The sequence below is a fragment of the Coenobita brevimanus genome, chromosome 43, assembly GCF_032717465.1.
Source record: "Coenobita brevimanus isolate Jiangsu-jjx chromosome 43, ASM3271746v2, whole genome shotgun sequence".
In the NCBI taxonomy this organism is placed as follows: domain Eukaryota; kingdom Metazoa; phylum Arthropoda; class Malacostraca; order Decapoda; family Coenobitidae; genus Coenobita; species Coenobita brevimanus.
In genome coordinates, this window is record NC_136996.1 from 6,798,751 (window position 1) to 6,912,247 (window position 113,497).

At 41.1% G+C, this 113,497-nt stretch overlaps 1 protein-coding gene across 1 annotated transcript; it reads right to left on the reverse strand.

The window, feature by feature from the left end:
* Nucleotides 1–28,121: 28,121 nt before the first annotated feature.
* Nucleotides 28,122–87,287, reverse strand: LOC145397745 (CLIP domain-containing serine protease B4-like). Its single transcript, XM_080270765.1, has 11 exons — nt 87,134–87,287; nt 56,249–56,386; nt 50,365–50,515; nt 46,124–46,416; nt 44,779–44,952; nt 43,330–43,462; nt 41,369–41,529; nt 40,615–40,719; nt 36,883–37,028; nt 29,529–29,587; nt 28,122–28,477 (listed from the first exon to the last, which is right to left on the reverse strand). Exons 2-11 carry the CDS (start codon nt 56,382–56,384, stop codon nt 28,363–28,365), a joined length of 1,473 nt encoding a protein of 490 aa, XP_080126891.1. The 5' UTR covers nt 56,385–56,386; nt 87,134–87,287; the 3' UTR covers nt 28,122–28,362.
* Between the last annotated feature and the right edge of the window lie 26,210 nt (nt 87,288–113,497).

The following is a 113,497-nucleotide window of genomic DNA, read 5'->3' on the forward strand; positions in this document are numbered from 1 at the left end:
ATATATATATATATATATATATATATATATATATATATATATATATATATATATATATATATATATATATATATATATATATATATTGCCAGACGCCTCAATCCCGTTTGGGGTGATATATATATATATATATATATATATATATATATATATATATATATATATATATATATATATATATATATTCACTCTTATCTTAAATGTCGGGACCAATGCCTAGCCCCGGGCTCCTACGCTCCTCATGGGGCAATGTAAGATTGGATGATGGATGATGGATGGATATATATATATATATATATATATATATATGTGTGTGTGTGTGTGTGTGTGTGTGTGTGTGTGTGTGTATGTATATATATGTAAACGGTGCATAAAGCTGAAACAGACGGAGAAGTTAGAGAGGAAAACCGAGAAAGAAATGAAAGTAATGGATAAAGTTGAGCAGTGTAGAGCAGTGTGTAGCTTACTTGATGGCGGGGTGGGGTAAAGGACGACTGTTATTGAATGAAGTGTTATTTGAGTGCATTTCTCCCTTCGATCATGCTCGATATGTGTATGCATGTCTTTGTGGAAGACCTAGATACAGAGCCAGAAAAATGAATGACCAGGGACAATGCCTTCTGTGGACTAGTATTTATAGACCATGTAATACTTTTTTGGTAAAATATGTAAAAAAAGAAAAAAAATGAGAATTAAATTCCAAACGTCATGATGTTTTACTCCACTCCAGTCAGTGAAAGGCTTGTGCACTCAACATGATGCATTTAAATAGTTCTGGAGGCTGGTTGCAGTGATTGTATGCAGACTGACAAAACGACTCACAGGATTCATTTATGTCATGCTGCGTGCTGTGAAGGAAGGGAAGATGAATTTTATGATCCCTTTGCAATGAACCTGCACAAAACCTACAGAAAAGCATCTTTTGTTTTTCGTCTTTACATTTTGAAACAGAGAACCATTTGACAAGATTCTGCAGTAATATATTTTATGTAGGTTTTTCTATTGACAGAACATGAAAATGAAGCTTTATAATTATTATATGAAATACTCTGTATATTAAAAAAACAACAGCAGCAAAAGTAACAAGCTACCGATGACCTGAAAATGAATACTTTTTTCAGACTGTTTATAATCATGGCCAAGAAATCGCTCACTATTCCACTGCGTCTTCTTCACGCTTGGGACGTGTTTGTCACTTAACTTCCTGACGCACCATATGAACAGGCTCATCAATGAGCAAAGAAACATACCAAGCCTCTGACAGCATTGGAATCAGTAAGGAAAGGAACGCAACACACTGAAGTGGTGAAATATTAGGCAAACTTTCCTCTCCTTCTGAATATCGGAGAAATTCTGATTCTTCTTGTACCGATACCATGAGTACCAGTACCAGTCACTACATTATCCTCTAAAAATTACCCAGAACAAGACAGGATAAGTTTATGTCAAGAAACAGAACGCAAAAATGGTTAACTCCTTATGTCAATTTAATTCTAGCTTTTCTCCTGCCACATGATTTTCTTCATCTAAGGAGACCTCCTACGTAGTGAAGAGGATAAATGAAGGCTATATCTAATCCATGAAGTTTGATCAATCTCTCTTAAGTTTAATAAAGTCGCTGGAGAGAGTAAGAATATAATAAGAACTGGAAGAAGACATCATGGTATTACAGAGATGAAGTACCCCATATCAGTCTGGAAAAGGGATATCTTGTATGGAAGAAATAGTAGACATTTAGTCTTGAAACTGTATTGCTGTGAAGACATAAGACTTAAGGCCAAACATGGACCTCTTCTAGTACAAATAGACGAAATGTATGCATGTATTTACAGCCAAGTGAGTGAGAGAGAGAGAGAGAGAGAGAGAGAGAGAGAGAGAGAGAGAGAGAGAGAGAGAGAGAGAGAGAGAGAGAGAGATGGAAGGACGGTAGAGTGGCCTGGGAGGAGGATGGGAGAGAGGGAAGGAGCGGAGCAGTAGTAGATGATGATGATATAGATCCATGCTTACCGACTACACGAGGGTCACTGAAGCAGACTGGTAACTTTGGCACATCCAAGTCTTCGCCCAGAACATGACACACAAAAATTGAATCTACATCCAGGTCCCAGACTGCACTGCTGGTCGGCTGGGGACAAGGGAGAAACAAACTTCTTTTACGAGTATCACCTGATGCAGACCTGAATTTGGGTTCTTCCAGTTGCGGGCCAGGTATGCTAACTAGTGCACCACCGACTCCCCCCCGGCAGCGGGAATAAGGTGTGTGTGTGTGTGTGTGTGTGTGTGTGTGAGAGAGAGAGAGAGAGAGTATACTGTAAATTTTGTTTGCCTGAACATGAATGCCACAATAAGACGCGAGGTATATGAAAATGGATATTTTTATTTTTGAATTTGGAGAAATCTTTAACCTCCTCTACCCGAAGACATCTTTCATAATTGTTCACTTCGCTTTCATGCAGATTATCTTTTACTTGCCTATCGAACCCTGAAGAAGTTCCACTCCAGACTTACCTCTCAGTTATCTCTGTTCAGGCAGCAAATGTGTGGCTTGTTTTGGGGAGAGGGTAAGTACAAGTACAGTGTTTGTTGGGCTGAGTACTTTGAGTACTTGGTCGAACATGCAATGGAAAGCCATTGGCTGGTGTGTAACCACCCTGCCAATCGACAGTGCTGTACCTTCTCTAGATGAAGTCAGGAAGGCAATGGTTAGGATGAAAAGTAGTAGAGCAGCTGGTGTTTATGGCATCCCTGTAGAACTGATTAAAGCAGTGGACGGAGCCATGATTCAGAGATTACATATGTCAACGAAATCAATTAGGGATATTGGTATAATTCCACGTGACTGGTCATACAAGTATGGAGATGGAAGTGGGGAATGTGATTGCGGTTAGTACCATGGTGTTATAGTGCTGAGTATGCCAGGCATGGTTCATCTTCACGTGCTCTTAACGTGTAACTGGGGTCATTCACTAAAGTTTCAGTGGCCTGAGCAATCCAAATTTATGTCCAGGTATGCCCGTGGCCCTGTCACTTTTCAGCTTGTGCGTAGACTGGGTACTGGTCAGGCTGTGAGCTGAGGTCACAGTGGAGTAACAGCTGACAGTTTTAAGGTTTCTAACTTTGACTTTGTCGAGTGCTCTAGAGGCATTTAACGAGAATGCAAGGTCACTGCTATTAAAGATTTCTCGGACAAAAACCAAGGCTCAGGCATTCGGTGACGCTGGATGCAGCAGTACAGTTTGTTCTGGCATGTGGTGAGAACATTAACGTTTTGAAAAGATTAACTTATCTTAGCAATGTGATCCATAACAACGACAGGTCAAAATCTGACCTATTATATATATATATATATATATATATATATATATATATATATATATATATATATATATATATATATATATATATATATATATTTACAAATCTTCATTCAGTATTATTTTCAAAACCATCCATTGATTATACCGAACCAATAAACGTTCAACTTAAAAATTAATATGGTAAGATAACACTTGGAATAGTTTATCATTCGCCATCTCAGTCGTGGGAAACTAGCAATTAAATTAGATGAACAAACTACAGAAGTGTGTTGCACCCAGAACATTATAACTCTTGGAGAGATCAGATTACCCGTAAAAATATGAAGTCACTGGAGTGAATCCTTAACATCTCACACGTGGCTGGACTTGTACAACTTGCTTGAAAGTTCATTCCATCACTTTGTTGAGCAGCCAATGTGTGGAGGCAATATCTTGGACCTTGAAAAGGCTACATCAGAAAAGCTAATAGAAATTCTTGTGAGAGATGAATTCAGTACTTGTGATCATTGCATAATCATATTTAACGTTAAGTAACAAGAGCCGTTACGAGAAAGTTCCAGATTACAAAACGGTAACATTAAAAAAGGAAATTAATTATTCGTGATAATCATGCACAAGTTCTATTCTGGGTCCTATACTGTTCCCAATTTATATCCATGATGTGGTTGAATGTTTATGTTGTAAAATAGCCAACTCTGCTGATAATACAAAGACTGATGATTCAAACAGATCTTTATGAAGTGTTCAGCTGAGCTCAAACAAAGCAATTGGACGTTAATGTTGACAAATGCAAAGTCCAAAATAGTGGGAATAAATGTAAACTGTAGCAGTACTATGAATGACATTCAGCTCTTGAATATAAATAAAAAGAATAAGATTATAACAAATGACTTAAACCCAAGTCGACGGTGCACAGAGGCAATAAACAAAGCTAACAAACTACTGTGGTTGGATTTATACGTTGAGAATTCATAGATCAGAGAATATTGTCCTTACCTTCTTTGGTTTCTTGTCACATTCGCATCTAGAGTAGTGTATATAGTTTTGGTCGCCATATTAAGAGGAATATTTGAGAAGTTTGTGAGAGTACAGCAAAGACTAACAAAAATGTTACCCAGCTTACAAAACAAACCATATGAGGAACATTTAGAAGACCTAAAGCTATTTCAATTATCAAAGTGCAAATTATGAGAAGATATGACTAAAGTAGCCTATATAAAATTTTTAGGACATGATAATATGGTGATTGATAAGTACTAGCATCACACTGGTTATTATACACATAAGGTAAAGAATATAAAATTATAGGCAAACGTTTCTAATCAAATGATGCAAAACGCTTTATCATCAATAGAGTTGTCAACACATGGGACAATGTGCCTAGGAATGTGGTGGACTGCAATGCGGTAATAACATTGAAGTATTGCATGGATAAATTCCTGGCTTTGAATCCCCAGCAAATGTATTAATATCTGAATAATTTTTTAAAATTCAATTTAACTGATTTCCCTCCCTTTCAGATGATGGAAGCTGCAGCAGCAGCCCAGTATTGTTACCAAATGAATTACTTATCCCTTGCAAATAAGATAGTGTAGAAAATAGATTCTTATGTACTATACTATAATTGTTGCCGTGTGTCCGTCTGTCTGTCTTCCTGCGTAGCGCAGTCGAAACTGGAAAAGTGATGGCAATGTAACTCAGCCGGATATATGCAATTCGGTCACTGAAGGACCCATTTATATTTCATGCCAATTGCAATTTTCTAAAGGGGTGTTTTGACCCTTAATGTTTGTCCCCATTGGCTTTATATTACACGGAACGTGAAGAGCAGGGGTTGGTTAGCATCAATGCAGCTAGTTGTTGCTTTCAAGCAGCAAGATTTTGAGCAGTTGGAGGTGTGGTAGAAAAAAGACCCTCATCTGAAAAGTCAAATTTCGCATAAAATCATGTTTTCCTCAGCAATAGGTATATCACTGGCGTCGATATACAATTCTGAGTGCAATGGTGCAAAAACTAATGCTTGCGGATGCATACTTTTTCAACCAGTCGTGTGTAATTGAAACAACTACTGGTTGGCAGGGAGAAAACATGAACTGCTGAGAAGTGATCTTCAACATACAATTACAGCACATGAAACTTAAATATAAAAATGTAATTTGGCACCGTTCGCACCAGCACATTTGGCTGTGTAAATAGATCCCCCATTTATATTCAGCATTTCTTTTTGTAGTTACAAAATGATTGAAACCAAATCCACATACTCGTAGATGCAAATGATTAAGATTCGAGGGAGAAGCCCAAGAGCCCTCCACAGGAACAAGTACCAATGTCTATATAGTGAGATTATCAATGTGGTCATGTGTTTATTCTTGTCGTAAGTTGAAGAATGGTGTTGGTGATGACCAGACTGTGTTCCGAGCATAAGGAAAGCAGTCTAAGGCCATTGTCGTTCATGTTACCAAAAACTTGGTGGCTAATAATGCCTTGCCAGAGGTGATTATCTTTTCCTTCTCTGGCATTAATATCTCCAAGCAAGGTCAGTTTGTTATCAGGTGGTACTGAGCGAATGGTAGCATCAAAAGAGTCATAAAAGGAAACTTTGACTGTGTCCTCAGAAATAAGCATTGGGGCATTGGCACTGACGAGTACTGTATACTGGCCTTTAAAGAGTGGTATGCACCAGGACATCAGCTTCTCTGATATACCCACGGGTGATTCTTGGATCTTCTGTAGTAGGTTGTTTCGGACTGCAAAGTCAGTGCCATCGTGTCTTCTTACATTGTCAGAGTACCCTCTCCAGAAATAGGTATACCCATCTCCTGCTTCTGTTAGGTTGCCCTTTCCTGAGAGGCGAGTCTTCGACAAGGCAGCAGTGTAAATTGTATATCTTTTCATTTCGTGCAAAATAAGGGCAGTCCTACAGCTTGGTCGTGTGTCTTGGTCAGTATCAAGCAAAGTTCTTGTGTTCCAGGCAGCAAGAGTCAGAGGGATTCTTTTGGTTTTTCGACCACAATGTGGGATGCCTTGACAGATGCGGTTATCTGCCTAGGGAGTTTAAGTTACCTTTTCTAAACCTCTCCCAGTCAGGGGTAAGTAAATGGGCGTCCATTTGCGGATGCATAGTCGCACTGGAAGCTGCAGAAGGCATGACCTGCTCCTGTGCCGTCATGCCAGCAACAGCTGGTCCAGTGCCACCTAGGTATAGGACTCGAGCTAGCGACTTTCAGCCACATACATGACCTGTATCACCCTATCCTGTTGCCACAGGCCTTTTGATTTTGATGAAAGGATGAAATGAGAAGTGAGTATAGCTGTAAGCTTGTGCAGTGACTGGATTTGGTGTGATGGTGAGGGTGTGTAGTCCTTACCACCACATAACCTGGTCCTTCTCAGCCTGTGATGGTGGCATGAAGCTTCACGACGACCATCTACTGATCAAGGTTCAGGAGTCTGTCGGAAGCTCTGTCTGTCGAGCCCCACCTGTTGAACTCCATTCACGGATTTTTCGTTCTGGGTTTACGCCCGTAGACTTAACCCATCCAAGGATAATCCACCAAGCAGTGGACCTGGGAATACTTAGTCTGACCGCTAACTGAGAGCCCCTCCAAGATGGGTAACCCTGTCCTCTTGATGAGCCCTGGGGGGGAATTTTTCCCCCTCTGGTACGGCCCACCAGATTTACGGGGTACGTAAGTTCCCCACCACGACAAGGTGTTTCCTGTGAGGGGAGGGGGGTGATTTAAATAATAATAAAGCTGTAAGTATGGGTATGAAGTTAGGAACAAGTTAACAGTCAACATAAATTGTTATGAAAGTCAGTTAAAATAAGAGAGGCGATATCCTGTTAAAAGCTTGTACCGTACTAATGATGATGATGATGTACAGTGCCATGTACTGCGTAAGGAGTCCGAAGCGATGTATAGAGGAGGGAGGGAGATTACACTTCTGTGTGGGAGAGTGATAGCTGTGCGAAGACCGTGACAGAGGGGAAGGAACAGTTACCTTGTAGTGGTGTGTGTGTGTGTGTGTGTGTGTGTGTGTGTGTGTGTGTGTGTGTGTGTGTGTGAGAGAGAGAGAGAGAGAGAGAGAGAGAGAGAGAGAGAGAGAGAGAGCAGGGGGGGAAGGAGGCATAGGGAAGAGGTATAGAAGCGGAAGTAAAAAAAAAAAAGAGCGGAGAGCGATAACAGTTTCGAACAATAATGTAGGCGAGGGGAGGAGAGAGAAAGGGGGGGTTCTGGGGTAATGAGGAAAGTAAATATAGAGACACGACATGGAGAGAAAGACTGGTGGAAAAGCTGTCAAAGAGAGAGAGAGAGAGAGAGAGAGAGAGAGAGAGAGAGAGAGAGAGATCCCGTTAATTGCGCCACCATCTCCGTCAGTGACTCCTGTGAGAGTGGAGTGAGAGGGCTGGTGTTCACTGTGTTCATACTTGTGCCCTGCCTGAGAGAGAGAGAGTGAGAGAGAATGTTTATTAAATTCGTCCTGGTGTCCTCTCTGTAACAGTCGCTGTGTGGCGATTGTGACATTGGATCCTAGTTTTCTTGGCCCAGGATATTTCGTAATATCTGTTCTTCAGTGATTTAGTCTGCGTATTCCACTCATCTATCCATACATCACCCACGACTTATACTGCCACTTCAGGAACGTAGGGGCCCTGAGCTAGGCTACCAAGACCTGACATAACCCTTTGTTTCTGACTGCTTATTTTGTTTTTCATTCTTGTTATTTCATTGTGGTTTTTATTCAATTCAGAGGAGACTTTTTCCAGCTGGGGAGGGATAAATATAGACTTCATTAACTCTCTAGATACAAAAGGTCTTTCACAAGTCGAATAAAAACTGTCTGCTGGTAGAAAGAATAGAATGGAAAATATGTGATCGGATTGAAAGAGTGAGCAGTTACTCGCTCGTCAGAGACATTTTGTGAGAAATAACCTTCATCCTTTCCTCTCACCTAAGCCTTATGTTTTGCGTCCGTTTAGAGTAGCTTAATCCTCTAAATCACCAGGTGTCCAGTTGTTGGTTATATGGTTACCACCCGACGTACTATTGGTTACAGGTAATCATTTGCCTTATCACTCATAAAAGTCACCTAAAGGTATCACTAATTGAATGAAGGGATGATGGCCGCGCAACACAGTCGGTATCGGAAACAATACATGTGTAATGTACAATATTAATCACCACAGAAGAGGCAATACGAAGTCTCCAAAGCCAACCAGTTAGATAGACAGTTACTATAGATATACTTCTCACCATTACCGGTTTCTCATCCCAGTCGTCATGGTCTGTCTTCTGTTTAGTCCCTTCAGTCCGATAACGTATTTTTTTACATGTTCTTGTCACCACCTGCTGATTTAATTCAGCCTAGACGGATCATTCTTTCAGACTAGAGGAGTTGGATGCAGCTTTCATTAACCCCGTCAGTACAAGAGATCGTTCACTGACACTAAAGGCAGCCAGAAAAAAAAAAAAAAAAAAAAAAAAAAAAAAAAGCTTTCAGGGGTTAAATATTTTCACCACTGAAAGAAATGTGAAGTGGCGTGTTTGTTGATCACATTTGTTATTTGGTGTAGAAGTAAACATTCTTTTTTCCACAAGTAAACTTTTTTTTCTCTCAATCAGTGACTAACTACAGAAGCTAAGGTAAAAAAAAAAAAAAAGAAAAGAAAAAAAGAAAGAAACAAAACGGACCAAGCACAAAGTTCTTTCAGAATGTACGAATCAACTTACATTCAGCTGTTTCTTCGGCTGGTGATTTGGCTTATCATAGCGGGAAACTCAGTAGAAGCAAACCTTTGGACCACCTCAGTGAACATGAACTTAAAGGCTGTGAGGAGTTTGCATAATACAGAACCACAGGTTCATAAGGAAACTAGCATCTTAGGTTTTGAAAATTCACTGCAAAACACCATCAAAGGTCACGATTCGAATTTCCAAAATGAAGAGATGAAAACAGGACTGAGGTATCGTAAACAGGAGGCAGAGGAAGGTATAGATGGTGGCAATAAAGTCCACATAAAATTTAAGAAACCAGTTACGATGGACAAAATTAATACAGTTACAATAGACAAGAAGAAAGGTACGATGGACACTGATAAGGAAACTGTTACGATGGAGAATAAAATCAAAATAGTTACACTGGACAGTGATAAAGAAGCAGTTAAGATGGACAGTGAGAGGACGGTTTCATACGCTGATATAGTTACGATGCAAACTGACTCGAACTCACTATCTTTGGTTTATTATGGACAACACAAGGCAAGGAAGAGAAGATACGCAGAACGATCTGAAGGAAGGATGTCCTACTCAAAAATAGACAAATGTCCCGTTCGAACTGGCTTCTCCGTTTTCTCCTTCCTGTCTTTGATGATGATAGTCCTAAATACAGTCGTGAATGTGATCAACGTCGCGAATAACAACAATAACAACAATAACAATAACAACAACGACAACAACAATAATAATAACAATAATGAGAACATGAACACAGCAGCTAGAAGCCTAAACAATGAAGTGAACGTAGGGAAAAATACAAGTGACATGAATGCAGCATACAGAATCATTGACGAATTTGACTATCTGGATGTTCATGGCAACCTCAATCATGACGTCACACCTACGTCATCAACATCCAAAGATAACATGGTCAGTACTGTGAATAACAGCAGAAACACTAATAACTATAACACAAAATACAAAAGTACTAATAAGAACAAGGGGAACATGAACACAAGCATCAAAAGTGACATGGAAAAAGTCACCCAAAACATAATTAACGGTGTGGAGCATCTACAGGTTCGAGGCATCTCCCTTCATAACGTCACACACACGTCATTACCGACATCCCGAGGCGAAAACCAAACTCCGGAAGCCACCACGGGACTGCAGGTGCTACGAAATCGGTAAGATAATTCCTGGTAGGTTGCGTAACAATTCACCACTGTTACCAACCGTGCCTGATTATTATGTCCCACATTTATAAGTACTCATTACCTGCCATTTATGAGTGAAAGCTTTTCCGTATGTTGCACAGTTTAGATTATTATATATGTGTGCAGGATACGCATTTGCATCATCAGCATCATCATCAAGCCTTTTTTTCTTTCTTTCTTTCTTTCTTTTTAACCCCGTTCCTCACAGACACCTAAATCTCTCCCTCTACTGACGTATCCCCATGCAGCTTTCCTGGTTACCATCTACTCACAGACTTTCGTAACATGGGTGGCACTTGTTATATTAAATATGAATATACGGTTGACACTATCTTGAACTTCACTTCTACCAATTTTGATTACGTATCATTCAAACTTAGTTGCTTAATTGTAACCAGATATATCTATTGTTTATCGCTCCTCCAGGGCTTCATCAGAACCCAGCGTATTTGTCTTCCTGTCCATACTGTTAGCCAAGCTTAATTTCATCCTTAACACTGAAATTACCATGTTGGGTGATTTTAATATTCATAATCTGCTGACGACTCCGCAGAATCGTTGAATCTCACGCAACTATAGTAAAACAACCAACCAGAATACCAGATAATCCTGACCATAGTGCCTGTCTCTTGGACCTATTCCTGACAAGTAATCCATTTCAATACAGGCTAAAGGTACTGTCACCACTTGGATCCTCCGACCACAATCATCAAAGGCTTATTAATCAGTTGCCCAAATTTCCCCGTTCTGAACCAGTCAGGGTGACCAGACGGCACTTTGATGTGGCAGACTGGGAGGAATTTAGAAATTATCTGGCTGTTATCCCATGGCAGTCTTTTTTCTCCACTGACATCAGTCTACCCAGTCCCACATTAATGGCTTAGTACATGCTGGTATGGAATTCTTTATACCTACTCAACAGTTTACTAAAAAATCTGACTCCCCATAATGATTCCAAAACAACTGTGGTAGAGAAACGACCCAAAAGCCTTTAGCTTAAAACTCTTACTTAAATTAAAAAAAAAATACTGAATCCCTCAGTCACTTTAAAACTCCTAGAAACCACGCAAAAGCAGTAATAATCTCCCCAAATCAAACATTCTTCACATTCAAGCATCCTAATGATAACAGAATATTCTGGTCAACTATTAATTCTTTCAATAGTTACTTCAGCAAGCCATCACCCATTCCCCCACTAAAATTTTCAGTCGGAAACACTGTAAGTTACCGTCGTGGGAAAGCTGCATTGTTGCCAGTACGTTTGCCAGAAATTCTGCCTTAAAGGAAGTCAGTCATTCAGAACTTTCCAGTACTAGGACTTGACTCCAGAAATTGCTCCACTAAAGATAGACTAGACACATAAAACCTATCCTAGACAATTTACCAACCAACAAAGCTCCAGGTCCAGTTGGAATTCCTCCAATCTTTTTATTTTAAATGTTCCCCCAAACTTACTCCTATTCTTGCTAACTTAATCAGGAGTCAGTACTTTGTCATTAGCTAATTCTTGGAGAGAAGCCATTATCCACCCAGTTCCAAAGAAAAAAAGTTTCTCTGATCTCTCTGATTACAGATCCATTGCTATCACATCTCTTGGAAAACTATTTGAGATTGTCATTAATAACCTAAGCACATTGCTAAACATCTTGAGTCCAACAATTTAAACAGTGACAGACGCTATGGTTTTCACCACGAAAGATTCACTGTTTATATACAGTCTCTTTACTCATACCATCCATCAGTCAACTGACTAGCATGGAGAAGCCCTTGATATTTCTACAGCTGTTGACAGAGTATGGCATCGCTCCCACCTATCCAAACTCCCTTGCTATGGTCTATCATCTTTTGTCCAACTGATTTCCTAATATCTCAGGAACAGAGAGATAAGAGGGAAGGTAGATGATGTATATTCCAATTTTCACTTAAAGCCACTGTGCCACAAGGATCAGTCCTGACTCCAACCCTGCCTCTAATTATTGTTAATGATCTCTTGTCTGTCACCCATAATCCCATTCACTTATATGTTTCACAGTTCCTTCACATTTAAATGCCCATTCACCAAAGTTGATAATTCTCAACTCAGCACAGAAATCTCCATAAATCAACACTTATCTAAAATCTCTGAATAGGGGTAAATTAACACTGCCTCATATACTGTTAGGAAAATCAAATATATCCAGTTTACTAATGGACAGATATTGCCTGATTCCTATATTTCATTCAATGCAACCAATATTTCTATCTAAAAGTATTGGAATTTTCAGTGTTTGCTTAACAGTGCCCCCAGTCGGAACTCTCATGTTAGATTACTTGCTAAAACCACCTCAAAGAAAACTGGATTATTGTACAGACTCGGTAACTTCTTCACTGAAGAGCAGTTAACTATAATGTACAAGAGTCATGTGTGCTCCCAGCTCGAATATTGATTACCCTTGTGGAATGGATGTGCAGAGATTGCACTAAAACTACTGGGCAATGTTCTGGATGTAGAGATGTTGTTCTAATACAACTGGCCCAAATTCAGAACAAAACTACCAATAACCCAGCAATAACAGGAAGGAATGTTGCCTCCCATGTATTATTATATACTTGCTTGTATATCAAATGCTAAGACTAAGTTGCATCTATTGTGCCATCTCTCCACGCCATCTCTCGAGCTACGCGGGCATCTGGTAGCGCTTATGGTTGGACTGTGATACTGTTATATTGCAGAACTTCTGCCTCTCAGAATTAATTTTTTCCCCGAACAGCTTCTCTCTGGAACTTGCATCTCCAGATTAGTTTCCACCCAGATTTCAACCTACAGCAGTCCAAGTCTGTTACAAATTTTTTTATGAATGGAGGACACCTCTAATCTGGTGTATGGATTTTTTAAAATTTGTTTTTCCTTCCTCTGTTCATGTTTTAAAAAAATGAGAAATGGGGAAACTATCCAGTGATGCATATCCAGCGAAACGAGCCAAACATTCACACGTTGCTCAAACCCCTCGGGACCAAAATATTTTACGTGGATTAAGGTGAATATAATATTTGCTCTCACAGTTTTTACCTTTTTGTTGCGACTTACAAACTTTCGACATTTTACGCCAAGTCCCTAGACGATTGAAGTCAGCTCAATCAGCAGGAAAAGGTGTTAAACATTTGAATCTATATTATGTATTTTTTAGTATACCCTTGGTATCACGTGAATAGCTTTTAGTTACGATCTTTTCAAATCAGAGGAGTTAGATATAGACTCTGTTAACCCCTACAGTACGAGAGCTCTTTTTTAAGTTGATAAAAATCAGTCTGAATTAGCAAGAATAATGTCATCATAGTGAATGAGTTAAAGATCATCCAGTTATACTCACAGCCTGCTTACTACAAAATTGGCACGCCATTTTAGCCGACTCCAAGCGATTATATTCAGTCTGGGAGTACGTTCCTGGAAATAGCAAAGTTTATTGAATCTTACGGCCTTATCCTTAGGCCTTTTAATCGCGCAGGGGAATGCAAAACACTAATTTCTGTGGGACATTTACGCCTGTGCTTACTAATCTCTTCAGTCCAGTTACTTATTTTGTCTGACTCTTGCTGAAACCAGACAGTTTTATTCGGCTCAGGAGAGATTTTTCGAGCTGGAAAGATGAGGTATAGCCTTTTTCAACCTCTTTACTACTAGGCGTCCTCCAGAAGCTAAAAAATCAAATCACCTGTCAGTAACAAGAATAGCGAGAGAAAATTGTGTCATCGGATTCAAGGGGTTACGTGTGATCATCCTGCAAACCACATGACAGAGGACAGTCAACCGTGGTACAAACATGCCTTTTTTTTTTTTTTTTTTTTTTTTAAATAATTTTCACATGCTTGGGAAAATTACCGTCAAATAATGGGGTCTTGTCTTCCCCTTTGAGACTTAAGGTTTTGTCCCTGTCATTTCCATTATTTATTTATTTATTTATTTTTATTCAGAGGTTTTTCTTTGTCTTCCTGACTTTTCGAGCTGGAAGGGTTAGACATAGAATTAGTTTACCCATTTAGAACTATGTATCCATCCTAAGTTGTCAAAGCTGTCTGGTGATATCAAAAACACACACACACACACACACACACACACACACACACACACACACACACACACACACACACACACACACACACACACACACACTCACAGTCACCGTACTTAAATGCTTAAACACATGAACATTACGTTTTACTTTCCCTCTCTTCTCCTTTTCAGAATCAGAGCTGCACCGTGGGATTTGCGTCTGGCCATGGGCGTGGGTGTGGGCGGGGCAGGGTGCGAATGTGAGGGGGGCGTGGTGGACCTGCTGCCATCAACACTCAAGGTCTTCATGTCTTGGTCATCTCAGGTCAGATTACATACTGAGGTTATTATACCCCGTGGGAGGGTGTACAGAGTCTACCCAAGGCGACCCTAACACAAAAGCAATAAGTACTGGTTAACTTTCTCCTTTTTTAGATGAGGGAATTCCTACATCGGAAGGATCAAGGAATTCACCCTTAGGGAACCTTAGTTTCATAATAAGTAACAGCTCAAACTTTGCAGCTGGTTCCTGGGATGTCTCGACAAGCTCTCTTATCGACCTAGAAAATGGAAGCAGTAATCAAATCACAGACAGTATATAGAACTGTAAAGAAATAAATCGCCAAGAGTGACAGATTTAAAAAGGGCAAAGATGTGATCAGGAAAAGGAATTATTAAAACATTAAAATGTCAAGAGCAAAAGCAATAATAGTGTGCTGTACATATGAATTGTGTATGTATGTTTTATGACGGAAGGCTTGCACAACACCTGACGTGGGAGAGCAGCACTACTATACGAGTACACGCTGAAGCTGTGGTTTAAGAGTCCTGAACGGCACCCAATCCGTAGGACCTAGGCGCCTCTTTGTCACTGGAGAAGTGACTTGTCCCCACTCGGTGCTTTACACATGGGTATATATATATATATTTTTTTTTATGCGAGGAAGAAGGAACCAAAGGCCATGAGCCCGCATTAACAGTTCCCTCCAAGAGAAAAACAAAATACAATATAGAGCCAAATTCAAGATCCGATCATTTTGAGATGCCTGGACACACTGCGTTTGAAAGACTGGAGATCATAGGCAGCAGGAAATACAGACAGAGGGAGACAGTTCCAGAGCTGACCTGTTGCATAAATGAAAGACTGGGAGTAACGGTTAACTCTTGCATTAGAGAGTTGGACAGAAAAGGGATGAGAGTTTGCTGCTAGACGGGTGCTACGCGCCCGTCGTAGAGGTGGAGGAATGCAAGCAGACAGTTCAGAGGAGCAGTGACCATTAAAGTAGCGATAGAAAAGAGATAAAGATGCAACAGTGCGGCGAAGAGACAGAGGTTGAAGGGAGTCAGTAAGAGGAGGAGAGTTAATGAGACGAAAAGCCTTTGACTCCACCCTATTGAGAAGAGCTGTATGTGGGGAGCCCCCCCACACATGAGAGTTGCACTCCACACAGGGGCGGATAAAACCCCTGTATAGAGTCAACAATTGTGCAGGGGTAAAGAAAGAGCGGAGTCGGCTTAGCACACCCAATCTCTTGGAAGCAGATTTTACAAGAGATGTAATATGATCTTTCCAAGATAAGTCCCGAGTAAATGAAACCCCAAGCATGTTCAAGGATGATGCAGGATTAAGCTGAATATTATTAAACATTAGTGGGTATTCCTGTGGAAGACTTTGTCGGGTTGATAGGTGTAAGAACTGAGTCTTAGATGCATTAAAGACAACCATATTATTTTTACCCCAGTCAGAGATATGAGCCAAGTCAGACATTAGGTATGCCATAGCCTCATCCCTTGTTTCTTGAAGTAAATGTTGAGATGGGCGTTGCGGGAACCGAATGGAAAGGTGAAGGGTGGAGTCATCAGCGTATGAGTGGATAGGGTTAGATGTACAGCTTAGAAGATCATTGATGAATAAAAGGAAGAGAGTTGGTAATAGGACAGAGCCCTGAGGAACACCACTGTTGATAGATCTAGGAGAAGAACGATGGCCGTCTACAACAGCGGCTATAGAACAACCAGAAAGGAAGCTAGCGATGAAGGCACAGATAGAAGGATAGAAACCGTAGGAGGGCAGTTTGGAAATTAAAGATTTATGCCAGACTCGATCGAAAGCCTTTGAGATGTCAAGTGCAATGGCAAAGCTTTCGCCAAAGTCCAGAAAGGAGGATGACCAAGAGTCTGAAAGGTAGGTGAGAAGATCGCCAGTGGAGCGTCCCTGACGGAACCCATACTGACGATCAGAAAGAAGGTTGTGATAGGAAAGATGCCTTAAAATTTTTCTATTAAGAATTGACCCGAAAACTTTTGAAATACAGGACGTTAAAGCAATTGGACGATAGTTGGAGGGTTGGGAGTGGTCACCCTTCTTTGGGACTGGCTGAATGAGAGCAAACTTCCAGCAAGAAGGAAAGGTACAAGTTGACAGACAAAGGCGAAATAGTTTGCCTAGGCAGGGTGTAAGCACAGAAGCACAGTTTTTGAGAACAACAGGAGGGACCCCATCAGGCCCATATGCCTTGTTAGTACTGAGGCCAGTGATGGCAGAAAATACATCAACTGAAGAAATTTTAATGTCAGCCATGAGGAAGTCAGAGGGGGGAAGTGATGGAGGAACAGCACCAGAATCGTCTAAGGTGGAATTGGAGGAGAAAGTCTGTGCGAAGAGATCTGCTTTATCAGTAGAAGAAATAGCTACAGAACCATCAGAGTAGAAAAGAGGAGGGAAGGATGATGAGGTAAAGTTGTTAGAAAGATTTTTGGCAAGGTGCCAGAAGGAGCGGGAAGAATTCGAGTTGGAGAGTTGAGAGCATTTAGTATGGATGAAATTATTTTTAGTAGAGCGAAGAACAGACTTAGCACGATTCCGGGCAGAAACATAAAGATTATGTGATTCAGGGGTGGGTTGGCTCCGGTACCTTTTGTAGGCCTTCTCCTTGTTGCGGACAGCATTAGAACAAGCGTGATTAAACCAAGGCTTTCTTGCGTTAGTCAAAGGATATGAGAAAGGAATGTATGCTTCCATGCCCGAGAGAATAACCTCCATAATGCGCAAGGCACACTCAGATGGCTCACGGCCATGGAAGCAATAATCATTCCACGGAAAATCAAAGAAGTACTGCCTGAGGGCCTCCCAGTCCGCAGCTCCAAAATGCCACAGACGACGTTTCCCTGGAGGGTCCACAGGCCGTACTGGAGTGATAGGACAGGTTAAGGTAATAAGGTTGTGATCGGAGGAGCCCAACGGAGAGAAAAGAGTAACAGAGTAAGCAGAAGGATTAGTTGTGAGGAAGAGGTCAAGTATGTTGGAGCTCTCCCCAAGGCGGTCAGGGATACGGGTAGGGTGCTGTACAAGCTGCTCTAGGTCATTAAGGATAGAAAAGATGTAGGCTTGTTCACCAGGTGGATCCGTGAAAGGAGAGGAGAGCCAAAGGTGGTGGTGAACATTGAAATCTCCAAGAATGGAGATTTCAGAGAAAGGAGAAATGGACAGAATGTGTTCCATCATAGAAGTAAGATAGTCGAAGAATTTTTGATAGTCAGTAGAATTAGGGGATAAGTAAACAGCACAGATATATTTAGTCAGAGAATGACAGGAAAGCCGAAGCCAGAGAGTGGAGAATTCAGAAGAATCAAGTTCAGGAACACGAGAGCAAGATAAGTCGTTGCGTATGTATACACAACAGCCACCTTTGGCTTTGAAATGAGTATAGAGAAAGTAGGAGGATACAGAAAAGGGTTTGCTGTCAGTTGCCTCAGACAGCTGAGTCTCCGTTAGAAAAAGAAGGTGAGGTTTAGAGGAGGAGAGGTGGTGCTCAACAGAGCGAAAGTTAGATGAAAGGCCGCGAATGTTGCAGAAATGAAGAAGAGTCAGTCTGTGGTTCCAGGCACCTCGAGTCGTCACGGGGAGAGGGCAGATGGCGGGGGCATTTATGGTCCCCCCCCCTGGGGACTCCGAGGCTGGGTGAATTGACGCCATTTTTGGTGAATTTTGAATAGGAAGTGTAGTGTGTACTGTGCATGTAGTTTGGTGAAGATAGTTAGAGAAATTTGTACTGGAGAGCATGCTGGCCTACTCTCTGTGTAACTGAGACACTGAAAAAGTTCAGCAAAGGGGGATGGTCAGGAACTAGTCCTGAGGGCTGATGCAACGGGAGCTCCAGCACTCCCTGTCATCAGCTTTCCATCCACCTCGGGAGTACTGCCCTGCTCGACTGGTGCTACAGTCTACATGGAAGGCGTGAGCAGAGCAGGAGGGAAATCGTATTGCAGTGACTGAGTTTATGAGTGGAGAGTTTATGTCATGGAGGGAACCTCGCCAGGGTGTAAGCGTGGGAAGTAACATGAAAGGATACACTACTGCACCCGCTTCAATGTCTGCTCCGGGTAAGACTGATACTGAACCCAGTTCAGGAAGATTAATATAAAGGAAAAATGAGAGAAAAAAAGAGCGCCATTCTATCTATCTAGGCTATCTGACTACAGTCAGACGCCTTAATTCCGTAAGGGGTGGTCGTTCGTCTCTGAGTTAATTGTTTACGGGGAGAGGCACGAACCTTCTGCCAATCGCCATTCAAAGGGAACAAATATATAATGTCAAGAAATAATAAGCCAAATAGAAGAGGGAAAAAATTTAACGGAATACTTCAAAAGCGAGGAAGAGCAGTGGATTCATGACTGCTCACTGAGGGTGTGAGATTGTGAGTGAGAAGTGACTGCTATGGGCCTTTTCACGTCGTCTCGGGAAGAAAAAAAAAAAATCTGTTTCTTGGCAGATCATTCGGAAACCTGGATGTAACAACGACTATTACGGGTCTTGCCCACGGGAATGATTGGGTTCGTGAAAGTTGATTATTAGACATAACTAATTTTGTCGATATAGACATTAATTTATTTTACTTTCCTTTGCTGAGGGATCTCTGGATTCTGTGTCCAAGGGTTTTCAGTGATTTCGAATATCACTGAAAGCTGCCTCGGCGTCATTCATGTCGAATGACACACCCAGGCGCTCTGCACTTCAAATATGCAAAGGATGCTTGGTTCAGGCAATTCCAGTTACAATACAGCAACTACATTAGCACACATAATCAAGAGAGGACTGCAGAACATGTCACTAACTACATTAGCACACGTACTGCAGAACATTACACTAGGTCCTTTAACCTGAACCACCGAGAAAACGTGCTTGAGAAAATGAACACGATTCTCAGTGAGACTTAGAGGTAATAATCACTGGCTAGTTTCGAGACTGTTGGAAAAGGAGATTCTCTAAAGCTTCATGAATGATATAAAAGGATAAGCAAGAGCTTTCCTTGCTGTTAACCGCTTCATTCTGAAGTATTTTTCTTTTATTCTCGGTAATGAACTAACGGTTTTACGAGACGGAAGTACTTAATGGGTTAACGAATGATATATCTAACTCCTCCAGTTCGAAAAATTGATGCCCCAGCTAAATTAGAGCCTCTGGGGGTAGCAAGGATGAAATGTTAAAAAAGTAAATTTGTCATCGGAAGAGAAGGGTCAGACAGATTCAGCTGGAGACATTATAGTATATTTATCTAACTGCTTCCCATCGAGTGTGACCATAAAGTTAAAATGAAAGACAGCCGAATGTAACATATTTCCGATATATCCAAATTTCTTGTGTACGTTAAGGTATGAATAGTATATATGACAATCTCAAGTGGAAAGTGGACTGATCTAATCACGTTTGTACTGGATAACTGCGAGAAAGCGTGTTAAGCAGCTGAGAGGGCTGGGTACTGACAGGCGATCGAGATGGTTGGATGAATTATACACGGAGAAGCACATGACAAGGGTTTGGCTTTCTTTTTCGTGGTCAGCGGATTCACCCTGTAAGTCAGGTGTATGTGAGGCATAGCCATAAAAGAAAATGGAGTTAAAAATGTGCAGATGGTTAGGCTTGTGAGGTGGAGCCAGGATGGCGGGGTATTAAAATTACGTGTGGCTCACTGCGTGGAATTTTTACTGAGCCTGAAGTTGACGGTTCTTCCATCTTCTTACTCTCTCTTTCCTTGTTTCTGGGTCCCGCTTCACGTTATCCCTAGGTAGGAAAAAGGGTTATGATATCGATGATCATGACTGGATAGGTACTGCAGAATCAAACTTGATGGTTAATCCTGTGTAGCTTGGTTTTCTACACATTATTCTCTTTCTGTGTATTTATGAGAAAAAGCGGAATTATGATGTTTTTCTCAGTCTTCGAGTGATACTTAACCCTGTAACGAGCGATAGCAAAAATAAAATAGCCAAGATTTCTGTTGTCGCCAAAGGGTTGAAACTGCTATAGTATGGTGCTGAGACACTCGTGGAAACAGGGAACATGACCCAGTGAATCAGAAAGTAAGATATCATGCACGCAGCGTCTGTATAATTGTGGTTTAAAAGACGTCGGACATTCATCGAGTCATTGTTCATTGTGAAAGTCCAGAACCGTTACTAGAAATAAGTGCTGTGAAAAGGACATTGACCTTTTCTGCCACTGAGCTAAGTAAATTAAGTTGCAAAAGGACGAAAATCTGGGTCAAGTTAATATGATCCAACATGGCTATTATGATGGCCAGGGTGTTTCGCCGGCTGTCCTTGAGTATACTAGGTTGCAAGTCTCTCCGTGTCTTGCAACGTTTATGCTGTGAATTACAAACTGATATATAATGTTACAGTCGTGTGAAGTAACAGACAGTATTTGGAAATCTATCAAATGTAAATAATTTTCATAAGGCATTAGTTAATATGGTAAATTATAATATGGTGAAAATGGTGATCATCATCACTGTCAGTTTATGGTTGATTCACTACATAATCAGATTTCTCCACTCGTAGGAGGTAAGCCACATCGACTACGGTCGACATATGGAACGTTGTCAATAGGGGTTGGCATTTACTGCAGAGATTGATCTGGGTCTTCGTACTCATACAAGTTACACAGCCATGAACGATGATTGTTATTACTAGGTCCTAACCATCTGTAAACTACGTCGTATATCTATGTTTCTATTTAGTGCAGCTTCTTCGGAATAAAAGTCTTGAACTTACATGCACTTTTTTTTCATATAAATATTGGAGGTAGAATACATATTGGTAGAGATCAACAATTTTACATCATTACTGATTTTACGATTCAGTTCATTCTCAGGTATTTACACAACTAATATAACCAAGATATAAAATAACACACATCCATTTTCATCTTGCAGAAATAACGATAGTGAGATTTCAAAAATTACGGGGCAAATAACAGTAATGTAATTCCAAAAGTTTTATGAAGCAATATTGTGGTTCCAAAAGTTACAGTATATAATAACTAATAAACAGTGTGGCTCAAGTAACAATATATCAGAATACAGTAGTGTTGTATGACAAAAATATAATATGATTTCAGAAACTGGTAAATATCAAATTTATATGCTCATGCATTTACATTGACCCTACATAAACATAGATAGATAGATAGATAGATATAGATAGATAGATAGATAAATAAATAGATAGATAGATAGAGATAGATATAATGTATATATATATATATATATATATATATATATATATATATATATATATATATATATATATATATATTATTTATTAGCCAAGCACAGGGCTGAAGGATACCAAGGCTTAGGCCGACGTGTGTGGCTTTCACGATGAAGTCTGGTCAAGGTGAGCTTGATTTGTATGCTATGCATCGATTAAACTGTGCGATTAAACATAATATTTGTTCAGAAATGGCGAATAGCAATAAAGATCCCAAAATGACTTTTTTTTTTCAGGTGGGGAGAGCGTTTCCTGACTGCATTGGACGGATAATGTGTGTCGCTTTCTCTCGCTGGACACCTCTTGCATACTCCAGCCTTGCACGGTAAACTGAGAGAGAGAGAGAAAGAGAGAGAGAGAGAGAGAGAGAGAGATCTTTCTGTTCCTTCTCTTTCAGGTAAATCAGTGTGAGCGTGAACAAGCTAAATTTGGTGGTACAGTACCACATTTGGTATGGGGATAAAATCTTAATAAAATGTAGTTGTTTGTCACTGGCAGCGGCAGTCTCGATATGCCTCAATAGAATAGATGTTGTGTGGTAAATTCCCTTACTCTTTGGTCCAATGCTTCGTCTGAGCTGTTCAAGGAGTATCCAGTAATATTTTATGCTTGTTGCAATACCGGTATTCCTATATTTAAGTAAAGACTAATAATTGCAAAGTCACCAGATTACACATCATTTCGTCTACCCAAGGAATCTCCTCCTGTAAGAAGAGTTAGAATATTCTTGGATTTTTAAGTCTGTGTGAAAGATGACCAAGATTCTCATACTGAACAATCAGTAAATATACAAAGTGCTGATATTAAACTTGAAATTTTAAGGCAGCTAAACAGTTCGTATTCCCGTCAACGTAGACAGCTTTTGGCACAACTTCCATTTCAGTTTAATTCTGCACGGAACAAGCAACTATTCTATTTATATCCTTCATGGAATTTATGAGTCGATATTAAAGAGACATTCATAAAATAAGAGGGACTAGTATAGAGTAGGGTACACAGTAAATTGCTAAAAAGAGGTGCCACAAAGCATCCTGGACCAAGGAGTTTTTAGTCACTGTATAAATGCTACATTATATTTCAAACTCTTAAAATTGCTAGGAACACATCAGTTTGTCCAGCGAGATATGAGAAACTTCGGAACGTTTTTTTTTTTTTTTTTTTTTTTTTTGGGGGGGGGGGATTATTGGTGAGTAAAAATGCTATCAAAGCACTGGTCCATTTTTCATTTGTAACGAAGCTACAGTGATTGATGACGTTAGGGATGAGTCATGAGGGAGACAATTTTCAACCATAAGATCATCATTACCTGTAGCTCCGTAACAGCTGAGAAGTAAACCCATGTTGATATAGCAGTTTTATTCACAGTTGCCCAAAGACCACCTGAGGTTTCCCATATATCTGGCGGAATATCCTGTATATTTGGAAGACAGGCTAGTGACTCAGTTTAGGGTCGTGTTTTCAGTGCGTTTGGACATTTCTTAACAAATCTTCCTCACCGATTTACTGTGTTTATTACACCTATTTTTTCCCTCCCGTACACTATTAAGGCAAACTATGTCGATATTAGGAACGTATAAATGGCATAAAAGGAGTTAATTAAGATGTAAAGGATCACTAATGAAGAGGCATTATGAAATTCCCTGTGCCTTTTATAACACAAACCCCTGTAATTCCTCTACAGGGTGTTGGTGAGTATGTGGGGCGGTGACGTGGGGAGGTGGATGTTGCTCCCTGGTGCTGCTGTTGATAGTGCTAAGGCAAGTACCTCTAGCAACTGCCGCCTTTCACACCCCGACTGTCCTCTCTTCGCACAGCTGGACCGGGAGAAAGGTGCAGAGGAGCGGGGAGGTGCTGGAAGGCATCGTCGGATTGTTTACACCTGACGGAACTGGGCCATTTCCACACCCAAGTCCTGGTTGCTTGTGGTTTGATGAGCTTAGTTGACATGAATGAGTCTCCTTGGTTACTATAATCGTTTTGATTTTACCTAATGGAACGAGGTCACTTCCACAATTGCAGTGCTAAGTCTTGGATGTATAAGAGTCGATGGACGTTGGCTTTGACGCCGGAATAAAGCCCCTTAGCACCTAGTCAGTGAATCAACCCTCCAGTCTGACCCCACTTGGCCATCAAATGAGCTGAAAGGAGTTCGGGATTTGTCAGGTATATGCTCTATAGTGATCGCAGGGGGTGGGGGAAAGGGGTGTGACCTCTTTGGAAATAATACTTGGACCAGTTATATTAACACTCACAGGCTCTTACACTCAGTGTTAGCTCAGTAAAATCGTCTGTGATGATTGACAGAATACTACAGTTGCTCGAATCATGAGAGGATTAATGGCACCGGTATTAACATTTGAGCTCTTATGACATAAGATCACATGACCTTAAATAATGTCTCCATTGTAAAACCGACCCCTTTATCACAACACGCTTACCTCATGCACCATACTTTCACAGCACAGACAATTTCTCTGACAGCTTCCTACTGAAGTGTCTGGTTTCCTTCAGTCCATGGTGTCTGCGTCCAGTTAAGTTTGGAGCCACAACAGTAGCAAAAAACTAACTCCTTTTCCGTGGTGGTTCCAGAGGGCACTTCCAGTTGACTGTAGGTTATCTTTAATTCCTCCTGCTCATTGCCATGTAGTTACTAGGTACACAAATCGGTATATACCAGGCATGTACTGTACAGCATGCTAGTGAGAAGCAAATAACTGATTAAGCACGAGTCCTCTTTCTCTTACAACTGTCGCAGAGCATGCTGACTCCAGTTATGCATATTGTTATGTGTAGTACATTCGCACTGATGTCCTCAAATACCCAGAGTCGGACACAAAAAAAAAAATTAAAAAAAATAAATAAACTTACCAACGGCTGAGTGCAGGAGGAAGGGCTGAGGCTAGCTCCAGTGTTAGTGGATGGAAGAAATTTTGGAAACTGTTACCTCTCGAATATGGAGGAGTTCTCCTTTCATCCTAATTCTACTTCCTGCCAAACATGTGTGAGAAGTGTTGTGCTGCATGGCAGTGAGATTTGGCCTGTAAGAGATGATGATGATGCATGCAGAATGAAACAGCATGGAAGGCACAGAAATAAGACGGTTGAGATGGATTAACAGAATCACAATGAATGGCAACTGAGAACAGTGGGGGATGAGAGTTATGAAGCAAGAAATTTAAGAGAGGTTATGCAGGTTGGAAGGCTGAGTTGGTTTGAGCATGTTAAGAGGAAGGGGGTGGGGAGCGCATGACGGGCTGAGGCGGGTCACATTTGTGAATGTGGAGGGAAGTGTGCTCAGATGCAGACCGAGGAAGACATGGAGTACGATCCCGCGTGGAAAAATACAGGCTAACGGACTAGGCAGGAATATGGCTCACGACTGCGACACACAGAGATTTGCCATCTAGTGAAAGGACCTACATAAGCTAGCATCGTCAATGGTCTCTAAACTTAAATGTCAAACGAGGTATTACAACGGTTACTCAAACATGAACCCCTCGCCACCTCAATATATTCTATAGCCTGATGCCATAATTCCAGAAAGGGTGGTCACAAACAAATCGTCTCCATGTAACCCTGTCCTTCGCCATCAGGCTATCCTCCCTCCAAATCACTCATGTTACTGGGACAAAAGAAACTCAAGGACGTGTTCAGCTCGTGTTCAACCATTTATTTAGACGCCAGCAGAGTACTGACACTATCACAGAACAAGTCACCACAGGAAGCAGCGTGGCAGGAGTGTTGCCGAGGCAGACTATGCGGCTATATACTGCCAAGCCTGAGTATGTAAGCAACAAGCAGGACACAGATGACACCATAATTTGACAATCATGACTGTCAGTGTTGTACGGGAATAGAAATATTACCTTGTAATTAAATACATCACGTTTTACTTCGTGAATCCTTTGGCAGCAACAAAATTTATACCACATGCCAAAAATCTAATGGAATATACTGTACACCTGTGTTATGAATCACTCTTTGAACATCTGGCAGGAACATACAGACAAGTGTTGTAAGTGGCTTCTGAAATTTCTTAACTTCTGTTTCTTAACGATTTGCTTTGCATATTATCCATTAATACTGTCTTGTAAGGCACCGATACAAACTATGTCAAAAATGCTATAATTAACACACAAGCGAATACTAAAGTGTATTATGCAAAATAAATCGCTAAGAAAGATTTGCTGCGAAGTTTCGTATGCCACCTAGAATACGGCCCATTAGTATAACTGGTGCAAACAGCAGAGTTGATTGGGAAATGTTGCCTGCTTCTGAACACAAATGAATCGAGTATTCTGTAGGGCAAAAAAGCAACCATTACCTTCAAATCGTGATCCAGTTGGACCAGAGACTGTTTTGTAATTTTATCTGAAATGCTGTCAATGTAGTGATGGTTTATGTTGCTACTGAATATACAGCTCTTCCCGTGCCACGGGTCTTCACAAGTATGAAGACCTTCTTACACGTCACGGCACACAAATCCTCGATGACCAGTTGTCTTGGTTATGATGCTTATTCCAGCCAGTGAGCTAGTCAGACCTAAGGGCCATGTTCTTGTCGGTTAAAGAGGCTTCCTAGAACCTTATCTTAGCCTGTTTTTTAGTGCATATAGCATGTTATTATCTTTTAGGTTATTTATGCAAAGAATCCCCATATTACTGAGATATAAATAACATGATGAAAAGTAATGAAGTGCAACAGGCAAGATAAATCAAAGAGGTGCTAGTAAGCTTCCTAACCCTAAGACAATACGACCTACAGGGCTCGTTTAGTCAAGCAGTGGGCACCTGCGATATCTGAGCATGCTACTACTTTGCTTCGAAGCATAGTGATGAAACACGCTATATATATACAGTGAAGCAGAAGCAGGGATGGTGTTTCATTTCATCACATCTAAAGGATCGTTGTCCATGCATTTTCCATTGCCATGCAACAGCACCACAGATGCCTAGTGCTCGTGTAAATGAGCCCCTAGACTTGTATGCTTGTTAGGTCATGAGGTTTCTAGCACTTTTTCCGTACCGGCCTATTCTGCATACTACAACTTAGTCTTCACGTGCATACAATCCATGTCTTAACTCAACATGTTGTATAAATAGCATACAACAGAATATCAGCGTGTAATGTGGATAAGTAAACAGGTGAGGACGAGGTACTAGGCAGCCTCATAAGCTGACAACAATGGGACCTATGAATATATCCGTCGACAATGAAAAAAAAAATACATAATATATATATATATATATATATATATATATATATATATATATATATATATATATATACTCAAACAAAACAAGTTGTATATAATTCCGCTGTATAGAATTTGTCACTGGCTGCGTAAATAACATTACATGACTGAAGCTGAGATTATTTTGACTTCAGCTGCGTCAGAAGAGAAGTTTAGTCAACACGGAAACTAGATCACTTAAAAATGATAAAGGTAAGTATATTTTTACTACTTTCCACTTTATTTATTTGTGATAAATAGCAATAATGATAAATACTGAGACCTGTGAGTATTCTTCATAATGTAAAGTTTAATGAGATAGAGAATATTAAGTGTTAAATGCAGCACGCCAATGGGAGATACAAATTCTACTTAACTCACTGAGGACCAGTGCCTTATTAGTCAGTGAAAAACCAACTTTAAACATGATGAAATGCAAAATTTTATAGCGGGTTGCACACTTTCCTTCTGCAGTTAAACTGTGCAGACAGGTAGGTAACATTTTCAATAACATCATTGCCCAGTCTGACAAAAGAAATCTTTGTGTTCATATTGTTTTTCTTTCCTGTCATATAACATGCGCATTTTTAAACGTATTCTTCACATCATTAAAAACTATCCTGATTAACTAATCACGGTAAAATATTTAAAAATCCTCAATCTTCACTGCAGAAAGCAAAGTTTGTCAACCACTCAACTACCCCCCCCCCCAAAAAAAAAAAAAAAAAAAATGTTTTCTGAGCTCATATAAACTGCTTTCATTATCAAGCAAAGGAAGAGGTAGTTCTGATAAGTGCAAAAGCTAAAAACTGGTGCGAGTTTTGACATATTTCCTTTTCTTTTTTCCATTAGATTCCAACCATATCAAGCAAAGGGCCTCCAGCTGAACTGTAGTTGATCCTGTTCGAATATTTGTCATGGATCCCATTAATCTGGTTAAATAAAAGTCACCACATCTGATTTGTCCATAAACACTATTCTAAAGCCTTGGATCCCAGTCAAATAAAGCCAAGAATCTTAATTAATCTTTAATCGGATTAAGTCTTGGAAAAAAAAAAATCCTGATACTGCTATGAAACACTGCCTTCGCAAGCAACAAATATAAACAGTTGCATGTCAGACACCCAGCACATTTTCTCCACTTCACAAAACACAGCTCTGGAACCTGACTGCTTTTAAGAACGTGGCTGCATTTCTCAGCATTAAAAGTAAAGGTTTAGATCGCGATCGCCTCATCTCCCAAAGGCTGCACATTATTGACGAACAACACTTTAATTTAGATGTAACAAAAAGCACTTTAATTTAGGTGGGAGATAATCCAGTCAGTGTAGGCGGCCACTCTGGTGTAGACACCTGGGAAGTCTGGCTCAGCGCACCTGAACCCGAATGACACCACGCCCACCAGGAAAGATCTGTAAAGGGGTTCAAAAAGACATTAAAAGGGTTCAAGAAGAGGATACTACCCAACGTGTATGAAAAATAACTCTCCAACGGAGTGAATTATTCTCAGCAATCTTATTGGTTGGTCATATTCTTTCATTTGAGGAGGACTAAAAAAAAATCAGCCGTTCCATAAAGTGAATTATTGTTAGAGCTCATATTTTTGGCCATATATATTTTTTCAGTATAACCAAAGTAAAAGAAGACAAATCGTTTCATAAATGTCAGTTATTGTCAGAAATCATAATGCCTGGTTATACCTGCATTTTCTCGTTTTAACTATGGTCAGATAGAACAGTCGTTTCCTGAGGTTTAATCCTTTAAAGCCGTTACTTTTTTTTTTTTTTTTTTTTTTTGGCAACTTAGGAACCAGTCATTTTGAAGGGATTCATTAAGGCTCCATCCAACCCCTCAAGTTGGAAACGTTTTTCCAAATATGAATCAAGTCGCTAAGAGACAGCAAGAAGAAAACGAAAAAGACGTCCCCAGGCTCAAAGGGTTAAGGATTAAATCGAGTCATTTATTCAACCCACAGACGTCGTGTGGTTTTTGTAGCGGACAGTAAAATCATATCAAGCACGGATTTAGCGGGGAGTCGGCCCCCCCCCCTACTTTCGGCAAATCAATGATTGCATATAATAAAAGAGCAATGTTATCAACTAAAATACGTGAAATATATATCTTATTGCATTTGCATTTGCCTGTATCGTTGCAATCATGTCATTAAGTAAGAAAATTAAGGTACATTTTCATTTTTCGATTTTTCAAATGCTTTAAGTGGTAATTCTACTAGAAATCATGTACCCCATTCTAAAGAGTGCGGGATCCGGCCTGTCATAGAGTCGTAAGAATGACAAACAACTCGTCCTACGAGAGTTAAGTGTGGGTTAATATTCCTATCAAAGCCACACTGACTGAGAAGTCCTCGATAGTTATATGAGCGAAGATAAAAGTCATAGCTCAGCTAATAGCTCAAGTGGTAACTGAAAGCCATAGAATCATTAAAGTGTATGAATACTGTACCTGGATGGGCCTATATGGGGTGGTGGCCAGTGCATTATCATAGGTCCGCCGGAGTCACCCTGGGAAAAGAAAGGGCAGGCTGCAGGTTAACGGCTTGTATGAGAGAGAGAGAGAGAGAGAGCGAGAGAGAGATTTGTTTATATTTTTGTACTGCACAAGAGACAATAAATGTCCTACTTCAAAATGATTAATAACAAGACTGAACAGTGACTTTCGAAACCCAATGAAGAGCCTAACAACCTTTTCAAAATTTTATGTATGGGTTTCATCACTGCTCGACCTTTAAGTGCAACGATATCTTTGTCCCTAACTATAAGGGAGTAGACTGTAGCACCAGTCGAGCAGGGCAGTACTCCCAAGGTGGATGGAAAGCTGATGACAGGGAGAGCTGGAGCTCCCGTTTCATCAGCCATCTGGACTAGTTCCTGACCATCCTCCTTTGCTGAACTTTTTCAGTGTTTCAGTAACACAGAGAGTAGGCCAGCATGCTCTCCAAAACAAGTTTCTCTAACTATCAGTACCAAACTACATGCACAGTACACACTACACTTCCTTTTCCAAAATTCAGAACAAATCATGACATCTCAGTACATAGCCTCAGAGTCCCCGGGGGGGAGGGGGAGGGGGGACCATAAATGCCCTCACCATCCGCCCCCCTCCCGGTGACGACTCGAGCTGCCTGGAATCACTGTCTGACTCACTTCTTCTTCATTTCTGCAACATTCGCGGCCTTTCCTCTAATTTTGCTCTGTTGAGCACCACCTCTCCCCCTCTAAACCTCACCTTCTATAAAAGGTACCAGAGCCAACCCACCCCTGAATGACATCTTGTTTATGTTTCTGCCCGGAATCAGGCTAAGTCTGTTCTTTACCCTGTTAAAAATAATTTCATCCCTACTAAATGCTCTCAACTCTCCAACTCGAATTCTTCCCGCTCCTTCTGGCACCTTGCCAAAAACCTTTCTAACAACTTTACCTCATCACCCTTCCCTCCTCTTTTCTACTCTGATGGTTCTGTAGCTATGTCTTCTACTGATAAAGTAGACCTCTTTGCTTAGACTTTCTCCTCAAATTCCACCTTAGACGATTCTAGTACTGTTTCTCCATCACTTCCCCCCTCAGACTTCCTCATGGCTAACATTAAAATATCTTCAGCTGACGTATTTTCTGCCATCACAGGCCTCAGTTCTAACAAGGCATGTGGGCCTGATGGAGTGCCTCCTGTTGTCCTCAAGAACTGTGCTTCTGTACTTACATCGTGCCTATCAACTTGTACCTTTCCTTTTTGCTGGAAGTTTGCCTTCATTCAGCCAGTCCCAAAGAAGGGTGACCATTCCCAGCCCTCTAACTATCGTCCAATTGCTTTAACATCCTGTGTCTCAAAAGTTTTCGAGTCAATTCTTAATAGAAAAATTTTAAAGCATCTTTCCTATCACAACCTTCTTTCTGATCGTCAGTATGGGTTCCGTCAGGGACGCTCCACTGGCGATCATCTCACCTACCTTTAAGACTCCTGGTCATCCTCCTTTCTGGACTTTGGCGAAAGCTTTGCCAATGCTCTTGACATCTCAAAGGCTTTCGATCAAGTCTGGCATAAATCTTTAATTTCCAAACTGCCCTCTTACGGTTTCTATCTTTGTATCTGTGCCTACATCTATAGCTTCCTTTCTGGTCGTTCTATAGCCGCTGTTGTAGACGGCCATTGTTCTTCTCCTAGATCTATCAACAGTGGTGTTCCTCAGAGCTCTGTCCCATCACCAACTCTCTTCCTTTTATTCATCAATGACCTTCTAAGCTGTACATCTAACCCTATCCACTCGTACACTGATGACTCCATCCTTCACCTTTCCATTCGGTTCCCGCAACGTCCATCTCAGCAGTTACTTCAACAAACAAGGGATGAGGCTATGGCACACCTAATGTATGATTTGGCTCGTATTTCTGACTGGGGCAAAAATAATCTTGTTTTTAATGCATCAAAGACTCAGTTCTTACACCTATCAACCTGACAAGATCTTGCACAGGAATACCCACTAATGTTTAATAATATTCAGCTTAATCCTGCATCATCCTTGAACATGCTTGGGGTTTCATTCACTCGGGACTTATCTTGGAAAGATCATATTACATCTCTTGTAAAATCTGCTTCTAAGAGATTGGGTATGCTAAGCCGACTCCATTCCTTCTTTACCCCTGCACAGTTGTTGATTTTATACACGGGTTTTATCCGCCCCTGTGTAGAGTTCAACTCTCATGTGTGGGGAGGCTCCCCATATACAGCTCTCCTCAATAAGATGGAGTCAAAGGCTTTTCGTCTCATTAACTCTCCTCCTCTTACTGCCTCCCTTCAGCCTCTGTCTCTTCGCCGCACTGTTGCATCTTTATCTCTTTTCTATCGCTACTTCAATGGTCACTGCTCCTCTGAACTGTCTGCTTGTGTTCCTCCTCCTCTACGACGGGCACGTAGCACCCGTCTAGCAGGAAACTCTCATCCCTTTTCTGTCCAACTCTCTAATGCAAGAGTTAACCGTTACTCCCAGTCCTTCATTTATGCAACAGGTCAGCTCTAGAACTGTCTCCCTCTGTCTGTAATTCCTGCTAGCTATGATCTCCGGTCTTTCAAACGCAGTGTGTCCAGACATCTCGAAATGATCGGATCTTGAATTTGGCTCTCTTTTGTATTTTGTTTTTCTCTTGGAAGGAACAGTTTGCGGGCTAGTGGCCTTTGGTTCCTTTTTCGTAACATAAAAAAAAAAAAATACTCCCTGTGACAAAGGCTACACATGGGGGAGCACGACAGGAGGTCAAAGTCGTATCAAACACTCGACTACTCAACAGTCACTTTGTTTCCTTGTTCTGCATTCTATAGTACATCGTTATATTTTTTCCAGCCGACGTAGATTTTCAGACTTAAAAGCAGTTATTGTAGTTCGTCCATCTTCTCTTAACGAAGATTTTCGTCCCTTTGCAGTTTATCTCTCGTATCTGTAATCCAGTATAATACTTTCGGTCTACACCCTTTCCAATGCACTTCATTATGACTACCATCATATTCCAGTGTTCATATCTTTTTACAGCTCAGTGACAAAATAAGATGATACTTTAGTTACGAGTGAGCGAAAGAAATTTATTATTGGTATGTGGGAGGAAAATTACAATAAGCGGACAGGGTCACGCCTTTCAAAGGCTCTTAGTTTTTTACCTGATATAGCTAGAGCAATGATTTTTATTTTAGATGTCAGTCGATCAGTTCAGTTTTAATTTGTAATAATACGAAAGTGTTCTCGCTCGTTCGTTTTGCGCGAAAATGTGCTTCATACTGGTTCTGTGTGACTGTTCTTTTCATAACGCTTCGTTATTATTAGTAACATATTATGGTGTTAATATTTTGTTAAGGTCAATATTCACGATGGAGAGATGGTTATTTTAACCCAGGTTAAACTGGACAGAATACAGTCTATAAGCTTGTAATTTCCACCATGTACGGTGAAGATTTCTCGTGTAGAGAGTTTGCCACATATAGCACATTAATTCCTTCCATCTGATGACATGCATTTTATTTATTTCATATATTTTTTACAGTTACTTTTCTGACTATTTCATTCTCCTTAGGATAAACTTTTCAAACAAGAGGATTAAAAAGAACTACATGTATTTCTAACCACCTAATGGTCTCTCCTAATCTAAACACAGACGCCTGACAGCTGCAAGAATATAAATTAAGTACTGGAGTTAGACTGGTACTGTCGAGGAATTTCGTCTCATTAGCTCTACTTTTCTTATCGACTTCCTTCACTCTCTCTGTATCGTAATATTGCACCATTCTCTCCTTACTTTCACACCGGATATCTTTCATTAGCCATTACCAGGGACTCTTGTATGCCCAGGAAACCAACAAAACTGAACAGATTTTTTACTTCTTGCCTGTATGTCCTACCCTGTCAAGAAGGGCACAGCAACCATCTAATCCTCCCCCCCCCTCACACACACACAATCACTTCTCTGTCTCCTTAATGCAAGAGTTAATTGGCCTTCTCTATACTCCATGTACCATCGTGAACACTAATTTCTTTACCTGCTCCCCCTAGTTAGAGGGTAGTTGAAACCAGGGCTGAAAAATAACCAGGGCTGAAAAATAACCAGGCATGCGGACACGGTTAGTCTAGCAGTCTGATAATGCTTAACGAACCGTTTACGCACGGTCATGGATTTAGTTAGAAAATGTTGTCATGAACTGCAACTGAGTAAGGAATCCATTCAACCTACCTAATACGTTCTTTGAATCTATGTGTATTTCACGTACTGTACATACGAGAATTGTGATTCTGGTCCCTGTCCGGGCTATTTGTATTCGAGTAGGCACAATACTCTTGAAGCACCAAACATTTTCTACTCCGATCTTTTCTTACCCTGTTTTATTTCTCCTGTACAGTTACTAATGGCTGCTTGGTTTGTCTTTCGCATTACTTATACCCTCATTATTTAACTGCTTAAGTAATAGTCAGTTATTGACCTTGACAGTTATAATACTCATACTACTGAAATCATTGCAACGAATAATAAATGCAATACTATTGTATAAGGCTGCAGTGCGTTTGGATAGTGAACTGAGTGAATTTTTCTATTTGAAGGTTGGATTGAAACAAGGATGTGTCATGTCTCCATGGTTGTTCAATCTGTACATGGATGAGTTTATCAAAGAGGAACAAGGTAGGGCAGTGGCTGCTGGAGCGGCCCTAGTGAGAGAGGGCAGTGTTTGGAAAACTCCCTGTACTGTTGTTTGCACATGATGCTGTGTTGTTAAGTGAAGACGAAGGGGAGCTGCAAGGCTTGGTGAATGAGTTTGGGAGAGTGTGTAAGAAACGGAATCTAAAGGTGAATGTAAGGAAGACTAAAGTTATGGTCTTCGAGAGAAGTAAGGTCAGTGAATGTACAGTGAGGTTGGATGAGGAGGAAATGGAAAATGTGAGTGCGTTTAAGTACTTGGGTCGTGTGATGAGTAAGGATGGAGGTTTAGAGGTTAAAGTGCTTGAAAAGGTACAACAGGGAAGGAAGGTTGCTGGTTCCTTGAAAGCAGTAATAAGAAACAGGGAACTGAGCATGGAACTGAAAAAGCTGCTACATGACAGTATTGTGATACCAACTTTAACGTATGGAAATGAAACTTGGACCTTGTTAGACAGACAGAAGTCAAGAGTGACAGCAGTGGAAATGAGTTATTTGAGAGAAGCGTGTGGAGTCACATGGGGAGACAGACTGACAAATGAGGAAGTGAAAAAGCGTTGTGATGTGGATGTGGATATGATAGGAAGCGTTAGGAAAAACACATTGAGATGGTTTGGCCATGTGGAGAGGATGGAGAGTGAGAGACTGACGAGGAGAGTGTATGTGAGTGAGGTGGAGGGGGGGAGAACGAGGGTGAGGCCAAGGATGAGATGGAGGGATGGAGTGGAGAGGTATATGAGAGAGGGGGGTGTGAGCTAGAAGCAGGGAAATGAAATGGCGTGGGACAGGGCGACATGGAGGGTATTTGTTTGTGGCCACCCCTTACAGAATTAAGGCGTTCGGCAATAGATAGATAAATAGACGAATGTATAATACAATAATAGTAAATCACTGGGTGGGTCACTGATGTGCATTGCACTCTCCATGAATTATTTTTATACACATATTAAAATCTTAACAGCATAACATACTATAGCAAAGGATTCAATACTGCCTCGCAACTGTGCTCATGTGTGTCGTCCGTGAGAGTTGTGGATCAGGTAAGTGAGCCTCTTATAATGAAGTGGTCTGTGTTCGCTCGTCCGGAATGTCTTCTGTGCTGACTTCGACCCATCTCAAGCCAGACATGGTCAAGAAGTTAGTGATCATGATAGTAAACAGTTGGCTAATTTTAAACAAACTTCCAGGGTTAGTCTTTCCTATGACCAATTGTGTCCAAGCATTTCGGAATGAATGGATCTCAGTTGAAGTTCTCTATATTTTCTACTTTCTTTGAGAAATATACTTCTCGGGCGTTCAGCCTTTGCTTTCTCCTTCAATTCTTTTTCCAAGCATACAAACAGCATAGGTATTATCGCGATCCCTAATTTCTTTATCCCCTGGCTCGAGGGAAGTCGAAGTCAGGACTAAAAAAAAAAAAAAAAAAAAAAAAAAAAAAAAAAAAAAAAAAAAAAAAAAAAAGCTAGGAGAGCGGACACGATTAGTCCATCAGTGTGAAAACGGATCACAATGGCGAACTGGCTCACACACATCAAGTGATATATTGTCAATGACGCTTATTACATAAGCAGTCATGGATTAGGAAAATTTTTCATGAAATGTAACTGAACAAGGAAAACATTCACATCACTTGCACTCTTTGAGTGCTTATCGGTTTCCCATGCATCATGCGAAGACGGTTCCTGTCCGAACTATCATTTTCGGAGTGTTCAAAGTGCTCTTGAGCCCCTTCAGAGTCTGCGATTATTGTGATTATGAAACAACGAATTCACGCAATATCATGGGTTTTCAAGTGCAGATACCTGTATCTATTTTGTACACACATTCTTCATGCTGCTTTCAGTTCCTTCTCATTCGTACTGACTAGTCACTACTCTGACATTAGCTTGATGCATCGAGGGAATTGTTAACACTCTGAAAAGGATAATACATACAGGAACCGCGTTCAAAAAATGCTGGGAAACCGAGAAACATTTAAAAGAGTGCATTGAATGATATGAATGCCGTCCTTTTTCAGTTGCTTTCATGACATATTTTTCACTTGAATTCCATGATTGCTTATATGGTAGGAGTCAATGACAACGTTGAGCTTGACGTATGTGGGCCAATCCGTCATCGCAAACCATTATCAGATTGCCAGACTAACCATCTCCGGTCGCTTGGCATTTCTGCGGCCCTGGCTTCGACTTAATTGGAGCCAGGGGGGTAAAGAAACTAGGAATCGCGATAGCACTACTTACTATCACAAAAACCTTCATCACCATAATGCCATCTAACCCCTACAATGCATTTGCTTCACTGCTAACACAACACTCATCAGTACCACCACAATTACATCTTAATCATCCAATGCATTCTTTCACAGCTACCACTACAAAACTAACACCTACACCACATATCGCTTCTCCCTCCATCCCTCCAACAAAAACCACTTCTCTAACAAAGCCCACCCTTTTAACACAATCCACCGCTCCAATAATATCCATCCCATTACCAAAAGCCACCAGCCTACCAGTGTCCAACCCCTAACAAAACTCACCCGTCTAACAACGAAACCCACTCCTCTAACAACAAAGCCTACCCGTCAAACTAAACTCATCCCCCTAGCTGAAAGCCTCCCCCCCTCTCACCTGGCACGCATCTTTGCCACTGTCAGAGGCACAAAGGGTGGTGTTGTCGATGGAGACCTGGGTAAAGACGGAGTACTTCTCGCTGCACTCGTCCTCGCTGATCAATGGCAGAGTCACATGCAGCAGCACAGGCGACGATACGTTATCTGGAACGATGGAAGCTATGTAGAGATGCGTGTTTGGGATACAGAACTACAGTTAGTCTGCTTTCGCTTGACGGAACTGAGCCTCTCCTACAACTTGTGTGCTAAATCGTGATTGTCCAAGTTCGATAAACCTTTGTTATTAAAGGAGTGACGGAAGTTATGTGCAGGTGTGTGTTTGGGATACAGCATTAGAGTACATATGTTTTCACCTGAGAGAACTGGGCCATTCCTACAACTTGAGAACTAAATTGTGACTGAATTAAATTTAAGGTGTCTTAGATGTGAGATTAGTAATAAGCCTCAATTGTAACTTTATTTTGTCTTCACCTGATGGAACTAGGCCACTTACTAATTCGTGATTGCATTGTAAGCTAACGGATGTTTGTTACTTAGTCGTCCTGACTCAGAAGCTGTCAGAATGTGATGAATTGGCAGTGGCCGCTGCCCTTGGCTAAATCTGCTGAGAAGACTGTTCTGTGTGTACACAGTTGACAATTTCATAACTCAGCGCAGTCATGGCACTGGGTAAGAACGGAAACTCACTTACATTTCCCTGAATGATTTTAGGAGAGACAGAGGACTACCAGACTCCGAGAGCGTAACACAACTCTCACACAATAAAGCATTCAGTAGTATTGCGGAGTCTTTAAGAATAACCTGACTTCCTGATGATATATCCTCGGGCCTACATCTCACTGCACGCCACATATTTCACACTGTGAATTCCATTTACTTGCACCTGGTTTCGAAATCTGCAGGAAAGGACTGTACATCAAAATTTATGCAGTTACTGATACTAGTCTTCTATGGGTCTTCATGGACATATAGCTGATTTTATTTTATTTATTTATTTATTTTTTTGCATAAGCAACTTCAAAATAGACAGGAAGGATATCAAGGAAACAAGTGCGCAAGTACAGTACTGCAAGGGGAGCTTCAGTGTCCTTCGATTAATAGCCTTGGTGTGTGTGATGTGTGGGAGAGTGATCTTGAATGGCGTGGGGTGGCGTGGTGTGGTGTGGCTTCTCCAAAGTTGGTAAAGTCTACGGGAGTAAAGCAAAACAGACGGACCGAGTCGCTCCAAAATATTTTTACTTACTGTTTACGACCCCCTTGTTAGAACTAGTTAAAAACTTTGCTCTTGCATGGTCCTAAACCCTGCACGTGACTTAACTCAAGCTGTTTCACGTGTTAGTCTTGATATAATTTAATAAACTACTTTTTTGGGGGGTTGGGAGGGGAAGGAGTGGAGGCTTGAAGAAAATACAGGGTTGAAACCCCGTTAAATAAAGATTGATAATGTCACACGTCAGTAGTACATATTCTGTTTCCATCTGGTGTATTAAAGCGTTTGAAACAGTTTGGTTGCTTATAACATGCGATAAAGAAGCTTGAGTAATGGTATGTACTTGGTTCAATGTTCTGGTCAAAGCTGACAGAGGGTCATCTTATCCGAGCATATCCAACAACATGTACAGTTATCCTCAAAAGTCGTGTCATTGATCCTGGCCCACCATGAACCCAATCAAGATAACAGTTTATCTGAAAGAACAGAATGAGACATGTTTCAGTTAACAGAACAAATAAAAGTATGGATTTGCGAGGACCCTTAGGAATAGAAGGGTCTCTTGGCGCCACAGAAGAAGCTACGTATCAGCTAATTCTTTTCGTTTTATCATGAATTTTACATGTTGATATTCTGTATGTCATTTGCATATTCCTAGTATCGACATAATTTGCCTCTGTAAGGTGTGAAGTTGGCGACAATCATCCACTAACTTGATGTAGTGCTGCCTACTTTAACCTTTATCATCCTTTTTCTGTGTCTGCCCTCATCTCTTCCTACTTCTCCCATCTATCCAATAATTTTTTAATTACTCTTCTTTCCTTTTCAGGTGGCTTTAAACAGAGTGACGAGCCTAATGGTTTCCTGTAAGCCAGGAAACTATTTACAGCGCTGGGTGGTAACCATATAACCAACCCACACGTATTCCCTACGTGCCAGCAAGTGGGTTGGCGGAGGGTTAGTGCCCCTCCCCGTGAAACTAACTCAAGACAAACAGCCACGCCTTAAGGGATTATGATGTCTGGCTATAAACAGATAGGTAGAAGATGTGAAGGTAAAAGTATAGCCTAATATGCAAAATAAACCACTGAAGATGAGTGCTGCAAAATTTCCATTAAAACTTGAAATAAGCGCTTAAGTGTTTTGGGGTGGAGGTGAGGCCGTTATCTACGTCACGACAGATAAGAGTTCATGTTTTTATCTTACACCACACGTTATCTTGGCCACGTGTGTCATTAGGTATTTTGACCCCCCACACGTGTTTTAAAGTCAACAGGTGCTCTTGACCCCCCTAGATGCGTTCGTTGACAAGGTGTTTTGTTTTTGTTTTGTTTTTTACCTCCCACACGTGTTCACAAACACTACTTTTTTTTTAAAATCTCATACATGTCCATAACAAATAGGTGGCATTATACCCTAGACACGTTCGCTATCAGTGTTTTTATCCCCCACAATTGTTCATTGTCAATGTGTTTTCAATTCTCATACGTTTTCAGTGTTAGTAGGTGTTTTTGACTTCCCACGCGTGTTCAATGTCAATAGATGTTTTTAGTTTTCCACACGTGTTCAATGTTAATAAATATTTTTAACCCCCTCATGTATTCGGTGTCAGTTGGTGGTTTTATTCCTTTCACTGCGAGGCGTCTTTTGCATTTTTATTTTGTTACTTCCTGACGATTTTAAGTTGGGAAAGGCCTCTTGTACATAAGGAATAAATGAAAGTCATATCTAAATCCTCTAGCTCTATAAATCTCTCCTAAACTGAAAAAAAAAAAAAACATTCTTTAAAAGTAGCAGAAACTAAATTAGAAGTGCACCAGAGTAAAGTGGTTAGCCCTTTCTCTCCGATCACACATCTTTTTAGCTTATTCTTGCTGTTGCCTGACTATTTTACTCAGCATAACCTCTTCAGCCAGGTGTCGCATTATTTAGTTTTTTCTTGCCATTTGCAGACGATTTTATTCAGCTTAGGAACAGTTTTCCATTAGGAGGGTATATAGCCTTAGTAATCCCTCTCACTAATACCTGTGTTTTTTAAGATGAGTAAAGGAGTTTGGAGTTTGCAAGAATAAATACGTAACCGGACTGAGGAAGTTAAACTCAGTACAGATTTCTCGAAATACAAGGCTATATATGGCTTTAATTAGCCCACCCTCTCCCTCTTCATCTGACTGGATAGAGGTCGTAGCCAGAGGTTCTAAACTGGACTTCCTGTCCGATGTAGATGTACTGTTTTGAAGGCTTCATGAGTGCTAACACAAAATACAACTCACAAACAATCCACTAAGCTTCCACTGTAATGCAGTCCCCACACACAGCAACACATTTAACTCATACACTTCACTCACAGCACAGTCAGTCCTTTACCATAACCTCAGCAAAACACCTCTGGGAGCACCCAAATGAAGTGGCTGGTTTCCTGTATTCCGCTGGGTTTTCTCTACGTGAGCCTGGGATCCTAAACACAAGAAAACTAATAGTAGGCTAACAGAAACAACATCACACCCCTGCACCACTTACTAAATGATACTGCGCCCCATCCAGCCACGAAGCCAGGGATGCCCACCAGATTGTCGGTGCGGAAATGTTCCTCCAGGTCCGGCAGGCACACAGCGTTGATGCCTCCTGTTGGATGAAGGAAAGGGAGAGGGTGAGGGTCTGCAACATTGCTTTTCTCAATGAAATAACGACACAGCGTTCATCCCTTCTCATGGGTGAAGGAGAGGGAGAGGGTCAGGGAGGGAGAGGGTGAGAGTCTGCAACACTGCTTTACTCCTAAGGAGATAATGGCACACAACGTTCATCCCGTATGATAGGTGAATGAGACAGAGAGGGCGAGCGTCTGTCAACATTGCTTTACTCTTAAGCAACGAATGATATACAGCGTTGATCCATTCTGTAGCAGGGAAATGAGAGAGAAGGCAAGAGCCTGCAACTTCACTTTATCCTTAAGAAATCAATGACAACATTTATCCCTTCTACTGGAGGGGAGGGGGGAGGGATTAGCCTACGCTGAAAAGTGGTAGCCAAGGTGTGACACCCAACGAAAACTGTGTAAAGGTGGCAGCTCAAAGCTTTCTTAGAAAGTACGAGGAACAGTTGGCTATGACACTGGTTCCCGCAGTCCACAGAAACTTCAAACTACCAACAACAAATCTTCGCTCGATACGAAAGCCTGTCTACGAGTTTTTATCAAACAGGGATGAAGAGGGTTAGAAGGAACTAAGCGTCGTATTCCACATAAAATACGAGTGCTTGTCCTCCTGGAACTCACTCCTGAAGGTGACGGGCTTGTGAAGCTTGAGGATGGCAATGTCGTTGGCGTAAGAGATGGGGCTGAAACCTTCATGGGTGATTCTGTCGATGATCTCGAAGTCTTCGTGTTTGGCCTCGTCCTCGCGTCCCAAGTCATGTTCTCCCAGACGTACAACGGTTCTATGGAGAGAAGAAGAAGGATATATTATATGTTTGCTGGGGTACCCCGCGTTGCCTTAGGTATGATCGTGCATATCTACATTGCCTCGGACCATAGACGGCCATTCCTCCTGTGCGAGGAGACCCTCGGGGTCCCATTCTACTCATTAAGGAGTCGTCAGTAGAGGCAACAGCTCGGGGAGCTGTTGCCTCTACTGACGACTCCTTGTATGCAGCGTGTGTTAAGGAGAGTAATGCTATACGGCAATGAGACCTGGGCAATAAAAGAAGAGGATACTCGTAAAATCAAACGTAAAGAAATGACAATAATTAGATGGATGTGTAATGCACCCTTGAATGAGAGGTCTGAGGGGGGGACGGACTGAGAATGTAGAGTAGAGCTGAAAGGATGGATAAGACTTGAATGTGTTAGTGTTGTGATGACGAGGGGTAGATTGAGATGGTTTGGTTATTTTGAGAGGATAGAATATGACATCTGGGTGCAGAATGTGAAAAGTGTGAGCGTCAAGGGTTGGGCTGCGGTAGGCAAACCAAAACAGACATTGTACAAGATCACAGTGTGTGACTCAAGAACAAGGGACTGAATACGGAGGCTGCCAGAGACCGTACAACGTGGAGAGACGCCATTAGGTGATCAAAGCCGATGTGTATAAGGATGCTGGAGCCTCCATAAACGAAAGAAACGACAGCATAAGTACTAACTGAATAGGACTGAATTTCACACGTTTTCATGGCCTTCATCGGCATAGATTTGTTTTGAATGACTCTGATAAGCTTGAAGTGGCCTTTAAGGACCTACAACCACATGAAATGAATTAGTTGAAACAGAGCCGGCGCGAATCGGGTTGAAAATCATAATAACTGAATTTCTGAAGGTCATTTGAACTATTTAATTCCTTCATCCACCTGAGCTGACATACGATGAGCTGAGTGAACCTATCTGAAAAAAATGGGCCTGCTAAGTAGGTCTTACCTTTGCTGGAAGAATATAAAATGACAAGAACAAATCTAGCATGATCCGCACATGAGTCGTTTCCTCAGTCAATGTTATTTTGCTATAATACTAACTATCATAGTCTTCACTCCTTTGTTTCCACATAAACGGTCCCCTTTAGAAGTGATGCTGGCAAACGTTTGAGCCATTAACATAAAAGTATTGTTAGAACGGTTATCTTAGATCCTTTAGTGAGCTTCATATATACCTGAAGAAGCATACAATGTTGGGGAATATTTTTCATTAAGGTGCACACAAAAAGTGGAAGCGACCCATAGTACTGAATGACCCTTAAGTGATGCGAATAGACCTGAACTGACTTATCTGGACCTGAATTAACTTAAGTGGACATGACCTGACCTTGAAGGACGTATGGTTCAAAGTGGAACACCATTACCACTGACCACCACCACCAACCACAACCACCAGCACCAACTCTTATCGCCATCACCACCATACCACCAGCAACGACTACCATTATCACTCATTACCGCCACTCTCACCACTCACACCACCATCAGCCACTGCCACCATCACCACACATCACCACTCACACAATCATCGCCGCCACCACCACCATCATTACCGCTATTGCCACTCACACCACCCGCAGTCATTACAGTCATTATCATTTACATCACCAGTCGCTACCACTATCACCACACATCATCATCAACACTAAGAAACACTTTTCCCCTACCACAGTCCCTTCTTCCTTCTCTACCTACTCACATATCGAACACTCATCTCCACCCCCGCCATTACCCTTCCCACAGCATCACCCACCCCAACCCCCACACACTTACAGGTCACTCCTGCCCCTGACACAGTGTGCTGCAGTAACGATGTGTTGTCGAGTGACCAGAGCACCGCCACACAGGAACTCAACTCGTCCCTCTCCATCCTCGAAGCCCAGAGCAGCTTGCCACGGGTACAGACCTGGTAGAAGACAAAACTTATGTACAAATTTATCTTTATAGTTATATATAAATTTTCACTTAGAGTTTGCATGCATTTTTTAAAAGAATGCTTCATAAAGACAGTTTATTATTGTAAAAAATATATGGTGATGTAGTGAAGGCAGATCACGAGTCCTCACCACCAGAGGGATGAGGAGAGGTAGGATCGACAGGCAAAAGAGCCTACTGGAAAGAGAGAGAACTAACAAACAAAATGTTCAGTAAAGTGGGCCAGACAATCGTTCACACATCATTCAAGCACTCGAAACCCTGGCTCCACCTTACAAGCAAAACTAAGTGCACATACTTCACTGTACTTTTCTTTATAGATACTTGCATACTTGTAAGACAGACTAATGTCGTCTACCATTTAGCTAAAAAAAAAAAAACGATGGAGTCATGTCATGGGGTTCTCTGTAATTATTTCATCCATCTGTGATCCTATGTCAATTTCAGATTAAATTCCATACCTTCCGTTTCTTACGCTCATTCACCTTAAACACTAAAAAAAAAAAAATCCAGTTTCTTTAATCCACTGGATCCTAGGTCTAATAGAATGGGCTTAGCTAGGTATTTTCAAAAGTTAATAAAGAGGAACGGGGAACTCCAGCTCCAGAGTTAGGACCTTTGACCTCGACTAAGAGCAGACAGGCGGAGGGACGTACGCTAAGTACCCCACATACGGCCATTCCTGAATTTAGTGGGATATATACTTCTATCTTCATTTTGGCCTACCGTGCCTTCTCACACCTTCAGACTCGCTTACTAATACCATTTTCACCACTTTCTCTAGATTCATAATCTGATCCTGTTACTTAATCTCAGTCTGTCTGGTCGAGCTAACCCGTCGATCACAGGCAAGCAACTGCTTCTGTTGCGTCAATTTACAAGTACAACTTAGTACATACACGGTGTAGAAAACCGGCATCCTCTTGTGGTAGACAGTGCCTCACCAAGGTCGGACCAGAGTCCTTCCTGATGGCGAGGTGAAAGGAAATGGAAGGCTTGGATTCCCAGTGAGCGCCACAGCTGCTCACCCAGAGTGCACAGTGCCACCACGTGTAGGTCCATAACCTTCTTCCTTGCATTAAAAAAGAAAAAAAATCATTTCCATGGAACTCAGAACATATACTATGCTCTTTTCCTCTCACACACACACTAACAGTCTTATTTACTCCTCACCGTCTTATCTTAGTTTACAGACAAATCTTTGTTCTCTCTCTCTCTCTCTCTCTCTCTCTCTCTCTCTCTCTCTCTCACACACACACACACACACACACACACACACACACATACCAATGGGCGGGGGCACTCCTCCCACAATTCTGATGGCAAACACCCCAAGCGTTGTACCGCAGGTGTCCCTCGGCAGCAGGTCGACGCCGGAGGGGGGTGGCTGGGTCGTGGAAGCTTCAGTCGTCGGCTCAGAGGTCGTGGTTGTTTCTTCAGTCGTAGTTTCCTCGATCGTTACTGAGGAAGGTCGTTAGGTATTATTTCACCTTCAGCCAATCATTGTTTTGGACATAAACATATATTTCATGGTGCACACTATGGGCGGCTGAGGGTTACAGATACTAATATACAGATCCTGAGAGGCGAGGAAGATTTTAGCAAGCACATGATAATTACTGCAGTTTGTTTTTTGACGCTGTCATAATGGGGACACCTATTGTAGTTCAAAGCAGTTAACACCAGCTGAAAGCGAATCATAGGAGACCCACAGTGTTAATGTGTTAGCAGCGAAAATGGATTTGTAATGTCATATAAGGTTCAACCCCTCCTCTCCGATCCCATACTTTTCATTTTATTCTTGATGCATTTAGACCGTCATATTCTTCTTAGGAGAAGCTTTTCGAGCTGGTGAGGTTAGATATTGCCTTTGTTTATCCCTCCACTACTACAGATGAATAAAACTGTTGCACAAAATCGTCCTGAGAGGTAGTCGGATCAAAAATGAAAATTACGTCATCGGGATCTAGGGTTGATGGCAGTTGTAGTTCCAACCCCAGGCTCAGGAACGTGAGCCCAGTAGACTGCAGGTGGATATTACCCTTTCCTGCAGTTCCCCATCCTTCTATGGGAGTGGGGGAGATAGGGAGGGAAATGACGGAAGTATGCATAACGACATAGTCTTTTCGGTGCCAAAATTATGAAGGCGTCCCTCTCCAGCACCCATTCACCGGGTTATAGGAATCATATGGAGATCAATACAACTACATTCATCTGCAGTGAGTCTGGGAATCTGACAAGCGACTTTTCGTATATTGTATATTTGTAATTTAATTCAGTATCTGAGGTTGTACACTTAACTTCATCCACTTCTAATTACACAATGAACTTGGTGCTTGTTATGTGGAAGGGCAGGTGATTTTGTAGTCTGGCAAGTTTTTGAAAGTGGCTATTATCTTCTAACATGACTGAAGTGTGACTTTATAACAAAAATGCATTGTTAGTAGATGTCTTTAGATTTTTACTACTGTACAAACCATACTACCAATGAAAGACCTGTGTGTAGAATAGAAGGCATGATGTATGCGTGGTAGAACTGTACTGTACAGTTGGCCAATTGGGTCTTGGGTGTGGAGATGTTGGTATGGTGTTGTCATTTGCATGTTGGTTCAGTAATAAGCCGGGTTCTTACCATCTGTGCTTGGTAAGGTGGTGGTTGTGGTGGAAGTGGTAGTGGAAGAAGTAGTAGAGGAGGAGACAGTGGTAGAAGAGGTAGTGGTGCTAGATGTGGTACTGGAGGTACTGGAACTGCTAGAGGGAGGAGGAGAAGTGGTAGTGCTGGCCGTGGTAGTGCTGGAGGTAATGGAAGTAGTACTAGTAGTACTGGTGCTAGTAGTAGTGGCAGGTGGAGGCTCCTCACCAACTTGAGGAGCACTTTGCCGGCAGCAAACGACGGGCGTGGACTTCTTGAAGAAACAAATACTTCTGCAAAAGGAGAGGTTAGATCAGTATCAGCATTCAGACTCTATTTCTCATGTTAACGTGGAATGGGAAGTGCGAGGCAAGGTTCTTCGATTCTTTGAAGAGGTAAGTAGTCACAGGTACAATATCTCCATCCCGTTTGCTGAAGGAGATATGAGATTGTTTTCAGTAGCCTACGTGTTGAGAGATGAGGACACTTTAGAGGGTGGCTTGCATATTCACGCCTCACAATAAAAAGTAATGATTCACACAAAAATGTGTTTCATTATACCGGGTGATTCACTACTCTGAGGCCCCACAGTAACGTCAATATATCCTATATCAATGAACGAATTCAAATAAAACTCCGTGCACCCAAAACTTCAATCTGTGCCACTCATTATACTGCATTTGAGAAACTCCCCGGCATCGAAAATAAAAGGGACACATGTTGGAAATGAAATGACGTTCATTCATCAACGAAGCTCTGGGTGGGCATTTATTGCGTCAACAACACTGATCCAGTCATCATGCCGTACTCCATACTAACCGTGTATTTTTTCATTTTCTGATTAAGTTTTGCGGTGTGTGTGTGTGTGTGTGTGTGTGTGTGTGTGTGTGTGTGTGTGTGTGTGTGTGTGTGTGTGTGTGTGTGTGTGTGTGTGTGTGTGTGTGTGTGTGTGTGTGTGTGTGTGTGTGTGTGTGTGTGTGTGTGTGTGTGTGTGTGTGTGTGTGTGTGTGTGTGTGTGTGTGTGTGTGTGTGTGTGTGTGTGTGTGTGTGTGTGTGTGTGTGTGTGTGTGTGTGTGTGTGTGTGTGTGTGTGTGTGTGTGTGTGTGTGTGTGTGTGTGTGTGTGTGTGTGTGTGTGTGTGTGTGTGTGTGTGTGTGTGTGTGTGTGTGTGTGTGTGTGTGTGTGTGTGTGTGTGTGTGTGTGTGTGTGTGTGTGTGTGTGTGTGTGTGTGTGTGTGTGTGTGTGTGTGTGTGTGTGTGTGTGTGTGTGTGTGTGTGTGTGTGTGTGTGTGTGTGTGTGTGTGTGTGTGTGTGTGTGTGTGTGTGTGTGTGTGTGTGTGTGTGTGTGTGTGTGTGTGTGTGTGTGTGTGTGTGTGTGTGTGTGTGTGTGTGTGTGTGTGTGTGTGTGTGTGTGTGTGTGTGTGTGTGTGTGTGTGTGTGTGTGTGTGTGTGTGTGTGTGTGTGTGTGTGTGTGTGTGTGTGTGTGTGTGTGTGTGTGTGTGTGTGTGTGTGTGTGTGTGTGTGTGTGTGTGTGTGTGTGTGTGTGTGTGTGTGTGTGTGTGTGTGTGTGTGTGTGTGTGTGTGTGTGTGTGTGTGTGTGTGTGTGTGTGTGTGTGTGTGTGTGTGTGTGTGTGTGTGTGTGTGTGTGTGTGTGTGTGTGTGTGTGTGTGTGTGTGTGTGTGTGTGTGTGTGTGTGTGTGTGTGTGTGTGTGTGTGTGTGTGTGTGTGTGTGTGTGTGTGTGTGTGTGTGTGTGTGTGTGTGTGTGTGTGTGTGTGTGTGTGTGTGTGTGTGTGTGTGTGTGTGTGTGTGTGTGTGTGTGTGTGTGTGTGTGTGTGTGTGTGTGTGTGTGTGTGTGTGTGTGTGTGTGTGTGTGTGTGTGTGTGTGTGTGTGTGTGTGTGTGTGTGTGTGTGTGTGTGTGTGTGTGTGTGTGTGTGTGTGTGTGTGTGTGTGTGTGTGTGTGTGTGTGTGTGTGTGTGTGTGTGTGTGTGTGTGTGTGTGTGTGTGTGTGTGTGTGTGTGTGTGTGTGTGTGTGTGTGTGTGTGTGTGTGTGTGTGTGTGTGTGTGTGTGTGTGTGTGTGTGTGTGTGTAAAAGAAAACAGTGCTAGGGACAATGCAACCAGCCCAGTGGGTAAGTTGTAACGGAAATTCGTTATTTTGGGACACCTGGTATGACAGTGTGTAAACGCTGAAGGATATAAGGATACCTCTTTCAAAAGCTGATAAAACTGTGGGAAATTGAAATGAATAGCTGAAAGTAAGTAACAAGTTCACGTTAATCAATTCAACGGTAACATGAATACTGAAATTACACTGGAGAATCCGAAGAGTGAATCACTCTTTATCAATAGGACACACATCACTCCGTCAAATGCCAGATTAAAACAGAGGTGGAACCCTTGTCATATGCACCTTCACAGATAAATCATCCAGTCATTGCTATCATTTGCTTTCTCTCCTTCCCCAGCTTCCTTGAACCACTTTACTGCCCACACACTCGCACCCTTAACGCACTCATCTTTTCAAATATTGCACAAATTCATACTTAAAAAACATTTTCATCAGCACATGTCACTTGCCATTAAGTCACACTCTTTCTCATCGGCCATTACTTTACACCTATCTATATTTACTTTCAGACCACGACCTTCAAAGGCATCCATAAAACAGAGTCAGTCTATAAAGATCTCTTTCGCTGTTAGGAAGCAACGACATTGCCTGCGGAAATTAGGTTTGTGATACTCCTCTCCCCGCCATTTATCAATGTCTATTTCTTGCTTTGATCTCGTTGTCATCCCCATCCATATAAACATTTGTACAGTCCATGCTACCAAACAACCATGGGGACAACACACACCCTTGTCTCACCCTAGTACCGATAATGAACCACTTGTACAGTTATCTGCTCCTACGCGTTCTTTGCTACCACTGCAAAAACTCATAAAAGCAACCAGTAGTTTTTCTCTATTATAAATACGTAACGCCTTACATACTCGTAATCATTCCTTGTTCATTCTGCCATATGCTTTTCTACATCCATATAGATAGATAGATAGATAGATAGATAGATAGATAGATATAGATATAGATATATATATATATTTTTTTAAATGGAAATGCAGATGACAAATGTTGCTACATTTGTTTTACTTTTTACTCGAGAGTAATACCACAGGCTTTATGAACCACATTTCGTAGGGGCTGTCTGGCTTGTGAGGTGGAGCGGAGAATTTCGAAGGCTTGAATGACAACTGAATTGATTTATGGCTCGAAACATGGAGTGCTCCGTTCATAGCTCTCCTACTTTTCTTCTTTTTTTCACTTACTGTTACCGAATCCCTCCCATCCTATGTACTAGATGATAATGATGATGATGATGATGGTGATGATGATGATGGTGATGATGATGACTTATTCTAGGCACGCTATACTACAGTTCGTCTACCGTAACTTGAAAATTTTCATTCTCTCGTGGCTTGCTTCCATGGCAGAATATGCCAATACTACCGCCCTAAAGTTTTTCTATACGTCTGCCAAAGGAAGGATGAACTGAGGGAGGATGGTGAGCTGAGGGAGGAGGCCAGCAACATCAACAACAACAGCAACAACAACCAGTCTTTTCTTATAACTCAAAGGCACTTTTAAGTCAATTTAAGGTGAACTGAGAACAGTTGGTAATGTGGTTAAGATAACGATAAAGATGATGGTGTGTTGTTGATGAAATAAACGATAGAGACAATGGTGTGTTGATGATGATGACGATAGAGATGATGGTGTGTTGTTGATGGTGACGACGATAAAGATGATGGTGTGTTATTGTTTATGATGATGATGACGATAAGATGATGGTGTGTTATTGTTTATGATGATGATGACGATAAAGATGATGGTGTGTTGTTGCTGCTGATGAAATGACGATAAAGATGATTGTTTGTTGATGACGATGACGGCGATAGTAAGATGGTGTGTTGTTGATGATGATGGCGATAGAAATGATGGTGTTGTTGATGGTGACGATGATAAAGATGACGGTGTGTTATTGCTGATGATGACGATAAAGATTATGGTGTGTTATTGCTGCTGCTGATGATGATAAAGATGATGGTGTGTTGATGACGATGACGATAAAGATGATGGTGTATTGTTGTTGATGACGATAGAGCCAGTGATGTGTTGATGATGCGGACGATAAATACGAGATTGAGTTACATGTTCCAGAGATCTTGTACTATGCTGTCTCTTACTTTCTGAGATAGGCGATCGACTCCGGCGTCTGTTCACCGTTGAGGCGGTCGAGGGCGTCCTGGCACTGGTACAGATCCACACACTGGCCTCTGAGTCCGTCTGGGGTGGTGCAGCTGTTTGCCATTGGGGGAGACTGGCCGAACACGATGGCTGCTGGGTAGGGGGTTGGTGGTCAGATGTGGGTCGAGGAGGAAGGGCGTAGAAGGGGAAAAGAGGTTGGGAAGGAAGGGAAGACGTTAAAATGGGAACTTGAGGGTTGGCATGGAGGAAGGTATGGAAAATGTGGGAGGAAAAGGAGGTAGAGAAGGGAGGGGAAGGATTGGCAGGAAGGAAGGAAAACATGAAAGGAGAAGGAGGTAAACATTCCAAGCGAAGGGTTGGAAGGAAGGGACGTAGGTAAGGAAAACGTATTAGTAGTAGTAGTATTAGTAGGAGGAGGAGGTAGGGAAGGGCCATCAGGGAGGAAGATAGGCAAAAAGTAGGAGGGGAAAGGGGTAGAGATAGGAATGGAAGAGACAGCAAGACAAGGGTAGGCGAGAGAAGGTAAGGATTGGCAGGGAGGAAAGTATGGAAAATGTGGGAGGACAAGGAGATCGAGAAAGGAAATGGAGGTTGGGAGGGGAGGAGGCAGGGAAAAAGTGAAAGGGAGGGAAGAAGGGAAAGTAAGTGAGGAAAAGGTAGGAGGGGACGGAAGCTGGGAAGGGTGTGGAGAAGGGGAGAAGATGGAGAAGAAATGGAGGGCAACGAGAACGAAGAAAAAGGAAGGGAAGGAAATAAGAAATGGTTGGGAGGAGGGAAAGCATGAAAAAAAGTAGGAAGGAAAGAGAAGGATGATAAGGAATAAGTTTGTATACGGGAGGAGAGGAGCAGGAAGGTTGGAAGATAAGGAATATGTCGAAGGTAAGGAGGCAGGGAAGAATGCGTAAGAGAGAAGGAGAATGAAATGAAGGTTAGGAGGAAGGGAATTACGAACAGTAAGAGAAACAGGGTGGAAAGGAGATATATACGGGTGAATAAAGGAGGTGAAAGTAACGAAACAGAAGATGGAGGGAGATGGAAGGCTTGGGATGAAGGGAGAAAACCAAAAAAGAAAAAAGTAAGGCGGAAGGAGAGGATGAGCGTGAGGTAAGAAAAGGTGTATGAAGAAGGGAAGGAAAAGAAATGCTAAGAAGGAAGGGCGAGGGAGGGAAAGAAATGAGAGAAAAAGAGGGAATAAGGAGGAGACAAGAAAGAATGAATCAGAAGACAAGAAGAGGTTAGGTCGAGAAGGATTGGGAGGATGACAAGTGAAAACGTAAAGGGGGGAAGCAAGGATGGGAAGGAGGAGAAAGGTGTGTTAAGCAAGACAAAGGGTGAAAGGGAAGGGAAGGGAAGGGAGCGGAGGGGCTAAGAGGGAGGTAGATAAAAAGGAAAGTAAGAGGAAATAAATGATGGAAAAGAGAAAAGGAACGATGTAAAAAGTATTAAAAAAAAAAAAGGAGGAGGACCGAGAAGAAGGAAGGGTTGAGATGGAGGGAGGTGATGAAGAAAGTGAGAAGGAAGAGAAGGGATGGGAATCAGCGGGAGTGGAATGATTTTTTTTTTTCTGATAATGAATGGAGGAAGGAAAAACAAAGGAAAAAAATAAGTCCATGTGCCTAAAGGCATCCTTCATTCATAAAATACTTATAACAATTAGATTTAAAATCGAGAGGATTAAATGTATGTGGGAAGCAACTCCCAGGAAGTGAATTCCAGAGAGTAGTAGTTCTGAGGATAAATGAATTTTGATAAGCAGAGGTTCTGCATCGTGGGGGAGAGAGTGTGAGTTCATGGGCGCTCCCAGTTGCCCGAGTATTTCGGGAGAAAATGTGAAGGGGAGGCACAATTGAAGCCACAATTGATGAGAGAAGGTGAGGAAAGAAAAAGACAGAAGGCAAGGTAAGCAGGAAATAAAGAGGAAATTGAGGGATAGGACAGACAGACAGACAGGCAGACAGACATGGTGTGTAGACAGGTGCTCAGTAAATGTTTTGCTACCTTGAGAGGAGAGACAGCAAGAAAAGGAAAGTTGACAGGCAAAGATATAGGAAGACTGGTACGTAGGTGGGCTAAGTAGGTAGGTAGGTAGGTTGGCAAGCAGTTGAGGAGGTGGGTAAGTAAGTAACTGAGTAGGTAGGCACGTAGGTATGAACGTACGTACGTAATCAGTTGCGTACGTAGGCAGGTCGGTAGGAAGGAAGGTAAGGAATATGAATACGAAAAGTGAAAAAACGGAAAAGAAAAATAGGGAGAAGATCATTAACGAACACATGGGATTTTGTTTGAGGTAAGGGAGGTAGGTGAGTAAGTACTGTAGGTAGGTAAGTAAGTAGGTAGGTAAGTACGTAAATAGGTAAGTAGGTAAGGAAGTAGGTAGGTAAGGAAGTAGGTAGGTAAGTAAATAAGTAGAAAGATAAGTAGGTAGGTAAGTGAGTAGGTAGGCAAGTAGATAGGTAGGCATGCAGGTAATTGCAAAAGAAATTACAGTTACCTGGATGATAACAGGATAATTGACTGGGGAAAACGAGAGTAGAAGAACGTACGTTGGTCGTAAGTAGGACTGTAGGTAGACGGTAGGTATGTAGGTACCTAGGTAGGTATGAATTTTGTTTTACTGGCAGTGGTTAATGAGGCAGGTGAGTAAAAATGGAGGTGAATAAAGATTTTAAGAAAGGTAAGTAGGGAGGAGGGGAAGTTAATAGGTAGGCAAATTAATAGGTTGGTAGGTAAGTAGGCATAGGTATGCTGGTAAGTGGGCAGTGGGGTAGGTTGATAGAGAAGTAGGTAGGATTAAGTAGAGGGGAAGCAGCGTACTTAAGTTAGTAGGAAGGTAGGTGAAGGTGGACTGTTAGTGTGTAGGTAAAGATATAATTTGAAAGTGTGTAGGCAAAGATATAATTAGAAAGTAGGTAGGTAGGTAGGTAGGTGGGTAGGTAAGTTAAGGTGAACTGTAGGTGGATAGTAAAGATACAAACAGACAGCAAGGTAGGTAGGTAGGTAGGAAGGTAGAATCAATGTAAGTAGAAAGTATGTCTGTAGGTACGTAGGCAGGCAGATAGATGGGCAGGTAAAGGACTGGAAGTAAAGATGCAAGTAGGCAGGTAGCAAGGTAGGACGGTAAGTAGGTATAGGTAGGTATTTAGGAAAGTATTAGGTAGATAGGTGGGGAGGTTGATAAGAATGCTGTAGAAAAAATGCAAGTAGGTAGGTAGGTAGGAAGGCAGGCAGGTGGGCATGAAGAGAAAGAAGGGCTGCAGGCAAAGATACAAGTAGGTTGGTAAAATGTAAGTAGGAAATAAGCAGGAAGTAAAGGCGGAAGCGGTGTGCTGCTGCGTGTCTCCCTATGTAACGCTGCGGAAAAGGTCTTTGTCCCTTCACCCCGAGGACATCGTTCGTACTTTTTCCCGCCATTTCTTGAAGATTTATTTGAGCTTGGGAAAGGCTTCGAACTGAAGGGGGCGGCTCTCCTAGGCTGAATAAAATCGTCTGGCAGCATAAGACTTAACCATTATAACGTCATCAAGGTGAAGGAGCTGGTTGCAGTAGTAGTAGGAGTAGCAGTAGTAGTAGTAATGGTGGTGGTGTTGGTGGCAGTAATTGTAGTGGTAGTAGTAATTGTAGTGGTAGTGGTATTAGCAACCGTAGTAATAATAGTAGTAGTAAACAGTAGTAGTAATGCAGATTAGAGAGTAACGCTATAAATAAAAAATAATTGATAGTACAGGTAGTACAGTATTTATAAATGCACTGCTGTTACTAGTACCACTGCTAGTAGCTGCAGTTGCAGCAGCAGCAGCAGCAGCAGTAGTAGTAGTAGCAGTAGTAGTAGTAGTAGTAGTAGTAGTAGTAGTAGTAGTAGTAGTAGTAGTAGCTGTAACAGTAGTAGTTGTTGCAGTAGTAATTGTAACAGCAGTAGTTGTTGTAGTTGTAGATATAAAAGTAGTAGTAGTAGTAGTAGTAGTAGTAGTAGTAGTAGTTCAGTACTAAGTGTAGAATAAGGAAATTAATAAAAATTTTGTAATTCTAGTACCATGAAAGTTTGAACAAAGTGCTTAACTATCAATTGCTGCAACAGTAACTATTCTAGGTGAAAATCTAGATTCTAAGAGTGACAATCTAGAGGAAGCTAATTCATCAGCATGATTCAGTGATTTATTATTCACCAATTATAAATGTATGGCTAGTTTTCAAAGTATATTTCAAAACTTGCTAAAAATGAATAGAAGCTATATTTTATCACGGAAAACTTCAACACAAACACTTGATTATCTTGACTGTACATGACTTCAAATAATTATACGATGAGTATAGACAGGGACACTAGTTCGCCAAATATTCCACCAGTTCTACTTCCCACTGCCCTCAACTGGCAATCTTTCTTACTTTGAGAGACTTTATAAAAAAAAAAAAAAAAAAAAAAAAAAAACGAAATGGTGAATGAAGAAGGAAGTTAGCAAACATGACTCAAGTAAGAAGTAGACGAGGTTGAATATTAGGATAACTCATTTTTTCCCCAGACTGTACACATGTTTGTTATTCAGTTGTGGCCATGGCGTAATTTCTTAGCTGGACATCAAGGTCAAAGCGTCATTCAGTATACCGCAGCGACGGCACAAGGATACTGAAATCTTCATTCACGGCAAACAAAAATTTTAATATTTACAGTACATCCGAAAGAAGTTTTTCAATTGAAAGTTTGCAAAATGCTTGTGAATTTGAATTTCACTGTTTCGATGGCTTCACAGCTTACCAAGAGCGTCAAGAGGGAGAGAGCAGAGATATCTGTCCCACTGTAATAATGGCAGTGTACCATCCAGTTCTGGTCAAAAATTCCTTTACATTTCTGGAGATCCAAATTATCAGAGAAAGATTTCAGCCCATCTGATGACTGTTGTGTGTGAGTATATAGGCTAGCTATATATATATATATATATATATATATATATATATATATATATATATATATATATATATATATATATATATATATATATATATATATATATTAAAGAGGATTTTCACGTGACTTCGAGACTGTGTAAAGGAAAAGTTGACCGAAACTGTACCGTTGAAACCAAACTGCTTGCGTGCTAAAAATTAAACATGCACTACTGATTTAACTTTCATGCAGGACGGTTTTTTTTTTTTTTATGTAAAGATTATGTTGGAAACGGGTGAGATTAGATCCATGTTAGTTGATGCAGTAAGGAAATAGGATAACCAGCTACATAATCAAGTGAAAATTATAGTAAAGACATAATATTGAACTGAACAACACATACTGGAATACAACGATATGATGCATACAGTAGATAACAGCAAAATGCACAGACGGATAGTACAATATGTAAGGTTAGTTAGACGGTGCTGAGAATCACAAATAATCAATCAATCCCGGCCGTAAGTAGGACTTCTTCTTGGAAGGGAAATTCTAGACACAACTCACATTTCCTTGCTCTTCTGTAAAGGCAAAACCAAAATTACGACACGGAAATGATCAATGTTGCTGGTTTCACAATGCTGTTAATTTCAGAGGAAAGAATTTTACTTAGGCACCGAAATACAAGTTCCAGCTCGACTTTCATCCTTTGTTTCGCATCAAGAGGGTCTAAAGAAGGCCGAAACGGTGGCATATTCTCAGTAAACATCATTTTATAATATGAGTAAAATTATTCCATTCAAAGTGATTGTCATGTTATTTGTGAATCTCAGCCCAGTTAGAACATCAGTATATACAGTTGATATTGCATCTCCCCAGCGTGGCCATCCGACGAGCGACCTCAAAAATAAAGCGTTCCAGCTCCGTGTGTCCTGGCATGGTGTGTGTGTGTGGGAGAGAACAAACAAAGAGATGGTACTCACTGTGGTCGCCTCCAGTATTACCTTGCCTTCGGTGCCGCCTCAGGACTCCCTCACTGCTTGGGGCACCGGCGGCTAGAAATGTCGCCAGAGACAGTGCCAGTGCAGCCACACATGCACGTCGAGTAAACGCCATCATTACTGGAAAACAGAACGGGGTTTATACACAACAAAGCCTGATATGGTAGGAGATATGTCGAGAATTTAAGTGACACGGGGAGCTGCGGCAGGACACATATGAAGTTCAAATATGACACGAATACATAAAAGGTTCAGGTAAGATAATATATTAAGGTGATCAAGGGTAATGATAGGTTAACTCAGAGTATGTTTGGAGACAAGGTAGAACGAAGAAAAGATTAAAGAAAGAGGTGGTTAGTTTATCCAGTCCCCTGCAATGATGATATTAATCAGCTTACAAAAGGCTTTTCGAACTGGAGGAGTTAAAGTTATCTCTTAACCTCTTGACTACGTGAAATCTTTCTCATTTCAATAAAAATGTGTGGAGGTTGTTGTTGTTGTTGCTATTGTTGTTGATCAACCTCAGTCTGTCTGGATGAGCAGGCCCACCAACCACCGGCAAGCAATCGTCCGTGCAGGGTTGTCCCGTCCAGTGAGCCAATCTTCCCTTACGGCTGAAAGCGCCTCACCACAGCGAGGCGAGTAGTGTGAAGGCTTGGTTCCTGGATGTACGCCGCATTTGCGTCTTTCCACCCAGCTAACAGGGGCACCATAGAATGCTGCACTTCACCCCATAAATTGGTTATGTGGTTACCACCCAGCGTTGTAAATTGTTTTCTTGGTTACAGGAAATCATTAGACTTGTCACTCATTTTGCAGCCACCTAAAGGGGAAAGAAGAGTAATAAAAATGGGGTAGGGAGGAAAGGGAGAAGTAGAATGAGAGGAGGCAGACACAGATAGAATGAGAAAGGGGAAGGAAGAAGTAGCAGCACTACATCAAGTAACATGAATAAACTACGGAAGATGTCATCCTCTTGAATGGAGGAGTAAATGAGAGGAGGGGGGGGGGGCGAAGAGCTGTGACAAAGCAATTTAGGGCTGAAGTGGCCAGGGCTTCACTCTTCAGTCAAACCACTGTAGCAAATACACCTTGCGGCCAATCTAACTTCATTACGATAACATCTAGATTTACTGTAGTTACCACCCGGGTATTTTATTCATTTTAGATGCGAAACTTTCGGACATGAAACTTAATAAAAAAAATAAATAGCAATAGTGCTCGTAGGTGTAGTAGGTAAATTGATAGCAAATGTAAAAGGATAGCATTAGCAGTAGTATTAGTAAAACCAGAAATCTGAAAGTAAAGAAAAATGCATCACTATAAGAAGAACATAATTATATCTCTCACACAGTTATGTATTACGGGGGAAGAGGGAGTTTGATTAATGTCTAACAGCAGCACGAGGGACATAAAGTCAGGCAATCAGTTATTGCCAAGACCAACATTTCTCTACAACACGATCCACATATCTGTTTACAACCAGATGAATAACTAAAGGGGGAGTACCTATACCAGTGCCGTGATCAAATCAGTATTAATAATAGCAATAAGAACATTACTTCTCTTATATCAGAATTAAAAAGGAAGAGTAATAGTATTATTGACGTTGACAAATTTACTGCAGGTATTAAAGGAGTAATAATAACACTGATTTTATGATTTACTGCTCTAGTTCCACTTTCCAACCAGACGAATACGTTACGGTCTCACATAGTTTATTCTGCGGGTCTTAGTCTACCCTGTACACAATAGCAGGGCGCATACCCACGACAGCGCCAGTAGAACTTTTTATTTATTCTTGCATTCGGATCTGGTTCCACCTCAAAATCTAATCAACTCTTCCCCCTACCCACTGCCCACCTGTCCACTAAATTTCACTAACATCCGATAAAAACTTCTTGAGATACCTTATACACTGACAGACACGGGTGAATAAATAACCTCCGTCCAACTTCATCGGCGGAGGTACTAGTATTGCTAAGAAATAATATTTACCCCTCCCACAAGTAGCGCTACAGGAGGAATCTTTAAACAATAATATAGCTGCGAGAAATTTTTACTCCTTTCACAGCCAGCAATACCGAAAGAGTAATATTACAGTCAAGGAATCAAAACATCACAGGAAAGTCGATCCATCTGATACACACAGACGAGATTAGACTATGGATATGATTCATCACTTTCAAATGATCTTGAGACAAAACTAGGATAATAAGTAATCCCCTGACGACTCCACAGATTAGCCAGTTCAGTCACAAAATAATAATAGCTCTGAGAATAATTTTACTTTTCGCACAACTTTCCTGCTTTTACTCAAACTTGACAAAATTGCCATCTCCCCATCTTGTAAGCTGAGCTGTAACAATAAATTAACACTAAATTATGATGATTGTTACGAAGCCGTGCTATTCAAAGGATGCAGAACCGTACCCTTGTCTTTTTTATGCCACAGAGCTACTTAAATACGATACAAAAGGACAAAAATCTGGGTCAAGTTAAGGTGAAAGGACTACAGCATTAAAGGAAGAATAACAGTAGCGGGGATGTAAGCAATTCAGTAAAACCTACGCGCCTCTGAACGAATGAATCACCAGTCCTAATTTGGCCGCCCTTGAGAACTCGCTTCTGGCTTCCTAAACACACACACACACACACACACACACACACACACACACACACACACACACACACACACACACACACACACACACACACACACATTATTCTACTTACCTCTCTCTCTGCTATGCCACTTTTTCTTTTCTTTTACTTATATTATTTCCATCAGTGCTCTTCACTGCTTTATGTCATATCATTGTTCTATCAGTCCTCACTATTCCGTCACTGTACTTTGATTGTTCTATTAGTTTTTATTTCTTTTCATTTCAATGATCTCACTGTTTTCCATTGTTCTTTTATTTTTAACGTTCTCTCTCTCTCTTTCTCTCTCTCTCTCTCTCTCTCCCCCTTATCGGGTACCTTATTTTTATCACTGCTGTCACCGTTCTCATTGTTCTGTCACTGTTCTTTCACACTCTCTTCCCATTTTTTTCACTGTTCCTCCTTTTCTATCGCCGTTCTCTCAAATTCACTATTTTACAACTGTCTTTTCACTTTTATCGCTGTATTTCCGCTGTCCTCACTCTTCATTCTACTTTAATTTTTCAACGTTGTCTTACTTTTTATTTCATTTCACTTTCCTTCGTTGTTTTTTCACTGCTCCGTCTTCTTTCACTGCGCTTTCGCCTACATTGTCCTGTCATTGTTCTTTCACTGTTCTTCTACTGTTTCTTTACGGTTTATCACTGTTCTTCCACTCTTTTCAGTGTCCTCTCACTCTTACTGCTCTATCACTGTCTCTTTCAGTTTCTTTTACTGTTTTCCCTGATCTCGAAATTTATAACTGCATAATCATTGTTCTTCACTGCTGTCTGGCTGCGCTTCTGCTGTTCTTTCAATGTTTTCTTGTTTATTTTCACAGTCTTTTATAGTTCTATCACATTTTCTTTGTTCTCTCACTCCAAGGGGGGGTGGGAGCTGAAGAAGTCCTGGAGACCATTTTTTTTATCTCTTCTGAATTCCATTTTATTTGTTTATTAATTCATTTATTTCCTTTATTTATTTATTAACTTTTTATCTTATCATCCAACGACCAACCTTACATCCAAGGGCACGTTCTCACAGAGGCCCAAACAGAATTTTATAAAGCAACAAAAGGTAGCTAACTCTAAGCCCGATGACGATCTTATTTAGCTTTGGGAGGACTTAGTGGTGATTATGGTATATGAAGGCTCTATATATATCTAAGTTTCTGAAAGTAGCAAAAACTTCATACCTATGTCACTGGAGTGAAGTAGTTGAGAAATGGCAGAGGACAACAATGAAGGGGATGTGAATGGAACCCGGCTATACAGTCCTTGTCTGCATTTGGGATGATTCTTAGCTATATTTAAAATAATTATTTAACACTCAGCACAAGGGCTGGGCAAGATCCGTTTCTGGAACCGGTTCCATCGGATCCTAATAAATTACCTTGGAACCGAAAACCTGGACAGGAACCAGTTCTTCTAAAGTCTAAACGGATCCTCAGACTCAGACTTTGAGAATTATGTTTTGGTTATCAGGCATATGTATTTTTTTAAAGTAATAAAATATAACATTAAATATTGTCAAATATTTAATCATTAGTAGTATATTGAGTCAGTTAATTATGTACTATAAACCATAATCAGTCATGTCAATAAATATCCCTATGTTCCCAGACTATATTATAACTTGTTAAAAAAAATATACAGCTAAATGTACAGAACAATCAGAGATCATTCACTTAAATTCATAAAGTTATGGGGTAACATCTGTGTGAGAAGTTGGTAAACACTGAGTGAGTGAGTAGTAGCCGATACTCATTTGGTATTATCAAGTCCCGGGACCCAGAGTCAGAAGACGAAGGCCCTGGTGACTCTCATGGCGTCTGGGTAATTACTGCCTGAGGAACCGGTTCCAGAGCCGGTTCTAACGGATCCCTCGTCCTTGGTCTCCGGAACAGTGAGTACTCAGTTTACTGGATCTTGCCCAGCCCTACTCAGCAGTCAGCACAAGCATCACCTCTCATGAGAATGTCGTTGCTGAAGGTCAAGCAGGAATGAGTAGAATAAGCAAAGTGAGACATGGTCTCATACTTCGTGCGGAAGTCATCGTTAAGGGATAACTTTTTTTGTTTAGATTATTTATCTACCATTCAGTACAAATCCCAACACAGTCGTAAACATTGTCGCTGAGGGCAAGCAGGATGGATATATGAGAGCGAAGGGATACATTAATGCATACAAAGGGGCAAACATTATCATCCTGAGTACAATTACAAACATACCAAGGCAACGCGATACTACGTGGAGTGAAACAAAAGCATTCTGGGGAAGAATGCTAATCGCCAGTCAATATACGTTGTTGGCTAAGGTACAAACTGCCCGCAAACCAAATGTGAAGAAAATTCTCAAGCTTCTACGGAATTCAGTCACTGCCTTTCACAAAAAAAAAACAATCCATATTAAAAAAAGAAAAAAAAATGGTGGCTGGCTTTCAATCGTCTTTGATCAAATCCTCACTAAATTTAATCACTTGTGCCGATCCACATAGCTTAGTTGTTATTTCCTGAGGGTTTGGTGAAAAGTCATCCGCGACAGTTCAAGATATTTTGGCAACACACACACACACACACACACACACACACACACACACACACACACACACACACACACACACACACGCCGACAAAAACGATATCGCCTCACCTTGCTAAAAGAGGGCGATAAAAAACGAACAAGCAGAAAAATATACATAGCATTTACCGAAGGGGTGCAAGTGACGAGTAGGTTACCGTTGCTTCTTGGAATTCGTTGAGATGATAAGGGAGTCAGTGGAATGCTGTTTGTTTTTGCAGTAACTAAAAAAGTATATATATAAACAAACAAAAAACAGTGATTGTTCAGATTTGCACATACGCACATACACACACACATACACAAGCACACACACTCACGGGCGCACATACACAAGAGCACATACACACGCACACGCTCACACATCCCCACACACGCGCGCGCACACACACATACGCACATGCACACACACACACACAAAGGTTCAAGCACACACCCACGCACATGCACACACACACACCCAAGCACATGCACGCCCTCACGCACATGCACACACACGCGCTCGAACACATACACACGCGCGCACACACAAACGCACACACGCACGCACGGACGCACTCGTACATACACAAAGCACACACACACACACACACACACAAGCACGCGCGCGCGCGCGCGCGCACGCACACACACACACACACACACACACACACACACACACACACACACACACACACACACACACACACACACACACACACACACACACACACACACACACACACACACACACACACACAAACACACACACACACACACACACACACACACACACACACACACACACACACACACACACAAACATACAGGAACACACACACGCAAACACACACACAAACACGGACAAACACAACTTTGCCTACCTGCTCGGCTCACCTGTCACTGGGAATACCTGAACACACACACACACACACACACACACACACACACACACACACACACACACACACACACACAAACTGACCTCTGAACATTAGTACCACCTCCTTGAGTCAGTCAGTCAGTCTGTTAGGAGAGAGAGAGAGAGAGAGAGAGAGAGAGAGAGAGAGAGAGAGAGAGAGAGAGAGAGGGAGAGAGAGAGAGAGAGAGAAAGAAAGAGAGTGAGTTACTGTATGATTTATTAGTGAAATTAATTCTTTCTACCTCAGACCAAGTTATTCAGCCTAATATATTTTCGAACTGAGGGGGTTAGGGTATAGGCTTCACTAGCTCATTCAGTCCTAGGAACCCTCTCAAGTTAAATATGATCGTGTAGTGGTAGCAGGAACTAAGGAAAAAAAAAAAGACATCTGACTGGTGGGGTTAAGTGTCTAACGGCAATATTTTAGGAACGATAGCAGCAGTACTTAAGTTGAAGATGATGATTACGAAATCTAAGAGGGCAAGGAACGGGTCCCATTTATCCCTTCATTTACGATGGCGTATTTGCAACTTTATTTCAGCTAACTGCAGCAGGCGTCATTCAGCTTAACGAGATCTCTGGTATGGACGAAAATAGGCTGACTCTAATGAGCATTCAATCTCTTACGCCTCTCACTTTTCGTTAAACAGTGGCTTACGATAGGGATCATGGTTTTTATGTATTTATATATAGCAATGATGATTTGGTCACATTTCATGGCTGAGTCTCTGAAAGCTGCCAAGAAATACGACTCCACTCCCACTGATATCGGTAACAGACGACTGGGCCTTTCCGTCCTACCTGAGACACATATGACGTCACTTCCTCACCTTGGCCGCATTCTTATCAACAACTCTAGGTTAATTAAGAGCAGCATCTCAAAAGGTTAGGCGACTGACCAGCTCACTCCGTTTACGTAATTTCAAACTTTTCTTGCTACCGTCAGACAATTTAATTCAACTTAGGGAAGACTTAGAAATGGAGGGGTTAGATACAGCTATAAGGAACTCCTGCGACCCTAGATTTAAATGAAATCATTGAATGTAATCGTCTGGTAGGAAGTGATTAAAACGAAAAAAAATACTTCATCGGGTTGAGGTGACTGGGTAGGTCGGTATCTCTAGATGGCGTCATTGAAGGGATTGTTCACTTGAGGATAACACAGATCTTTTATGAATCACTATTTTTCATTTTTATTTGTGGATGACTGCGAACTGAGCATCAACATCGATGAAAGCGATAACAACCAATTTCACACTACCTCCTTCATGGTGTTGGGGCCCGATATTAGGTTACCGTAATCCATTTCATTTAAGAACATATGACAAGCCTACTCCCTTGGTGACACTAAAAATTCCCAGTCATCTCTTTGGTATCGACCCCGTACTCACCGGTAAGGTCGTCACTTCGCCTGGGACATTCTAACCACTAAGCCATCAGGCGCCACAGTGAACATGGACAAAAAACAAGCCACCGCACCACGTATTCAGTGCAGCATTCTTCCCCCTTAAGCTATTTTTTTTCATTGCACTGTCAAGCTTATTGTTAAACAGGACCTTTAGTGTAGTACATTCAATTCATTAAAAAGTCGTATCAACAATTAGCCAGCCATTATTTAAGAGAGACGCTTATTTATCATCTCAAGTTATATTAAAGTAAAACAAGGTCCACCTCATAAATAAGCCAATATCATGCTTCCTGAATACCTCGTCCGCCTTATTTCTCTGGCTACTTCTATTTGCATCTCGACATCTGTGTCCCTGATGTAAATGTTATATGATTTTCATGTCACTAAACTAAGCCTCACCTGATTCCCTTGATTTTTTTTCTCTCTGAATGTTAACATCAACAACTCACCACATTTCCTGACAAGTGTGGCGAGTGCATGGATAATGGTCATACACCGTAGTTCAGTGCATCAAACTACCAAGAGAAAGCGTAGTATTTATGTCGCCTTCTCTAGAAAGATGTCTCTCTATCCCAACAATTTTTATGTTAGGCAGAATAGTTCATGACGTCTCTATGGCAATACCCCTTAACGGACAAGACTGGCATTAACTTCAGTCCTTTTGGTTTCATCTGATGGTACTATGTCGGGGTTGCGTAAATTTTGATGAACCTCAGTTATGAGGTAAGAATGAGCCTCCTTGGTTATTAGTCATATCAATCCAGCACTCGGAAAACAAGTGGCCATCAAGACAGCTGAAGTGACTAAGGGATATTTGTCAGATTAGGACCAGGCACTATAGTTAACTCACCACATTTTATAAATCTAATCCATGAAGATTGTTTTATTTTGAAGATCACCAAAATTAAGGCAACTGATACCGCGTCACTGGTACAGGGAGAGAGTCAAATATCTTCCTGATGTATGGAAAACACAGCGCGGAAAAATAAAATAATCCGAGACGTGCATTAATCCCTATAAGACTTTGGTAATGTTTCGCTAGTTTTCAATACTCTTCGGGAAGAACTCGGATAATATCTGATTTCAAGGACAGTACCAGTCCATTACGATGCAAAACTCTTTTTAACTCTGCAAAAATAAACAATCACCCACAGTGACCCCTGCATGATGCTACTGATGGATGAACCTTCTTATACACAAATAATAAACAAGAAAAGTATCATGATATCTTTGTGTACGTATAATTAAAGATGAAATTTATCTCTGAACACTCGAGCCTTCAACAGACAAAATTCACTCAGACTCTTGTAAGGAATTACACTTTAATTACTTTACTCAGGTGATGTGCAGGTATACAGTATGATGTCAGTGTTGCTTCCACCACACGATTTTATACAGCTTTTCAGGGACTCTCTCAACTGCAAGATTAAATGCAGCCATCATCAATCATTTCGCTACCAGAGGTCTCATCTAAACTGAATTTAATGGTAAGGGTGAAACAAGGGTATAATAGAAAAATACGTCATCAGACTGAAAAGATTAAAACTAACGACATCTCTTGGCGTTTTTATGATTCTGGTTTTTGAAAGTTTTCTTCCATTAACATTTTGAAAAGTAAACCTACATGGTACGAAAAATCACACACACACACACACACACACACACACACACACACACACACACACACACACAAGGACCTAATAATAATGCAGAGAAAGGCCCACAGGTAAGATATTAAAGGTATTAGTCTGTAAAGAAGAAAATCACTTTAATCCTCAACACACACGCACACACACACACACACACACACACACACACACACACACACACACACACACACACACACACACACACACACACTCTCTCACACACACACACACACACAGGAAGTAACTACATCTTTATTTTACCAGTCCTTAGCGATAAAACTCCTATTTCCATGCTCGTCTCCCCCGTCCACCAACACCTTCCAGCCACACTTCCGGCTGGCAAGGGACAGAGACGCAACATGCAACCCACATCCGCTCCCACTAGGTTCATATATGTGTGTGTGTGTGTGTGTGTGTGTGTGTGTGTGTGTGTGTGTGTGTGTGTGTGTGTGTGTGTGTGTGTGTGTGTGTGTGTGTGTGTGTGTGTGTGTGTGTGTGTGTGTGTGTGTGTGTGTGTGTGTGTGTGTGTGTGTGTGTGTGTGTGTGTGTGTGTGTGTGTGTGAAGGCTGACATTGTGGATGGTCGTGAAGCGTGTGTGTCTGACATGGAGCTACGTAGGGCAGTCATTATCTATTCAGCCCCGTATTGTCGTTGGATTTGCATATTTCGTAACACCTCTTCCTCAGCTGTTTATTTTGCTCATTATGCCATTCTCTTTGTTACTGAGGCAAACTATGTCCCTCTTAAACAGATATGAATTACACAAAAGAGAATACTGAGTTGTAATGTGAAAAATATATCGCTTAGGAGGAAGTGCTACGAAGTCTCCTCAAACAACGAGTTCGCGGTCCTATAAAGAGACTCATTTATTTTTCTTCTCCATAACTTGGTCGAGATTATCTTCATTTCCCGATTTACTTCAAGTATTTCAATAGCATATCAAGATAGCATTACGGGTTTACCTCCATTCTATAGTATTTGTTCTTGCCTAGGATCATAATATTATCTGGTGTTAATATTATTCTAGTGTTAATTTATTGTTGCGCCTCAGCATTCAAGATGGAAAGATACAATTTACTGGCCAATTAAAGTGAAAAAAGTATAATATTTATGCTATTTGTATGATGAGCCTCCCTTCAGCAATACACTTCGACCATTTTTCTTGGTATACGTATCGCTTCTTCTCCTTGTGACCTTTCTTGGAAGGGTCATATTGATTTTTTCTTGCTAAATCTGCTTCTAAGAGGATGGATGTGATGAGCCGACTCCGTGCTTTCTCTTTCCCATTATCTGTTGACGACACTACTAATTACAGCTCTTCCCATCCCAGACGATTTTATTTGACTTAGGAAAGGTCTCGTGTGGTGCAAGGATTAGAAATAAACTCCATTCATCACTTCGGAAAGATGATATTTCTAATAATTGTCACCCTCAGACGATTTTTTATAAAGCTTAGAACAGACACCTCACAGTGAAAAACTTGTTCACTGTATATGGACCTAACTTTAGAAAGGGCTAAATGTAATGGGCTGATTATAAGGGGCCAACTCTCTAAGGGTCCTACTGTCAATGAGGCCGACTCCGTAAGGGGCCGGCTCTAGAAGGGGCCGGTTCTAAAAAGGGCAAATTCTAAAAAGGGCAGACTCTAGAACAGATTCCAAGGGACTGACTATGGGGCTGATTCTCAGCTGCTAATTTTATAAAGGGCGGCTCGGCAGGGAAGTTATTCGCCACTATGTGAGATACGTTTCCTGTGCGAGAGAAGGGTAGGGGACAAACTTAATACCAATACTCTGCATGTGCATACCCTCCGATTATAGGCGGGCAAACATGAAACACCTTTTTAATTCCTTCAAACAGATGTCGTAGTTTTCGTTTCATTTTTTCTACAACCTGACTGTTTTACGCGGCTTTAGGCATACCTCATATAGCAGAGGAGTTGGATGGATATTGTTCCAATCCCTTCGCTGCGAGAAGATTCCTCAAAGTAAGCTGGAACTGAATGGATGTAGCAAACAATAGGTAAATGCGACGTCCCCTAGCTGAATGAGTTATGAAAGAGTCAATCGGCATCTCGGTCTCTTATATACTGTAGACAACTGACCAGCTCTGAAACTCTTCTTCATTGTACACAAATCCTCTTGCCTACAAACACACAATTTTTGAAACACAATGTGTCCAGGTGTCTCGAAATAATAGGATCTTGAGCTTCATTTCATTTTTTATTTTTCACCCGAGAGGATGATTGTTAGGCATTAAGTCTCTTTAATCTCTTTTAATGGCAGAATAAATAAGAACTTAACTCTCTCTTTTCCCGGACTCAGTAGCCAGCCACAACCGTATCGCTCCTGTCCACGTGACATTGTCTACAGAAATGCAAGTAGCCCTTGCTCTCGCTCTCCCTCTCCCTCCTCCTCCCCCCCCAATCTCTCTCTCTCTCTCTCTCTCTCTCTCTCTCTCTCTCTCTCTCTCTCTCTCTCTCTCTCTCTCTCTCTCTCTCTCTCTCTCTCTCTCTCTCTCTCTCTCTCTCTCTCTCTATCAGTAGCTAAAGGAACTTAAAACCATATCAACATTATTTAACGACCCGTTCTAAGCACTAAAGCAACGTCTGCATACACCAAATAGGTCTCAGTTACTAAACGCTTTTTATCTTAACTTGGCCCAGCTTTTCGTCCTTTGCTTATTCCTAGTAATTCAGCGACAGAAAATAATAATGTTACGGCTCTGCATCCCTTCCATAAAGCTTTTCCATGACTAGTATCATATTCTAGTACTAATCCCATCTTACAGTTCAGCATTCAAGACGGAGAGAAGGTAACTGTAGGCCATAATTAGTCAACAGCTCATACATTAATGTTATCCCTAAATGCTTGAGAGCTGGCCGGCCGGAGATCCAGAGATTGGCTGAACATGGACCACATTGATTCATCTACCTGGTTACTCACCTTAAAAAAAAAAAAAAAAAAAAAAAAAGTGACCAACACCAGCAACACCTTCAAGAATGTTGACCATTTCCTTGCACAATATGCACAATTCATAGCATAACTGTTGATATAATTATTTCATTATCTACAGGCTACTGAAATGAACGGGCTTTCCATACGTTTAGACGAATAAAATCGTCTGGGGTCAGCCAGTGTGTGTATATATATACTGTAGACTGTATATACAGTATATATATATATATATATATATATATATATATATATATATATATATATATATATACTGTATATAACATACTGATTTAGGTAACTCTCTCTATCTCTCTCTCCCCATGACAACCAACACTGGTTGGATGAACTTTTTTTTCATACCTCTGGGATTTCCAGCAAGGTCTCGGACGTACTGGGGTGGAGCCAGCTGTTACCTTCCACCAGTCCCCCTCCCTCCCTCTATCTCTCCACTCTCTCTACCTACCTCCCCCCATCTCTCCACTTCTCCCTCTCACCACTTTCCCTCCCTGTCTCCCTCCACTTTCTCTCCCTCACTGCACTCTTTTCCTCTCTTCAATCTTCTTTCATACTCCCATCCAGTTATCCACTCATCCTTTACTCTCTCCCTTCTTCCCTCTCTCACCTTTATCTACCTGTTTTCTCCCACTATACTACTTCATACCTCCATCCATTCATTCATCCACTCCTTTTCACTTGTCCGCACTCTGTCTACGTGTTTTTAGTTCTCCATCTTGTATCTCCTTGTATCTATTCCTTTTTACTGTTCCTATCTTCTCCCTCTTTGTGTGTATGTGTGTGTGTGTGTCTGTGTGTGTGTGTGTGTAAACGTCTATATGTAAGCGCTATGTTACTTTTCGAAGGCACTTAACAATATTAGTTTTGTACTCTCATTTCTCTGCTTCTGGATCCCTCACACTCCATGCATGTGGGAACAGGGATTAAAGTGATGAAGATGATTGCTTTACTGTACCTAATTTCTGACTTGTTAATCTCTTCCTCTCTGGGCCTTTCCCTTCCCGAGCTTGTTATCTTGACTTCTCTCTCTCTCTCTCTCTCTCTCTCTCTCTCTCTCTCTCTCTCTCTCTCTCTCTGTATATATCCACGGTATTGAGAGAGAAAGAGAGAGAGAGAGAGAGAAATATATATATATATATATATATATATATATATATATATATATATCGACTTGTCCTCTCTCTCTCTCTCTCTCTCTCTCTCTCTGTATATATATATATATATATATATATATATATATATATATATATATATATATATATATATATATATATATATATATATATATATATATATATATATATATATATATATATATATATATATATATATATATATATATATATATATATGTAACCATAGTACAGTATAGAGATATCCGATCTCAAACCCAGACATGCATACAGCAAGTGTAAATGCGGCATGATAAATTAGAACGCTACCACTCTTGCATCTTAACCTAGAATGCTAAGTTAAATGGTCTGAACTCTCTCTCTCTCTCTCTCTCTCTCTCTCTCTCTCTCTCTCTCTCTCTCTCTCTCCAGTCAAGGCTGCTGCCATTTGTAACCGTTTTTTTTTTTTTTTTTTTTTTTTTTTTTTTTGCCTATCGACCATTGAGGCCGAAGCCTCTGGTCATTAAGGCAAATATATATATATGTATATATATTGACACATATATACATATATATACAAACATATATATATACATACATACATACATACACACATCCATGCATATGAACATACACACTTTATAACAGCGATAAACAAGCGAGGATTTTATAGGAAACCTGCAGGCCACGATACTTCCCTCGCTGCCACAAAAACTAGTCCCTGGAACCACCTGACGTATCCCTCCGCCATTACCTCTGCTGCTCGCCCATGATGCCTGTGTTGTTGTTTATATGGCCATTCGCTTCTGTATTTATCCCTTCAGTCTAATTACGTAATTTCTTAGTATACCGTGCTCTTGCTGTCATCAGGCATGCTTTCTTGCTGTATTGTTAACACCAGATAATTTTTGTGCAGTTTAGGACATAGCTATATTCCTTTCACCTTAACTTGGCTCGGCTTTTCGTTGCTTTTGCATTGTGCTTCATGTGGCTCCATCTCAGAATAGGACAATACTGCTGATCGAAATTTTACACACAGCACTTCTTGACTGGCATCATTATCCAGTGTTAATCTATTGCTACAACTCAGCACAGATGGGGAGATGGCACTTTTAGGCCACGTTAGCGTCACCAACGACAGTAGTGAGTGGTGCAATGAAGGTCCTATCTAACCCCTCCAGTTCGACAAGTCTCTCCAAAGGAAGTCGCCGAACTGAGGGGTTACCCTGGCTACCTCCATGTTATTGTATTTAGCTAAAAATTTATTTTTTGAACTGGAGGGTTCATATACAACCTTCACAGACCCATTTACCACCAAGGGCTCTCCCATTGTAAATATAATTGTCTGGTAATGGGAGGAAAAAACTACAAGGTACGTAATCGTGAAGAAGTTGTGAATGCATGGTAGCTTAAACGATGTAATGTGAAGGGATTCAAATCTTTTCTTGTTGTCACTTTTCTGGATCCTCGACGGTATTTCCCCGTCCAAACAACTGATTTAATACTACCTGCGTCGCTCCTCAGCTCTCTCTCTCTCTCTCTCTCTCTCTCTCTCTCTCCCTACCATATCCTTTCTTTCTCTCCCTCCCTTCCATAACCTTTCTCTCTCCCTTCAATACTCTTTTTCTCTCCCTCCATACCCACTCTTTCTCTCCCACCCTCTCAATACCTTCTTTTTCTCTCTCCCTCCCATCCTTCTCCCTCCTCTGTGTGTCCAGAATCTCTTTTTATCTCTCTCTTCCCTCATCTCCCCTCCTCGACCTATCGTGTTCCCTTTCCTCCCTCACTCGCTCTCTTCCTACACTCCCTTCTTCCCCCTCTTCCTCCACTCCCTCTCCCATTTCTGTGTTTCCTATAATTCTTTACAACTCCGTCCTCTTCAGTCTCTCCCCCTCCTCCTCACTCATTATACCATCCTTCCCTTCACCCTTCCTCCGCTTTCTCCTATATTTCCTTAGTTTCCTCCAGCCTCTATCTCTCCTCCTCTACCTCTCCCGTTCCCCTTCCTAACTCCCATCAATAACATGCCCCTCCTCCTCCCTCGTGTGTCTTTTTTTTTTTTTCTCCCTATTATTATCCTTTTCTCCTACCTCCTCCACCTTCGTACTCCTTAACCCCTCTCTCTCTCTCTCTCTCTCTCTCTCTCTCCAGTGCAATTGAGGACCTGGATGTAGAGTCAGTTGTTGCGTGTTGTATTCTAGGAAGACAGAGCAAAAACTGACTGCCTTAATGCCTCGTGCACTCTCTCTCTCTCTCTCTCTCCTCAAACTCTTATATCCTTCCTACTCATCCTCTGCCATTGCCTACCTCCCGGATTTCATAATTCTCTTCCCCATCTCTTTCTCTCTCTCTCTCTCTCTCTCTCTCTCTCTCTCTCTCTCTCTCTCTCTCTCTTGCCTGCTCGTACGTAGAACTGAACTAGGAACCTGAAAAGTAAATTCGACGGCTGTGCATCATAATCTGGTGGAACTTTTCGCAACTTCCATCTTACCCTGTCCTCCAGCCTTATTCTCTACTTTTTTCTTCCCCTCCTCCCTTATTTCACCCTCTTAAATGCTCTTCCTTTCCTTATTATCTACCTTTTTCTTACTCTTCCCTACTTCACCCTCTCAAATCCTCTTCCTTTCCTTATCTAAATCTCCCTCTCGTCATGCGTTCACCCTTTGTCTTCATATTTACCTGCATCCTCATTCTTCTTTCATTACATTTCCATGCAAATTATAATCATTTTAATATGGGGCCTCAGAATATATGGTGCATTTTCCTCATCATTTGTGTATTGCATAATATTTCTTTCGTTAGTAATTTTTTTTGTATTTTACGTCAGCGGGACAAGTAACAGGATGCACTCGTGGCCATTTTGTGTCGGATCACCTTGAGGGGGAATCAGCTGTTGCTTTATGTTAGCGTTTATCTGCTGCCTGTTTATTCCTAGGCACATCTGGATATTCAGTTTGTTCATGTCTGTCACCCCTATTCCAGTCTGTTCTCGACGTCAGTAGTTTAATAGTTTAGCATCCCGATCATCACGAGGAACGTAAGAGAAGTGGGGTTTGCATGCATTATAGGAGACCTTGAAGAGGCCCATGAAAATGATAAAATTTTAAGGACTAAGGGCTAGGATGACCAGGTGGTGTGTGACTAATTAGGGCGATCAAGCTCATAACTGCCTCGCCCTGGTGATTTTATTTAGTAGCGAAAGTTAACGTACTGAAAGCATCGAAGGCAATCCCTCTGCCCCCTGTACTGCAATGGTTGAATAGGTACCAGGTACTTATTCTGGCTGGCTCCTGATGAAATTAACTCCCGAGAGAGACTTTAGAAACCATTTCTTCGGAAGAAAGTGCAATACTAAAGCGTCTTTATCCTAACCCGCCTAAGTTGCCAAAACTCTCTCGCTCACTTGATAACTCCTAGGGTCATTTTGAATAATAACAAACCGGATTCATTCCTATCTCATATCAAAGGCTTCTCAATTTTCATGCACCAAGACTCACAGTTCATGCAGTGAGAGTTGCCCAGTAGCCCAGTTACGTCAGGTATATCATAACTAAGACTCTTCAGATTTTATGCAACCACAACTCACTATTCAACTTTCGGGAGTGGCCGAGTTCCGAAAAATAAAAACAAACGGACTATCCACAAGACTCAGCTACTCTCTCACGCCACCTCCTTAACGTGGTGTGTCATTTTGGCATCAGGGACATCGTAGCACTTCATAGTGATATAATGTGCAGGCTTCTCACTAGTAATCCTCTTTCATGCTAATGATTCAAATACGTTAGCGATATTAGAAAAGTAACAATAACAAAACAGGCTATAAAGGTAAAATATGCGAAGTAAATCGGTAAGGAAAAGGTGCTACGAAGTCTCTCATGCCAACTAGTGTATATGTGCTCTTAAGAAGATATCACACTAGCTCCTTGTCCCTCCGGCAGGTATCATTCCTGGTGCAGGTTCCCTGGAACCAGGGACAGACAATATCACACTCCAATATGTCTTGTGCCTTCAATGCTTGACAAAAGAGGCGATCAAGGTCATGTTTGCGAGTGACGTCTTTACCCTCCCGTTCACTGTAGAAGTTGCTTAGCTTGGACAAACGATCCCACAGCACTTATTCTTTGCTCTTATTTCCTAATGTACGATTCTCCTCAAACTCGGCGATAAAAGACTTAGGCTTCCGTGTCAAAGACATCTGACGGCTGTCTGGCATAAAAAAAAAAAAAAAAAATGAGTAAACGTACACTGTACTGTTCTTTTCTCAGTGGAACGCTGGGCAGTTTAGATGACGCCACCTAGTAAATAACTTAAGAAAGTATTCCATGATGAGACTACCGTATCAAGTTTTCAAATATTAAGAAACGACACAACCCAAATGCTTATACTTCTCTCATCAGACTCAGTCGAGAAAAAGAAGACGCGTATCGCTTTCCGACGTAAACAATGTCCCTGGTTTCCCTGGCTTCCCAGGCAGGAATCCCAAGACTCGACCCAAGTATGTCGAGCTCTACCTCCACAGAACACAGGCTTGAAACGCGATCCTTGGTGAAATTACTCTCTCTTTTCCGAGACAAAACTGATGCCAGGGCTCAGTGTGATAGCTCCTTTTGTCTTTTCCACCAGCTGTACACCCCTCTCCCTCTTGAATTATGTAGCTCCTCCCCTTGGACAATCCCAGTTGCATTTTCCTCCTACCATCTCCTTAATCCCATCTTCCTCGTGTTTTCCCATAAGCATCCTCCTCAACATCTTACATAAAGCTGAGACATCTAGGTTTTTCCAGCACTCCCACTTACTCTTCCTAAGGCGTTTTCTTACGGTTCTTGGCATGAAGTTTTCTTCTTGGTGTTATATCATGGGACAAACTAGGGGGTGATGGTAAGAGGTTATGTGGTTAGATATGGTGTGGTATGAATCTGGTTTGAAAGCTTGGATTGGATGGAAGAAATGTTGGAGATGTGGAAAGGTTTATTTTTTGTTACTTTACCATTACTCAAATAATACTGATTTTAATATCTTCACTGCATCGTCGTCGTCGTCGTCGTCGTCATACTAATCCTATTTCTCACTAATATATAAGGTGGCAGGGACCCAAAACAGGAGAAATGCACGAACGTGGAATAACCATCAACAGAGTGCCCTGTGAAAAGGACCACGCATCCATTCACTCATCATTCAAGCCTTAAGTGGTCAAAATAATGCTCCTTCATAATATATGGTTCATACTGATTGTGGAATAAGCTCACTGCCATAAACTATCAAGTTAATAAGGGGTTGCAACGACAGCCATATCCACATCACCCCCACACACATCATTCATCCATCAATTTCTATCCTTCAGCAATTTTTATTTAAAAATCCATGATTCATTTATTTACACATACACATACCATATTCATCCATCATACTCATCGTCATCCATGTCTCCCTTTACCCTCAAAGTGATTCATATAATATGCCCTTTTAACTAACATTTATATTCATTCTTTCGGTGTGGCCATATCATCTAAGCACAGCTTTTCTACTCTTTTGATTATCAGTTTTCCTCGCACAACATTTCATGTCTCTGCATTCTTATCCAGTTTACGCAACCCACATAATTATATTCCTTAACAGTCCCATTTCTATTGCTCTCAGTCTTGATTTTCTATGTTCTAATCCAAAGTTTCACACCTATAAGTTAATGTGATCACTAACAATCATGCAGCTCTCTTGCACCATTTATACCCTGATATCAAGGCCATCGTAGCGCTGGCGACCTTACGTCCCTGGGTCACATTTCTCTTTTTCCGTTACACAGGTATCTCTATTTACTATCACTGCATCAAGGTACTTAAGCTCGTGCACCACTCACAATCTATTCACATATTACACGGAATCAGTTCCATACTTAACAACCATGATTTTATTCTTATCCCCATTTACGTTCAGACATCACCGCTCACCCATTCACAAAACTCTGAAATAGTCTGCAAAGATTTCGTTCAATATTAGCAAACTACACAGCAATATTTCCTGCAAATATCAGAAACAAAATGACTGACCTCTCACACTGCATCCCCAACTTCACTTCTGTCTCCACAACTATTTTTTGACTTCTCCCAAAGCATCATACATAACTAAACAATCACAAGGACATCACACTCCACTGCCTCACTCCATATTAACATTAAACCACGCTCTCACACATCCATCTACTATTAGGAAATGCTTCACACTCATTATAAGCTCTCTGTACAATAACAAGCAGTCTATCTTCCAACAACACTTGTAATCTCTCCTGTTTGCTGTATCATATAGCCTTTCCAGATCCTTGAGTGCCACAGTTATCTTTCAGGCCTTCTCACATATGTTCTCTGCTATCTACCTCAAAATGTCCTTCCTTTTATGCGTTTTTTACTCCAACTTGGCCTAAAATTGCCATCTCTCCACCTTCAATACTGAGCAGCAACAATAGACACAATACGAAACGATGCTAGTCACGAAAAAAGTGAAATGGAGGGGACGTAGAGCCATAACGTTGTCTTTTTTCTGCAACTAAGCTTCGTGAAATAAGCCGGAAAAGGACGAAAATCTTGGCGAGGTTGAAGTGAAAGCAGTAAGGTTGCCTCGCTGAAACAGGGAATTCATGGATAACATTATTTTTTCCCAGTATCGATATTAACCTGATATACGAGTACTTACAGACGCGTTTCATTAATCGAAAATATATCCATTTGACTGTGATCTCTCCGCAAATATGCATGGAATCAACGCCCACTCATAAGTATATCACTCTTCTACATATGGCCTAACGAAATATATATATATAGTTCTCTCTCTCTCTCTCTCTCTCAATCTCTCTCTCTCTCTCTCTCTCTCTCTCTCTCTCTCTCTCTCCGCCAAGGTCAGGTGAGGCGGAAAGGAAGTTCCTGTGTAACAGAGGAGCGCGTCCCAGGAATGAGTGCCGTGTTCGTCCTTTTCACCTAAATTTCCCTTACCTTTGCACCAGTATCCGCTTTCCCTGCTCTGTGTAGCGTTTCTTCCTACTTTCCCTTCTTTATTGCTTTTCATCATATTTTCCCTCTTGTTTACTTCTCTTTCTACTTTCCTCACTTTGTTACTTTTCTTTCTACTTTCCCCTCTTTATTACTTATCTTTCTACTTCTCCTTTTTACTACTTTCTTCCTACTTTCCCCTCTTTGTTACGTTTCTTTCTACTTTCCCTTCCTTATTTCTTTTCCTCTTAGTTTTCTCATCCTTTTCCGCAAGTTTCCTCGAACAGGCCATATTTCCACTTCCTTTACCGCTTTTTGTGGCAGTTTTCCTTAATATCAACTTGCCCCTTCATTTAGGACTGATTTTCTTGGCTAATTTCTTTCTTTTCTTTTCCTCCTGCATGTCCTCTTGCTGTTCCTTTTCCTTATTTTATTTCCCTGCACATTTTTCTTTCTAAATTCTGATACTGTCCATTTATGAGCTCCTCCTGCTTTTTATAATCTCTCCGTTCTTTTCCTTTAATATGTTTTCCTCTCTTGTTCCTTTTTCGTTTCGTTATTCAAGTTCAGTCCACATTTTCGCCCCTTCAACTTACGCTTTCTTGTCTTGTCTTCATTCTTTTCCTTCTGTCTTTTTTTCCTATCTTTATCTCTTATCTTTTTCTCCTGTCATTACCTCCTATCTTTTTTCCTGTCTTTTTCTCCTATCTTTACCTCCTATCTTTTCCTCCTGTCTGTTCCTCCTGTCTTTTCTCCTATCTTTTTCTCCTATTATTCCCACTCTGTTCCTCTTCTTCCTCCATCTTTCTCGCCTTTACTTCCTCCAGTAGCTCCCTTCCCCCTACTTTCCCTCCCAAACTACTTTCCATTCCTCCCTTTCTTCCTCCTCCGCCTCCCTCTCCTCGTCCTACTCCTCCTTCCCCTCTTTCCTTCCTCCTCCTCCCCCTCTTTCCTTCCTCCTCCTCCTCCTCTTCCCTTCTTCCTCCTCCTCTTCAAATTCTTCCACCTCCACTCTTCTTATACGCTGATTCATGTTATTTGTTTATTGAAGCCTTAGTATTTGCACTCACATTTTTTTTCTTTTCCTACTTCACTGTTTCTTTTGTCGTCCCGAGAGAGAGAGAGAGAGAGAGAGAGAGAGAGAGAGAGAGAGAGAGAGAGAGAGAGAGAGAGAGAGAGAGAGATGGGGAGAACGCGCATGTACAGACACATATAACAAGAAAGCACTCAAAGAGCGCATACCTGCGCAGTGCCAGTGCCATTAAAAAGGATCCGGGTCCAGATCCGTGGAGATACTGTGTGCAATACATGGGATCCGGATCCGTCCTAAAATTTAATCAATTGTTCCTTGACCCATGGCTTACTCTTCCACAAAATTTCATTGAAACTCACAGAGAACATTTGGAGATATTGTGCGGGAAACATAGGATCCGGATCCATTCCGGATCCGCCCCAAAATTTAATTATTTCCTTCTTGACCCGTCGCCCACCCTTCCACAAAATTTAATTGAAATTCAAGGAGAACTTTTGGAGATATTGTGCGGTTGGATCCGGATCCGCCCCCCAAATTAATCCATTTTTCTTTGGCCCATGGCCCACCCTTCCACACAATTTCATTGAAGTTCATTGGGAACTTCTGGAGATATCCCGTGGACAGACAAACAGACAGACATAGGTGAATGCATAACCTTCTCCAACTTCATTGGCGGAGGTTGAGAGAGAGAGAGAGAGAGAGAGAGAGAGAATGAATGAATTTGGTATTTCGAAATTTTGATTCACAGTGCTGTTTGTTCTATTTCATTAACCCTCTCACGGTCAGGATAATTCTAGCGTTATATTTCAGCTATTGCCAAAGGAGTTTATTTCATCTGATAGTGTAATGTAAAGCAGATATTATCTATACACTGATATATAATTCACAAAAGTAAATAGGTATGGCATAGTTTGAGTTGTCAGAACCTCCAGGTAAATCATAAATAGGAAAACATATAATTCAGGCCATATTCTATCGAAAATATGGACAACACACACACACACACACACACACACACACACACACACACACACACACACACACACACACACACACACACACACACACACACACAAAGATAAAGTTCACTTACAAGGGAAACTGTCTGGGAAACAAGAACGAGGCCAAGGCTTATACGAAGATATATTGAGAAGAAAAGGAAAAAAAAATGGGAGAGAGAGAGAGAGAGAGAGAGAGAGAGAGAGAGAGAATATGCGCAATACACCATTCTATAAAACATTTACGAAACTCTAGATTTACTTTTTTTTTTCTTCTAAACAATTCCCTCATACTTAGTTTTGACAATACATGTTTCTATCTGTCATTATATGCCACAGTTTTAACATGAAAATTTCCAGTAATGTGGCTAATATTCTTTGTTCACATATGACTGCTCAGTGTAGGCCTGGGGTAGAAACGTCCCAGTGAGTTCTTTACAGCACAATATGCAGATAGATAGATAGATAGATAGAAGAACAAACAGCCACAGAACGAATATCAGCTGCACTTTATATCAGAGCAAGAAGTAATCATTCACTCACAAATAGATAGCTTCACACACTATACACGTCTGCAGCATTTATCATCATGGTGGTTATAGCAGAGGATCCACGTTCGTCTCTATCCTCACCCCCCCCCTTCCCCTACTCCTCCCCCTTCCCCTCTTCCTCCCCCACCCCTCCCATATCCCCCTTCCCCTCCCAAATCCCCCTCCCCCTCCCCCTCAGGCAATGGTAAGCAGTAGGAACTTGACTGGCCATTCACGAAGCCTGCATGACGTATACCTCACTCCCTTGAATCCCAGTTAGGCTACGTGACTGTTGCTTTTATTCTTGCTGCTGTCTGACGGTCATATAATGCCTCTCGTAATGAAGAGGTTTGTTAAGGCTATATCTAACCCCTACAGTTCGAAAATATCTATCCTAAGCCGAAAAAAAGTCGTCAGAAAATGGCAAATGTGAAAATGTTTCCAGACTCATTGGAATCATACACACACACACACACACACACACACACACACACACACACACACACACACACACACACACACACACACACACACACACACACACAAACACTAAACACCTGCTATTATGACATATAGAGGCTGCATTGATCCCCTCCCCAAATACCACATAACATTTACAGTAGATATAGGTCATAATCACATACGTGTGTATTAAACGACTCTAAAAAATATAGGCAAGCATACCTAACGAGGACACTTTCTTCTTACATTCAGTTTGGACACTCGCCATTAAACTTGGCCAGACCTGATATTAACTTTCACTACGTTCACAGATTACTAAACATAAATTCTACATACATATACTAGATCAAGTGCCTTTAAGATTTTATATGTAACGTCAAGGTATAATGTAAAAACTCCGGAAGGTGTTTAGAGACAGGAAACTCTTTGATACACGACTTAAGTGACTGGCACTCGACCTTAAAAGTATGACATCTGTACATTGGACGACATTTTAGAACATATTTTCCTGGAACTTATTATGAACTGCTTGTCTGCTGTTTTTATAAGTACAGCCTTACGTGGAAATTTTAAACTGTATAGTATACACTATCCATTCAAAAACATTTGCTTGGGGGGGGGGGAAACGCTCATTATGAGACAATCGATCACCCGCAACAGGTAAATTTTTCATCAGGCGTACGTATTACGGAAAAAGCAAACCTGAATCCGGTCTGGAACTCAAATATTTAACCATGTAAGCACCACAAAAAAGGAAAAACACATGGGAAACCCGGCCATTTGAGCCAAACCGCAGACATCCAGGATAAACTGAGCCCTCCTGTCATCATCCTTACTTCCTTCCCGACCGCCCTACACCGCACATGACATCACCCAGGAACTAATGACGCCGCGTGACCGTGAATGGAGGAGCCTCGAGGATACAAATGATATGTGACGGCGAAATGGCCGGCCAAGCGAGTAAATGTCTGAGGTGCTGAGAATTGGTCAGTTTTTTCTATACCACGATTTAGGTTGCGGCTGATTAGGTTTGGATGGGCTAGCTTTCTTTAGGTAAGATTAAGGAGGATTGGTTAACCTGCTGGAGCTAGATTAGGTAAGGGTGGTTATGTTAGGCTGGGTTAGTCTGTCATTGCTAGTTATTGTAGATTGGTAGCGTTAGGTTAGGCTGTTAGTGGTTAGGTCAGGTTATTGTGTTAGGGTTAGGTTAGGCAACGTCAAAACTGTTAAATGGGAGCCTTCCTTCTTTCCTATCCTTGCCTTTGACAGGTGCCTCGAAAGGACCAGTAGGTCTGTTGCTGCCTGTTTTCCTTTGTACGCCTGTGTAATGGTTTTTCAGTTAAGAATTGTCGTTTAACGAGGTACAGTGAGAGCGATCATCGTGGAAGAAGAAAACAACCCACAATGTCAGAAGAGCTAACCGTATGGAAAAATTCTGTAGGGAAAGAATTAATACTACTGATAATGGAAATCGCACAGAAGTATTAAGTATTTCGCGGGCTATGATGTAATGAACATCCTCTACAAGATATTAAGAGCGAAAGAGGTATGTGAAAGGTATACATGACCACAGTTCTAAAGCCTAGGAGGAAAAAAGGTGCTATTCCAGTAAATGCGCAGTATAGGCAAGTATTATGCTGGTGATGACGCAATTCACGACATCCTTCGCATGATCTGAACATTCTCTCTCTCTCATATATATATATATATATATATATATATATATATATATATATATATATATATATATATATATATATATATATATATATAAAACCGTCAGAGATAAAAATAACTAAATATGTGACCGTCAAATGATAGTCAAGGGTAAGCAGAACAATCGATGTGAAAAAAAAAAAAAAAAAACGCACAGTAGTAAATATCTGACTGGTTATGATGCAATTTACGACATCCTCTGCAAGATTTGGACATAAGGAAAGTCACAGGAAACAATATATTCCGGTACTTCTTGATACTGATCGTGGGAGCCGACAATTGAGCACGATATTCCATGATTATGCTAGCTTTTCTTTCTTCTCTTTTTTTATGCATCTTATTCTGGAATTTTTTTTGTGCAAAGAAGAAGGAACCAAAGGCCAGAAGTTGGCAAGGTTGTTCCCCGAAGAAAAAATGTAAAAACAAAAGACAGCCAAATTCTAGATCCGTTCGTTTCGAGATGCCTGGGCACACTGTGTTTAAAAGATTGATGGTCATAGACAGTAAGAAAGACAGAGGAAAAAAGTTCCAGAGTCCGTTCCCGAGGCCCAGCAGGTCCTTCTGAGCGCAACCAATTGGCATTACAAACCTTCACATGTCAACGCTTGGTCACCAATATCCATCTCCCATATTAAACACATGCTGGGCCTGTCACACTCGAGTTTAGCAGCAGTATTAGCGAGGCTGCTTTCATGACCTGTCTGTGGGTCTTGTGAATGATCAGTTAAGACTTTTAATTGAATTCACCTCTCCAAACTGTTCCCTGCCCCAGCCTGGGATGGCTCTCGCGTCCTGTCAATCGCCAGTCCAGGACCCAAAATGATTACTCCTTAGCTCTAAGAAGAGACATCGTAGCACATCTTTATCGTTTATTTTGTATACTTTGTATTATTTCTTTCTTAGACATTAATTTTGCATATTGCACCTTTTGTATGTTATTCATTTCGTCTTAATACTGATATTGGTCGTATCAGTGAAAAACAAGAAAGTTATAAGGGTATAAAACGCAAAATAAATCACTGAAAATGAGGCGCTGGAAAACCTCCAAAGTAAAAAAAGGATACGGCCGAAACGTCTTTTAGAAATGTACGACTCAGAAGGCAACATCTTTACGATTAATATCCATACAGACATTATATGAGCATGTTAAGACAGAACGTAATCAGCACAATGCCTTTTTTTTCTTTTTCGTTTCTTGCCACGCCCCGAGATTGTTTTTATTTATTCAGGAAAGACTTTTCTAACTGGAAAGGTTACATGGTTTTTATTACCTCTCTCACGACCAGACGACTTCCTTAATTTATAACTAAGATCACCTATTATCGGGAAAAATGAGCTACAAAACTCGTCATCTTACTAAATTTGTTTAAAAAAAATGTTCTAAAACGCAGAACTTATTGGTCACATCCTTAACGCACAAACTCTAGGAGGAAGGAAAGCCTCTAATTTCTGATGCGCAATGAAAAACTGATCAGACTACATCTCACATTATAAAATTCGGTGGGTAACGGTGGAGAGGTTAGAGACAATTTTCATTATGAGCATCAGATATTATCGCTAGGTAAGCTTAGGATGTAGTTTTAAGAACTGAGTCTACTACACCTCAGAAGCCTCTAAATGACTCCAGATATTCTCACAAGATGGCGTAGCACCCAGTAACTGCAAACAGAACATTTTAAAATGGAGCACTGCCTTCTAAAACAGCCCCATATGCACTTCAAGAGCTCCCTCGCCCTTGATCATATCCTACTACGGTGAAAGATTTTCGGTAGTAAAATAATAGCAACTGCAGAAGGACCAGCAGCATTAGCTGACAACAAAAACAACAATGACGACCATGATGATGAATTATCATCATCACCACCATCATTATAATAATAATAATAATAATAATAATAAAGTATTCTAATACCTTATATTATATAGCAGTACAGCAATTTCCCCATCACTACTGTGGAGCCTCGCGTAAGTTGAACAAAATCATCTGGCGGCAGGGAAAAAAAAAATTATGCTGAGGTGGCAGCTCCCTCACTCAACTGACGTCAGTTCTTGATTTATTTTGGTTACTCTCAGAGGATATTATTCAGAAGTACCTCTCTGACTGAAGGGATTTAAAACAACTTCCATTAATCTCTTCACAAGGGTGACCAGTGCTGAAGAGGGACGCCTTCATGCAGTAGCACCGTTATAACTGGATGTTGAAGCTGCCCAGTTATACAAACGTCTCTCACCTACTTCCCTATTCCTCTGAAAGGAGGGTGATGGGCTCCAGGAGAGTGGCAACTTCAGCCTGCAGTCCACTGGGTTCACATACAGATGAATCTGTGGTTGCAACTACTACTACAACGGTGACGATTTCTGTATTCTTACCCCATCAAACTATTTTATTCAGTCTTGGCACTACTATGACGTTCTCTATTTATTTTTTCCTTTCTTGCCTCCAGATGATTTTGCTCAGCCTGGAAGAAACTTTTGTAACTGGAGGAGTTAGATATAGGGTCGCATTAAAGGATGCTTTGGGGCTTTCGTAATACATCCTCCTTAGTGACTGACGACTATGTAATGCGGTAATATGCAAAATACGAGGGTTTCCTTCCTTGGTTGAATACAATCTTCGTGATATAAAAGTAGCGAAAATAGACAGTTCATATTTCCCTTGGAACATGAGGCGTAGTAAATCAAAAGTATATGTGTGTGTGTGTGTGTGTTTTTTAAATCAACCATTTAAGACATACACAATGAGATATATATGCATCAAATTATTTCCAGTTCACCCTCTTTGTCCTACATCGCATTTTATATTTCATTCTTGCTATCTCCGGATGATCTTATTCAATTTCGAAAAGATCTATAGTGCAGAATCGGTTAATTAAGGACAAGTAACCAAACCAGTTCGAAATATGTCAACAAACGTTAGTAAAATCGTCTGAAGGTAGCGGCAATTATCTTAAAAGTGCGTCGTGGGATTAAAAGGGTTTAGGCCTCAGTATGAAAGGGTCGTAAGCACTCACACTGAAACGAGTCCCAGGATTGTGCAAGCAGGTAGGAAGGGCGACACCCGCTCACACATCCTCGCTTGGTCGCCTGCACTTCCGTTTATTTGTCTTTCTTCCATGCACCAACAATATAAATAACAAAAAACAACTAGGCCCTGGCGGAGGTGATCTGCACTTCTCAATATTCTCTCTCTCTCTCTGTCTCTGTCTCTCTCTCTCTCTCTCTCTCTCTCTCTCTCTCTCTTTACTTTTCCTCCGAATTTCAGTGCTCTTTTAATCCACTGAATCCAAAGTCATATTTTTCTTAATTCTTCCTTCCTGCACACATGTTTATAGAGATTCTGAGAGAAAATTCGGAAAGGAGAGGTAATAAAATTATAACCTACACAGTATTTACTATTTCACAGTGAGAGGCTTCCCCAAGGGCGAATCTCTCTCTCTCTCTCTCTCTCTCTCTCTCTCTCTCTCTCTCTGCACAAGCACCCCATGCACTAAAGTACCCTATACATCATATCTAGTTTGGGGGTGTATAGTCCTAAATATGGGATGTCCTATGACTGACAGAAGGACATTCTAGCCAGTCTCTCAATCTCCATTCCCTCCACGAGGACAAACCACCTGACACACTCAGGTGCATCCACATCAACACCAAAGCTCCTCACTACGGTACAATGTAGTAAATAAAAAAATAAATAAATACAGGAGGAAGCACTATACACTGAAATGTCTCTCCAAAGCAGAATAAAATTGCCTGTCAAAAGCAAAAGCTAACTTAAAAATTAAAGTCTTTTCATGGAAGAGGTTAATATGACGGCCTCCAAACAGGTTCATCAGTATAATGTACACAGGTATATTCTCGTGCTGGTGTGTCCACCTTTCCTTGGCCATGATCTCATTCTGGGTACCAAACACTCGCTTGGATTTACGTTGCATTCTATCGCTTATTCCATCTCGTGTTGAATAAAGGTTCTGAAAATGAATGCTGCTATAGTTAAGATATGGCGGAAAAGAGCAGAGGGGTGATGCCGCGACTGGTGTAACGTATTGCTATTGTTTTGTAAATCTGACTGAAACATATTTTTCAAAAATAGCCAGGCAGACATTACAAATATTCTAGGAATATCGTTTTTTCCGCTAGGAATATCGCTTCCTCATCCTTCCCTAGGGTGGGAAAGGAGGTCCGGATGATGATGATGATATCGTTTTTTTACAATAAATGCTAAAGATATGAGCCCCCAACAGAAAATTAATCAGCTTGTCACTAAGAAAGAGCATTTGAAAACGATTTTTTTTTTTCATTTTCACCTAAAAAAGTACTAGAAGAAAAATCAAACTAATATACGATTACGTTTCGTACCGTACCACATAAATCGTGTACTTTCCTGTATTAATGCATATACTGCTATCTGATAGGACCCAGGGAGGTAATTTCAGATTTTAAACACACACACACACACACACCGCTCGCTGGCGCAGTAGTAGCGTTCTCGCTTGCCATCTGGTAGGCGGGAGTTCGCGCCTCGCTCAGGTTGCGAAAAGTTTCACTGACGAAGTGGGTGGTTACTGTCCCCCTTGAGCAAGGGGACGGGTGTGTGCGTGTATGAAGGTCACAGCCTTGCCCTTAGATCGGACTATATGAGCTCTCAGCTCCCTTCCGGGAGGGTAAAAGCTGACGATCACGACCATCAAGTGATCCTGACCGACCCGGTGAATTACACACACACACAGAATGTATATGCTTTTGTCGAGGTTTCTTTTAGGGAACGTTTCCTTGACAGGACGTGGCGTTTATCTATCTATCTGTCTATCTATCTATCTATCTATCTATCGAGAGATTTGTGTGTGTGTGTGTGTGTGTGTGTGTGTGTGTGTGTGTGTGTGTGTGTGTGTGTGTGTGTGTGTGTGTGTGTGTGTGTGTCTGCTTTTAAGACTGATAATTATGAATATGCATGTTTCTCTACTTGTTATATTAAATCTTGATGCCACGCATACTGAAGGATACCTCGACAAAAGTATAAACATTGTGTGTGTGTGTGTGTGTGTGTGTGTGTGTGTGTGTGTGTGTGTGTGTGAAATATAGTCACTCTCCTTGCCCATTTACGAATAACTTTCAGTGGTAATAAAAAAAAAAAGTTACCACTGGAAACTTTATCTTGGCACAGCTTTTCATATTTCTTTATATTTTAACCCTTGTAATCAGTCATCACCATACTCACTGACAGCACATTATGTATATCCGACCAACATACTCTATGATGATATGGAGTGTCTCAGCTTAATTATTATTGTCAGACACTGAAAAATCACCCAAGAAATGTTCCAAGTAATGCGAGTAGTTTCATAATAACAAGAAAAAGCCATTCACTTTTATTGAATTTAACGTATGACGGTAGTTCGTTTCTATGCTGTAACACTCCGATGTCCAGTTTTTTCAGGTCATGACAACCAGTGTTATATTAGGTAAGGTCGAACAACTAGGTTAGGCTAAGGTTAATGTAGGCTGAGTAAAGCTGTGCATTCAGGCAACGTATTTCCAGCATATGTATTCCTTTAAGGCGTTTATCCCTCCCTTCGTTTCCGACACATATATTCCTTTAAGATATATTTCCCATCCTTCGATGACGTAATATTTTGTGTACTCTTGCTACCTCCAAACGATTTTCCTCGTCTTCGTGAAAACTTCAGGCAGGAAGAGACAGCCTTAATTAATCCTTTCACCACTAAGCGATCTTTTCAGAGGTGAATTAAACTGTCTACTGAGAGCATGATATGTCATAGGCTTTACAAGGGGCTAAATAACAAATGCACCATAAATAATACTGTCTACAACATCTTCAGTAAATTAATCTATTAAAACTGCTATTTTACTCAACTTTGCATAATCAAATTACCTTCTGTCGTTGTAAGGAGAATGGTAGGTAAGTAAAGGTAGGGGCGGTATCTTGGAAATCCCTGCACCGCCTTTTGTTGCGAGTTGAACAGGAGATAGAGGTGGTGGGGCCCCAAAACCCCGCCCTCACACACAACAGCACAACCTCCCCTTACGATAGCAGGAGAGACACTGACACCCTGACTCCCTTCAGGGCACTATGTTATGCTGGGTGAGTTTGTGCGTGCGTGTGTCGTCCAACTTCCACTTCGTTTAGGTAGCTCCCGTGTTTCATAATAACGTAGGATAATTTTAAACAAAGATAGTACTATATTTATACACCAATTGGGAACGATGGCAAATTTGGGGAAAAACTTTGGATTTTCCAGACACCTTCAAGATATTTGTTGTCGAAGCCACATAAACGGGGTTCAGGATGCAAGTAAGAAGGACGAAGCAACAGAATGAGGGAGAGGATGAGAGAGAGGGAGAGTTAGTGGGAAGGAGAAAAGAGAGTGGAGAGGTGGGAGTGGTGGAGGTGAAGTGTGTAGTGGGATGGAAAGAGAGAGAGAGAGAGAGGGGGGGAGGAAGGAGTGTGCGGTGGGGACTAGTGTTACTGGGGAGGGGACAGAAAAAAAAAATAGATAATGAGGGGGAGAAGTTGAGTTGAGGAGGGAGAGAGGGAGTAGTGGAGGGGGAGGCAGGTGAGCAGAGTCGGGAGGGTAGGGGGAGAGGGACAGGGTGACAGGAGGAGGCTCAGAAGTAATGCCTATCGACAGCACGAGGCCATTAAAGCAGACAGTTAGTTTTGGGAAAGCTATGAATACTATACGCAACCGTCGATGTTATATTCAGGTCCCCATTCCTGCTGTGTGGCTGGACAAGAGGGGAGCAAAGAAGGGGGTTTAGGAGCATATGCTGGGGTGATAGTAGTGGTGTGGGGGGAGGTGAGGTTACAGAGAGGGTGGGGTGAGAGGTGAGGGTGGTGGAGGGATGTGGTGGGGAGTGAGGGGTGGGGGAGGGGTTGGGGTGGGGAGTGAGGGGTGGGGAAGGGGTTGGGGTGAGGATGGGGCAGGGGTGGGTGGTGGTATGGGTGGATGAGGGGTGGGTGAGGGTGAGTGCGGATTTGATATGGAGTATGGGAGACGAATGTGGGTGGGGGAAAGGGTGAGGATAAGGGAGGGATGGGGTTGAGGAGAGGGGATTGGGGTAATGGAGGTGTTGGGGACGGATGGGGTTGGGGTGAGGGGTAGGAGGGAAAGAGGAAGGAAGGGGGACGAGGATCACCAACACTGACTGCTTCTAGGAACTGACTCATCTGCGCGTCTACTGAACTCTGGGGAAAACAGACAATCTCCATGTTCTACTCGGTACCAAACCACCCATCTTTGTAGCTCGATACACAACACTGCATTGGCCTTTAGATTCGTATTCTCAGTGGCTCTGGCGATTTTGCAATACCTCTTCCTTAATTATTTACTCTATTTAGCACACTATACTTCGATATCCTCTTTTATGTTACTGATGCACTGTCGATACTAGAACGGAATAATTAATGTCCAAGAGCGTGTTAGGGCGTAATACACAAAATAGCCAAGGAAGAGGTGCTACGAAGCCTCCTGTGTCACCTAGCATACGGATTTTAGTTTCACCTTTTTCGGGTCCTTACATCAGCAAAATCAATAAACGATAACAGGATTAACCTCTTAACTATTTTGACGTTTTTGTATTTTGATCCTGCTACTTTCAGACGGTTTTATTCATTGGAGAGACAAATAAAGACTAGGCTACAACATCTAACCCCTCTGATCTGACAGTCTCTCCCAAGGTGAATAAAGCGTGTGAGGGTAGTAATCTAAAAAAAGACACCATTATAGTGAACTATTTTTTTCACCAATTTAGCCCCTTGCATCAGGTGACGTATTTCTAATTTTAGTACTCGCTATCTTCAGACGATGTTATTCATGTTACGAGTAAGAGAGACATTTCAAACTGGTGGAGTTAGCTATAGCCTTCAATTGCCCTTTCACGACAAGGGGCTCTTCCAAGATTAATATTATCGCCTGGCAGCAGCACGATGAACTAGAAAGGACTTCTCCCTGATTCGAGGGACTAAGGACTGTATTCTGAGTAGCGTAAGACAATTAGCAGCATCTTTTCCTTAGCAGTTTATTTAGGATATTACACAGCATTCTCTTGTTCGCAGTTTATATCCTATTATTGACATGGTTTGCATTAATAACATACCGCAGGATATTAAGTTGTAATGTTCAGAAAAAATCGGTATGGAAGCGATGTTAAAAAAAACTCCAGTGTCAGAAAACAGTCCTAAATCATTACAGTCATTGAGTTTTGAGCCCTTATGAATCATCTGCTTCATCTGATTCACAACCATTACTTCAGCCTTCACTAAATTTCATTAATTTTCAAACTATTGTTATACAATTGTAACACTAACACAAAGTGACAGGCTTCTCAGCAGCATCAGTCAACTACCTAGCTCTGAGCCCTACTTACTTATCGGTTGTTCCATCCTGTGTATGATGATAGCACCGAACTCCCCTCCGACGCACCGGATTTTGGATCTTTTGCTGGGGTGGCGTTAAGGTCTCTTCCGCTGCCACCAGCCTTACTGCCACTTGTACTGTATTCAACCCTTCTTATCCGGCGACGTACTTCTTTAAATTAAATAATGCTTGCTATTTCCAGACCACTGAATTCACCACGGGACAGATCTCTCTAACGGGAGGGGTTAGATACATCCTTCATTAACTCTTCTTCCCTAGAGGCCTCTTGCAAACTGAATTAAATAGTATGGTAGCAGTGAGAATAAGATAAAAATTATGACCTAGGGCTGAAGAGATTAAGGGTCTTGAACTAATACGTAGCACCTGCCTTAATTCCACACGGAAAACTTGGTCCGTGTAATTTTATCAGGTCAATATCAATATAATAATTTTTTCCTGCTTTGAAACTTTTCCTTCTCCAACTGGATATACCATAGACTGACCATACTGTATACTGCTTAACCTCTTGAATCCGCAGACGTTCTTATTAGTTTATTCTTGCCGCAACCAGACGATTTTATTTAACTCAAGCAAGGCCTATTGCACTAAACTGTTTTTACTATAACTTGGCCCAGCGTTTCGTCCTTTTGAGCTTATTTCACGTAGCTCAGTGGCAGAAACACAATACTATGGCTTTACATAATTTTCATAGCACTTCTTAGTGATTACCCTCCCATTCTTGTGTCAATATATTGGTACAACTCAGCACTGAGGGTCGACAGATGGCAATTTTAGGCCAAGTTAAAGTAAAACAGTATAGTGGTAGCAGTAGTTATAGCCCCGGGTTCATCTAAAATGTGAACCGGGTGGACTGTAGACTGACGTTGCTCTCATGTTGCATTCCACTATCCTCCGTTCGAGGATTAATCAATGCAATAATTATTTAAACCTCGAGTTCGAAAAGTTTGCCCCGAGCTGAATAAAATGTCAGAAGGTTATTATTTGCAACATGCTTTTACTCTTATATCAGACTGCCGTGAAGCGTTCAATTGATTTTAAGTTAAATATGGGCATAACAGTTCCATTACCTTAAATCGCATTGTACGTGGGAAAAGAGCACGAGATGATGATGATGATGATGATGATGATGATGATAATGCATCTGTAGAACGTATTAGTTATCCATTCAAACCCTACGCTGCGATCTTGTATATATATATATATATATATATATATATATATATATATATATATATATATATATATATATATATATATATATATATATATATATATAATTTTAATTTTGCATACTTAAAGAAGATTTTGTTTACATTAGAAAAGACGTTTCGCCCTAAGAGAGGTAAGAACGAGCTTCCTTAACCCATTCAGTACGGTATGTCTCCCTGTGCTAAATCAAGTTGTGTACAGTTGATGCAATCGTTTCTTATGTGTTCTAATACTAAAAAAGAAAAAATGTGTGAGTGTAATGCTTGTCGAGAGAGAGAGAGAGAGACAGAGAGACAGACAGACAGACAGACAGACGGACGGACAGACAGACAGACAGACAGACAGACAGACAGACAGACGGACAGAAAGACAGACAAACAGACAGACAGAGGCAGACAAACATCCATACATACATACAGTACATACAAAAGGTGGAGTAGGTAAGGTGGAAATGAATGCCTGGGAATTTATAAAAAGGTTAAACACACGTAACCTACCCGCGTTGCGTGTGTAGAGGTATTGCAGATGGGGGAAGGCCGAATTTACTATGACTCACTCCCTGCCATAGAGTTCTCGTAACGCTTCTTTCGTGGCGATTTATGTGCGTATTACAGCTTTAACTGCCTTCAGACGATTTTCGTCAGCTTAGGGGACAGTTTTGTGGTGCTTGTTTAGTTAAGACTATATCTAACCCCTCCAGCGCGAAACGTCTCTCATGTTTTGGTGGCATACATATGAGAAAAAATACGTGGTTATACTGAAGAAGTTGGCAGCTTATTTCTGCATATGGCCAGTTATTTTTCTGTCTACCTATCTATCTATCTATCTGTCTACAGCCAGACGCCATAAACTTCTATATATTACTTCTATATGTTCAATCTCAATAAAGGAAACAATATATATATATATATATATATATATATATATATATATATATATATATATATATATATATATATATATATATATATATATATATATAAACTGTATACGCAGAGCTTCTTCCATGGCGATTTATTTTTAGTTATTTAACCCTCACTTCCTTAAGATGGTGTATTTATCTTTTTTACTTAGGTTACCGTCAGACGATTTTTTTTTTTTTTAATTCAGGTTAGAAAAGGCTTCTGTTGTAACGGTGAATATTATGAATGACTTTTCTCTGATGACTGTGCTCTGGACTCTTCATTTTATTCATGTTACCCCCACACGATTTTGTTTATGTTGGGAAAGACGTCTACTGCAATAGTGAAGGTATGGACGACTTCTCTCCGATGTCCTTTTATTTCCATTTTATTCTTGCTCATATCAGCGGATTCTCTCTCTCTCTCTCTCTCTCTCTCTCTCTCTCTCTCTCTCTCTCAATCCTCGTGTGTCAGATTCTGGACATAAACTTAACAACCCGTTCACCAAGGCCCAGCAGTCCTCCAACATATCATACACCTCCACACGTCACATATAGTCTCCATTACCCTCATTAGTACTAGATTTCATTTTCTTTTTTTTAAGTAATAGAAAAGTGTTTGTAAATAACAAGAATACAGTGCAAAATTTATTAGCGGATTTAATGTTAAAATCTAAGGCTCGTATTCTCAATTAAGGAACTTCCTAACACCTCCTCCTTAACGATTTATTTTTTATATGGCTGGGTAATATCCTTTTGTAAACCATTTATCTTATGTATGGCGATAATGGAAGGATTTATGTAGCAGAGAAGGGGACAATAAGGTACAATAAACAAAAGAAATCGCTAAGAAAAATGTATTAGGGAGCTACCTGAACTGACAAGAATTCCGACCTAAGTGACTTTGGGGATTTCGTAACCCCTCTCCCTAAGCGACTTATTCTCCACCCTCCACTTCATCATCCTCTTGTAACTTATTAATACAAATTATGCCGATATCAAAGCGATTTACATAACATATGTACGAGTGCATTTTAAAGTTCAATATACAGAATAAGTCGGTAAGGAAGAGGTGCTACGAAGGTTCCTGTGTCCCCTAGAACATGGGCCTGAAGAGGGTAAGTGTGCTTCCATGAGTAGTTCGTCCCCAAAGCACGTTTTCGTTGTACACACTCGACTACATCAGTTCCCCATCACCTGACGCAAGAGTTTTACCACATACAGGTTACTGGAGTGTTTTACAGCCGCTCCCTCCTCAACTGTGCTGCCTGTTTTTGCCGCCTTCTATTAATACTGCTGCCTCTAGTACTGCTTCTTCGTCTTCTGGTATTGCTTCTTCTTCTTCTCCTTCTCCTTCTTCTCCTCTTAATCATCATACTCTTTCCCATTCTCTCTCTCTCTCTCTCTCTCTCTCTCTCTCTCTCTCTCTCTCTCTCTCTCTCTCTCTCTCTCTCTCTCTCTCCGCACGCTTCTTCTTTCCTTCGTAGTTCATTCCTAGCTTTCATTTCGTAAGTTAGCGTCTACCACATCACCTCCTCACTCACTGATGCAAAGTAGAGTTAAGGTGATTGGTGTAAAAGGTTGTTGTTGATATCTTCACTACGGCGGCATATTATTCATGTTACAGAACCCCATCGTGTATTACTCGTCGATTTTATTCAAGTTAGTAAAGATCTCTAACATTGAAGGAGTTAATGAAGTCTATATCTAACTCCTCCAGTTCGAAAAATATATCCTTACATAATCATCAGGAATTAGCAAGAAAACCTGATAAATAAGTCACTGGTTCTCAATCGTTAAGACCACTATGTCTTTCGTATCATTATTATGTGTGTGGTAAAGACGCAACTACTAAAACCTTTGAGAGGGACTTCACTCTATCAAGAAGCGCTACTCGGGATTTCCCCAGGGTTGCTACGTCACCGCCGCGTCACTGCCACGTCACTGTTGCGTCACACCAGCGCGGGCTCTAAAGGTGAAGTTCGAGGAAAGGAGAAAGTTAATTTTTCCAACCTGTAGCCCGGGGGAGAAGTTATTTATGTCCTTAAGAGCTCACCTTTGCATTTCCTGTGTAAGCACACTGGGTTTTCTACTGTACCGTAATTCTTAAATGACTTTTACATTTTTCCTTGGTAGATGTAGGGAAAAAGGGTGCGTGATTTCATTTTTATATACTGTATTCATCATTTGTTTTGTATCGACTTTTACTTAGTGGTTATAAGGGTTCATGTGAGTAAAAAGATTTGTGTGAGGATTAGAGGGACTTGTCAGTCCGTGTAAGGCACTAAAATGTTTTTGTGTCTATGATTGTCTGTGTGAGAACTAAATGTGTGTGTGTGTGTGTGTGTGTGTGTGTGTGTGTGTGTGTGTGTGTGTGTGTGTGTGTGTGTGTGTGTGTGTGTGTGTGTGTGTGTGTGTGTGTGTGTGTGTGTGTGTGTGTGTGTGTGTGTGTGTGTCAGAATCTATATAAATGCTCGTGTGAATGTGTCAGTGTCTGTGTCTGTGTGAATGTCTATGTAAGTGTCTGTGTCAGTGCTTATATGAGAATCTATGTTTGTGTGAGAGCGTTTGTGTGTACTGTGTCTGTGAGAGTGTCTGTGTGAGTGTCTGTGTGTGTGTGTTCATGTGTAAATGTCTGTGCGAATGTCTGCGTGTCTGTGTGAGTTTTGTGTGTGTGTCTGTATGAGATGTGGATTGCCTGCTTTAAATATACAATGTCTGTGATAGAGGTTGTTGCTGTTGTTCCTAATGCTATTGCTGTTGTTGTTGAATGACCTTGTGATTTGTAGTACATGAGCCGACCTGCAGCAGAGTGATCGATTCCACCTGGACGTACAGTCGAGAACATAAACATGGCTTCAGCTGACGGCGATAGACAGCGAGACAATGACCAGTGACTTTTAGAACCCAGTGATGCAGTCTCTGGAACCGGCCAATCTTTCCGTGAGGTTGCTTAAGAGTTTTATGATGGTACGACAGGAAAATGAAGCGATATTACTGCCCACAATTGTACTATAGGCTTAGAGCACGTGATCTTGGACGACGAGAGGCCACTGTGAAACTAAATGGAGTCGTTTGGTGGTAACACGGATAATGTAGTTAAGACTCTTGTCGCCACAGAAAAATCACGATATTTTTTTTATATCCCCTGGAGGAAGAGAGGCCACTCCTAAACTGAAAAGAATCGTCTGATGCCAGCAGGAAGAAAGTAGCTGAGATTCCTGCCTTCGCTAGGTTACGATGTGATGCATTCTAATGTAAATGACGGATGGTGACATTATTTGTTGTATGTTGTGGGCTGGGGAATGTAGATTTAAATAAAGTGGTGGTGTTGCTGTTAGGTGTTTTATTTTACTGTGCTTTCGTATCGTATACAAATTTCTGGTGCTACCTGTGTATGTCTAGCAATGAAAAACAGATTACCTAGAATGTGGTCCAATATAAACTGTGTGTCTTCTAACTTCTACCCTGCCCTACACAGACTTGATCCAACTTATCCAATCTTTAAGGCTGTGTTTTCGAGGTGTAGGGGGGGAGGGGGAAGGGTAGCTCCGATCAGGCCCTATTTTTAATTTTTTTCTTTATATCTTCTGACAATTTTATGAAACTTAAGCGAGACTTCGAACTAGAGAGGTTTATGTACAGCCTTCAATAATCCCTTCAGTACAAGACCTCTTTCCTAAGTTAAATACAGTCGTCCGGAGCTAACAAGGATAAAATAAAAAACTATATCCTCGAACTGAAAGGGTTAATTGCAGGATCTGTGATGTAGATGTGAATCTGTTGTTTGTATCATCTTGGAATTCAGGCTGGTGGAATGATGTGGATGTTGTTGGGTACAAGGATAAATTTCATTAATCTAGGTGCGACTGCATTATTGTGTGTGTGTGTGTGTGTGTGTGTGTGTGTGTGTGTGTGTGTGTGTGTGTGTGTGTGTGTGTGTGTGTGTGTGTGTGTGTGTTTGAGGAGTAGGATGGTCTTACGCGAGTGTAGCGTGAGGGGAGCATGGAGTGCGAGTGCGAAGTGCGTGTATTAGAGTTGTGTGTGTGTGTGTGTGTGTGTGTGTGTGTGTGTGTGTGTGTGTGTGTGTGTGTGTGTGTGTGTTGAACAATAGGAGTGCCTGTGTGTGTGTGTTGAACAATAGGAGTGCCTTGAATGAATGATAGTAGCGTCCTGAATGAAAAGCATGAGCGTCTTGAGAGAATAATAAGTGTGTCTTGAACGAATACTAGTAGTGTCTGAATGAACAGGAGGAGTGTTTGGGAGGAGTAAGATGTTTCCTGAGAGTGAAGATGAACCTTGATATTCCTCCACAAACCCTGGAAGCCAAAGACGTATGTTATAGACTGTTTTTGGTGCCTTCAGACAATTTTATTCAGTTTAAAAGAGATTTTTAGGCTGGAAGGGTCAGATTTAGTGGTCCCTACTCTCTCCAGTACTGAGTTGTATGAGGATGTCTTTTCATTAGCCAGAATAAAATAAACAAGTACAAAAACACAAGATGCAGAAACTTCAGATCCTGTGGTTGATGCCCTTGGTGTGGTGTGGTGTTGTGTGGTGTTGGAGGATTATTTCATGTGGTGTGCTGAGTGAGGGTGATTATGTGTGGTGAGACGGTGGCGCTATGCTTTGTGCGCTGAGGTGTAGTGTGGCCTGGCTTCGCTAAAGTTAGTAAATCTATGGGAGTAAAGTAACTGGTGTCCGAAAACCACTAATGAGGGATAGAAGGACAGAGCCACTCCTAGAGGTGCTCCCACGTCCAAAAAAATAATCGGAGGGAAGAGATTAACCCTGGAAAACAACCACGAGACGGCCACGCAGTCGCTCCCTTCACCACGCAATCAGCAGCAGTGATCATCAACAGGTTTGGGAGCTCTCAAATTATTACGCCTTCCGAGGCAAGTTGGAGAGACCTGTGTCCAGTTCAAGGATTCTTTATATATATATATATATATATATATATATATATATATATATATATATATATATATATATATATATATATATGTATAATTTTACTTTGTCTATTTCTCTTTTTTTTTTTTCCTCACCAGCACGAGCCACAGTTGCTAGGACAAGAGACCGTTCAAGTATTTCTTTCTCTTTTTCTTTCTTTCTTTCTTCTCCTTCTCCTTCTCCTCCTCCTCCTTCTCCTCCTCCTCGTCCTCCTCCTCGTCCTCGTCCTCCTCTTTCTTTTTACTTAGTTCCTCTATTTTTCTTCATGAACACGAGGCACAATTGTGGGGACATGAGACCGGTTTAAACACTTTTTTTGTGGGGTGGGGGGTGGGGGGGTGAGGGAGTGAGGCACTTGAGTGGAGGTGATAAGGCTCTCCAACCGGATAAGGCTGGTCGACGCATTTCATTTGTGCAAAAAAAAATAAATAAATAAAAAATCAACTGGGCACCACGTTAAACTTCATTTGGGAGCTGAGTTAAAATAGAGTAGTGGGCGCCGAATTAACAGAGATTGTCTTAACCTATAATCACCTAGAATGGGTCATAACTATTTTGAATAATCGTTTGTTAAAATATAAGTAATATAAAATACAAAGGAAAAGAAACAATACTGAGCAGTTCATTACAAGTGCCAATTAGAATACGTAAAACATAAAAAGCTCACAGTTAAATCAAAATAGAGTATACATATCCATTCTAGGTTGAAATGTGCAGTTTAGGTTAGGTTAGGTTAGGTTAAGTTAGCTCATACAATAGCGCCCAATTGAAGGATAAGATGTCGCGGAAGTAACGATATGTTGGCGACCAAATGAAGGATAAGATAACGCGGAAGTAACGATATGATGGCGCCCAAATAAAGTGGTATACTCGCACTGGCGCCCGAATGAAATGAATGCAAATTGGATTTTGCTCCCAAAAGGGTAAGGGTTTAAATCCTGTATATATATATATATATATATATATATATATATATATATATATATATATATATATATATATATATATATATATACACTGTACATATGCTCATAATGTTACTAGGGGAAGAGCGGGGCTGGTCGGGAATGAGTAGCCTAGCACCAGATCCCTACGTTCCTGATGTGGCAGAGAAAAATCGTATGATAGGGTTTTATGACTTTTCTCCCGTATTGTATTCTGACTTCACAACTCTATTTTTCTCCGAAAACACAAGCCACCATTGCCAGGACACGGCTGGGTGTTACCGACGGCCGCAAGCAAAGTAGATGCAACGTCGCATCTGAGGAATCCATGTTTTTCCCGTTGTCATTCAGCGACGCAGAATTACACCGACATATAAGGTGCAGGGGACGGAGATTGTGTTGGGCGGCTTACGTCCATTAGCCTGAAGTCTTTCTTATTATTGCCGTAAATTACTCAAGCCTGTAAGCCGAGGTTAAAAGTTGGAGGAAGAACACCCGTTTGATAAGGCCATGGTTCAGGCATTTCGTTTTTTACTGTCATCTGATTACGGCTAGCAATGAAAAACAGAATACCCAGAATGTGGTCCAGTAAAGCAGGGTGTTCATCTAACTTTTACCCCGACCAACACGTTTGGACAATTTACATCAGAGTCTGGGCCGTGTTCTGGGTGCCATTGGAGGGTGTGTAGCACTTCTTCCCTAGCGATTTATTTTGCATATCACACCTGAAAAATCTCTTGTACATTAATTGTATCGTATTAATATGGACATAGTTTCCAGCAACATACGTGAGGACACTGAGAGACAATAAGCAGAATAAATCGGTAAGGAGGATGCGTTACGAAGGCTCCAAAACCTGTTCCCCCTGCCAGCTGTCTCCGAGTTTGGTGTACAGGAAGTGTTTGTGAGCTGGATTGGATATTCTCTTTGGGATTACTCCGACTTCAGTCCCAAAATTATCTACAGTAATGATAGGATACTTTTTATTTATTTATTGATTTTTCTTTATTCAGGTAATCTCACTCAACTTAGGAGATGCTCTTTGAGCTGGAAGGGTCAGATTCGGACTTCATTAAACCCTTCACTATCAGAAATCTCCCCCGCCCTCCCCCCCCCCCAAAAAAAAAAAAGGAAAATAAAAATTATCATAAGTAAAAAAAAAAGAGGTCCTCAAGCTAAAGTAATGAAACGTTAGAAATGCATCAGCTTCCTAAGGACTGCACGCGGAAGTACCTGGAGAAATCGATGAAGAAAGCAGTTAGTATGCACACTAGCGAGCTGCAGGCAGGCCAGAGTTAATACCTTCAAGTACATGACAAATTTCTTATTGTATTCGTGCTATCTCCAAGAAATTTTATTGAAACTAAAGAGCTTCTAAGTTCTGAAGGAGTTAATGAAGGCCATATCTATTCTTTCTGCTGTAAACGTCTGTTCTAGGGTGAATAATGTCAACAGACAGTAAGAATTAAAAGACATAAGCGTTTTGAAGTGGTTAACCCCTGCAGCACTTTTTCGCTACATTCTTGCTACTTCGAGACAATTTAAACTAGGAGATTTTTGAACTGGAGGGTTTTAATATATATATATATATATATATATATATATATATATATATATATATATATATATATATATATATATATATATATATATATATATATATATATATATATATATATATTTGATTCGAGATTTTAAAACTAGGTTGAAGAGAATTTATCCATCCATCCATCATCTAATCCTACGTTGCCCCACGAGGAGCGTAGGAGCCCGGGGCTAGGCAGTTGGTCCTGACATTTAAGATGAGAGTGACCAGCCTCACTCATCCCTGAGTGGCATTACATGAGCAATCAACCCCAACCATCCCTTGGATATAAACCTTCACCGGCTCAATCCGATTGGAGCACAATGATTACCCACTAAACCACCAGGAGCCAGAAATTGGTTATATGGTTACCACCCAGCGTAGTAAATGGTTTCCTGGTGTACAGGAAACCATTTGGCTTGTCACTTGGTGTAAAGTCACCCACAGGCAGAAGGAAGAGCAAAGAATGAAGGAAAGAAAGACAGAAGAGGGAGTCTAAAGTTACCCCGTAATTTGCTTTGTATCATCATCGTCATCCAAACATTTTTTCCCACCAAAGGATGGGGTGGGGGTATCCCCCTCCTCTTCCTCCTCCTTTTCCTCCTCCTCCTCCTCCTCCTCGTCATCATCATCATCATCATCATCATCATTATTATTATTATTATTATTATTATTGTTATTATTATTATCATTATTATTATCTGTGGTAGGTGGGGGCGCTCACCATCCACTCACTCGATGTTGTGCTGCCCTCGGGGTTTTCCTCACCTCCATCCTTCTTTCCTTCCATCCTCTCCTGCCTTCTTTTTCCTTCATTCTTTCCTTGTCCTTCTGCCTACCGGTGACTTTATACTCCCTCTTCTGTTTTTCTTTCCTTCATTCTTTCCTCTTCCTTCTGCCTGTGGGTGACTACAATAAGTGACAAGCCAAATGGTTTCCTGTACACCTGGAAACCATTTGCTACGCTGGGTGGTAACCATATAACTAAATATTGGCGCCTGGTGGTTTAGTGGGTAATTATGGCGCTCCAATCGGATTGAGCCGGTGAAGGTTCATATCCAAGGGATGGTTGGGGTTTATTGCTCATTAATGCCACTCAGGGATGAGTGAGGCTGGTCACTCTCATCTTAAATGTCAGGACCAACTTGACTAGCCTCGGGCTCCTACGCTCCTAATGGGACAACGTAGAAATATTATCATTATTATTATTATTATTATTATTATTATTATTATTATTATTATTATTATTACTGCAGCTGCAGCAGCAGTAGTAGTAGTAATAATAGTAGTTGCAGTAGTAGTAGTATTTGTTGTTTTTGTTGTTGTTGCTGCAGTTGTTACTGCTTTTGTTTGGCTTAATATGCACTGCAGTTTGGTTGTGAAGTCTCTGGTTGTTATGTGAGTGAAGATAAATGTATGAAGTACAGGTGGTTTACCCTCACCTGACAGAAGATTCCTACCTCCCCATCTTGAATGCTGAGCTGTTGTAGGATGGTGAGATAAATATGTTGCTAGCTATGAAGAAATGTTAAGGAAATGATGTTCACGTGTAGTATCATTAGTAAATTTTGTTATTAGTTATGAGGAAACACTGAGGAAATTATATACAGGAGTAATACCGGTGCTGTTAGCAAAATATGGCGTTGGCTACGAAGAAATATTAAGGAAAATTATATAAAGGAGTAGTGTTCCCTTAGTCTGTCATTAAATAATCGGTAATCAGCTAAAAGAGGATGCAGGTTTGTCATGCACAATCTCCTGCAAAATTCCTGTCCTTCTTTTGGCATTTAGTGACCTAGAATATCATATAAGCATGGGTAAAGTTACCTGTAGTCACTAATCTATTTGGCTAGTAAGGCAGTCACTTTTAGCTGACTATTATTTTCATTTACAAAAACTTGTATAAAGTTACAAGCTACTCGGAGGAAAGAAGAGAAACGAACTTTGGCAGGCAACTGTACAGTCAAACTGACTATAGTACTGCGCAAGTGAAGCTTGAAAATATTTATGGATGAAGATGTAATCTTCAAAGAGGCAATATTATGCGCGACTAAAGTCCAAGAAAATATAGGAACAAGACCGGTGCCAATGCACAGCAAACCGGTCCCTGGCAGCCATTTTAGTGCTGACGTATAAACACAACATGATATCTAGTCAAAGATGTCACATATCAAAGTTGGAGTAAATAGGGTGCAAATTAATTATTTCATGGCCATTTAAAGTTTTAGGCTCGACCCACCTGACATTTACACCCCTATTACTAACCTGGGGATGACCCCTCTGATGTAATGAGGCATGTTATAGGATGGAGATTTGAAAGATGCACCTTTAGGTTTTAGTTTCATGTCGATATGACGAATTTGAAAGGAGTTATGGAGAAAAAACGATTTTTCGTTCAATTTTCTTAGACCTACAACCTGGGCCATGGCCCAGTTTGGCCCAAAATTTAATCAGGTGATCAGAAGGTCTTAGCTCATCGTCCCTGTAATACTAGTCAAAATCGCACCAATAGTTTTCGCGTAAAGTTGTTAACATACATACAGACATACAGTACATGCATACAAACTAACTAACTAACTAACAGACAAACCGAGTGAAAACAATACACGTCTCCGAGCCCCTACGAGCAATGTCACGCATATCTTACGCTCATTCTAATGTACGAAAAAACAAAAAATGCTGTTTATCTTACTTGTGGGAAGAGCATGCCGTATTTCCGCGTATTTCCCTTAGCCACTTCACACGTCTGACGTTTTTTTTTTTTTTCATTCATGCTGCCTACGGATGTTTTTATTCATTTTAGGAGAGACTTTCGCAACTTGGGGGATTTGATACAGCCTTAACCATTTCTCTTTTCAGTTTTTTTTTTTTTTTTTTTTTTTTTTCGTTTTTAGCTACCTTCTGCCGACTTCATTCAGTTTAGGAGGGATTTTTCTAAGTTGGCGGATTTGACACAACCTTCATCAACCTGTTCAGTATAAAAATGTCTTCCTTAGGTTGATATGCTCATCAGGAGAGAGCAAAACTAATATATCATGTATTCTAGCTGAAGAGTTGGCACCTTTTTACCTTGCCTCCTCACACTTGTTTCTCAGGCCGGTCTAACTGGTGGACATAGTTTGTTTTGTCTACTTTTTATTTGTTTAACCAGCACCACAACTGGGTACTATTGTAGGTTGAATGTGGGGGGTAGAATAAGAGTAAATTCATTGTCTTCTTTAATAATTCTAATGCAGTCGTTAGGCATTAATCACCCCTCCTCCTCCTCCTCCTCCTCCTCCTCTTCTTCTTCTGTTTTTTCTTCTCTTTCTTCTTCCTGTTCTCCTCCTCCTCCTCATGTGTGGACAAGCCTTGCATCCGCGTATTTCCCTTCATGCTTTTTGCCTCTGCGTGTTTTCCCCTCTAGACCTTTGCATGGTAAGACTGTTTCGCTCCTTTGACTCTCACCTACTGTACATAAAATTGCCTGACGTTAGCTGTACCAGAACAATCTTTTCAATCATGAGACTATTAATGGTACCAGTATAAAATCTCAGGCTCCTATGACACCCTCAGCAGAGTAAAACTACCTGGCTGTAGTGTAATGGAATACGTCAGTTGTTTCGATGGCGAGAGAGAGTTATTGGTACTATACTCTAACTTGGCCCAAAAGTACCATCTTTCCATTTTGAATACCGAGTTGTAAAAATAAACTAATTGTAAGGTATGATGCTAGTCACGAAGAAGTGCTACGGAAAGTATGTAGAGCTGTAGCATTGTCCTCTTCGTCAGTTGAACTACGTGAAATAAGCAGCAAAAGGACGAAAATCTGGATCAGGTTAAGGTAAAAATAGTCCAGTATCAGTTCTATCAGGGTCCTATGACTAACTCGGTAATGTGAAATAGACTGGTGGTAGTGGGAAAGAATACTAAAGTTGTCCCGACCATGAGAGGGTTAAAAGGGAGAGATCACGTGTTTATACTGATAATCGCAGCACCAGGGGTCGGAGGCACAAAGTTATAATCACCTGTCTGTAGTTGTGGCTTCTTCTCCCCAAGATGGTCATGGAGAGGAAAGCACAGAAATTTCCCATATATCCTGTCACTGTGATTACCCAGGAAGGACAAGGAGAGGAGAGCATAGAAATTCCCCATGTCTTTTGTAACTGCGATTTGTCTCCCCAAGATGAACAAGGGAAGGGGAGCATGGTAACATCCCATATCTCATGTAACTGTAATTTCTCTCCCTAAGACGAACAAGGGAAGGGGAGCGTAGTAACTTCCCATGTCTCTTGTAGCTGTGATTTGTTTCCTCAAGACGGTGTCGTAAATTTTATCTTATTTTGGCTGCTCTCATGCTATTATTTCCAACATAGGAAAGCTCTCTCTTAAATCAAGAGTTAACGAAACCTATAATCACCTAATCCACCATGTTCGAAAAGTCTCTCCAAAGCTGAATAAAGTCGTCTGGAGACAAAATGCATACACTAGAATATAAGTAATCGGATTGAATGGGTCAATGTGTTAGATGGTGCCGGGTATGTAATATGGACGCAGTGTCTGGCAAGGGAGTAGTGTTAGCCAAACTCATAATATATATATATATATATATATATATATATATATATATATATATATATATATATATATATATATATATATATATATATATATATATATATATATATATATATATACAACCATTCATGGGATTAGAGGAGGGCTGGACAGATACAAGGACAGACGCAGACACAGAGGACATGTACATGTTTGGTTATTTGATTGTTTTGTGCTGTTTTCTGCTGTAGGTCAAATGATGAGTAAAATAATGTGCGATAAGTCATATAATTATCATCATGCATCATGTAGAATACTGCTAGAATGGGTGTAAATTAATCAGTTTCCGCAAACTCCTGAATCCACATTATTTATGTTTACGTTACTTTTTGTTCACAGGCAAAGGAGCATACGAGTTGCATGTGTCAGCTCTCGACATGTGGGAATAGCGAGCGATTCATACCTACTTCAGAAATGGAACTCACACTTCATATTCCAAAGCCAATTATACCAGCAACTGGTAAACCTTACATAAGTGGGATAAAAGAAATTGTAGTACCATCACAAGTAAGACACCAAGATGTACTGTACACAAATTATGTTATGGTTATTGTTTTACAATTCCACTTGTTATAAAAAAACATACTCGTACACAGTCAGAGTGGTAGTTTTAACCATGGTGGTAAACTATGGTACATCTAGGTATTCTGTCTTCATGTAAGAAGTCTGGATGCAATGATCATTTCACAGTTGTATTTTCATTTCTTAGCTCAAACAGCTACTACATCCATAGACAACACTCCAGCGTCGTCTGATGATTAAGATTTTATGCAAACAAGAGTATCCTCATCTTTCAACATATCAGCATTACTGAGCTAGATGCGTGGACTGTCTCGTTCCCTATTCTGATCACTATAGCCGGTTTGTTTTCATTTGGCGGAATTGGGCCATCTTCACAGCTTCAGTACTGAGTCGCAGTTGCATGACATTCGATGAGTCTTAGTTATGAAGCAGCAGTGAGCCTCCTTGGTTCCGGGTCAAAATTTACCCTCAGATCTGACTACACTTGGCCATCTACTGAGTTGAAAAAAGGAATTACGGACTGATGTCAGGTGAAAACAAACCAACTATAGGATTCCCTCATTCATTTCACTAAAAGTAATATCCATGATCAATTCAGCACCCAATCTAACTCTTCTTCGCTTCAGGTTCGGTTTCGGATAATGATAGTGTTTAACATTTTAGTCTAAAAATTGTCAGTCACTTACAAAATAATCTGGAAAGTTTGTTGGTGTCCGAAGATCGCTTCACTGTGTTTTGGAAGCCATTATTCGTAATTTCGTTATTAACAGTTACCAAGTGTATCGATAATTATGTCCGCGACTTCACACGACCTATCACGATTTTCTTTAACACCTGTTCGGTGACGTCCTTTTATTATTATTATTATTATTGCCACTGCTAGACGGTTTATTTAGCTTAGAACTGATTTTTCGAATTGGACTGGTAAGAAAGAACCATAATTAACCCCTTCATTACAAAAGGTTTCTCCTAAACTGCATTTAGTCGAGTGTTTGGTAGCTGAAATAAAATGAAACATGCGTCACTGGACTGAAGGGGCTAAGACAGCGTAGAAACATCATTTTAGCAGACTGCATTAGCCATTTCTTGGTCGGGACTACTCTAGTTTCTTATTTCCAGCTAACAGCAGACTGTTTTATTCAGCTGAGAGAGAAAATAGACGCTTGATAGTTTAATCACTATAGTAGCCCTATCGTGATCAGAACAACTTCTTTATTCTGTTGTGATTTAAATCAGACGATTTTATTCAGCTAAGCGAGTTACTGGTGTGTTTCAGGATTCCCCCCTAATCTAATCAGTTTCATAAAACAAATTACTTCTTACTTACCGACAGCGACGGAAGTCTTTTTACTATCATATACAGCTGATTAATTTGGTCTAGCTGGTTATCAAAGGCGCTGTGGAAATTGTCATTAATGGAATGGAATACTTGCTTCCGCCATTTATCTGAGAACAAATTAAAACTCTGGTTAGGGAGGCCAATTATATGCTTCTTCGAACATTACCAGGTAGTAAGCCATATCAGTGTGTGAGCTGATGTCGTTAGCTTCCTGGTTCCTGGTGGTTAGTGGTTAGAGCGTTGCAGTCGGAGTAGCGGCCTTGCACAGGTTCCGTCCCCTTTGGGGACAGTCCCTTTCCTCCCTGTGGGGAGTGACCTTTGTGGGTCTCACGCTGCCTAAAACGTGCCCTCAGCAAAGCAAAATTTCATATCCTTAGGGAATATATATATATATATATATATATATATATATATATATATATATATATATATATATATATGTGTGTGTGTGTGTGTGTGTGTGTGTGTGTGTGTGTGTGTGTGTATATATAGCATTGTCCCTCCTTGGGGACCACCCAGATCCCCCAACCCGCCCTTGGGTTGTTATCAGGGGTCCCATCCATCCTTAAACGTGGTCGAGGTATACACCTATCAATATGCAAAATTCTGTGTTCTTACGTTAAAGATTATCTATCTATCTATCTATCTATAGCCCGACGCCCTAATCCCGCAAAGGGTGGCCGCAGACAAAACGCCTCCAAGTCACTCTGTCACCCACCATTTGACTCCCCTCCCCCCAACTCACCCCCCCCTCCCTCATATACCTCTCAACTCCATCCCTCCACCTCATCCTCGGTCTACCCCTCCCTCTCCCTCCCTCCACCTCACCTACATACACCCTCTTAGTCAGTCTTTCATTCTCCATTCTCTCCACATGTCCAAACCACCTCAGTGTATTTCCCCTAATCTTTTCAACCACATCCACATCTACCCCACAACGTTCCTTCACTTCTTCATTCGTCAACCTGTCCCTCCACGTCACTCCACATGCTCCTCTCAAGTAACTCATTTCCACTGCTCTCACTCTTGACTTGTTCCCCTCTTGCAAGGTCCACGCCTCGCTTCCATACGTCAGGGTAGGGATCACAATACCATCATGCAGTGCCTTCTTAACTTCCATACTCACCTCCCTATTTCTCATCACTGCTTTCAGTGTACCAACAACCTTTCTTCTCTGCTGTACCCTTTCACGTACTTCATCCCCCAAAGTTCCATCCTTACTCATCACACTACCCAAGTACTTGAATGCACTCACATTCTCCATATCCTCACCATCCAACCTCACTGCACACTCTGTGACTTCATTCCTCTCAAACACCATAACTTTACTTTTGTTTACATTAACTTTCAGCTTCCTCCTCCTACACACTGTCCCAAATTCATTCACCAAACCTTGCAACTCCCGTTCATCTTCACTCAACAATACTGTATCATCAGCAAACAGCAACACCGGAAGCTTCCAAATCTCACCCTCATTCATTAGGGCCACCCCCACATCCACTGCCCTACCTTGCACCTCCTTTACAACCCCATCCATATATATATTAAACAGCCATGGAGACATCACACACCCCTGTTTCAGTCCCACATTGAGATCAAAGAACTCACTCAGCTCACCATCCACTCGCACCGTAACCCTAGCTCCCTCGTACATACTCTTCACAGCACTCAACAGTTTCCCCTCCACCCCATATATTCTTAATACCTTCCACATACCTTGCCTATCTATTCTGTCATAAGCTTTCTCCAAGTCCATGAAGGCTGCATACACTTTCCTTCCCTTCTCTAGATACTTCTCCACTAAACATCTTAGAACAAATATCTGATCTACACACCCTTTTCCCTTCCTAAACCCCTGCATAATGTCTTTGTCGGTATCTCTGGGGGTCGCTCCCTTCCCCGTGAGGAGCAACACCAAATAGTTCCACCCTCACAAAGTGTTGATATGCAAATTGCATGTTCTTCAGTTAAAACCATTGGCCGTGCAAAATAAATTTGGCCGAGGCCACCGGGGGCCATCTCCGTGAGATGAGGCTCTAACGAGTCTTGCCATGGTTGTAACCTGGCACGATTGCAGCTCTACCAATGTACAAAAATTAGTGTTCCTAGGTAAAAATAACTGGTGGTGCCAAACGGTTTAGAATGGGACATTCAGGGGCTATCAGCCCCGTGGGGGACGGCCCTCGGAAGTCCCACCCTGCCGGAAATCTGACCAGGGGGCAGGTCTGCCACTGTGCAAAATTTTGCTTTCCTAACACTTCTCTCATAAAGCCTGAGCCCCATTTTTCAAGAAAGTACAGTATCCCAGTAAGCGAGTGAGAGAGTGAGGGAGTAACACAGGGGCAAGCCCCTGTGGACGCGGCAAAAATAAAATTTAAAAATCTTCCTCTAGCTAGAGTCAGGCTTTATTGCTATATTTTACTCTTTCCTACAGTGTAATGTATAGCACTTTAATCCGTACACACATATTATTATATTCTTAACACCCTCGAGCAAGTGTGTTCAGCTTAAGAAACAGGTGTTCGACTTGGACGGGCTAGATTTCGCCTTCAGATATCCCTTCACTACAGGCGTGCTCCTCCAAGCTTGATAAAGTGGTCTAAAGATAGCACGAATAAAGTAGAAAAAAATGTGTCGTCGAAGTGAATGGGATAATTAGCCTCTTTTATCGGCACAGATTGCAGATACTGGCAATGAAAAATAGTCGATAAAAATTCAGTATACGTTACTGCCGCGTCATTTTTTGTTCAAGGCCAAGAGAAAACGGAGGAAAGAGAGTGACTGAGGGAGGTTGTTGCTAAGGGATGTTATGCAAAAGATTAAATTAGTTAACGTGAGATAACAAAGATTATAGTCTACAAATACGCCACTTTTTATCTCACCAAGGAAGATTCTGTGTCTTGAAGGTCATCTTACTCCCATAACTTATTGTTTATTTCCTTCCTGCTCTATTCTGCCAAATAAATTCAACTTTAGGGAGATTTTTTTAACTGGAGAGCTTATCTGTAGCCTTCATTTAACCCTTCACTACACGAGGTCTACCCAAAGCAGAATAAATCATCTAATAGCAACAAGAATTGAAAAAAAAAAAAGTAGAATACAAACGAATTCAAAATTATTAGATAGATGTGGGAGCTTCAGGGCCCTAATGTGGGACTTTGCTCAAGTCGCTAAATAAATGGATATGAAGTTTCCGGATAAGCTTGATATCTCTCTCTCTCTCTCTCTCTCTCTCTCTCTCTCTCTCTCTCTCTCTCTCTCTTTACGATGGATATGTGTAGTGAAAGGGTTTATTAATACCGCATCTGTCCCATTTAGACCGAAAAGCCTCCCTTAACCTGAATAAAATCGTCTGGAATGGAAAGAATAAACTCAAATCTCTCTCTCTCTCTCTCTCTCTCTCTCACACACACACACACACACACACACACACACACACACACACACACACACACACACACACATACACACACACGCACACAAGATCGATAATCATTAAGTGTAATGGAGACTTATCACTGTAAAAATCGATGAGAGTTCTTTATTATAAAAAAAAAAAAAAAAAAAAACGATTTGGGCACGGCCTCGACTGAATAATGTGACCTCTGCTTCGTCAGTAATTCTTTACCTGGAACTCTATAGAAACACTGATTGACCTTGACCTCTTCAGCGCAGTGACGCCTTTTGTATGAGTTAATCAAGTTTTCGTGGTGACAATAAGGCTGAAGAGAATGTTCGAATAATGCATGGTCACGAGGAAAGAAGGATTTAACCTGGTTGATGAAAAGCGTAGACTGTATGTGAGTGTCTGAAGGTCGGAGGAGACGTGGTAGACCAAGAAGATGGATGGATAGCGACAGACTGAGAAAGCGAGATACGGAAATAGGTGAGACTAGGGAAGTGAAAAGAACTGCTGTTAGTTGGATGAATTACGAGTATGTTTAGAGGACATAATATTCAGGTTTGGCATGCCTAACTGATCATAACACATTCCAACCACATTTATAAGATTAAGTTGTATATAAGACTGCTTGTCTATACGTTTTCCTTCACTCATACTGCTACCAAACACTTCAGAATCAAATTAATGTAGATGAAAGTGCTAAGAAGAAAAGGAAAACGATCTGTAATAACAGTTAACTTCTGTAAAATCGTTAAGATCTCTTAAAAATACGTCTAATGGGGTGTTAAATAGTAAAAATAACAACGATGATGTCACCACACATGACTAACACCATCTTGACAGGGAGACTGATATGCTTTGCCCTTCGAAGACATCACGTACAAATAGAGATAAAGTAGGGGATAAAAGTTCATCTACTTTTACCGCATCTTTTTTTTTTCACTTACTTCTGGCTAAAATATTGAGAAGGATGTGCTCTGTTTCTCTCCCACAGATGATTCTCTTTTGTTATGATGCGTCAGGGAGGAAGGTGATGGACATGTCCTAAATCTGATGTAGATGCAGTGGAATAGTAAGCAAACTTTTACCTCTGCCTGTACAGTGCACGTGATGTGTGGATTGTTCAAAGTATGTGTAACTTCACGACCAAGTTAAAAATATTTGGATGCAACAAGTGATGCACATTCTTCCAGTCTGCGATCCTAATGTGGTACTATTTCGTTCGTACTTGCGCGCGCGCGTGTGCGTGTGCGCGTGTGTGTGTGTGTGTGTGTGTGTGTGTGTGTGTGTGTGTGTGTGTGTGTGTGTGTGTGTGTGTGTGTGTGTGTGTGTGTGTGTGTGTGTGTGTGTGTGTGTGTGTGTGAGAGAGAGACAGACAGACAGACTGTGCAATGTGTTCGTCCTAATATGAACGTTTATCTTTAAACTTAATGGCGTAATTAAAAAGATAAACCCTAAATATGCCTCATATACAGGAAGATTCCTCGAAAACCTTCTCTTGCTTTTCATATGAGTCCTGACAATTTTTAAAAAAAAAAAAAAAAAAAAAAAAAAAACTAACTCAATGCATGATCTCAAAATGTCCCAATAATCAGTAAATATGAAAGTGAAAGCAAGAAACACCGAAAATGATGGTTTTTCCGACGCTTGTATGCTTAAAATATAGGGATACCAGAATATACGAGTAACTATCACCCTCTTACCTGCGGTATAAGTCGAGAGTAGGAGAGTAGTGAGTGCTTACTTTGTTGTTGTTGCTCCCCCTCCTCCTCCTCCTCCTCCTCTTCTTCTTCATCATCATCATCATCATCATCATCATTGTCACCATCATCATCATCAACTTCTTCTTCTTCTTCTTCTTCCTTCGGTTGTTCTGCTGTTGCAGGAGATAACTTTGAATGAAACTGTCATCTCACCCATACCATCCAACCCACAGCACCCAACAACACATCGAATAATTATTGCCCCGTCCCTGCTCCACAATCAGCCACCATCTCGACCCGTCCCGCACACTCCTCTCCACCCACTGTAGGCTCTTTTTCTACCCCTCTCCTCTCAACATTGGACCTCCAGGAGAAATCTGCTCCCTCTATAGTCGCAGCTCCTTTTGTACAGCCCATCTTCAGTGTCGTCATCCCACCGTGCCCCCAAACCCCCACCATCCCAACCCATCTGGCTTACTCTCCACCTGCCCGACATATTTTGACTCCAGTTTAATATCATAATAGTCACTGTCTCCTCAAACAGCTGACCTATAATGCAAATGCTCTTGTAATGGTATACTTACCCTGTCGAGCCCAGCCCATCTTATCCACTTGCCTTCGTCCTCCCCACCCAATCATGAAGGACTGAAATCAGCATGCTTCATTCACAGCATTAGTAGGGCTTATTTCTGACACACTCACGGGCGTCCAGTGCGGGCCAGGGGGGAGGGTGGGGCACGTGTCCACTCCACTTTTTATTCTGAGAAAGATAACAAGTCAACTTTACTCCTATTTCTTCAGCTTTGTATAATACGAAGTGTTCTTAACCCGTCTGACTGCTGGGAATTCTGTCAACTATAAATTACAATAATATTATTCCCTAGTGTAAGCCTAAAGTGATTTTTCAAGTGTACCTACATCAGAGAAAAGAGTTACTCGAGATAGTTTTTGAAGCCTTTGACTCATAAGATTTCTCTCAGTTGAACAAAATCGTCTGGTGTCAGCCTCAGTAGAATCCCAAGCGTACCAAACGTATTTGCGCAGTAAAAACTGTTCCATAAGAGTAAATAAAAATAAAAATCAATAACTCAGTATCAGCAAGGATGCTTCCTAGAAATGGATCACAGAATTAGTGTTTTAAGTCATCCCTGACCCCAAGATCCAAAGCGAAAATTATCTAGGGACGTTAATTTATTATTATTATTATTATTATTATTTTATTATTATTATTATTATTATTATTATTATTATTATTATTATAATTACCATCATCATCATCATCATCACCGTTGTTATTGTTGTTGTTATTGTATGCAGAGAGTGTTCAGACACATTAACACTTCCCACCTCCCTAGACAAAATATGAACTCACCCAATGATGCTACCTGCTTAGAATGATATTGTAACCTTCTGACGTCTCAGTTGCCAAATCTAATGGTGATTAACCAGTTTCTTTTGTTTCCGATCGAGTTTTTTTTTTTTTTTTTTTTTTAAGTGGTGTGGGTGAGTGTGAGTGTGGGAAGAAATGATGGATCTGGCGCATCATGACAATCACTTTTCGCATCGCCACCAACCATGGGGTACCATATTTTGATCCAAGATCGCCAGGTTTCAGTTTCGTTTGACAGTCCTAAGAGCGGTTAAGTACCTGACAGCCTTTTACCCGCACACATCACTTCAGAAGAACTTGGTCTGGAAGGAAAGTTTAGCAACACAGGATTTGACTGTGAGATGTCAAAAGGCTGCATAATCATCCTGTACAGGTAGAATCACTGGGTGGTTCCTCATTTCGTCTGGGCAGGAGGGCTAAGATGTTTGAACACCCTGTAGTTTATAAACTGGAATTGAAACTATAGCTGAAAGAGACATATTATCAACCATTCCGAATTAAGGTCTACAAGGGAGTAAAACCGTCGACATGTATCTCCAAAGAGTGATGGAAGGTGGAGGGGGGGGGTAGGTCACAACTGCAGTGAAGGAAGGGGAATAAGAAGAGAAGGAATGAGGTGGTAAGAGAAAACTAGGTTGGTGGAAGCATTAACCTTCTCATTCCGACGACGTATTATAATGTTTATTCTCGCTTCTGTCAAACGATTATACAGGAGGGTCTGTAAACTGCGCCCTCCTGCCTTGTATGTTGGGTGAATGGTTCAGTGTAGGTATGTAGGCTGGTTCACGAGCTGATCAACCAGGCAGTCAGTGAACATAACGACGTAGGCGCGAGAAAAAATGAAATGGGTAATGGGAAGCAGAAAATTATACAGGGTTTGGTGGACACGGGTAATGCTGAATGATAATGAGCCGTCCCCGCAATACACGAGAGCTAAGATGAGGAAAATGTGGACCAACCCGTACTTTGCTTAAGAAGAGTCACAGACGCACAGTAATTCCCGCCAGCCCTGGTTTATTTTCAGTTGGACAACTCTTTTACTGATTCATCTGGTCGAACATTATTACTGCCTATTTATGTATCCCCTATGGTTACACGAGGAGCTTGGCATACCAAATACAACTGAATCAATATTTGCATAGATTTTTAATACATAACAGTGTCTAAGACATTGTGACCGAAGCTTCCAGGGAGAGAATTATCCTGCATTGTGACTAACCAAATAGATCATCAGTTAAGCGGGGAAAATTTCTCCCAGACACGAGTTCTGCCCCTTCCCTCACTTTGCGGCAACTATACGATGGCACGCG

Excerpts from the sequence above, each read along its gene's own strand:
- LOC145397745 (XM_080270765.1), bottom strand. The coding sequence starts at position 56,384 with ATGATGGCGTTTACTCGACGTGCATGTGTGGCTGCACTGGCACTGTCT. Across the intron at positions 44,953-46,123 it reads CACCTTACCAAGCACAGATG|TAACGATCGAGGAAACTACG; the intron begins GTAAGAACCCGG and ends GACCTTCCTCAG. Across the intron at positions 37,029-40,614 it reads ATGGGGCGCAGTATCATTTA|ATAACGTATCGTCGCCTGTG; the intron begins GTAAGTGGTGCA and ends CCATCGTTCCAG.